Source organism: Diabrotica undecimpunctata, chromosome 7 (assembly GCF_040954645.1).
Source record: "Diabrotica undecimpunctata isolate CICGRU chromosome 7, icDiaUnde3, whole genome shotgun sequence".
NCBI lineage: Eukaryota > Metazoa > Arthropoda > Insecta > Coleoptera > Chrysomelidae > Diabrotica > Diabrotica undecimpunctata.
In genome coordinates, this window is record NC_092809.1 from 27,696,439 (window position 1) to 27,818,334 (window position 121,896).

The window sequence follows — 121,896 nt, forward strand, 5'->3', positions numbered from 1 at the left end:
TTTACAGTCTTAATTATATTTTTAGTTAAAAAGAGAAAAACTAAACACAAAATTGATGAGGAGATTGATGAATAGAATCGGGAGTTAACGAATGTTAAAGTAACGCGAATAATAAAAGCAAAAGATGTAATCCAATTTTAGAAGAGCAAATATTGATATGCAAGATTAAAATATTTAAAAATGGAACTCGTGCTAAGATGAAAATGGGAAGATAAAAATTTAGTCGTGAAAGAAAGGCCCAGAAAATATGATAATTTAGAAATGAAAACAAACAAAAACTTAATAGAACAATAATTATATGATAACTTTTATGTATTATAGGTAAGTGACTACAATTCTATATATAAAATGTAGAGAGTACCATAATAGAAAGAAATGATTCACACTAGTGAAATTGTGCTAAATATTTCGCACTGTAGGTATCTCGTCCCGTGTCTCTCAGGAAATGTCACACAGGAAGATCTAAATATTTTCATTTGTGAGATTCCAAAAATAGCGCGACCGAATACCCTCATTGAATACGAGAGAAAAGTGACAATAAAAGTACGTCGCCCCCTACAGAGTTTATAATTCGTCTAGTCAAAACTTATACACATCGGGTAGTTTAAATTAGGTGCTGTGTTATTATTTAATTTTAATGATATTCAATATATTTTTTAATAGTATCAACTTAACTTGATTGATGATTTTTTGAAGTGATCAATTTGTGAAATATATATAATAATATAAATATAAATATGGCTAGAGGCCCAACAATAGTGGCGGTCCACAACGCCGCTAGCCAGGGTGGAATAAATTGCTGCTTTTGTCGATGTTGCACATGTTTACAACTGCAAGTTTTGAAAAGTCCCGAAGGTATTATCAAATTAGCCCAAATAGTAAGTAGTTTTTTTATTCAATTTTTAACTTTATTGCAACTGCCGTCACTTTTTAAGTTCGAATTTATTACATCAATAATTTTTTTAATATTTCAATAATAATGGAGATATTTTGTTGCATTTAAATATTTATTTCTTCCCTCCCATTATAAATAAAACAAATAAAAACAATATTTTCGGAATAATTTTAAGATATACAGTATGGTGGAAATGAAAGGAATAAATTCGTTATTTCGTAAACCGGAAACTTTAAGGAAAAATCCTGAAACCCGTCGATTTTTATTTTTAAATAAGCTATTCGTAAGAATAAATTTTTATTTTTGACGTCATCTATGTGAGCGTGATGACGTCATTGCTAAAATTTTTAAATAGAAAGGGGGGCATTGTAATACATCATTTGAAAGGTCTTTTAAATACCTATTCAGCCATATCAATATGTCTGAGTATTTGATGTTTGTAATTGTTTAAAAAAATTATTAAATATTTATTATTACAATAAAAATATTTATTAAGTAATGAAAGGTCTTTTTTATCTAGTTTTTACCTTTTTAAAAAAACTAGTTACCTTATCAATATGAACATTGATAGTTGGACATTCAAACTTAATTATCTTTCTGTCAAGTGATTAATAGTATTATTGTAGTAAACGTATTCAAAAAGTCTTTGTATCTTTGAACATGAAGCTAACTGAAACGCAAAGAATTGAAATTCTCATAATGATTGGTTATGGAGATAAAACACGTACGCAGAAAGAAGTATGTGCGTTATTTAATAATAAATACCCCCGTCGAGAACCAATTTCACAATCCACTGTAAGCAAAATTGAGAAAAAATTTAGAGAAACGGGTCATGTTAAAGACCTTCCTAAAGGTAGTAGAAAACCAATATCTGAAAACCAACAAGTAGACGTTCTGTTAGCTTTTCAAGATAATCCTCATAACAGTTCACGGCAAGTAGCATTAGATAATGACGTGGACCATTCAACAGTTATTAAACAGCTAAAGAAGGAAAAGTGGCATCCCTACAAAGTAAGTTTAGTAGAAGAACTTATGGAAGATGATTTTGATAGACGAATTGAATTTTGTGACATTTTAATGGAACGAAATAACAGAGATCCGATGTTTTTAAAAAAGATTATTTTCTCTGATGAAGCTACATTTCTACTAAACGGTCATGTCAATCGTCAGACTTATCGGTACTGGGCTACGGAAAATCCACACTGGATGCAAGAGTACCGTACTCAATACCCAGAGAAAATTAATGTTTGGGTGGGAATAATAGATAATAGGTGTATTGGACCATACTTTTTCGAAGAAAACTTAACAGGTCCTCGATATTTAGAATTTCTTCAAAATTTCTTGCTTCCAGAATTGAACCGGTTGTTTCCAAACAGAAATGATTTATGGCTACAGCAAGATGGTGCGCCTCCACACTATGCTGTCTTGGTACGCAACTACTTAAACAACGTCTTTCCAAATCGGTGGATAGGTCGAAGAGGAACAATAGAATGGCCGCCTAGGCCACCTGATTTGACTCCTCTTGATTTCTTTTTATGGGAATATTTAAAAAGTAAGGTGTATCAAAATAGACCACAAAATATTAATGAACTGAAAGAAAGAATACGTAATGAGGTTGTTCAAATAACTCCGGAAGTTTTAGAGAATGTTAGAGAAGAGTTCGCGGCACGCCTTTCTCATTGTATTTTAGCTGAAGGTAAACAATTTGAGCACTTAATTTAGGTTTCGTTGTATTTATTGAATAATACTTAATAAATATTTATTGTAATAATAAAAATTTAATTATTTTTTTAAACAATTACAAACTTTAATTACTTAGACATATTGATATAGCTGAATAGGTATTTAAAAGACCTTTCAAATGATGTATTACAATACCCCCCTTTCTATTCAAAAATTTTAGCAATGACGTCATCACTCTCACATAGATGACGTCAAAAATAAAAATGTATTCTTACGAATAGCTTATTTAAAAATAAAAATCGACGGGTTTCAGGATTTTTCCTTAAAGTCTCCGGTTTACGAAATAACGAATTTATTCCTTTCATTTCCACCATACTGTATATTAGCAAACATTTCGAATTCATTATCATTATCACACAGCCTGGAGCGTCCACTTCTGAACGTAGACCTCCATTAGTTGTCTTCAGTGCTTCTGATCTTGTACCGTGTAAATCCAGACTCTGTCTAAGAATTAGATAACAAGGAAGAATTCTTTATTTAATTAGGGTAACGTACAAGTCGTATTTTAGTCCCTGTTTAGGATCGTTTAGTTCCTAACTTAAGGCGATCAGTTTTTTTTTGTTTTTTGATTTTTTTTTACTTTTTTTATTCTTTAAAGATTTTTTGTGATCTGAACTTTCGATTGGCTAAATATGAGGAGAAAAGTCGTAGGTCTTACTGTATCTAAATAGATTCACTTTGTGAATGAATCCTTCGTAATACACCCTGTCGAATGTTTTACTGCCATGCCACGTTTATACCACCGCCGCGGTTTTTTGTTCTGTTTGACTCCCTCTGTGATTTCTGTCCATCTTAGTGCTTATAATTCAATTCGCATGAATGTTCTGATCTGAATCCAAATTGAGCTTCTGGTGTAATTTGTATTACACCAGTATTTGTATTACACCAGAATTACAATAATACCGTATTCGCATACACAAACGTGTATTCGTTATTAATGAATCTTGAAATTGGAAGTTCTAGTAAAACCTTAAAAAATTGTATACCTTTTCTGTTTGTATTGTGGTCACCGAATTAGGTGTCTTCTTCTTCAAGTTCCGCTCCCATCGGAGATTGAAAATCATTCTGGCAATTATAATTTTGTTGGTTGCGCGCCTGAATAGTTCAATTGAACTGAATCCAAACCATTTACGGAGATTGCGTAGCCACGAGATTTTACCTCTTCCTACGCTTATTCTGCCTTTGATTTTACCCTGCATTATATTCCTTAGTAGTTCGTATTTTTCACCTCTCATGATGTGCCCCAACTATTCCAATTTCCTGATTTTTATGGAATTTAAAACTTCGCATTCGTTTCCTAGTTGTTCGAGAACTTGTTCGTTTGTTTTGCGATCCATCCATGATATTTTCAAAATACGTCGGTAACACCACATTTCGAATGCTTCTAGGTTTTTAATGTTGGATTTTTTAAGTGTCCAAGCTTCAACCCCATACAAAAGGGTAGAGAAAATATAACATCGAAGCATTCTTATTCGGAGCGATATATTGATATCGCGATTACAAAAAAGTTTTCTCATTCTATTAAAAGTTGACCGTGCAATTTCAATGCGGCATCTTCTTTTGTCTAATCAGTATCTTCTGTGATCCATGCTCCAAGGTATTTGTACGAATATATTTGTTCAATTTCTGTATTATCTAGTACTAGCTTAACTTTGATGTTTTGTGCTTTTGTAAATATCATGAACTTAGTTTTCTTCAAATTTATTTAGTTGTTCAGCAAGGTGTTGCAGTTCTTCTAGTGTTCCTGCCAGAAGGACGGTGTCGTCAGCATATCTTATGTTATTAAGTGGCTCACCGTTTATTATAAGACCCTCACTGACTTCGGCAAGCGCTAATTCTGAAATGGCTTCACTGTATAAATTGAATAACAAGGGTGATAAAATACACCCTTGGTGGACCCCACGGCGAATCTGGATATCTTCGGTTAGTTCATTTTCAACTTTCACTTTTGCTGTTTGGTTTCAATAGAGGTTACATATGATTCTAATGTCTCTACTGTCTATGTTTTTATTTAATAAAATTTCTTTAAGTTGATTATGCTGCACTCTGTCAAATGGCTTCTCAAAATCAATGAAACAGGCATATACTTCCTGATTTATATCTAAGCATCTCTGAGAAGGAACACTTACTGCAAACAGTGCATCTCGTGTTCCCAGTCCTTTCCTAAATCCCATTTGTGTATTACTTATGCCTTCATCTAATTTCTTATGTATTCTATTGTGAACTACTTTTAAAAACAATTTCAAGACATGACTCATTAAGGCTATGGTGCGATGTTCATTGCACTCCTTTGCATTGGCTTTTTTGGGTAGCAGTATGAATGTTGATTGGAGCCATTCTTTAGGTAAAATACCTGTTCTATATATGGTATTGAATAGATCCAAAAGAAGATCAATAGATTCAGTATTCACAATTTTGAGTAATTCGATAGGAACTTCATCAGGCCCGGGAGATTTACCACCTTTAGCTTGTTTCATTGCATATTTAATTTCTTCTCGTATTATGGCAGGCCCAGTATCATTCTTAAATTCTTTTGGTGCTTCTGTTCTCTCTTTGTCTTCAAAAAGTTGTGCTATATATTGTGTCCATCTCTGCATTTTTTGTTTATATCTGTTATAAGTGCACCACTTTCATCTCTTAGTTGCCTAGTTTGAAGTGTTTTTCTCATTCCTGTTAATTCTCTAATTCTTTTATGCATGTTAAAAAAGTCATATTTTTTCTCAATTTCTTCTAGTTCTTGGCACTGCTCATGTAACATTCTCTCCTTAGCTTCTTTTATTCTCTTTTTAATTAATCGATCAGTTTCATTCTATTTAATTGGATTTTTTTTTCATTCATTAATAATAGTTTTTCTTTTCTTTGGTTTTAAGTTTTCATTTGCTGTTTTAATTATTGCTACTTTTATATTTTCCCATTTCTGATCAATGTTATAACAACTCTTATTCAGTTCTTGGGCATTACGTAGATTTTCGTATATTTACGTACATTAGTAAGAGTTTTTACAGTTTGTTCCTTTGTTTGTGGTTCCCTTAATCTCTTAATATCAGTTCTACTTTGTGTGGGTTTTTTAACCAGTTTCAATTTGGTTCGTAATGTGACTACTATGGGGATATGGTCTGAACCGATGTCTGCTCCAGGGTAAGTTTTGGCAGACAGTATAGAATTACGAAATCTTTGTCTAATGAGGACAAAGTCAATTTAATTTCGGATTATTCTATTCGTTGTGTCACAATTAGGTGTATATACAGTAAGTCGCACATTATAGACTATTGATGATATTTATACCATTTAAAGGAGTGCCTTTTTAAGAAAGGGGTGAATTAGTCCCTATGCACTAGGGTGCATTTGGGTAAATTCTATGCACTGTTTGTACATATATACCTATAAAATAGTTCAAAATTAAATTTTCTATCGAAATGTCACCTTTTAAAGTAAAAAATATATTTTTTTTTACAAAAATGTATGCAAAAATCACGAAAAAACGTGATTTTCTTTTTCGCCCTATAACTTTTTTCCACGGGGGTATAGGTATAGACAGGTTCACTGCTTCACAGAGAAAATAAATTTTTTATTTTTTCCTATTTTCTCGCAAATATTGTTCTATAAATTCTATAAATTTTTATAGAAATTATATTTTGTTTTTGAAACGATAGGCTTAATTAATAATACTAATAATGTTAATTACATATTAATATAATTAATACGATTAATTTTTTCGCAAAATTGTCAAAATTATCGGTTGCTCTAATTTTAAGGTAAGATTTATTAAGCAAAATAATTTAAAGCTTTGTGTTAGTTTATGTTTACTTGGTTTACATGTAAGAAGTTTGAAACTTTCTGAAAGTTTGTTGATCCTAAATATTGTATTATATTGACTTATTTGTTATGAACGTTGTACAACAGACTAAAATATAATTTTGTTGTTATCCGAGCCTTAAAATAGGAGTAAGTCAGAAAAAATTGAATGTAGTGACTGTAGATGGCAATTGATCGGATCCCCCGTCACGTGTCGATGGGCAAAATCACTAGTTTATAATAAAACAACAAAATAAGACATATAGACATAAGTCATATAGAATTAGACGAAATATCAAAAACAAGTTTTTAAAATCTTCCTCTTGGATTTTTTTTTATTTTGAACTCTATTTAAAGACTCTACAAGGATCAACAAACATTCACATAATTATTAAAGATTTTTAAAACATGTTTATTACGTTAGCTTCTAGGTTTCTTCTGTCAAAGTCTGGCTCTAAATTTTGGTGCAGGTTATGCATCGACGATTGGTTCATCGTACCAGTCCTTTTTATCTACTGCTTCGTGGTGCCTCCTAACTAGTTTTCTTTTACTATTTAGCTACGTCTGCTCCCAAAAATCACTGAATTTGCTGAGATCTTCATTATTTGTAAGTACAAATGGTTGTTTTTAATAAAAATGAATATACGTGAGAATCCATAATACAGTATATTTCACGAATTTGCACCTTTTTGGGATGAGGGATGAAAGCTTTAACTTAAATGGTCCACTGTGCTGAGAAAGTTAATAGTAAATTCTCTCAATATTTGAAATAGGGTTGAAGACAATCAAAAATACGGTTTTAACTGATAATGTATTGCACATTCATTTAGAGAAATATACAATGATTAGTGAAAAAATAAAAGAAAATTACAAATTCTAATGATTCTAAATTGTAGTGGTAAGTATTTAGTGATAAAATAATAACAATAACTAATAACAGTTAAAATTTTTCTTAATGAGAAAATAAAAATACAGTGATGAGTGTCTTACCACCCGGCTTTTTAACGTAAGAGATAGAAAACACAGTTACCTTGTGAAATAAAAAGAGATGAAACTCGTAGAGGTGAGAAATAATCGGAAAAACCTATAATTTATATTACATTACATTACCACTAACGATAGTCTCACACCTTTAGACGTTAGATTCGAGCTAAATCACCTCGGTCATAATTATTATGAGTAACGTCGAATGTGTGACGTATTTCCATTTTTTAATTTCGCATAAAGTAAAAACTGATTGACCACAATAAAGCAAAAATGTGAATAAAATAATTTAATTAATAGTGATTATTTAATCTAAAGTTTTAAATTATTAACCAAGAATATTTCTACTATGATTTGGGGAGTTTCATACACTCTTGTCAAGGAATAATTATAAATCCTTTGTGGATTAGTGGTAAGAATTCGACATTGCGATACAGACATCGCAGACGATTAGAGTTCAAAACCCACATGTGGTTTTTTTTTTAATAATTTGAAATTATGCAAAGATTGTTTTGCTTTGAATCACTAAACAAAACTAAACAAAAACTAAAGTTAAAACAAAAAATCTTATTGACAAAACAGTATCGTCGTACTTTCGAAAATAAAGTAAAAACTTTTAAAGAATGTTTAAATAAGTAAAAATTCTACAAAAATAAAAAAATATCCGTGGCCACTAATCAATCGATTAGGAAAAGTCGCACTGAGATATTCACTGACGATGCGAGAATTATGTGCAGGACAACCATCGTGTTGAAACCATATGGAATCGAAAGGTATTGGTAAATTACAAAGGGCTGGGACAATTTCATTTTGCAGAAGTTCCAAGTATTTCCTCCCAGTCAACATACCGTCTATAAAAAATGGGCCAATGACATGATTCCCTATTATGCCTCCCCAAACATTTACTTTTCGAAGACGCTGGGTACGAGCGACATAAATCTGACGAGGATTTCCTCGAGATCAATACCTAGCATTGATTGAATTGTGACAGCCATGCAATGAAAACGTACATTCATCGGTGAACAAAACGTTCTCTAAAAAATGTTCATCTTGATGTGACATTTCCATTGCAGTTTGACAAAATTCTAAACGTCTATATTGATCCCCAGGAAATTGTTCGTTGGATTTATGAAGTTTATAGGGACGGTATCGATGTCTTTACAAAATTTTACCTACTGTAAATCTTGGAATTCCACATTGTTCTCCGAGACGAGGTGTTGATTGGGTAGGATTTTGCTCAATACTTGCACAAATCAAAGTGTCCCTTAGTTCCAAATCTGGATTTACCTCCCTTCGTCTGCGAACTCCTCTTGGATCGAACACGGATCCATAAGTAAAAAAATTACGTATAATAGACTGAATTGTTGATCGTGCTGGAGCCGGCCTATTTGGAAACATATTTACAAACTGTTGTCTAATCATGTTGTCTGATAATCCATTCACATGCCAGACAATAATTTGCACTTTTTCCTCGACCGTTAAAATCCTTTTCACGAATTGTTTTTTAAATAAAAAGTTTCTGTTTACCGTAAAAAACACTTCTCGATGTGTTATTATTTGATAACTTGAAGGCTTGATGATTTGGTTAGCTATAAAGCAGGTAGCTGTTCGCGCGCATCCATTCCAATGTCGTCAATTGTTTTGAAAATCATTACCTGTACAGAGGAATTGATATTAACACTGTGAATTTAGTGATGGATTTGACATTAAACAGTCTTCAATGGATTATTTTCCATTCACAACTGAAGACTGTAAAACTGGAATTGAATTTGAAATATTTTGTATTTCTATTTTATAACATTGGAATAAGAATAAATTGTAAATAATGCATTTTTCGAAAACTTGTTACCTAATATGTATCATATTTTCTATTATTTTTGATTGAGTAAAACAAAAATTGTACCCTTGGTGTGAATTGAACCCCAGTCTTCTTATCAATAGACAACGTCTCTAACTATTACGCCAACTCCACATACAACAATTGTTTCGGACTGAACATACCTATTTAGTTTAGTCAAATATTTCAGTTGAGTTATTTTTATTATTAAATAAACTTAAAGATTTATAATTTAAAATCGCTACTAATTAATGTTTTTTACTATAATATATCTTAATATATTTAATCATTTATTCTAACATCAGAAACTATTAAAATAAAATATTTTCGAGGTCATCCGTATAATTATGACTGAAGTCAAATAGACACGTCTAATAACTAGCCTTATCTCGTACTATCTCACAACTTAATCTGTCTTCTATCCTTTCCGCTATTTTGCCGGGTGGTAAGACACTCATCACTGTATATTACTTTACAGTATTATCAAGAATTAGATCCTTACTCATAATCACTGTTGTCGGTATTTGGATTGTAAATGAGGACTGGGTTCATTTCTTCGTTGCGATTTTCACGCATTCAACATTCTTCGAATTGCAGGAGTAGCAGTGTTCAATAAGTCTTGCCATATTTCCAAAACTGCTGTGTCACGTAACGTGGCTAACTGTAATAATTGCGCCTTAAAAAAATCATGAGGAAAAACCATTTTTTTATTTTATTTACTATCCAGGAATATATTTGTTGCTTATTTAAAACTTCCGAATGGTATGGGGCATTTTCCAACACTATAATAGATGGTTCATGTAAACTTGGAAGAAGTTTTTATTTCAACCATTTCACCAACATCTCCGTATCCATGATATCGTAATAATCAGCTGATTTTGATTTTGATGAAAACACAATAAAAGCATGTTTTCCACTCGCACGCGATATGTCTCTTTCCCTCAGTATTGGTATGTTTTATATTATCCATTACTACACTACACCATTATCACTACTCAGAGAGAGTGATAATGGTTTAGCTGAAGACAAACATACAAGTTTACTTAATTCAAGTATACGCACCAACAGCGGATAAGACTGAAGAGGAGATAGAACATTTTTACATGGAGTTAGACACAATTTTAAGATCTACTAAAAAAGAAGACATTACAATAGTAATGGAGGATTTTAATGCTAAAGTTAGAGAGGAAAAGTTGTCGAATATGTTGGGGAATTTGGACTAGGTGACAGAAATAAAAGAAGGGATAGACTTGTGGATTTTTGTCAAAATGAACATTTTGCAATAATGAACGTAATGTTCCAACTGCCCGACAGAAGATCTTGCCCACTCGGAGATCTCCTGCAGACAACAAAGACCGCATAGTCGGAAATCAAATAGAATATATATTAGTCAAAAATAAATACAAAATCTCAATTAAAGCAGTAAAAGCATTCCCAGGAGCAGATGTCAATTCAGACCATAACCCGCTGATAGCTAGAATGCACGTGAAACTCAAAAATATTGTAATACCTAAAAACAAAGCAACATTTGAAAAAGAGAAATAAATCAAAAAGTGATCCAAGAATCGATCAGAATAGCCATGATGATTGCCAACCTCCGTCGCGGAGATGGCACGTGAAGAAGAAGAAGATCCAAGAAGTCAACTCAAATCTAACAGAAGTAGGAGAAGAAATTTTAACATCAGAATATGTCAATGAAAAGTGGAGCAATATTCAGAAGGGATTACAAAAGGCTGCAGAAGAAAATTTAAAGCCTGATAAGACAAATAAAAAATAAGAAGTGGATGACTTCAGAAATTTTAGCATTAATGGAAGAGAGAAGAAAAGCCAAAGGTGGAAATGAGCCAAAATATCAAGAATTACAAAGTAGAATTAAAGTAGAGATAAAAACGGCAAAGGAAAAGTGGTTAACAGATCAATGCATAGAAATAGAAGTATAAGAAGAGTATGACAGAAAATACGACAGCTTTAATATGAATAAAAAAATAAAATAACTAACAAATACCAAAAAGCGAGCACACTATGGGATACTCAAAGATGATAATGGTAAACTTATTGCAGACATCAAAGATAAACTAAGATTTTAACAAGAATACATAATGAAACTATTCGACGATGATAGAATTATACAAGTGGGAGATATGTTGTGGAATGCAAATTTTAGATTCCCCATATCTCTAATAACATCTTTATCAACGTCTGTTTTGCCTTGCAATTCTTAGAACGCACAGATTAAAGCAAAAATCTGAATTTGGTTTCGAAAATTAGTTTACGGATTTTATATCAAATGTCAATATTTGCGTCCATTCGAAGCCATGTTAGAGTTGCTTCCTAAGACAGAATAGATTTATTTTCACGTTCAGAGCGACTGTGAAAGCCGTTCTGAAGAGGCGTATTAGGCCGAAATACGGATAAGCGGATACACAGACGCTATTAGATGCTATTTTGGGCTTAATCTCCGTTTTAAATCTACAGTTATATCAAGAAATACAAAAGTAAAACCCTACAAAACAATAATACGCCCAGTCCTAACATATGGTTCAGAAACCTGGACTTTAACAAAAAGCAATGAAAACATGTTAGGATGTTTCGAAAGAAAAATACTAAGGCGCATCTATGGAGCGGTAAATGAAAATGGTATCTGGAGAAGACGATACAACTTCGAACTCTATAGGATATACCAGGAACCAGATATCGTAAAACACATAAAGATAGGACGTCTGAGGTGGGTAGGCCATGTAATGCGGATGGAGCAAACCGACCCAGCTAGAAAAACGCTCCTTGATAGACCTATTGGTCAAAGAAGAAGAGGAAGACCCAGAACAAGATTCCTAGATAACATCGATGAAGACATGAGAAATATGGAAATACGTGCTTGGCGGAGGAAGGCGATGGATAGGGACGACTGGAGAAAAATTCTTGGGGAGGCTAGGACCCACACAGGGTTGTAAAGCCAAAATGATGATGATGGATACACAGACGCACTATACGTGAAATCAAATCTTAACTGCCTTTTCCTTTTTATTCCGATTTACTCTGTAAGAGTACTAGAAACCAATTTGCTAAGGATTTATGCTTAGTTGAGGAGATATGTTGTGGAATGCAATTTTAGATTCCGCATGTCTCTAATAACATGTTTATCAACGTCTATTATGCCTTGCAATTCTTCGAAGGCACAGATTAAAGCAAAAATCTGAATTTGGTTTCGAAAATTAGTTTACGGATCTTAGGAAGATCTTTAGTCTTAGCGTGTGGTCTAGATTTATATTGTGCGAGCTCTAAGTCACTAGTTACACTTTTTCTGTTTTTCAAAACTGTGCTTTCATTTGCCTTTTCAGCAAAAAATAAACGTGCAAATTAAATATTTATTGATTTATATCTAAAACACGTCTAGCCATTTCCGCTGTGAATACACAAACAAACTCTTACCAATTACAAGTACTACTATGACAAACTTATTAAGGTACCATTAATTTTCAACCGGTTTGGGAGTACCGCTAAAGTAAGGTATCACTTTTTCCGAATGCTCAAAAACCTAAGTACAGGTTATGAGAGATTAATTAAATATCTGCACTTATGTTAATCTCCCAGAGGCCACTCATTAGAATCTCATTAAATAATAGGCAATGGCTTGCTATTGCCTATCTCTTGCTCGGAAAGATATTTTCGCCACTGGACATTACAACCAAACACCGCCCAGACCGAAGTATATCGTGCTTTCATTTAAACAGCAGACTGGCCAACTACTACTTAATAATCCCCTTTGAAGACAAACTCCTCAACTACACTAAGTACCCAAAGTATCTATCTATCTATCTTGTGATGTTTTTGATTTGCTACAAACCTGTGTAGTAGGGTTTTAACCTATAAGTTAAATACTTATAAATGAAACTGTTACTAAACGAAAAATATTCTTAAATTATAATAAAAAAAAACCACTATTAATGTGTTTAACAATCCACCCGATGGATTAAGTATCGACTAAAATTCTTGTAGTAAGTAAAAACGACGTAATACAGCACCAATTCACAACTAATAATGAACCATTGAAAATAATCAACAAAATTACATACCTTGGATGCAGCCTAAATAAAGAATGGGACCACTCACAGGAAATAAGATGTCGTATAGAAAAGGCGAGAGCTGTCTTCAATCGCCTCAGGAAGATTTTATGTAATATGCACCTGAACATTGAAATAAGAACACGAGTGTTGAGATGCTATGTATTTTCTACCCTTTTATATGGAGTCGAAGCCTGGACCTACCTACCTGGTGCTACCGCCACATGCTCAGAATTTCCTATATCCATCATGTTACAAGCAACACCGTGATCCAACGTATGAATAAAGATCTGGAAATTATGCGTATCGTGAAAATCAGAAAGATGACATACTTATGGCATGTAATGTGCAATGAGAAGTATCAACTAACTCAACTAATTTTACAAGGTAAGATAGAAGGCAAAAGATCTCAAGGGCGCAGAAGGACATCGTGGTTGAAGAACATCAGACAGTGGGCAGGAATGACTACCATACATCTATTTAGAGCAGCTGTCAACAAAGTTGTAAGGATCAACGTGATTGACAACATCCACAGAGGATAGGCACCTAAAGAAGAAGATCGACCGGAATTGAAACTACGTATTAGTGGCCTAGACAGTGGCTTCGGTTTATAAACAATAACTTTTAAGCTGAGACACAAGTATTTAGATATTTATATAATAGTATAAATTCGGTACATCTGATAGTAAGTGGATATTAGAATATTATTTCACAACATTTAACGTAGGCTGATAATGTTATTGTTTATACGGCTGATGTTGTAAACAGTCGTTCACCTATTTGTACCCAAATAAATATAGTGCTAAATAGAAGTAGCAACAAATAGTTAATAAACCCTCCAACATCTCTTTTATACTACACCTGAATATTATAATATGTGTAACGTAGTGAAATAAATAAATTATTATAAAATTTTAGAGGCATTTCGGATCACCCACGATGTTAAAAGTTTTCAGTAGATAATAGTTTGTGCCTTACTCTAATTAGTAAGGCATCAATACCATGTTATATCTATAAAAGGCTTGAAGTCGTTAAGGAATACTGCCTAACAATGCTTTTATTATCTAAGAACTTTTATGCAAATGAGAATATAGTGCATCTATTATGATAGTGTTATATTTTTAATAATCTAATTTATTGTCTTTATTTATTATCAAAGGTTCTATTTATAACACTTACAAATTTATTAAAGTTTTTATTAAAATATTCACTAATTTATCACAATATTTATTTATATTTATTTCCGCGTACAATTATATCTCGATCTAAAAACTCGACTTCATGTTCGAAAACTAACTAACTGTTTACAACAAAATTCCTCTTTAAATATAAAATGCCGTTATTCGAGAATTTCGGTGATTCCCCTTTGAAGAGCCGAGAAGGTCACTCATACTGGTTTGGTTCAGCCTGCTTCTGGAAATTTCGAATCGTGGGTGACCCATCAGAATTCAGGTTAAAAACAGGTCTTTCAACTGAGCGGCGAAATTACTAGAATAGAAAAGAATTAGAAATAATATATTTACAGTTTTATGCGCCATAATATTTATCGTAACAATAGGTTCTTTCTAAACCAAAAACTAAATTAACGATAGGATATAATTGATTATATTTTTTATTTGAATCTTTTCTATTTACAAAATACTTTTATCCAATTTCAGGAAACTCTTTTCAATGGAGTAGCTGCATTAAGTTATTTTGGATCGTGTTCGTATTTGGGATGGGCTGTGAATACATTTCTTCAACCCATGTACATAATTACTCCCTTTTTCCAAGTTTATCCTGCAATGAGTGCTGCTTACGTAAGTATTACCAAATAAAATCGAATATTTAGTATACTTAGTTAAACCAAAACTTATATTGTTCTTCAAACTCATTTATCAATATTAAAAGACTTTTAATCATTTAAAAGCAATGAATTGCAATTGCCACGGTTTCAAAGTTAATTCACGTTTAATTAGTTAAAGCATTACATTTACTATAAATCTTAGAAACACGACTACATATGTATATAAACAGAAGTGTACGAGTACCAGTTAATAAGAAAATAGCTTTCTCTTCCAGAAACGATTTCTGTAATTTGATATTTAAATCCAAAATCGCACAGAAATGAAGATCAATATATTAATAACAAAAGAGCAGTATTCTGATCCTGACTATAATCCGCAGATTGATTCGTGTATGAAGAGTGGAAAATTCACCCTACAAGCAGATATGTCTGGAATACCTTATTTAGGCAACTAAAATAAGATCAAAACGTAGTACTTAGTTGACGACAAAAAATATAAGCCTGTATAGTTCAGATATTTACCGTCCTACCGTCCTTATGATCGTAGAAACAAAATAAATTTAGCTACAACTTTATCTTAATACATTGAAAATATGGGCAAGTTGGTGTCAACTTTGTGGGTCATATTTTAGGATGTTAAAAAATTCTTATAAAACTTCACCCTATATTAATTTATTGTTAATGGAGATAAAATAGGTAATACATCTAGAACAGCTTCTGAAATAAGTAAGTAAATGCACTATAAACGTGTTGTGCAATAATACTATTAGTATGGTATAGACCATGGTAGGGGTACCTTGAAACGATGCCAGCATTTGGATCTTTTTACGCATAAATTTTCTCAAAAATGGGTGCAAATACATGTTGCGTATTTAATTGTGCTAATAATAGCAAAAATAGTGAGTGTAGCTTTTATAGGTTTCCAAAGATTACATATAAATTAAAGAAAAGAAAAAGATGGATTTGTGCTATTAATATAAAAATGTAAATATCACATAATTTCATTTTTATAGAATTGAAATAAGAAAATAAATAATTTACCTTAAATAATATTTCATAAGGCTTCAAGCTAACTGCAGCCTGCCAGATGACTTTAGCTTTTATATCATAATTTTTAATATTATTGTTTTTAATTACATGCTCTTCCACATGCAAAAACTTGATTTGCCCGTACTAGATTTTTCCTTCCTTTTCCGTTTGGGGTAGAAAAGATAAAGTTGATGAATTTTTAGAAACCCAGTTTTTAATACTAAATTTATTTTATACATAAACTGAAAAATTATAATTAAAAAACTAATTATTAATACTTGTCAATTTCGTATCTATTTAACCTCAAATTGCGAGGTCCAAAACTGTCAGATGAAGGCGGTAGATGTCGCGTCAGTCACGCACGGAGCGAATTAGAGCCTAGAAACAAACCATAGAAAGTCCATGCGTTAGCTAGAAAAAATCACATGGAGCCGTATAAAATTCAAAATGGATCTGCAGTTTTACATTGGAAGTCGCTATATCGGGAGCTATATTGGGCGGATAGAGGACCAATTTTCGGAGTGGGAGCATGAACTTTTTTGGGGGGATACCGAGGATCTAGAGGAAATTTTTATTAAAGTTAAAATGGTGAGTTTAAAGGCACTTTTCACACATTTTTGAGTGCCATAAAGACATTCAAAACTTATCATTATTAAAGTATTTTTATTTGTCTAGTCTAGCAACTAAAAATTGGCAAACTTTAACCTAAAACCCCATCAAGTCCAACTAGTGCAAAGGAAGACCCTCAAAACTAAAAACATTTTCTCGTAGCAAGTGGGATATGTTTTTGAAACTAAAACATTTGAACTGCAAATATTTAAATTTATTTAAATTCCTGCGGAGGTAAACATGAGCTGCGCTCAAACCAGAGGACGGATGCAGAATTCGTTTGTGCTTGTGGCTGAACTTGCAAGGTTGCCACGGTCACGATAAATATTGACCGATTTCTTTGTATGTACAAAAATGTTGTTTAAACGAATAAGTGTCAGTGGCGGATAAAAGGGGGGTCACGGGGGTCATGACCCCCCCCCCCCAAACAAAATTAAATATCAATCAAATTATCCTAAAAAAAATAATTTAAAACCCATCAACCCTATAAGCAGGAAGTCCAGAGTTGAAATGATTCAAACTCATTTATTCTAGGGGTAAGTGCAGAATTATGCGGAAGTCTTTTTATATTGCTCTTTAAAAAAATCAACAATTCTGAATACAGTAATACCTCGACTAACGCTACCCCGACTTCCGCGAATTTAGAGTTACGCGATTTTCAAATTTTGCCAATTCTTCATTTGAGTACCAGAGAATAGTTCGATTATCGATGAGATAGAATTACCGCCCACACATTTTTGCTCATTCTGGGGGCTGCTGTCCAAGGTATTTGTGAAACTCGTTGGGTTGAAAGGCTTGAAGGTCATCTTCAGTTTCAGGGCAAATCAATCGTCAAAATATACAACGCTCTTGAAACAATTTTTCATGGAAGGACAGTAAAATGTCAGCTGATGCATTTTCATTAATGAAAACTATTAGGAGCCCAGAATTTCTCATTTCAGTAGTTTGTCTTAGAAATGTTTTAGGTACAACTGTATCACTTAGTCGTCTTCTTCAGTCACCAAAATTAGGTTTGAAGAAAGCTACTGAGGCCATAGAGGACACTAAATGCATTCTTCAAACTAAAAGATCAAATGCTGAATCTGTTGTTAGCAAACTTTACTATGAAGTAAAGGAAATAGCTGAACAACTATAATCTGTCTACCCAACAGACGGAGTTATCACGTGAATACCATGGATGGATGGAGGTTCTGTTTGAAGTCTGGCCATGTCCGAGAGAGTGTTTGGAGACATAGAAATAAAAAATATACCCAAGCTTGTATGTCCCAGAGAAGAAAGTTTGGCGGAGAGGGTGTCATGGTTTGTGGTGGAATCTCATTTGAAGCTCGAACTGAACTTATTTTCATCAAGGGCCCCCTGAATGCTCACCGGTATATATGAACCGGTATGAACTTCATCGTAGAGTTAGAAGCCTTCCAGGACAGCCAGAAAGACTTCAAAACTTGCTTTGTAAAGAATATAAACGAATTCTTCAAGTTTTTATTCAAAATTTGTTTCTTTTCCTTACAAACCTATTTTCTTTTGCAGCTTTCTAATTAAATAAATTATGCTAAGGAATCAAGCAATAATGGCCATTTTTTGTTTTAAAAGTAAAAGATGTTGAGTATATAATATGAAACAGTGCATAAAACTTTGAATGAATTTTTACTTTCGGAAATTTATAGGGTGGCCACTTTTTTTGCCGGTTAGTGTATGTAAAAGGTGTAGAATGCACCTACATCCCGAATGTTTCGAAAATTTTCACCATAAAATTTAATTTACATTTAAGATACAATATGTTCCTTTATTAAAAATTGTCGTTTTCGTTGAAAATGAGAAAAACAAATCTTTTTGGTTGTAAATTAGTCTTAATTTATGTGTTTTTAACCCAATCTAATAAATTTATTGTCAAATTTCTCTTTGTATATTGAGCGGCCGTTAATGGGTTAATACTATATAAAGAATGAACTTGCATCAAATTTCCTTTACTTACCTCAAAACTATTTTAAAGTTAATAATAAAGTCTATTTAATAAATATATTCCCAATAATTAGAACACACTAAGCCTATGCACATATAAAATGCGGAACGAATAAACTAAAATATCATATTTCCCTTATTGCCATTCTTTCTAAGTACGTAAATATATATAGACCAGCAAAATATTGATAAGTTTACCGATCTTTCAAACTATTCAATGAACTTGTCTCACTATACACTAGTGAATCGCACCAATTTATATTGTTACGGGGGCAAATTTTATGGGACTATGTTACTTTTTCACTTATTCACATGGGCGAAGCATACACAATAAAAATGACCCCGGTAAGAATTTACTGCTGACATTTTACATAGTTGCCGCTACCGTTTAGTTCAATTTGTAGATTAATCACCTATAGTTGAAAATTGTCTGACTATAAACTAATTATATCGCCGCAATTACCGTCAGAACGCTGCACAAATTGTACAAAAGTATGTGCTGATTCACTTGTTTGTTTAAGATGAGTTGAATCGCGGTCGCTATCGTGAACGCCATGACGTCGTGATCGCTTAAGTGTCATTTTATTTTTATAGTAAGTGTATGCTTATCTTATCCAATGACATATAATATATATTATACGTCATTGATCTTACCTTACAATTACAGTAACCTATATTTTTAGCAATTTTGCGAAAAAAATAATTACTGTGAACTAGTAAAATTTCTGATTAACAATATTTGAATCAATTTGTAGAATGAATTAGCAATATATCAACCGTATCGTGTCAAGTACAAAATTGTCAATTATTGGTAGTTAAGATTTCTTTCATTTCCTAGGTGGTGTAGTTACCTTAATGGACAAACGGTGTGACTTGTCATTATAGCCTTTTATACAGATAGATATAAAAAATGTTAATTACTAATTCTGATTTAAGTTTGTTATTAGATTACAATTCTATTTTTTTTTTTTTTTTCAGATGATGGGTACAATTCTTGGCTTTATTTATGCCTACGACGGATATAAGTCATACCAATATTTTAAGGGATTTAGATAAGATATCGACAAACACAGATATGTTTATTTATTGTATTTTGTAAGTTGTTCACATGTATCTTTAATATCGACACCTTTTCTAGTCAGCGTATATTAAAAATTATATATACATAATTGTCAAATTTACTTTTTTAATACAAACATTTTTATAAGATCATTACATTTACCGGTCTTCCAAAGAATACTCAAACACTTTCCTAATTTTTTAATATTCTTGACATTAAATAATAATGAAAACTACATACATAATCAAGTTGCTTTTATTCGACATTCTGTAGAATATCTATTTTTATGCCAGTAAATGACCGTTTTAAAATGTAATTTTCCTCGTCACGACGGATTTGCTTGAAAATTTAGATGTTATCGAAAAAAATAATCCTAGGCTGCTAAACCAGACCCTCCTTGTCATCCAGCGATCCGAAAGCGGAATGTACGCTATAAGGCCGAGCATCAGCTTTCGAATTACTACCTCCATTATCCACAGACTATAAGAAAAGAGGCTCTTTCCATTCTGTTCCTTTTTACTATCCATCTGTTGCACAGTGTCACAGTGTCCGCAGTATAGACATTCATCCGTATCGGCCTTTCTGAACCTTGAGAGATAGGCCCTAAAACACCCGTGTCCTGTGAGCACCTGCGTTAGTAAATAATCCAGTCGCCTGTAACTACAGTCCACCCAATCCCTTATAATCGGAATAAGAATTTTTGTCCACTGTGTGACACCCTCAGTGTTACTTCATTATTGTTGCTATCTTTCAATTGAACTTTAACTTTCCTATCTTCTCTCGGCCATAGTAAGGTCTAGTCCTCTTCTCTCATAATATTGTTCTGAAGCTATTTTCTTGTGGCATTTTAAATTAATTACTATTTAACTGGGAATAAGCCACAATTAAAGGTTAAAATACATTTATTGACGTTTCAATTTCCACTTCGGAAATCGTTCTCAAAATATAAACATTAGTAAATTAAACAAATTTTGTTTTTGTTACTTAGTGAAAAATTCTTCTAATAATTTAATTTTATCTGACTCATCTATATTGACAATTCAGACATACATTATACATTTTAAAGTAGACGACTTTAAAATGATATTGCCAATATTGTTGAGTTGCGTTCCTGGGACGACTTTACTTATAAGATAGTTCATTCGATTACATGAAATCAACTTTAACTTGAGAATATCCGTCAGAAAAAGTCATAACATGTAATTCGTCTTTAAAAAGACAAATACATGCCATGATGACAGTAAAACTCTCCTGTTAGTGATTCCATAGTAAATTATGAGGGAAAAACCAGGAAAAAAACCTCATAATACTATCCCGACATGGTAAATATTTGATCTTGCATTTAGTTTACCTTCAATAAATACCAAATTCCGATTTTATATGTTTGTTATTTAAAAAATATATAAATGATGCATTCTCCATATGTTACTGACTTACCAATAATGGTATTTTCCTTTTAATAACTTCCTCTTTCAATATGGGTAACCAGATCCTACTACATTCTGCCGAGGAATTCGCGACACAATTGGTCTCATTTAGCATAATTAGAGCCGCTTCTTTGATTTTTCTCTTTTTACCATCAGTTTCTTTTAGGACTATATTTGAATCATTCCATTGAACCCTATGTTCATTATCCCATGCATGTTTACATATTTGAGATCTATCAAATTCTCTATTTTTAATATAGGATTGATGTTCACTTATTCTAACATTTAATGGCCTTGATGTTTCACCTAAATAAAACTGATCGCATTCACAAGGTATTTTATAAATGCAATTCCTTGTCCTTTCTTGTTCATTGTTAGGTTTGGTTTTGGACAAAATAGATCTCAACGTGTTTGTTGTTTTGAATGTTGTTGAAATGTTGAATTTATTTCCTATCCTTTTAAGCTTTTCCGATAATCCTTTTATGTATGGTATTGTTATTTTCCTCGTATTATTCCTTGTATATGCTGTAGGATCTCGTTCTAAGTTGTTTTGTTCTATTCGATCGATTGTTGAAAATTCCTTATTTATAAACGATAAAGGATAATCATTTTTTAATAAAACAGATGTTAACAAATGTTTCTCCTCCAAGAACGAATTTTCGTTAGAACAAGTAATTTTGGCTCTATCGTATAAGGATTTAATGATTCCCTTTTTAATATTAATATTGTGATTTGATATAATATAATACTCTTCTCTCATATAGCTCTTTTCTTTTCATTGCAAACACATACAGCGAAACACATCCAGTGATGACCAACAGGGCTGCCGCAGACACAGTCCTGTAGACGCATGACACTCGCAACAGACTTGTTCTGTCCACTCGTGTCATGAGCCTCCTGCAGGCCGTTATCTCTATCGCCCAATTCCAGACTGGGGTCACAGAGGACGATCGACTGCACAACACCGTTTAAGATCCTCCTTTCACCTTCCTTTCTGGTGCAAGGTTACTCCTAGGTACGTTACGCGTTACTTGGGTGTTAGTTCACCCCACTATTTTAGTTCCACACTTTTCCTGTTCCTTTTCCCCTTCAGAAGAATGCCTTCGGTTTTCCCTGCCGTGAGTTTTAGTCCATACTGCATCATCCTTTTCTTCCCGACATCGCCTGCATTTCTGAACCCGATATTTGAAATCTGATTCATCTCACGCCACTACCAGCATAGCGAGGTCAACCGCGAATGCGAAGGGGGTTGTCCCCTCTCCTTATTTACAGTTCATAATCCCATCGTATGCCACGTTACATAGCGTCAAATCCAAGACAGATCCCTGGGCGACACGTCGACGATCGTGCTCTTCTCCACCATAATCCTTAGCGGAATACAAAAACAAATCACTTAAACTAAACTGTATTGAAGAAAAAATGGACATGTAAAATATTTTGTAAACGATAAATTTAAAAATAGCGTCCTTATCGTAACGTTGATGTGATGAGACTGTTTGGTTCGACCCTTCTGTCCGCAACTACCTGTAGCCCCTCTCGAGGGGTGTAAGATGAAGGCCGGGTTAAAGTTAACTGAAAGTATATTATACGGGGTTGCTCGAAAGTTTTAACAGTTTTCATCCCTAAAAAATAAAAAGCAACCAATGGCACAAGTCCAAAAGTGAAGTGCAGGGTAAGTAGAATCTGAATCCAAATGTTCATGCAATTCGGTGACTACACGGAAAATTACACGGCATCGCCGTATTTCACGTCCAAGTACTGACCTACTTTTGTTGTCTGTCCCTCCATCTGCAGCCGTTCAGGACATTGTTGTTCATCATAAACGTTATGAGTTTGTTTAGAGCTGCTCAAAACGGGCATGCAGCTGTCATATTAAACCAAGTTTTTAGGTTACAAAGGCAAAAAATACGTCGTCTTCCGGGGCCTCTCTTACCAAACACTTTACTTTTAATAACCAACTGAACGAAACTACATAACAGAAAATCATAATCCAGAATAATACTCCGAGGGTTAATATTACCCCGAACTTACAATCAGCAGTCAGGTCAATTCAATCAAAACAATTTGACAAGAAACGAAAGATGTAAAACATAAACCACTTAATAGAAATTTCAAAAGGAAAAAATGGATAGTATAGTTGAGGATAATTGAGATAATGAATTTAGAAATAATAGAATTACAGTGTGCTCCAAAAAAGAGTGATAGGTAGGTATATCAAAGTTATATATTTGATATCATTTTTAATTTGTCCTTAAACATTTTTATATACCGTTTTAAGAGTTCCCTATACCTAAATACAGGGTGTTTTGATTTATTTTGATTTTTTCTAACAATGTAAGGTTTAGAAAAATTAAACATCTATTAAATTAAATATTTATCCCATTTACTTAGATATTTATTATAACAAAAATGTTTACAGGGTGGTCAAAATATTAGATTGTTCTATTACCAAATTTAAGTTGTAGGTAATAACGTACTTATTTTAAATAGTACACCATAACACCAAGTATTTTATTAGTGTCTTGTGAAAAATTTACTTAGTTTTCAAACTATATTGGGGTTTCCTATTCCTATCTATTTTCATTTTTTAAATATTTAAAGATTTTCTAATTTTTGAGCTGTAACAATAATTATAATCAAGTATGTCGTGGTTATATACAACAAACACCGGCTATATACCTACTCTATACATAAATCCAATGAATAATACATAAATTTAAAAACATCACTTTTTTTATTTGAATCTTTGTGACTTTTTGTCGAATGTCTCTCAAGAGGCTGAAACTCACAAAAATGAGTAATATCCCAATCAAAATACTTGGTGTATAGGTAGATCAAAATACGTTATTGAACGAAATAACCATTAAAATCTGCAACACTTTTCAATTTTAAGTATTTAAAAGAATTAAGAGAACGATTTCCGAAGTGGAAATTGAAACGTCAATAAACGTATTTTAACCTTTAATTGTGGCTTATTCCCATTTAAATATAAATTAATTTAAAATGCCACAAGAAAATAGCTTCAGAACAATATTTAAGTAAATGTTTCATTGCAAAATAAAACATTTTTTATTTAAAAAATATTTAATAAAAAATAGACCAATGAAAAAAGCAAACAAATAAAATTCAATAATAAAGAAATAAATTAAAGAACTTATTCAAAGTGACGCTCATCTTGTCCTAAACATATGATTCTTAACAATCCACAAGACTGATGATTTTAAAACCTCACTTTCCAGGCCACATTAATTACCCCTAAAATCCGATAGATAGCTCCATACCAGAGTAAAAGAAGTCTTAAAACTCCTTGCAATCACCAAGGGCACTTGCTCACCAGCTACCCCAATGAAAAGGTTCCATTCCTTCCAGCTAAGCTTCTCAATTTGGTTGGCCATGAACTTCCTGATGAGTATTACGACGTCCCAGAAGCAACTCTCCTAAGATATCGCAGATAATAAAAAGCAACAAACGCTGATCCAAGAGCCGTTCCTAATGCATAGCTGGTGACAACTGAGGTATCCCCTCGTACAGTTCCCGTCATATAAAACTGGTACCCTTTTTTTCCCAATGTAAACCTGTGTTCAGACTTGACACAATGGTTCGTGAATCAATTCATTGTTGCCATCACAGATAACGGAATTGCGCTAAATCTAAATAAAAAAGAACGTTCAAAAATTATTAAAGTTTTTATATAGGTATTATTATTATCATTAACAACAAAAAACCGTATCTAAAAAATTTAATAACCATAGAGAGGGTTGAGTTAATGACCAAAATGTTTAAAGGATCTTTAAACATAGGGTATTGACACAGGGAACATTGGAAAGCATCTACTGTAATTTTATAATGTGTCTGTCGCACAGTCACAGAATAAATAATAATCAGAATGCCCACTCTCAGATGCCGCCTTTGTCAGCACGCGATCGCCATATTTTAGATGGAAATTTAGACTCGAATTGAGAAATTTTTGACAACCTACGACAGAACTGTAATTTAAATTTTTAGAGATTAATAATTTAGTAGATTTGAAATAATTTAATCTATTCTTCAACTAAAAGTACGAATAAAATATTATGTCTAATTGTAATATTACTAAATAGAGCATATTATGTCTATTGTTGCCGTAAATAAATTAAACCGGGTTAATTTTTCTATGCACACCAGATAAAATGTCACTGAACAGCACTGGTTCCGTTTAGAACATGGCTGATTCCGTCTGCGCGTACTTATTTTTTCAAGCAGAGTGGGCATTCTGATTGTTTATTATTCTGTGGCACAGCCCTCCTTTTAATTGATTTGATATATTTTCGTTGAACTGGCAACGTTGCCCTAGAAATTAGAATGACATAAGTGATAAGATCAACTTACACAACTTAAAAAACACGATTTTCGGTTATAAGAGTTGTACCAGTTTTTTATGACGCGAACGGTGCAACTGACAAGGCTAACTTAATCTAACAATTCTCCATACTCCTTTGATAGCAGTTCCGATACTCCCTATTTTGCAGCTGACATTGCTCTAATTCTAAACATACTTAAATTCGTTTTTAAAAAGATCCTTTCGTCTTTAAAAGGCTTTTACCGGTTACTGCTTGATAAACAGTTCTTATTCTAGCTTTCATATCTTCTGGATTAATGAATGGGGTGTTATACATTATACTTTGTAAGTATCCTTAGAAAAAAAAAGTCCATTGGATGATGCATATTATATGATTAAAGCTTCTTTCTACAGACATTTACAGAAACTAAGTTCAATTTATCTTTTGGCTATCCGAGAAGCGATACTTCTAGTGTTATGACGCTGGACAGAACTAGTTAGACCAAAGAGAAAACTGGGAATTTGCTTAAAAGTCCCAAAAATTTGATAGGTAGGTACCATGTGTTACAAAAAACCAATGCTATATAACAATGTGGATGTTCAACTTTGGTATCCATTGCAGGAAATATTTAGGACACAAATCCTATTTTTTTACATGGACAGAGAATATTTCTAATAGAGGCAGTAATGAAGTTGTCTGTTACGGTTTTGCAAATTATTAAAAGAAGAGAATCCTGAAATTGACCATTTGATAATATGGTCGGATTCATATTCAAGCCAAAACAAAAACTTTTTTCATTACCTGCTTGTACCAATATTTAATTTTAAATAACTGGTTCAAAATAATTTAACATAAGTATCCCGAAGTAGGACACAGTTATCTCGATTCTGATCGAGACTTTCTTGAATCGAGAAAGTGCTTCGGAAGCATCAAAATATTTTTACACCAGACCAATACTGTGGAATCATCACTTCTGCTAATACTAAAGACAGTGTGTCTAAATATGGAGAATTTTTTTTTGGATTTCGAAGTACTTCCAGCCATGCTTCATTTGGCATGATCCCGACTATAGATGGTTATATGAACTTAAAGAGCAAAATCAGAACAACCCCAAGACCAAAAAGTCAAGGAAATCGTGCTAGTTTAGTTTAGCTTAGTGTTAACCAGGTAATTTGTCGTCTACCCGGGCCGCGTCTGCCTTCTATTTTCCCTTCTATAATAAGCTAAAGGAAGTTATACCTATTATGTCTAAATATGTGTCCAAGATAAGACGTTTTACGCTTTCTGTGAGTTCCCGTTCTCTATTCATACGCCTTAAAACTTCTTCATTTCTAACGTGGTCGGTACATGGAATTTTCAGCATACTACAGCTACATAATAATGTTTAATAATGAATAACTTACTCTTAATTCTGTATAACTCCTTTATTCACAATAAATTATATAAACTTTCTTTTTATAAGTTAGTGGATAAAGGTGATATGTACACAAAAAAATATTTTTTCAAGAGATTTGTATCTTGAAATATTTCTGAATCAGATCATAGGCAATATTTTAAACTCATTTAACTAATAGAGTTTTACCAATTTCAATCTAATACATAATAGAAAAATTCCAGCTCAAAATGTATTTTATCAATTCAGTCAGAACTAAAAATACGTGACATAACACCTTTATCCGCTTATGTCTTCAATCATTGCTAAAGTTTATAATTTAGGAAATATTTCAAAAATGAAAAGAGATAGGTATAGGAAACTCCAATGTACATAGTTTAAACACTAAGTAAATTTGCCACATGACTAATACATTACGTTACTATAGCTTGTAGGTAGGTGCTAATAAAAAATCTAATATTTGACCACCCAGTAAAAAATTTTGTTGTAATAAATATCTACTCAATTTTACCAGTTCCTCTTCTACCAAGTGATGTAGTGCAAATAAGCCTCCTTTTTTAAAAGTTTTATGTCTGTTTTGTCCTTTTAATTGTGTTCTGTTTGTCCCTAATTGTTTTTAGTTTTATAATTTTAACATTTGACATCACAATTTTCTGCCAAAACAGAAATCAAATGCTTTTTATCAAAAATTTGATAATTACAAGTCAAAGAAATTGCACACCCACAAAATAATACAACTAATTTCATTCATTATCATATAACTGTCCTCTTACTGTAAGCTCTCTAAAATATATCTCTGGAATAAATATAAATAAATTTAATAATTTAAATAATATAAAACATCACTTTCATTTAACAAACAAACACATATACCTCACTCCTATTTCATTTGTTAACATCTCTCCCCTCAAGAAACATTCCTCGTTAATTATCAGACAGTTACAACATTAACCGAGGATCACCCATTATCAGCAATACAGGATAGTTTGAACTATGTATCACGAATCATTATCTAAAAATTCTTGTACCGGCATGTAAGTAGTATTTTGTTTGTTTCTAATTTATTACAATTCAATAGATTATCTCTTAACAATTTGTGGGTTTTCACTTTGTCTGCTAAATCAATTTTATGCATATTAATAAAGACAGACATGTAATATTGGCATAATATCTTTATAAGACAGCACCCTAATATGGGCTTTTTATAATTTCAGCATTTAATTTACTTTTTACTGTTTGACCTTAAGATGCTTTGCAAAGTGTACGACACCGGTCGTTTTGGTAGTAAAATTAAATTGATTGTAAGTCTAATTTTATTTCTTTTACCTATTTAATAAATATCTGTTTGAATAAGACAAATAGTTTGTTATTACGGCCCAAGAATCCAATTTATCCCACACTCTTAGTCTTTGATTCGTAGATATTTAATTGTTTCTAAAACCAAATAAATCAAAACACTCTGTAGTTAAGTATTGTCAATCCTTATAAAATTACAGCTTATTTATTAAGACCAGTCAAAAATGTCATCAAGTATAGGATGTTGTACAAGAAAAAATAATACTTAATATAACATATACATATACTACACCTATTATACCAATCTTGTTTGGTAATATATATATATATATATATATATATATATATATATATATATATATATATATATATATATATATATATATATATATATATATATATATATATATATATGGTTACATCAGAGGCACAGGTAAGTTATACAACAGGGTTGTGTGTATATCAATAGACTAAATACATTACAAATAATCATATTAACAATACAAACAAATTCTACAAATACACATCCAGTTTACAAATACATTGTAGTTACTCTTTTGTCGCAATGAAAGAATCGGATTGGTTGCCACTGTTGGATCTAATAGGGCAGCCCTCCACCAGGTGTTTAATAGTTTTTCTTTCAGCGAAGCAGTCGCAGAGTGGATATGGTATTTTTTTCCATCTGAAAAATGAATCCTAGCAGCTGCCACAGTTCGTTCCAGTGGCGCACCGAGGGGGGGTTTTGGGGGGTTAACCCCCCCAGGACCCTATTCCGACACTGTTACTTACACATTTTAAGGACTCAAAATGGAGGTAACGTTATAAAAAATAAAAACAAAACCCCCCCCCCCCCAGAGGCAAATTCTAGGTGCGCTACTGGTTCGTTCTTATTATATACCGTTTCCCACAGTCTTGTTGATCCAAATCTTCTGGCTTGCTTATAACACATGGTACATTCCGGATGATATGTGTTGCACTCTTCTCCCAGTCCTCTCTCCAACGCTGGATTAGGTTGAAGCTTTTTTAAATAGTATGTTTGTAGGTTTTAGAGAGTTTCTGCATTTCTCGATAGTTTTAGTTTTGAAATTTTGTTTATGTGTCAGCCGGTTGTTTAAATGAGTCGTCTCAAATTTGGTAACTTGCAGTCTAAAACGATTATCTACTTATATAAATCAATTTCCATTAATAACCCGACTTTTTTAAAACGCAATGTAAAATAATGTGTACTGCAATCGGTCCAAAAAGGTAACCTGTTACTTAATTTGGACTAGTAGGTTTCCCAAATTGGAACCATTCTGTAGATTATAAAAATCAACACAGTTTTTTATACAAATTTATCTCTTTAATAAACTAAAGAAGTTTAACATTTACTATGAAATAAAAACCACAAACAATTAAAATCCAAAACAGAAGGGCTCTAAAAATTAGCGGAAACATTATTTTATCGAATACAAACTCCAAACTATATTCTAAAAAAATATATAACCTGTTGATGTGTAGTTAATCCATGGTCTTGCAAGCAGCAATACCATTCAACCCAGCATGTGAAACTTGCACACCTCTGAGAATGACATTCGGGTGATACAATTCATTAGGGGGAGAAGATTTAATTCGTGAAAACAGGAATCACTTCACCCCGCTCCGATGCTCCAGACCATCCTCCAGCCCCCGATAGCACGCTGATATATAGAGGATATATATCAGCAAAATGTCCTTCTGGTTCAAGGTTCATTTTTATATCATTTACTCCCACCATGAAGTATCTAGTACGTCGCAATTGATAAAAGCATTTTTTTTCCGTTTTTTTTTTTACTTTCTCATAAAAGTAGCTTCAAATAAACCTTTTGTGGCTTTATCTTTTATTATTTTTTTTAATTACTAAACGACGTAATTCTTTCAGAGTTTAAATTACTAATATGTCTCATTTTAATGTTCATGTTCATTTTTAAGTCGTTGTGACCGAAATCAGCAAAATTTATAGTCACTAGGCTTGACTATTTAATGTTATTTGCTACAGAGTCTGCAGCTTCAGACTCCACGAAACAGCTACAATGTGTGAAGGTACCTCATGACTAGCGCATATCCAATAAGGACGTCTGTTAGGACTCCAGTATAAATTTTGCCATGTGCATGACCGGGTATACTTTTCCTGAGAGACATGTTGTGATCGAATCCACGATCCATGCTTTTTCCAGTAGCGAACGATGCTTTTTGGCACTCCTACGATCCGCTCTAGGCCGATGTATTTTGTCGCTGATGCTCTTCTGAAAAATTCATTGCCCTATATTCGCCGGTGACATAAAACCCACACCAGTGTGGCACTTATGTTCCGCCAGTCTGTCAAGTTCTCGGAATTCTCACACCAGCCTAGATTCCACCTTAGGGGTTCATATATTGATCCGCTTCAGTTCGAAAGCCCTTCTTAATTTCTCGTGCCCAATAAAAGATTGCATAAATCTTTCTCTGCATGGAAGGATTATTATAAATGTGTATTTTTCTTTTTTATACCTAGCTGTTTTATAGCTGTTATAAACAAATCATCTTTTACAATTATTTAGTTTTTAATAACAGCTAACCCATTTTTTGGTGATTATGCAAGTTTATTGTTGAGCTATAGATATTTATATAGGTACATATTTCCTAATTTGGTCGATAGTTACCTGTAGAAAAGATTTATGTTTGGAGTATTACTTACAGAATTGATCACTGTAAACTAAACTAGTTGCTAAAATTAAATATATAGATCAGGTTTTTATCTACACAAAAAATTATTACCGTGAGAAATTATATTTTCACTACTATATTCTGTAATGAATGACATTAGTTGAAACATTCTAAATGTAAGTATAAGATTGTGTTGAGTTCTCCAGTTGCATTATACTTTGATGCAATACAAACTTTTTAAGCAAAACCATTGTACGTGCAATTAAGCACGTAATAGGATTCAACATTTTACGAAGATCAATAAATCGACGCATCGGTTGTAAGACGAATGGAAGCGCCTCCTCTTTGCCTCACCTCACGTCTCGTAAAACGCAGCTACGATGATACACGAGACCACAAGGGTTGTTCGGCCATAATCGTCGTCAGTCCCCCTGAACCTTGAACTGCTTGAACTACCGGTTGGCACGCCTTAAAAAGCGCGCATGTGTGTATGGCTGTAAATACGACTGCTGATTTAATGGATCCACTCGCCTACCAATTGTTTTTTAAAATCGTGAATTTCTGCACTTTGCAAGTTTTACTTTAAATTTTTGATCTGGTTAACATAGCTATAGATATTTTTCATCTGCAAAAAATTACGCATTTAGGTCATAATTAACACCCATAGGACCAGTGGCGTAGCTAGAGTGGGGCGATCTACCCCGAGTGTCAACCGTTCGGGGGTGACACCCGAGAGAACCGATCACAAAAGAATGAATCGTTAATTTGTAATTTTACTCACTTTACATTCAAAATACAATTCGATAATATTTTGTGAACACACGAAACTGCAATTATTAATGTTTTTTTCCACTAGCCGCTGGGAAGTTAAACACAGCAAAGCATCTGTTAAACGACTTTCTACAACGCGTTGGAGTGTTCAGCTGCAGTTAAAGTATCGACATTTTCTTAACATTATTTCTATGATATTATTAATTTATTATCGACGCTTTCCTTCACCACAAAATTTAAGATAACTTTCTTAGTAATGAAATAAACATTCTCAAAATGCTCTTCAACTTGGCAACCGTGTGTGCACGACAATACGAAAATAATCACTAAAAAAGATACTGAGATTTCAGAGTTCGTAATGTACAATGGATGAACAAAAGTCGAAACATTTTGATAGTGTTGTTACTGTAATTGAGGAACTATGTCATCAACAAGAAAATTGTCACCTGACACCAGAGGTGCTGCACATAACTTTATGCCCGCTGTGTGTAATTTCTCCTTTCTTTATTATCTTTTATTTTGGAATAATGCACTAAGAGCAATACATTTTTGTCAGATTTAATTGCAAAGTAAAGGCATAACCGTTGATCAATCAGCGAGCAAAATAGGGGCACTTCGTCTTTATATTGAAGAAAAACGTGGTCATATTATAGATGAAGCAATAGATTTGCCACGAAAAAATGTGAGGACTACGGCATTCCCACCGAAAGACGAATTCGACGTCAAAAACGAATGGATGGTGAGTTAGCTACCGATACAGGGCTCAAACTTCGAGCCGAACTTCAAAAGGATATGTTGGAATGTTTTGAATGATGGGGCTTCATTTCAACTTCGAGATATAGCCAAATGGTCACCGGCATCTTTTGGAGACTCGTAAACTGATCACTTCAGATATCACCAGCATTTTTGCCACAAGGCGCTGGTTTCTAATGCGGAATATTGTCTGTTACTTACTACACTTCTTGTTTACGTGGTAATCTATTAAATTTAGAAATCATTTTAAGCAAATTGCTTTAAAATTTAACTGATATATTTATATCTTAAAAATAATTTTGTGTAAACTTTTCCCTAACTTCGTTACTTGATTTGCATTGAATTTTTTAATTTCTTGTTAAATTCTAGGGTTGCTTTCTTGATTAGCGGTTAAAATAGGCGATTTTAGACATTTGGTATATTCAAAATATCTGAAAAACAGATAAAGCTAAAAACTTAAGTATGCCACCACTGCATAGAAGAAGAAACTTAATTTTCTACAAGTTCTACAGTTCATGGCATCATTGGCGGTAATTTTTAAATTTGGGGTAATTAGCAATTTATTTATTATGACAGAATGCACCAAAATGCTCACCTGCAGTGTTCTGGCGTTTAGCAACAGTTAAAAGTCATTTTATGGCCTTTACCTACCACGCGGTACAGGTAGGCAGTAATCAGTTTGCAAATATCTTCAGGTCTATTTTAAAATCCTGGTGTTATTGAGGAGATGAGTTTGTACTATCTATTAGTGTATTTATCCTAATTGTTGATGAGTTTACGTGTATTCCTTATCATGAATGTAATAGCGTTGAAAATAATATGGTAACAGGCTTACTAATGTTTGTTTAAAAGCAGCTCTTAAGATAGAGTTCTGTGTAAGTATTTCAACATTTTTTCAGGAATCTAGTAGTAAGAAAATTAATTAACGTGGTATGGAAAAAGCACAGTAGGTGCCTTTTCCATAGACCCAACATTGAAGCAGATAAGTCCATAGAGCTAATCCCATTTTGTCTCAGAAAGTAGATTATAGGTGAAAATGTTAAAGCTTCAAAGCTAGTTTCCCGCAATAAAGCTTTTATCCTGTTTCATGGTGGATATTATACTTTTCGCACAGCTTTTATCTCTAAACCTTTTTGTACTGCCTTCGGTATGTGAAAAACATCTTAAATGAACTTGAGAAATTAATCCAGGTTGTCTGTGGGATCCTGGATTCATTTATCAAATTGGCTCAATTTCTAAATTTTTTTAAGATATTTTTCGAAAATCGCAGTACAAAAAGGTTTAGAGATTAAAGCTATGCAAAAAGAACAGCAGCTATGCCAGATCCTAGTCCAAAGGCTCCTTCCTCCTTAGAAGAAAGGAACTTATCTGCGTTAATATCGTAATTATCGGAAGGGGATAAAAGATTTCAACAAACGATGCAGCAAACGAGTGACTGGGAATAACGGAATTATGTAGATTTCATATGGAGTGGAGTCATGGACCTTAACTGAAGCATCCCTGAAGAGGCTCGAAGCAGTTACAGCCATAACATAGCAAAGAACGCGTGATAAAACGTCGCAAACTGGAATACCTGGGCCATATAATGTGTAATGAACAACGTTAGCACCTACTTCGGACCATACTTCATGATAAGGTGCATAGAAACAGATGTCCAGGAAAAAGAAGAATATAATGGCTTCATATCCTACGAAAATGGTTTAATTTGACCATTATCAGACTAAGTCAACAAAGTCAAAATAGCCATGTTAGTGTCCAGCATCCATAAAGCACCATAAGAAGCGCAGATTCTACAAAAGGATGGACTGCAGCTTATATTAACTTTCGCACACAAATTTGCACATTGTACGAGCTAATATTAAAAGATAGCACCGCAGTACATTTAAGATTCATGAGAAACGCAGAATATCTCTTGGGATACAAAAAGGCTATATGAAAAGTAAAAATACAATCCTTGAGAAGATTGTTTGAGATGATTAAATATTTTTCTAATGCCCCACGTCTGTGAAAAACTCTCTAAGGATAGGCAGAATCCATCTAGAACAATAGTGGATGTTTAATTTGAATGAGCTTTGTTCGTTTTTCTCGATCGACGATGGAAAAATCATACACAATCGATTATAGCAGCGTGGAAAAAATAACTTATTGGTAACTCAAATAAATACACTGAAACGAAATTTCATACAGCGATAGCTAAGCTCTTTTGTGGGGTACAGATATTAAAAAACGACGTCCCAAATCTGGGTCATTTCAATTTATGCTCTTAATTGGCGGCACCAAAATTGTTCACTCAGCAAGCAAACAACGCGCATGTTTATTTTTTGTATGTAATCAATACACACAATGCCTCGTGTATAAAATTTATTGTTATGAAAATGAAATCACGAAACAATTGAATATACACTGGCGCGCAAAAAATTTAGGTCAGATTGAAACTGTGATGTCTCGTTGACATTTTCGGTTGTAAACCATTGGTACTGTATTTTGTAAACTAACTTGAATAATCAATATTGAATGATTAGCATTATTTTGGATTTTGTACTTTATTTAGGAGAAATAACAAGTTTACAGTTTAAGCAAAGTGTTGCTACAACTTATTGTTAAAAAACTGACAAAAAATGATTACAGTATATCCAAATTCAATTGAAAATTGAAGTTTTACGAGGAGGTTCGAATATATTATTTAACAGATCTGTTTTACTACACGAAGCGCTGAGCGCAACGTATTTTTCACTTCGAGATCTGAGACAAAAGACTTTCAAGCAACAATCCTAAAAATGGTTGTAGAATTAATTTTACACTGATTGTTTCAAGATTATTGTTCTAATAAAAAAATTATATAACTGCAGTTGTCCTTGAAAGCTTATTAGTTCAGTTTTAAATTTCAGTTTAAAGTTTTTTATGTTCGGCAGCGTCGCCTAGGTAATTTTAAAAAATGTTAAGTTACGTCAGTGTCGTATCTGTGGTAAATGTGTTTATTGTTGATTATAAAATGTCGACTATAATATGTCGAATGTCGAAATGTGTTTATAAACAATGAAGAAAATGTTTTAGCTGGTATTGAAGCGACTACAAGTAATAATTGGGAGTTTTACAATCAGGATTTGCATGTTCAAGGTCAGAGGCTTGTTTTAAATATTTATGAATGTTTGAGAACAGAAAATGAAACTTTAACCCTACACGAAATTGTCAGTAGAATCTGTAAATTAACAAAATTGTCATATAGACAATATAGATTATTAAAAGGGGAAATACTACTGATCGCAGCTTAAAAAGAAAACGCGCCGAACAAAACTTTCATAAGTAAGTAATTCGGAGAACGGTATACGATATTTATAAATTAAACAAAGTTCTAAACATTAGAATTAGTGCACAGTAAATTAGAAAGCTACAGTTGTTGTTCTTAGCAATCCTTGGAAACACTGCAAAATCCGCGAAATTCTTGTTTAATGCGGATTTACATACAAAAAACTTAATATGCGAATGGTTATAATAGAATCAACCCGTATTTTGAATCTTCGTCAAATTTTTTTACAAATATTAAACATTATGCGAATCAGGCAGGAACAATGTATACTTAGACGAGACATGGTTTGATACTCATGACGTAGTTCAAAAAGAGTGGGTGGAGAATTCTAAAAATTGCACGTTGAAAGCACTTTCTTCTAGGGAAAACGCGTAATAATTTTACATGCAGGAAATGAAAACGGATTCATACAAAGCGCGTTTCTTATATAGACCAAAAATATTAAAAAGTCGTGTGTATACTATCACGAAAACATGACTAGCGAATTTTTCGAAAAATGGTTTTTACAACAACTGTTACCAAATATACCATCGAATTCGAAAATAGTGCTCCGTATCATTCTCGACAACTACATAATATTCCAAAATGCCAATACGAAGAAATCAGATATTTTATCATTTATGCGGAATAAAAATCTAGAAATACCTCAAAGCGATCCAACAAAAAAACAAATTATTAGAAATAGTAAAATCACAAAATTTTCAGGCAGAGTACTTAATTGAAAAATTGGCAGAATAACGAGAGTATTCAGGTGGTTATACACTGTGGGCCAAAATTAACCGGCCACCTTAAAAATGGGTAATTTTTGATGTCTTCTTCTATGTTATAGCCTTATTCCTTGACAATACCGTTATAATAATATGGTTGCTAAACAGCTAAATTTTCATTGTATACCGGGTGTACGAATTAAACTGTGTTTTTTCTTAGTTTGCATCACTCTGTGGAATATTCTAGCATTTATAAAATATTGAAATTAAAACCCAACTCTAGCCTCATGTTTTCTCAACATTTTGTTTTTTGATTGATTCGCTTATGTTGGATAATACAAAAGTTAGGTACTTTAACAACTAGACATGTTTTTTATCAATTTTTATCTCCGCGAAAGAGAAAAATAATCTTTTTGAAAAAAGGCATTTATTACAGTAAAAATCCAATGAATAAAATAAACGAAGAAAATTCAAATTAACAATATTTTGGAATTCAAAGTAATTAAAAAAAATTGAGCATCAATAATGGATGTTGCCGCCTCTAGCCCTTAGGACATCTTGGAGCCGGTTTGACAATCCGTTCATATCCTCGATATCAAATTGGGGGATATTGTGCCACTCCTCTAGCGCAGCTGTCTTCAGCTCTACAAAGGATACAGTGGCTGGTACTCTTGCTTTTAACAGTCTTTTGAGGTTGTCCCAGATATGCTCAATTGGGTTAAGATTGGGACTGTGTGCTGGCCATGGTAGAACTTGAATCCCGACCTCATTAAGGTACTCACGGATAGATCTTGCTGATGGCAACGTGCATTGTCATGCATTAGTCTGAAGTTATCACCAATGAATGGTGCAAAAGGCATGACATGGTCTTGGAGAACTTCTTGTACGTATACTTGGGCATTCACACTGCCTCTACCGAACACAACAAAATCAGTACGCGCTTCGTAAGGTAAGAAATACCTCCCCAAATCCTTATTGACCCTCCTCGGTAAGCCACTGTTTCGGTTATAGCGCATACAGCAAACCTTTCATTTTGACGCCTATAGACACGTTGGCGTCCATCTGGACCTTTTAGGGCTATTCTGCTCTCACCTGAGAACAGTATATTGTTGTGGGAGCAGTTGTAGTGCACGAGCTGGACGAAAAGCCCCCAAGTTTATTTCTGACAGTCTTCTTCTAATCTTTTGTCTACTCACACTAACGTTTCTCACCTCAAGAAGAGACCTATGAGCTTCAGGAGCGGTGCAAAAGCGATTTCTCAATACTTTATTGACAATGAAGCGGTCATCTCGAACTGAACTGCATCGTTTGAGACATCGTCTGATGGCATCTTGTACCGTAGCTCTGGATACATCGAGTATACCAGCGATATGACGTTGAATGTAACCAGCATCAACTAAAGCCACTCCCTAGCAGCATCAGTTGCAACGAGTGGCATTTTTAAAATCACAAAAAATAAATAAGCACTAAAATTTCAACTTAAACAATATTTGCTCACAATGATATAAAATTACAATTTTAATTGTTAATTTTAATTACAAATTTAATTTTAATTACAAATTGTTCAAGAATTGTTATTGACACGGAAACAGATTTGCAACAATCTCGTACAACGACTATATGTCAAAAATCCTTCGATAACACAAATTTAGTAAACAAACTGTCACAGTTAATGTAAACAAAACAATAATAAAGGTGGTGGGGTTAATTTTGCTGCTGAGTTAAATCGTCTGTATTGATGAAAAACATGGCTAGTTGTTAAACTACCTAACTTTTGTATTATCCAATATAAGCGAATGAATCAAAAAACAAAATGTTGAGAAAACATGAGGCTATAGTTAGATTTTAATTTCAATATTTTATAAACGCTGGAATATTCCACAGGGTGATGCAAACTTTAAGAAAAAACACAGTTTAATTCGTACACCCGGTATACAATGAAAAATTTACCTTTTTAGCAACCATGGGCGTCAAGCCTGTGAATACTGAAATTTGGAAAAGCAGTATGGCACACGTTATCAATCAAGAACAAGAATATTTCGTTATGTCGCCAATTGATTGATTGAAACAAGTCGAATATAAAACTTCAAAAAAAAAAACAACACAAACCCGAATACATCACAGTATTTATAATTAAAAAAAAACAAATAGTATTTACGAACTAATTAACAAACTATAACAGAAAATTGATCTTTCGACACTGCTAACTGAATCGGGAGATAAGAGGCTCCTTCTATTATCATTTTCTAGTCAGTTCGTAAAAAAATAGCTATACTTAGACTAACTATCGGCTTTTTAGGCGTTTTCCCCGACAAAGACCATTTTAATGTTCAGTACTCTTCTAATACAAATATCATGGCCTATAAAGAATAAAAAAAAAAATTATACATAAAAAAACCCGTAAGAAACCAAAAAAATTTAAAAACAAAAATGTAAACGACTATAAAGCCTTTAAGTAAAAATGTATGTAAATGTTATTTTTAAACTTTATAGTAAATCGAGTTTTTTTTTCATAATATATGTTTTTTTACTGCCATCTTGCTATATTCGCATATTATACACAAAATTAAATTTCGTACGCCTATGAGTTTTTCAGATATCACCGATAATTTCAATTGACTTTGGATAGAGTATAAAACTAAATATTATTTAAAAAAATATCTATCTTCATAAATAGCGTGTGTTTCCACCTTTTGCATTAATGATAACTTTTAGGCGACGACGCATACTTTCAATTAAATTACGGATCACATGGTCGATGTTATCCCATTCTTGCAATAACAACTCTCGTATCTCCTGAGCTGCTCTCGGACCGGGTGTATGCCTTCGCAAACTTCGGCTCAACTGATCCCAGACATGTTCGATAGGATTCATGTCTGGACTGAATGGTGGCCAATCAAACCGCCTAATTCACACTTCATCAAAATATTCTCTGACAATTCTGGCAATATGGGGTCTTGCATGACAAATTCACGTCCGCCCATAATAGTCATGAAAGACATAACATGATCATCTAAAACTTCTGTAATAAATGTTTATGAAGAATTCCTGCTTAGATCATAACCGACCCACCGCCAAATGGGAGCCGTTCAACAATACAAACTCCAGCATATCTTTCTCAGGGTCTTCTCCATACTCGACGACGTCCGTCTGACCCATTGAGACAAAAGGCGAAAACAGTACGTTGATCTAATTTACATTATTTCAATGGAGGTGAGGCTGGACAAAAATTGAATCTTGCTATCCGATGCCGGCGTTGTAATGGTAGGCCACACCATTCTGTAAGATAATCCAATAGATCGAAATCTTCTTCTATCGGTCCATTCACTAACATTAACATTTCTCGCCTCTTGAAGTTGATTTCGTAAGAAAACCGCAGGTAGTGATTCGATTTTGCCCGGTTCTTGGCCTTCCGGTTATTAGACCAGTCTCCTCATAGCGCTGGTACACCTTTTGAACTGCACATAGACTCCTTCCAACAATTCTTGTAGTTTCATGTTGTCCATTTTGTATCAATGCTAAATTCTTGCCATAGTAACAGGATCTAAAGGTATTATGATTCATTAGATATACACCATCAACCATACATTGTACCGCCAATAGGTTTTACAGAAAAGAAACACTTAATTGAAAAATTGGTAATTAACTGTAAAGGTTCCACCAGAGTTAATGCAGATATTTCATAAAACGTCGTAAATTCGATCACTGTACGTGACTGAACAACAAATGATACATCATTTCTCGGAAAGCAATATATTAGCGTCTACTAAGAAACCGATAAAACCGTAAGCAAATTACTACCTGAAAACACAAAATTTAAATATGACCTAAATTTTATGCCCGCCAGTGTATTAGGATATACAATTCCAAATATCTCGGAGATAAAAATTAAGCTAATTTAAAATTACATTGATTAGATTAATTATAATTGAACAATAGGACTAGGCCGGCAATATACACAATCCAATCAAAACCAAAAACAATGTTTGTATTTTGAGAACGATTTCCGAAGTGGAAATTGAAACGTCAATAAATTTATTTTAAACTTAAATTGTGGCTTATTCCCATTAAAATAGTAAGCAAAAGACAAATATCGAGCCGAAAAATGAGGGACAAAGAGCAAGCACAAAGCTCGAACGGGACGTTTCAATTTTGCTCTGCAACAAGTTTTATTATCTCCGATAGATCCTACCAACAATGCTCCGTTTTATAAACAAAGAATCCTTGAATTTCACAATATACGACGTTATTACAAAACAAGGCGACCGTTTCTTGTGAGCCGAAGTAGAAGGAAAAAGGCAGTTGTGATATAGCAAGCTGTCTACATTAATATTTTGCATCTCTGCCTCCATCAGTGAATCACTGATCTGAAATTTTTAGTTATGGGTCATAGTGAAATGGAATGCGACTCTATGCATTCTGCATTTGCCATCACAACAGAACAAAAAGATAAGAAAAAATGAACTGGCTTACCGGTTGGAAACTTTTTACCCGAAGTGCTAGAAGAAAGGGTGATAAGCATACAACGTTCATGAAATTACTCAAAAAAAATACTAGATTGGAAATCGCACTTGGTGCAACACATGGTTATCTGGAAGGAGGTCGAAAAGCGTAAACCCATTAACTGGCAAAAAATAAGCTAGTTATATTTTACAAAAAGCAGACCATTGATCATACGTATCAAGGAGCAGTTTGACGAAGAGTGGAGAATACTCGACTGCAACAAAAGAACGAGGGCCAATAAATTACCTTTAGCAAATAGAATAATGCCGTTATACAGCTCCGTAATTCCTATTTCAAAGGAAAAATAGGGCAATTTAAAGTCCTTATTTGCATTATCCCCTCCAGCCCTACCGTTGGAATATCGGTCATTTTATGAAAATTTGCCATACCAGGGAGACACCAGAAGAAATGAATATCAGAAATCTGAGAGTTCTGAAGATGAATGAGGTATTTTATTTTCTGAACTTTTCAACTCTTACAGTTTATTGCGAATAAAAGTTTTTACTCATGTGATTCTACTTTGCAAATTCAAATATAGATAACTTACCTTTAACAAATTTGTCAGCCAGTGCAACAACTAGGTATCTAGTTTTTTTCAAAAAATTGACAACGTGGCTAAAATTTTATATCCAGTTCAGAACTACATATATTTCTGATACCTGTTTTATTAATTACTATTAAAACATTGATAATTATAATATATAATGCCTATCAGACATGAAGCACTAATTTTAAAACTGATTTTTTAAAGAATGTATTTTTTCGAGTTACCTAGTTGTAGTACTAAGGTGACGAATTATGATAATTACCAAGTTATTTTAATATATCAGTGTTGCAACTAATAAAAATATACATATGAAACATAAAAGATGAGTACGGTGGAGGATGACTAATATGTATTAAGTATAACAAGGATTTCAAACTGTTGTTCATAGAATGTATTATAAAACACTATTCTGTATATTTAAATTACATAAAATACGTTATTTTCATAAATAGTGAATCATTACCTGCTTTAAAAGCCAGTGACTCTTGAATTAAGAAACATCAAAAAAATAAATACTTATTTTGGATATGCTTGGCTTAATCAGAAATCAGTTACATTTTTTACAATAAATATTTAAAGGAAACCAAAAAACCATATTTCATTTTCAATTTTTGAGGTTTAGTAATATTAATGTAAACTTGCTGCTTGATAATATTGACATAACTGATCAAAAGTTTTAAATGAGATCAAATTTCAAACTAAAATTAAAAACAAATTAGCAAAAGAACTAAATATAAAAGTTTGGCCAAGCTTCCAACTTGATCTGGTTTTAGTTAAGGTCTATAGAGAGGTCATATTTCAACGCTATTATCAGTCATTAGAAGGTATGATTCTCAACATCAGTAGTATTGCTAAATTCAAGTTTGTAGACAATTCTGCAGTATGTATTAATATACATATATATATATATATATATATATATATATATATATATATATATATATATATATATATATATATATATATAACTGCTGACTCGGAAATGAATTGAGACAAACGAAGGGAATTATACTTTTCAAGATAGCCACTAAATGGGAACATATTTACGAATGTTAACACCATTTTAACAGGTAGGAACATGGTTAACAGAAAATAAACATTGGAATAAAGAAAAGAAATCTAGAATTTAATATTCAGCATTTTCATAAAGCCCATGAATCTGCTTATTTCTACTTAACACCGAAATTTACACAAGTTTTTGTATATACTTTCCTTGCTAATTTGTGGTTAAATGTGTTGATAACATAACAAACTGAAATCAAGAAAATAAATTCCTTTGAGATGTGGCATATGGGGAATAGGATGTGCTCACATTGACATGAAATATTTTTAAAATCTGAAAACTGTAGGTTTTGTGTTGGGGAGAAAAAAAAATAATGTCTGATTATGCAAAACAAATAAAAGGAACAATAAAGATTTTTAAAAAGTAGCAAACCATTTGATATTAATAAAGAGTCTCCAAAAATTCCTCTTATATATGGTGAATGGGAATAAGAGATAAAAATCTGCAAACCATAACCTCGGTTAGGGGGAAAAACCTTGAGAATTAATTAATCTTTCCTGAACTAGATTACTGACTAGTAGAATGATGTGAAATTTTAATTATCAACAAAATTACTATCTTCTTTCATGGTCACTCTTATACATCTACTCTGTTTTGTATTTTATTTTTATGTATTGTGCTATTGCTGATATACTTAAATAGATGCATACTATTCTGTATGTATTAAATAACTAAATTAAAATAATAATTAATATAACTACCATAGATTTGGTAATATATTTAATCTGAAAGTAGAGGTATACTGCTATAAAAAATACTATTGATACATGTAAATTCATTGAAAATACTGATATATTTTATAAATACTGACAAGGGTTGTAAAGAAAAATGATAATTATGCAAAAATGATTAATTACTCTTTATTTGTGACATCCGAGTAAGTCTAATCCATTTTAAGCAAGTTAGATTGATAAAGAAGGACCAAAGCACTTGAAATCAAGTGCAACACAAAACTAAGAATGTTATTTTAAATAATATCCACCTTCATTTTTTTTAAACCACTAGCACAAAAAATTCATTGATTGAATCCGTAATAATTTATCTAAACTGCAGTGTTTACATCTATTTTTCCCACACCAAATTTTATTATTGATAAAAACAATTAGCAATGCACTAACCACTAGCTCCATATTTCTACTTACCACCTTACTAGTTTGAATAGTTATTTATTATTGGCACTTTTCTATTAACACGAAGAAAACTATTAATTTACAAAAAAGTATATAAATGCCAGTTATTTAAACATCTTTCAAATTTGTGTCATAATACTTTTATTGAATTATTAAATAGTAACCATAACTACATCACTTTTTATTGAACAAATTAAGCAATTGGAAGCAATAAAATTATAATGGGATAGTTACCAATATGTCATATATTTTTATCAAGATTATAATAAAGTTGTTACAAAATCTGAATTATTTAACATTCAACAAATCTTATGTGAGATACTGGTCAAATATGTATGCAACTAAACTTCTTGTTTTAACACTAGGATAATTACTGGATTGTGTACAAACCTGGCCTATACTAGAAAACAGAAAGAAAACATACTATACTAGAATATGGAATAAATAGAGCAATGTAGAAATGTGTAAACTATGTATTCCCTCAAAAAGCTGTTTTACATTCCTCTATCTGGCTGAAACCAATCTACATAATCTAAATTTACATCTGATGGACCATTTACCTATAGGTAAACTTTAATCATTAGCAGTGTTATCCACAACTGTAAATTGTTATAAAAATATAGTTTTATATTTAGGTGGAGATAATTAGTATAAATATCAGATCACTTTGGTTCTCCACTAAACATATTTTCAAATAAAAAAATGCTTGGAAGATTAGATTTAACAAAATTAACAAACACAAACAAAAATGGCAATCAAATATAATTTCGACTATTAAATAATTTCAAAATTCTTAGTTCAACTTGAACCAAGGCATTGTGGTTAGATCACAAATAAATCAAAAACACTGTGTAATCAGTTTTTGCAATACCTATCCTATCAGAGCCACTTCTAATTACATTAGAATCTACCTATAAGGATGAAACGCCCCATATTTGTCCTTGATGTCACCTATTTGTATGACATCAAATAACTGGTGTCGATGACCTTCATGAAATATTTTCTAAAATAATTATGTGTAATTTACTCTACTGATTTTCTATAACACTGATGCCATAAGCATTACTTCATTAAAAAGTGCACTACACTATTATCATTTTTCATGTACTGCAACAATACCCATTATAATTTACCATTTCCCAATTTACCCGTCTAACTCGTACTTACTCCTTGTCGCAAATGCTAACGCTAACGCTACGCTACGCATTGACTTTTGGGAACCGATAACCGAAGGCGAAGGAAATCTCACTAAAATAGGGGGGAAGTGGAAGTGGCCGACATTCGGTTCGTAACGTCAGCGTTCGTGTCACTTGTTCCCTGCGCACAAAATAATAGTCAGTAGAGTCGATGCTTATGTCCAGAAGTTGAAAACGTGATTTTAGTACAAATGTATAAAGTTATATCCGATTATTATAATGAATTATATTTTGCTGAAAATCGCATTCGATGTTTCCTAATTTCTATTACAGTGTATTAAACATATTATTATAGTGTAGTGTACAGTGTGTCCCTAAGGTAAGACATTACAAGTTCTAATAACAAAGGCGCGTTAGCTAAGCTTTGGTGTTGGCCCGTTTAGTCGTTCAGTTTTACTGTAATATGGCTGACTCAATAAGCCATACTGCGTGTCTTACGTCTATTGGAACGGTTACTACAGTTTTGGTTAATTTGAAAATTTGTAATGATTCATTATCAAATAGAGTAACAAATAGTTTTAACCATTTAGAAAACGATATAAGTAACTTTTAATCAGTATCCAGTCACAACTTGATTATAATATAATATAGAATAGTTTTAAACGTGTCTTTACATTACAAGATACAGAAATAATTATACACATACGTACCTATATCATTTGGTTAATACTAACATTGCCTCCAAAGTAAAATTTGTAGTACCTTGGTAGTTTCCACCGGCCAGTACATTTGCTTACTTTTGCGCCGTATATTCGTTGTTCTTACGTATTTATAAGGCTTATAATTTTTAAGAAGTCGAAATGGCCATTTAATATTTTTTAGGATTATACAAAAATGTCTGACGAGGACTACAATAAAAAGATGGAAGGATTACAAAAATATATTCCATTTCTGGAAAATATGATAATTCAGCTCAAAGATCCCAATAGAAAGAACAGAGAACAACAGCTTAATAAAATGGAATCTTTATATGCAATGATTACAGATAAGAAGAAAAAGTAAGTGATTATCATAAAGCTTACCAAGTAAATGAAAAATGAAAAAGTATAGTGATGTTTGAAGTAATGTTACATTAATTTAATTAGGAACGCGTTTTTTAAAAATACATAATTATATAAAATATTCCTATTCAGGAAAACCAAAAGCCAATAATTTTAGAGTGTGCAAATATTAACCAGTGGCGTCCCATAAAAAAATATTTAACACAAAATAAGATTAATTTCATTTATGATTACATCATATCTTGTAGAGTTTGAAACACTAAGAAAATATAAGAACTAAATACTTAATTACCAGTGGTATATACTTATGGCATTGGACACAAAAAAAAGTATCGATAACTAGTCATATACAATATTATAGTAATATTGCTATATTTCATCATCATTGTTCTACATTGGATTATAAATTTTTCCTGGTAAAAATATTACATATTTAGAGTGTTATAAAATGCCTTATGCTTTCAGAGTGCATTAGGATTTTCTTTTTTTTTCAATTATAAGTTCTAATTCCTATAAAATTCCATATAAAATTCTCTTATTAATGGTATTAGTACATTGTTAAAACTCATGCAATAATATTGCTAGTACAAAATATATCAAAATATTTACAAAATACCTACAGGTTAATTTCTATTCGTTGATTAGATACAAATATTTGTTTAAGAATCTGAATGTACATAAAATTAATTTGATTTAAGTATATAAAGTAAAAAACCAAGCATACAAAAATTTCTACATAGGCATAATACAAATTCTATGATTGAGAAAAGATTTAAGACAACTAATGTTAACACTTGATAACTTCTGCCTAGAGGGTGTATTTAAACAACTATATTGAGGAAATGGTATTAACATTAAACACCCAATGTTTGATATAACTTTGATATGTAATGGGCTATTATTACACATAGAAGTTTATGACATTTGCAACAAAAAAAATTATGCTTGCTTTTGGAACTGTGGAGATGAGCAAAAATAAGCTTATGGATAAACTAAATAAAAACAATGAAATTTATTAACAAACAATGTGCATATTAAAAAATATGATAAAATACTGTGATTTAAAGATAACCAATTATAACCAAGATAGGTACGAACATTTTTTGTGTATACTATCTAAATCAATCGACTCAAATCAATGTTCAATTTAACATTGGACTGAAACTGCTTATGAGATCTTCAGGTAATTACAAATGGATTCAATATAAAACAAGTCAAAAATATTTGAGTTAGTGATTGTAGTCACATGGAAATTAATGGTGAATAATGCAAGATATGGTTATTTCCTGTCATAAATACATTGCCCCCACTATAAACAGATCTAAGTTAAGTATTTTATTTATATACTTGTGGTACTGTATAAAAAGTTGTAGCTTTACCAAAATGAGATATCCATATTTTTCTCTAGTAATCAGTTAGATCTTGTATCTCCTGCCTATTTATAGTCAGTGAACATTTTGTCATAATTGATTTTTACTACATTTGCCTTTCAGCTGGCAAGATAATCATGTAATTCCCATTAAGAAAAAGGTCTTTTGGCACTTATTTTTTTTTGGTTATATTTTGCTTCTATACAATGGATTTTATAATTTTAACTTACAATAAACATATTTCATCCATTAGTTTTGCAATGCCGTTATTGTAGTTTGTCTTTGAAAGTGTCGCATCTACAGTCATAATGGCATTTTGATTGGAACAAAAAGTAGGTCTTGAAGTTTTTCTAATAGATAGAAATTCGAGGTAACTTTTGGCAGGTGCATTTTCTTTCCAGTCAGATCAGTTTTCATTGGAAATTGACGGTAGTGCTCTCTCGTTATTGTTTTATAATTTTCGAGACTAAATCAACAAAATTCTTTTTGCATTCTAAAACACCGACGCCGTGATCTCTTTCGGCAGTGGCACGACCCCCGCTTTTTATTCTGAAAAAAAACCGACGTTTATCCACTGCGTAATGTTCGTTTTCCTTGGGACGACTGTAATGATTATCGTTTACCTAAAATGGTAGAACAATAACCACTGAGTATCATTGTCTTTCTAGCGACTATGTAATCGAGTGTAACCTTTCACTCTTGTATTGATTTTTCGCTCTGTTTTTGTTTATTCAGTCGTTGGGCTTATGTAAGTATATATTTTTTTCGGAAGCCGTTTGTTAAAACCGGCCGAAATGCAGTCAATTAGCTAATTGTAGTTCTTCCATTCGTGTAACCTTCTGGCTTAGGTTTTAGCTTTAACAACTACTTACGCCGCCGGGACCGACGGCTTCACATGCTTTCCACGTTGGCAGTTCAGTTAAAATAGAAATTGAAACATTTCTGGTGTCTGTGCCGAGGATTAAATCCGGCCTTCCGGCTTTGTAAGCCAGTAGCATAACAGCTGAGCTGCAATCACTTTGTCATCTTTATCGTGAAATATATTTAACTTAGAATCGTATTTTTGGCCAGACGTTTTTATTATTGCGCTTTGTTAATATGCAGTGAGTAATGCGCTTTTATTTGAAGAATACAATCTTAAATAAATAGTAATTCATAAAATTCCAGACGCGCTATTACAACTGATTCATCAATTACTTAATTTTTATTAATATTTTAGTTAAAATTATTACTGTTAAATAATAGAGCAATATAACAACTTCGAGCTGTCACTGATGTGCCTGACAAAGCATTGTCCTTTATCCCCTGATTTTTATAATGTTAATGTGATAATAACCACAACGATGGCTTTGTTGCTATTTGCTCGAGAAGCATTTCGTTCCCTTCTTCAGAAAACGCACAACCATAACTTTGTTCTGTCACTCGAAATGATAGTTGATGACTATTATTAAGATAGAAAAATATTCACACCACGATTTTTCTACTCGTGCGATCGTCGTTAATCACTTTAGTTGTAATCATTGATTAAATGTAAATCAATGATGTCAATAAAACAAGAAAAGTATTTGCCTTAAAAGTCATTATTGATAAAACAAAGTTTATGATCATTAGCAGTAAGCAACATAACCAGTAGATAGTAAACCTTTGGAAAAAGTTCATAAGTTCAAATAACTTGTTTGCACTATAAATGACAAAATATATAGATGTAGAAATAAAAATAAGAACAGCAAAGGTAAGATCAGCAAAGTTTAAATTTCAACTATGCCGAATGTAGATTCCTCTAAGCCTAAGTAGAGTAAGGGCTACTTGTGCCAGATAGGATGGCGGTAAGCATTGGATCTACATTACGTGCTGACGCGTGACGCATGACGGTTCCGAACCCTTAGTCATGACCTCATGCGCAGTAGCTACTTCAGGAATTTGAACGGCTTATTGGATCGCGACGTCGAGGGGCCGCTGGTGTCGTGACGCAACGAAAAATTCAAACAGGCCATCAAGGCCTTCCGCTTATAACGCCTAAACGACTTAACGTACAGGGACTTGCGAGGTGTCACGTGATAGGATTTAATGAATAGAATACGATGGCATAGAAAAATAAAACAGGTAACAAACACGGAAAAGGTTATATTTGCCCCATAGTAACGTACAGCACTTCAATATGGTCTATTAAATTAAAATCATTGAATCGCAGAGAAGCATTCAAAATGTGAACATTGCGTAAACTACTGCGTACCTCATGGATTGATCAAGTGATAAACGAGAAAGTGTTTAGAGGAGCTGTAACCGAACGTGAACATATACACCACTTTTAAAAAATAAGCTTCCTATTTGGGACAAACAATGATAGGTGATCAATGTCAAATATTAAGATTGATTTTAATGGGTAAGATGAAAAACATCATAGGCAGTGCGACATGACAATATCCATGCCTTTGAGTGTTTCCAAAACCCTGTCTGTTGGTCCGTAGTGGAATTGAAATTTTTGGTGCGCTTCGGGAGAGGTTTCATATGTCATAGTGCTGAGACTTGCGTCCTGTTTTTATGCGGACCTTACCCTTTCCTCATTGAAGTTAATGGGAATGTTTTTGGATTTCAGTAGTATCTGTGAACATCCGTGGATAGTAGTGTGACGTTCTACTAATCACCTATTTTCTGCAGTGGTTGATCTTTCGCTATTACCAAGACGACAGTTAAATCAAACTGGCAAATATACTAAGTTTTATTAATCCAATCTATTACTGAACCACATCTACAGGGAATGTGGTATATTCCTGGAGTGGATAATGGTATTATTGGATCTTTGGTCGATCTTAAACTTTCTTGTATTATATTCTCTGTAAATTCTGTCTACGTTGTGTAAATAAGAGAGTTTTCATTTAAACACAATATTAATCTGAGCGCTAAGAACTTACGTACCCCTAGACGGATCGAAAATTCCAATGTTGATTGGAACCAACGGACGGAGCTGTGGGGCACTCAAAGGCTATAAATACCCCATATATTGAAGGGACATCATCAATGTGCGACATATTCACTTTGCTAATAGCTGTTGTGCTGCAGACAAAACGTGAGAAAGAAATAATTACAGACTACTGCTTATAAACCTCGAAAATAATTTACCATTAAAAATAGCAGTCGCGAAAGTCTACATTGCTTTATTGGATTGGATGCAAATGAAAGAAGATTAATTTTTTAAATACGAATAAGTCTTAACGCGGCAAATTGGCAACCGTTGAAAACGGATAGGATTGACTGCCGAAACTCAGTAAATGCGACTACACTAGAACTATAGTATTAAGATATATGACTGCGTTTAGAACGTAATAACGTTAGTAGTCAGCTAGATAATGGAATTAATTCACGCAAATAGGTCAGATGACCAATATTAGTATGAATAAGATTAAAATAAGGCGGACAAGGCTTATTTCTCAATATGCACGTGGACGTTGGATTGAATGTAAGCGCCTATTTTTAAATAGACGATAAAATACTTGGTAAAGATACCTCCTAAGAAAGAGACGACAAAAGCCAATATCGCAATCAACAATGAATTTTTAAAATAATGGTTATGAGACATAAAAAACAAACATGGTAACGAAAACGTGAGGAAGTGGAATCATGTCTAGGTGGAAGCAAATCTTCGGAGGCTTGGAGATTCATACCAAATCTAAGGAGGGAGAACGTAAACACAACAAATATACAAAACATTAACATTGATGTATTTAAAAGTCACCACGCGAAAAAACTATAAGAGTCCAGACCTGAATATCTCCAGTCAACACCCAGAAGATGCCAAATCCCTGGACCAGAAATAAACATCGAAGACGACTTAAGTTTCATACTTCTAAAAACCATGAAAAATAAAAGAAACTATAGACCAGAAGGAATCCCCGCTGAACTTTTGAAAAATGCAACACCAAAACTTGTTAATATATTGACAGAACTGTTTAATAGATACCTAAAAGGAGATATAATGTATCTGAAAGCTGGAAATAAGGATGGATTACACCGTTCCATAAAAAGGGGATAAGGCAGACTAAAGTACCGCTGCATCTCAGTTATTAGCGTTCTCAGTAGATTATACAGAAAAGTTATGAAAACCCTAGTCGAAAACGAATATGAACCACTTGAGCTGGAACAGCAAGCAGGATTTTAAGCTGGACGATCTTGCATCGACTAGATCTACACTTTAACGGAACTCTATGAAAAAACAATGGCTAGGGATAGACCAACTCATGTATTATTTGTGGACTTGACGAAAGTTTATGATTCGATGTAGACTATGGCAAGTACTGGAAAGTTCATCTATTAATATTACACTTGTGAAAGCAATACAACTATTCTACAATGATCTTGGATCAAAAATAAAGATTAACAAAATTTCCGAAAATTTTAGGGCAAATAAAGGACTAAGTCAAGGTTGTAGGATTTTCAAAATCTACCTGAGTGACGCACTGAAGAAATAGACATCTTGTTCTGGAATGGATATACCATTAAACGACGAAACAACGCTATATTCAATTCATTTCGCGGACGATCAAGTAGTCATCGCACAAGACCAAGAAAATCTGCAATTCATGACAAAGCGATTAATACAGGAATACGGACTCAAGAAAAATGGAATACATGTGCACAAGAGGAGCTGAAAACGATGAACTAAACTAAGTAGATGGAAATTTAATTTCGTCATGTTCGATGTTCTGAATATATCTATTTGAGGGCACAGATGGAAAGAGACGGATGTACTGAAACAGAAATCCAAGAACGAATATATAAGGGAAACAAATAATAGGTGCCCTAAACTCATTACTCTGGTCAAAAACTATCTCCTAAACAGAAAAAGATACAGCTATAAAAGCATTGTACCTTATGGATGCGAAACCTGGCAACTCCTGGATAGTACAGTTACCATCATCGAAGAAATACAGCAAAAGAGCTTATTTGGTACGGACATGTACAGAGAATGACAGACTATCGCCTACCGAAGATAAATTCTCGAGAACTTTCTAATACAATAACAGAAAGTACTACTAATAAAATTTTAAATAGGCACAAAGCTACAGAAAATGTTGACAATAATCTCCTTGAAACGTAACACAAGATTCAACTCTTAGCCAATCAACCAATGAGGTTAAATAAATTGAGAACATTAGCCTTTCATGAATATGAAATTGGAAAATTCTTAATTGTATGGCAAAAATGAGCAATAAATAGGTATCTCTTAAAACCCACTAAGTTTATTTGCATATGTCAACCAGTTACAGAACAATAAATAAATCGTTAGTTTGTAAGAAAAATTTCATCACCCCGTATCTCGGAAAACGATGCATTAGCGGACATACATTTATATAGCAAATTCTCATTATTGTTTCATGCAGACCTCTCTGTGAAGGTTGTTGCACTTATCTACTAACACGGTATATATTATACAAATATATATTATTCAAATGGACTAAAAACCGACACTCTGAACCTCTGTCACTCAGAAACAATTGATTTCTGAGTCTTGCGGCAATGAGAACTTTTGTAATCAGCATGACCTCTTTGCAATGTTTCAGCCAATTTAACTGAAACGACTTTTACATAAGAAAAGTGCCGGGGTCCTTTATTAAGCGCATTTAAGTTTAAGGATATTAAATCAGAAACTTCAAAAATTGTTTATCAGGCCGAGAATTTGTGGCTCGCCCGTTATATATACGCTTGTTTAATCAAAACCCATTTTTGATTAGGTTAGCCTTGGAAACAGTTTTAATCACTTGACTGATGTTCTGCAATGTTATTTATGTTCGTAAACGTGACACTGATCAGTTCCTATCATTTGCATTTGACTGCGATTATAAATAAGTATTGCGTATATTACTTAAAAATGCTGTTTGTTGTTAGTAATCCATTCAAATATAATCAGCGTGCGGTCATTTAATTTTTGTTTTGCAACCATTGCAAAGTGTATAGAAACGCTCGTTTTTGCGTATGCAAGCCAAGGAATGGTATCGAAATCGAAAACTTAAAAGAGGATACGGATAATACGTCGCGACCAGGTGCATTGAGTACTGCATCAACAGACAGGAATGTGGCATTGAGAGAAAATCGTCGAATATCAATCAGAGCAATTTCATAAAATGCTGGTGTGAGTACAGAATCTGTCCATAGTAGCGTACACAAACTGGGTTACAGCAAAGTTTGTATGCAATGGGTTCCTCGTCTTTTGTCAGAGACCAAAAAGCTTGCGAATGGGAATACAGGCAAAACAGTAATGAGTTTTTTTCGTGAATAATTCCTGGCGGCGATTCTTGATATCATTGTTTTAAACAATTCAGTACGCTGTCGTCCATTCGATGAAAGCACGGAAATTTTCCGCCACCAAAGAAGTTTAAAGTTTAACCTTTTGCAAGCAAGGTCATGTTAACATCTTTTTTTTACTTCGAAGGACACTTATCAACGCGAACCTGTATTAATGAAACTTTTAACAAGCTCCATGAAGCAATAAGACAAAAACGTCCAAGGAAGCTCTTACGTCATTCTTCTGCATAACACTGCTCGACCTCGTGCTGCCAAAGTAGCGAAAGAAAATGTACAACGAAAGAAATGGAGGAGATTAGATCACTGATCTTTTAGTTCGGATTTATCGCCTTGCGATTTTCAAATCTTTGGGCCACTGAAAAAAACGTTAAAAAGTATTCATTTTTAGCTAACAGCTACAAGAATTCTTCAAGCAGGGTTGGTTGGTGAAACAATGTGATATTTGCCTTAATTTAGTGAATTTAGTGAAAAAATGTCATTTTTTTGGTTTTTTGTTACCATTAAAAAACTTGATATTTGGGGTAACAATACAAAACTTTTCTTTTAAAACATAAAAAAGCGTTAAAATGGCCATTGCTAAAAGTTGTAAAACTAATTTGTTGCTTCAAAAACTGCAAAATAAGGCAAACTTCTTAATTGTTTATAACTGTTGTAAACATTAACCTAGATATCAATTAGTTTAAAGGTTATTCTATTTGTTTATCCCAGAGACCATTAGTCAGGAAATAATAGAGATACGGTAGTTCTACGCCAAACAAATGAAAGTTTAAGAGTTAAAATATCAATATGTAGGTATTAAAAAAGTGAAACAACAAAATATTTTACACCGCAAAGCCCTTCTACAAAATTACGGATACTTTTGATTATAAAGCTTTAGAATAACTTTTAAACTATTTCTCGTAGGTAATTATTTTTAATTCCCAGCCAATTTGTTTATAATAATTAAAAAAGTAATTAGTTTCATTTTAAAGATAAGACTAAAAGCGTTATTATACAGAGTGGCCCAAAAGTCTGGAAACGACCAATTATCTCGTAAATTGCTAGTCATAATTTTACAAAATTTGAGGTATACCTATTTTGGGATACGGAGATTCCATATTTGATATTTGCAATGTTGCCAGATTTGCCGTTTCTCTTATATTAGTAACTTTGGTTTTTCAAATTCACCACCCTGTATATTCAGTCATTATTGGAATCTCCTATTCAATACGAGTTCAACCATATGACAGTAGTTGTGTTTCGAAAAGTTCTGCGAGATAAATTGCTTCTCTAAAATGGCTCTTAACATAAAAGAACGAATTACTATTCTAATGATGAGAGGGTACGATGACAGAAAAAGATCTTATTGTGAAGTAGCCAACTTGTTCAATGATACTTTCCCAAACCGTTCTCCTATTCATAAGGCGACTGTACAAAAAACTGAAAAGCGATTTGAGGAATCTGGAGAAGTAAAAGATAGATACCGATCAGGTAGACCGAAAAGAGTTATGAATAACAACAAAGCTTTAGATATAATGCAAAGTTTTGTTGAAGATCCACATACATCCTCACGCAAGGCTGCGCAAGTACATGATGTAGGTCGTTCTTCAGTCTTACGTGTGTTACATAAGAATAAATTTAAACCATACAAAATTAACTTATTGCAAGAATTAAGTGAAGATGACTTCGATCGTAGATTACAGTTTACTGAGGTAATGATGGATAAAATTGAAAATGATGAAATTTCGTTAACAGAATATGTTTTTCCGTTGATGCAGCCTTTACACTGTGTGAAAGTGTAAATTGACACAGTTTAAGGTACTGGAGTGACGTAAATCCACACTGGATACGTGAAGACCATACTCAAAGACCACAAAAATTAAATGTATGATCAGGTATAATAGGTGCTCAGTTAATTGGGCCACTTTTTATCGAAGGAAATTTAACGTCAGATAGTTACGAAATGTTACTTAGAAATGAAATTGTACTTACACTGAGAAACTTGTTTGGGACTAATTTTAATCAGATATTGTTTCAGCAAGATGGAGCTCCAGCTCATTTTGGTGTAAATGTTCGGCGTGATTTAGATGAGATATTTCCCTGACGATGGATTGGCAGACGAGGTAGAATTGAATGGCCTCCACGTTTACCTGATTTCAATCCTTAAGATTATTTTTTTTTGAGGATACTTGAAAAATCTCGAATAATTTGTAGACAATCATGGAGAAATGTGGTATACGCATTAGGGATGGGGAAAACCTACCGGTTTTAACCGAAAACCGGTTTTTTACTTCACAATAACCGGTTTTATCGGTTGTTTTTTTTTATCCCGGTTATAACCGGTTTTTTATTTTTAAAGTAAAAACCGGTTATTAGGTTTTTACGGTGATTCGGATTAGGTTAGGTATTATTTTGGATCCCAATCATAATTATCATTCTCAAGTAATTATTCCAAACAAAACCATAATTCAAATTTTATTTTATTTTATAAATACAGAAGCAAACTGAAAGTGCAAACTTGTAACCTATTGGATTAAAAAAACCGAAAACCGGTTTTTGGAAAAACCGAAAACCGGTTTTTGGAAAAACCGGTTTTTTTGGCCGGTTATAACCGCCAGGTTAAACCGTAAGCAAAAAAAAAACCGGTATAACCGAAAACCGGTGTTTTGTAAAAAAACCGCCATCCCTAATACGCATTCTACCATCGATTAGGGTACTGGCAACTCACAAATGGAGCACATTTTGAACACTTGATAAAGTAACCATTATGTTTAAAAATGTTGTAATCTATCAATTGCTACGTTTTAATGTAGTTGAAAATAGTAGAAATGTAGTTAAAACAATTATTAAGACAATTAGGCGTTGCCAGACTTGTGTTTTATGTATTTAAGATATTCCATACTACGTAGGTATCAAGGTTGAGCTCGTATTGAATAGATTCCAATAATGACTGAATATACAGGGTGATGAATTTGAAAAACCAAAGTGACTAATAATATAAGAGAAACGGCAAATCTGGCAACATTGCAAATATCAAATATGGAATCTCCGTATCTCAAATAGGTGTATCTCAAATTTTGTACAAGTATAACTAGCAATTTACGAGATAATTGACCGTTTTCAGACTTTAGGCCACTCTGTATAGTAGAAGATTAATTAGAATACAATAAAAAAGAGTGCTTGAATTTTAATTTTCCTAAGTTTAATCTTACCTTTACTTTTGTTTTTTTTGCTTGGTACGGACGGAGCGGTGGATCGCAGTTAAACGCGGTTTGTTAATAAAATAAAATACAATCGAATCGAGTCGAATCAAATACCGAATCGAATCGATTATAGAATCCAAACTATTATTGATTTGAACAAATTATTGAATCGAATTGATTATCGAATTGAATCGATCATCGAATTAATTATCGAATCGATTATTGAATTGATTATCGAATCAACTATCGAATCGACTCTCGAATAGAATCGATTCTATTATTGAATCGAATCAAATCAAATCCAAGTAAATGTCGAATCAAATCCAAGCAAATGTCGAATCTAATCGAATCGATTATCGAATCGGCTATCGAATAGAATCGAATCGATGATCGAATCGAATCAATTATCGAATCAAATATCGAATCGAATCAAATCCAAGTAAATGTCGAATCAAATATCGAATCTAATCGAATTGATTATCGCATTGAATTATAATCGAATCGAACCAAATATCGAATCGAACCAAATATTGAATCGAATATAGAATCGAATCAATTATCGAATCGAATCGACCCGAATCGAATATCGAATCGACCCGAATCAAATATTGAATCGAATTGATTATCGAATCAAATCGATTGTCCACTCGAATCGATTATCGAGTCGAATCGAATCAAATCGATTGTCCACTCGAATCGATTATCGGGTCAAATCGAATCGATTATCGAATCCAATAGATTATCGAATCGATTATTGAATCGATTATTTATCTAATCGAATCGAATCAGATAGAAATAACAAAATAGAATAGAATAAAGTAAATTAAAACCATCGCTCCGTGCGTAGACGATAAGAAAACTATGCTTCCCCTCTTCGGCCGCTCCCGGAGTGCCACATCCCGTTTTTTACCTAATCGTTCTAGAATAACTTTGTTTTTTGTTTAAATCCGTGTAAAACTGTCAACTTTTTAAATATCAAAAAATATTACATATTAATAGTTTAACTCTTATGTGGTAGGTGTAGCATTACTGTATATTCATTATTTTCTGACTAATGTTATCGAAAAAAAAAGGTCTCTGAGATAATCAAATAATATAACTTTTAAACTAATTGATGGATCGATCTGAGGAGAATTTTCAGGGTTTGTTTAGGACCACCTTCCCATTAGTCATTTAGGTCGCGTGGTCGATAAACCCGGCCCATTAGAAAGGAGGTGCAGGGACTGTTTTACGTCAGTTTTCTCGGTCGCACTGGGAGAACAAGCCTGTATTGCAATAGTCAGTCTATATTATATGTATATGGTTATTTACATGATTATAATTTTTAGGTTAAAAGTCGAGACCTTAAATAAATGTGAAGACGTTATCTCGAAATTGTTCGTAAAAGTGGTAAGTGCTAATAATTAATAAATATATTTGAGTCCTAAAGATTTAATGTTTTCTAGAACCACAGATCTATTGAATTAGATAATGAGACTGCCAGAACGATTTGTGCAAGCCCTAGTTTTTCAGATAATTCGACAGCTTCGCTACCGTCGGAAAAGTAAGACACAATTGTTAATGTCTTAAACTAGAAATAGTTTTATTTTAATATAGTTTAAATGTGGTTATGTAAAATGTATTCGTCACGGAGAACTAATACAAAAGTATATTTACCTTTCATTCAAAAATTATTTAATAGAACATTGAAGGTAAGGCAAGTATGATAACTTTCTTGGAGAGTGTTTGACTTAATATTATGCCCGTTTATGTGAATTTGGCACTTTATGGTTCTACAACGTATGAGACTGTTTGGAAGACATCAATCAGATACCTGCTGCCTCATTTAGTTTAACACTGACTGAATCAGGTACATCGACGATGGCACACAATAGCAATGCCTGTATATAGAGTAAATGTATATAGGGAAGTTCTTCTGAGAGCTTTGTCTCGTCTACATTTTTTTTCTGAGCCAGATCTAGTTATCCTAGTAGATAAGTCATGTTGCAGACACGGCTCGTACACTCAGAAGTCTTTTTAGTTGATAATGTGGCGTCGTCAAGTGATTCATATATGGCTAAAATTACTTAAAAGGAAGAAAAGAGAATGATGAAAACGTAAGTTTTACAATGCTGTGAATAGTATGATGCGTACATTTCAGCACAATAATTATTCAATACTTGGATAAAATTTGTCTTATTGTTGTCACCTCGGGGGAACAATTAAGGGTCTAACCACCTTCTGTTGTCTCCGGGTGCTCTGTAGAGGGCTTCGAATATACTGTCGAGAGCTCCTCTACTTAAGTCCATTTTCGGGTTATGGAAAATATTTATCTTCGCTGTCTTGCCTTGAAAAAGGCAAGATATTTCTTACATGACAATTTCTTCGTCGAAATAAAAAAACACCAAGTTAAGTTGAAACAATTCTCAGCCACAGAGTATGGAAAATAAATGCAGGAAGCAGAGCCCCAAGAGCACTAAGCTCTCGGAGAGCCCGTGAGGGACTGACCTGGCTGACCTGAAAATCGCCAATATTTATATGCGCTGTTCGAGCGATAAATAGGGATTTCCAGGTCAAGAGCCAATGGGAAAATTCGAGGCGGGGCGATGCACATCGAAATGCGTACTAGTCCACAGACTATGGCATTCGATGACATTGTCACCGTACCAAACAAGAAATATATGTACATTGTCTGATTGCAACATGGTTTCGACTTCAGCATCGAGGTTCAGACCTGTTAGTGATAACTACCGCAACTCTATACGATTAAATGGTCATGCTACAGACATGACTTTGTCTGATATCTTGACTTTGCTCCTGTTGGCTAGGCCAGATTTATTATTACCCTCTTACTTTGACTGAGTCTTTGTGAGTTTTTGTGTTAAAATCCAAACAAGACTGTAAAGAGTATAAGCATGTTGCAAAGCTCTAAGACGTACTCATTATGTGCGATTCTATTTCCCGCTGATACGTGAATTCAAACGCGAAAAATAACGATATATTTTATATTTCCGATAGTGGAAATTGTCTGTTTAAATTAAAAATGAAGCAAATCACAGACGAAAGTGTTTGGAAAAGTCTTATGTTTGATTTTTGAGATCGATTTATAAGTAATATATCTTAGTCTGAACTGAATGAGATATGTTTACTTTTTACACAAATAAGGCCTTATTTATATAATTATACTCATAATCATAACAGAGATAATGGATCGATTTGTGGAAGAATTTTAATTGGTACTGTGTTAAAAAATGAATTACGACAATAGGTTATTTTAATCTAAATATCTTAAAGATGTCAACTAATATTACGATTTTAACAAGATTTCATTTTTCGTCGATTTTTTATTAAAAATTTACGCCCATACAAAAGCCTCGTCGACATTTTTGTAGAATATTTTCTTGATTATGTGTCTGATTTAATCTACAAGGATTTTATAGACATGGAATATTCAGTTTACAAAAATTCTCTGCAAAGAAAAATTGCGCGTGTTTTGAAATTCATGCAAATTTCTTTAAGTATAAGATGTGTTGACTAATTCATCTATTAATAAGAAATTACAGAGACACCTATCTTAAACGGAGTCGCATGGTCGTCCACAAATTTTCCTATGTATACAGGATTACTCATTACTCAGGTTAGATTTTTAGAATATGCTGGTAATCACCAAAATTTCCGTCGTATACAGGATTCCATGTTAAAAAGTTTGGGTAACTGTGGTTTCACTCACCGAAAAGATCGCCGCTATCCATGAGAGTGTACAGAAGAATCAAAGGCCATCAATTTGATTTTGCTCATAAAAAGTCGGATTTTCACACACTAATTTCAAGAATTTTGTATCGTGATTTTAGCCTGCACCCATGTAAAATTTAATTGGCTCGGGAGCTGGTAGCAGGTAAACGATCATAAACAACAACACGTGTTCGCTGAATGTGCTCTGGAACACTTGGAAACAACATAATTTTTATCATCATATCATCTTTATCTGGACGAGGTCCATTTTTGGATGAATAAGCACGTTAATAAACAGAACCATACCATTGAAAAGTCAGTGATTGGTGTGGATTTTAAGCTGGCGGCATCGATCCATATTTCTTGAGAACCACGTTGACTAGATCATCACCGTCAACGGCGAGTGCACGAACGATTTGAGGACATGGTCATCCATTTCATGCGGAGGTGATGTAAGCTGACCACCGAGATCGTGTGATTTGTCCCTGTTAGATTCTTTCTTGTGGAGTTTTCATCTATGGAGTTTTTTCTTTTGTCATCTAAACCAGAAAGAAGAGGACATAGGACTATTAGTAAACAGTCAACTCTGATTAATTGCATAAACTTTTAGTTTGTAAATCATATATTTTATTTAGTTTTTGCTTTAGTAGATATATGTAACAGATAGCAAGGAAATATATTTATTTGTATGTGAAATCGTTGGATGAGCTGTATCGAACCATAGTATTATTTTTGCACATTTTTAATACTTCTAAAGATTTCTTAAATATGTAATTTATTTGTATTAGAAAAATAATAACAAATATTTTTCAGGGTACTGTGTGACAAAGGAGATGATTACACTAGCAAAACAGAAGGCGACACAAGCTTAAAATCAGATGAACAGAAAAGAAAGCTTTCTAGGGGGAAATCTAGTGATATTTCCAAACCTCCCATTAGTCTTGACGATTTAAAGTGTTTGGAGGTTGATGTACAAGAAAAAATAAATGAGGCAGCTAGTCTAAAAGAATTAACTGAGAAACGAAACAAAATTGCTACAGAATTAATGTTTGAAAACATAAAATCAATGAATAAGGATAAAAAACATGATTCTAAAAAGAGCCGCTCAAAGTCTGATCATAATTTAAAATTAGATAGGGATGTACAAGCTTCTTCAAATGAACGACATTCAAAAAAACCGAAAGAACCTACTGTTCCTAAAGTACCTTCAGTACCTTCAAAAATTGTAAAAGATGTATCCAGTGGCTTTGGTAGTATTTTATCAGACATTGATGAAAAAATCAAAGAAGTGAATAGAAAACGGGAGGAACGCAGAAACGCGTACTTAAGAGATGAAAAGAATAAAGAAGTACAAAAATTGAAGGAACAAACGGAAAAAGAAGCAAACCGTGTGAAGGAAAGTTTAATTAAATCTGACGTTAAACGTTCGGAAGATCCCCGAAATAGACGTTTGTCAAATACTCTTAAACAAGAAGCCCCAAAAACTAATGCGAATAATTTGAATAATTTCAAAGCTGAACATGAAATAGACACCGCTAGTCTTAAAAGGTTAGCTGAAAAGTATAGTCAGAAACCTCGAGTAATAACTATTGCAGATGATGTTGATACGAGTATTACTAAAAGTATTGAACAAAGTATGAAATTGTCTCCTCAAATATTGCCCGTAATAAATCGGCTGTCAGATCCACCACCTCCGCCACCAGCTAGCCTTGTAAAATGTTCACAGGTGGAACCACAACTTCCCCCATTCAAACCTCCTCTACCTACGTTAACACATAATCCAGTTTTAAGGGGAATTCACCCTACACCACGAGCTCATCCTCAAGGTCCAAATATTCTTTTATCTCCCAGAGAAAATTTTGTATCTCATCCAAATCCCTCTCCACTTATGTCACCAAGAGAGACCTTTGCTTCAAATACTCAATTGGCTTCACCAAGAGATAATTTGCATGCAAATTCATCTGTACCTATGTCCCCAAGAGATAATTTTCATGGAAATTCATCTGTACCTATGTCCCCAAGAGACAATTTTCATGGAAATGCATCTGTACCTATGTCCCCAAGAGATAATTTTCATGGAAATTCATCTGTACCTATGTCCCCTAGAGACAATTTTGTTTCTGAGTATGTCAGAGAGGAATTTAATTCTAGACGGCATCGGGTTGAACAGACCTCTCCAATTATGTCTCCAAATAACGTATTACTTACACCCAATATGCCGCAGAGGTATAATCAACCATTTAATAATTTTAATCACATGGAACCGCCTCGGTTGGACTACTATCCTCAAAACGTATGTCCTTCTCCTCAGTATAATCATATTCCACCCTTATTATCAATTGATGCTTCTCATTTCCAAGACCAGAAGCCGTTTCAAAATGTAGGTTCGTATGGCGTTGTTAATAGAGAACCATATCCATCCAACGATAATTTAAGATGGAGGTTAGGTGATAACAGACATTGGGAAAGAAGGGATTTTAAACCAAGATTTGGAGGGCCTATGACATATAGAGAGCACAGAGAAATGCGAGAAAATAGTAGAGATCCTAGAGTGGTTAGAGATACAAGGGAGAGAGATTCAAAAGATGTTAAAGATAATAGAGATCCGAGACTGAATAGAGATGCATCAGCTAACAGAGAAAATACTGTTACAAAACCAACCTTGGAAGCAGCTGAAAAGAATAATAGGGATCCAAGACTAAATAGAGGAAGATCGTCAAATCGTGAAGATCCACAATCTAATCGATTCGATTCTAAATTTGATCGACTGTATTCAAGAACAAATAGGAATCGATCACGTTCAAGGTCCAGATCATCAAATAGAACGGAAGTGATGGTAGGTGACACATTTACATCTCCATTAGATAGTTTATATAACAGTAGAGAAGAACAGAAATCTGGTAAAGGATATGGAGTTCAAAGTTTTAGAATACCTAAAAAGAAAAAGGACGAAAAAGAAAAGGTCAAGGAACAAGATACTGAAACGAGTAAAGACACTAGTAGCCAAGATGAAGAAGAGCCTGATTATTCAAATAAAACTATTGATATAAGTGATAGTGAAGAAGATAATAAAACTTCAGTAAAATGTGTAGATAACAAAGAATCTATTCCGGTGTCGACTTTGAATGAAACTAAAATTAAAACGGATCCTAATAAAACCCTAATTAAACAGGACATAGACGAAAGTTCCGTGTGTATCGATAACGATGTATTAGAAGTAACCTCAACCACAATGGATATTTCTTCTCCAGTATATAAAGAAGAAGAATTGCAGCCTTCGGTTACAAGTGAAGAGCAAATTAAAAGTGATGTCACTGCTGACACAAAAGCTGAAAGTATTTCTAACTCTCAAAATAGTCAAACCTCGTCAAAGGTCGAAGAACCCATTAAACCTCCCACTGAACAGACAATACTAGCACAATTTTTTGCTAATCTCCTCGGAAGCCAAAATAAAAAAGAAAAGAAGACTGCCTTATATTCTCTTATTAGCACGTTCTCCGACAGTTTTAGTCCAAAGGAATTAGATAAAATAACTAAAATTATTCGTGCCAAAGAAGAGGATAAAGATAGTTCTGATGAAGAACTGTCCCAAAAGCCAAATGTATCTAATATTGAGGAGGGTAATTCTCAAGAGGTAGTGGAAGAAAATAAGGTAACACAAGAGCAGAGTATTGAAGATGAAAAGGTTACTACCAAACGTAAACTAAGGCAGAGAAAAACTTCATCTTTAGTTAAACAGAATATCGATGAACAAAGTACTGGCGAAACTGACGTTGACAATGATGTATCATTGAGTGAAAAAACTGTAAGTAGCGAAAACATTTTAGAAAAGACAGGAGATCAATTGGATGAAGAAAGTGGGGTATTGGTTAGCGTAGGGGAAAGAACAAAATCAAGAAAAAGAACTGCAACTTTGGGAAATAAGGCTAGAAAAAAGGTTAGATCAGAATTGGATAGACTTCATGAAGATATCCAAGAAATGTTTATTAGAGATGGTGTTTTAACTGCATCTGGTAAGCGTATGTGTCATATGTTAAAAGACGATAAGTTTGCGGTGAATCCAGAAAACATTGAATCTAATACAGATGAAATAGTCACGAAAACATCTAAAAAATCTCAGCCGAAACATAAAAATAAAAAAAAAACTGAAAATGAACTTAAAAGTATGAAACATGTAAGGGTTCTTATACAGAAAATACCGGATACAACTATTGATGAATCTGATGCATCGAGACGTTTCACTAGAAGTATGACTATTACAGAAAGCGATGATGAATCTTCTATAAGTACTGGGGTATCAATGTCAAACAGAGATTCAGATATCGAAGATGCAGACAGTCGTTCTGATAAAGAGGATGATTTATCTACGGGTGAGAGTCGGAAGTTTAAATCATCAAAACGAAAACGACCAAGAAGTAATTGGGCGGCAGGTATAATTAAAAAAAAGAAAAAGAAACAAAACTTAGATGAATTAACTCAGTTGAAATTACCTGAAATTGAGATATCTCCAAAAGAATCATTGGAAATCATCCCCAAAAAGGAATTTTGGATAGATTTTTCGTTACAGAAAAAGTTCTACAGTTGTAAATTGTGCGATTTTCAGGGCAGGTATATAACTACACACTACAAAGTAGAACATCCAAATTCAGAAGTATTAAGTTCTAGATTTAGTCCAGCTTTGGCCGAGGAAGCAATAGCTGATGCCCAAATGAATATGGAGAAATATGATAAATATCAAGTGGCAAAAAGTACAAGGATCTCATATACATGCCGTTTTTGTACATTTGTTACAAAAGTTCTGCCTACGCAATTTTATGATCATATAACAACGCACACCGGAGAATACAGACACGTTTGTACACATTGTCCTGCTGCATTTTGCAGTAGTAAATCTTTTAAAATACACTTAAATAATACTCATCAAGGTGCAGACGATAAACCTGTAGTACGAAAGGTCTTTAATGAAGTAATTACATTCGGATACTTGTGTGCTGAGTGTAACTATGTCCAAACCAACAAAGACACAATAGAGCAGCATATAAAGAAATATCATGTAGGTGAAACTCCCATCTATAAAATTAATCTTTCTACTATTTTTGACAAACAAATTGAAAAGTTTTACAAACCGGAAAAATCATTAGAGGAAAATACTAGCAGTAATTTAGTTCATACAAGTGATGCTGAAGCTACTGAAAATTATATGACTTCAAGTGAACTCTCAAGTACTGAAAATATATCTTCTATAAAAAAAAGCAACTCGAAACCGTGTCCAAAGTCAAAGAAAAAACCGGGCCCTAAAAAATCAACCGTTATCCCTGTTCCTCCATTTAGTGAACCTGTAGAGGTTACTAAAGCGCCTAATATTAAGCGAGGCATTAATTCTGATATAGATCTTAATAAAATTTTGCCCATGAGATCTAAACGAGCTGCCAAAGAAAAAGCACAGGAAAAATTGAAAGAGATAATGGAAATGACGGACGTTCCATCTAAAAAGAAAGTAAATGAAACGCCTACAAAGGAGAGTTCTTGCCATGATATTTTGGATAAACCAACGGATAGTTCTTGTCATAATGATGTTTTGGATAAACCAACGGATAGTTCTGGCCATAATGAAATTTTGGATAAACCAACGGATATTCAATCTACTATTAACGAAAATATTTCTGTTGCTGAAAAAACTAATGATCAAAAACAAGAAAAAGATTTGCCAGAAGTTAAAATAAAAGCAGAGGTAATTAAAAAAGATATAGATATAAATGAGTTTACTTCCAAAATAGATATTAAAGAAGAAAAGGATAAACTCGAACAAGATGGTCCTTCGAAAATGGATGGACTTGGTGTCACACATGAAAATAGAACGTCGTCAAATTATGTGGATAATCTATGTGACAGAATTAATCCAAGTGAGATTAACATTAAACAGGAGCAACCAGAAGCATTTATAGAAAACGTTCATCATACAATAAACGAAAGTTCTAATACAATGCCTGTATTAGAAAAAATCGTTTTCACTTCAACCCCTGCACCAATAATAAATTCCGAACGTATTAAAGAACAACCCATTGAAACACGTCAACCATTACCTACATCGGCGTTAGCGATTTCTAAGAAAAATGACAATAGTATAATTAATATGATTGAAAAATTACAAGCAAGATTATCAGACGATCATTATAAAAATAATCAATTTAACGACGATGATGCTAATGATAATGAACCTCCTCCATTAATCCACGTCAATCAATTAACTGATGTGGGTCCACCAAGTGCTTCAATTAAAGTGTTAGAAGTATGTGGCTTGATAAAAGTGATTAAAACAGATCAATTATCAACATTTTACTGCTTAGTTAATCTATGCTCTTTTTCTACAGAAAATAAAGATACATTTCAGAAACATTGTAAAGAAAACCATTCAGCGCTCGAGTTTAAGAAATCTGACCGTTGTGAAACATGTGGTGTTGAAATATCCTCATCACCAGATGGTAGTTTATTGGAAAACTTATTTAAACACACAATAACAGATCACTCCGATTATATTTATAGCGGAGAAGTAAATGAGAATAGAACTGTACCGAAACCTCAAATGATAAGACTTAGAAAATTAAGTGGTGATGCTTTATCAAATAACCAAAATTCTCAGAAAGAGAAGTCAGATGAAAGTGTAATTAGCAATACAGAGAAAGATATTGTCGGTGTTTCAGAAACAACTATTATAAATGACGGAGACAACAAAACTAATGAAGTAGATGGTAATCCATTCCCATTCAAAATTGCTGAAGTTGTATCGCTTGCAGAAACTCCACCACCTCTTACCCCTATAAATAAACCACTGCAGCTTGTTGTTAAAGAAGCCAAATTAACATCGACAGAGTTAGCCAAACCTAGAAAATCAGTTAAAGCTATTTCCAAGTTTATTAAAGAAGTAGAAAAGTTGTACAAATGTCCACAATATTATTGTTTCTTTAGTTCTGATTCTGGTGATGAATTACAGAAGCATGTAACTACAGTCTGCAGTCGCACTGCAGAAAAAGATTCAATGGTTCCATGTGTTTATTGTGATTTGAAAACTCCCTGGGAACATCTTGTAGTTCATATTGATATAAGACATGCAAACTGCAGATATGCCTGCCCATATTGCCTATATAGAGCATGTTTAAAATCATATGTAACTTTGCATCAAGAGAGAGTCCATCCGTATCAACCTTTTTCTGTATTAACATTGAATTCGAATAAATCTCAGAAGAAATTTACCATCACTGATGCTAAGCTAGATCCTAAAATGTTATGCAAACCATATCGGTGCACACCAGGTAAGTAATGATTTAAGGACTGAATATTGTAACTTTTTTGTATATTTTTTCTTATAATCCAATCCCTGAAAAGGTTATGTGGATATGTTTTATAAAAAAATTGGTAAGCTTTAATTAATTATCTTTATGAGATCGTGTTACTAGATAGATAAATATTCATATTCAAAAGATAATTATGTTTACAGTGCATTGACGTAGTATAGTGAATATATAAAAATAAATTACCGTTGAACCATCGAGTAATTTAGTCGATCATATGTGAACATTTCCTCCAAGGAGCAGTGAGAGTTGGCGTTATTGGAAGAATTAAGATACGTCTTGGTCACCCTATTGTGAGGCGGGTACGACCGACAAGCTAAGAGCAGCTCATAAAGGAGTTGCGTGTGATGCACATCGTGTACCACGCACAGTGAACGGAACTACTAACAAGTAGGCCCAGATATCAGGTGGACTGGGTTGTATATGATGGGAGGTACACGAGACTCGACGTCTTACATCCTCGGTTGAAGCCTCAAAAATGTTATCTGTGCTCCCTATGGCATGCCATTGGACCAGAAGCTGGAGATCGGTCACCGAACTGTTTCCACAAGGACGGTGGTATAGTATGCGGAGAAACTTCGAGAATGCTCTTCTTGCCGCGCAGTCGTTTTCGGATCCGTGGAAAATCTCTAGGCTTGTGATCCTACCTAAATTCAAGCCTGGATATAGTCCTATCTGCATTCTTACAGGGAGGCACGCTTGCTTTGGATTACGCGTGCGTGTGTCCTCGTTGAGGATTGGATGAGCGAGCATGATTTTTCTCTCGCGGAGGATGAGACGGAGGCTGTAGTACTCAGAGGCTACAGAAAGTGATAGTGTTGTATTTGAGTGCGTGGAAGTGAGTGACGCCTACAAAGTACATAAGTATCTGGAAGTTACTCTCCACCAGGGTGGAGTTGGGAGAAACTTTTGAAGTGGTTGATCAGCAGAGCTATTTAGAGAATGGCTGCGCTGTAGGGGATAATACCCAATATCGGTGGACTCAAATCCGAAAGGAAAAGGGCGCTTCACGGTGCAGTCGGTCGTCCTCCACGCAGCCTCAGTCTGGAGTAAGGCGGTAGAAATACCAACTTACAAGAGGCTCATGGTACGCGTCGACAGAACTAGTCTGCTGCGCGTAACATGTGCCTACAGGACTGTGTCAGCTACCGCTCTGTATGATCACCGGCTTTGTTCCTTTACATGTGCTGGTAGGTGAAAGGGCCAGGATTCATAGTCGTAGGGGGCGGAACATTGGAGAGCGAGAGGTGAGTGAGGTAAGGCTGGCCAAGAGATTAGTTTCAATCGGCAAGTGGTAGCAAGAGTGGGAGGCAACACGTGATGAGGCGGAATGGACGAAGTCACTAATCGCGAACCTTCGAAGCTGGGTGAACTGTGGGCATAGGCAGCTGGATTATTATCTGACGCAAATGCTTACAGACCATGGCTGCCTCCGTAGCTACTTTTTCAGGTTTAGGAGGGTAAAGTTCAATCAACTCTTCGATCCTGATTCTGAAGTAACAGAGGAAAGGTTTTTAGTTGGATGACGACCGTCTCGGAGTGATGACGGGACGAAGTGTCAAAGGTCTAACTCCCTCGGGCATCTCGTCTTGGCACAAGTTGGTTACGGTATTAGGAACTCAACGCTACCTGCGTGAGTTACAGGTGTTTGTAAGCAGATTTTTCTTCTTCTCTTTAAAGAGGTAAAGGATACTGGATACACTTGATACACACCGTTGCTTAGTTCTTATAGATAATGCCGGGGTATTTTAGGGAGGTGAGAAACACGTGAAAGACAGACACAAACAAAAAAAGGAAAAGGCAGAAGGACGATATTAAATTAAGACTAAATGAAAAACCGATATGAATGTCGAAACGAAATGAAAATATTAACAATATTATAGGCTGATTTAAATACATCTTACACGGGTGTGAACAAAGCAAGATATCTTAAAAATAAAAAAAGAAAATTCACTATAATATTATATGAAAAGTCAAAAATGTCAAAAAAACAATGAAACCTGTTAAATTTAAAATAAAATATATAATAAATCCAGTTTTGCTAGCGGCAATTTTACTATATAAAAAGATCGGTTCATGTGTATGGTATATTTATTGTTCAATATTGCATTCAAGCAAGTCCACAAATATGTCACTCGGACACTTAGAATTCTTGAGGAGAATTGGCGATGGAGTCGGAAAATATTGTAGTCGTAATAAGGATGCTATTTGGTTGCAAACTTGGAAACTCCAAATTGAAATTCGAAGCTTCGGCCCAGAATTGTCATAAGGAACCTCGCTTGTCCACATTGAGATACGGAACCCCCATATTTAGACCCTAATGAAACCAGAAAATGTAAAAAATAAGATAGACGAAGAAACGAATAGTACAAAAATAAAGATATATATATATATATATATATATATATATATATATATATATATATATATATATATATATATATATATATATATATATATATATATATATATATATATATATATATATATATATAAAGACTTTATTATAATTTATCTTACCCAATTAAAAATGGTCTCTTTTAACTAACAGTGGTATTTAGATATTACTAAAGAACGGGAAATACTAAGATTTGAGGGTTTGGGGTGTATTTATACTGACAAAAACTAAAAAAAAAACAATTAAGTGTCTAAACTGGGTGTTTTACAATATTTAGCAACGTAAAAAGAAAATAAACTAACGTAGCGGTGTTTGATACGTCACAATCCTGCTAACATAGGACTGCCACCACTATCCATAGTCTACTTTTTGGTTCCCTAGGAGAAATCATCGTCCTATTGTAGGATGGGTACGATGGGCGAGCTAAGGAACGAAGAAGGAGAAGCAAGATAATCATAAGAGAAAACAAATACTAAACTTAAATTACCTCCAACGGTAATGGTAGAGTACATAAGTAATTTTCAATACCAGAATCAATATCTAGAAGATGATAAGCTAAATGAGATAAATAATAATAAAATGATCAAAATTAAAATTCCAGACAGTGAAAATGATAGAAATGTAAGAATTGTCTAACTGAAAGAGAAAGATATATGGTATATTATAAAATCTTAAGGCACGATTGTTTTAAAAGATTTTTAATTTTTATATATATACAAGGATTTCCACAGTTTTCACTGTATTCCTTCACTCAACCGTTTTCTCCAATTTTTCCTGTTTAGCCAGTCCCCTTCCTGTAGGTTTCTTCTACTCATTGCTTCGTCCACTTCATCTCTGAAAGATCTTCGGGGTCTGCCTCTCTTTCTTCTTCCTATCGGGCTCCACTCTGTTATTCTATTTATCCACCGATTTTGGTCTGCTCTTCTGACATGTCCGTACCTTGTTAATCTCTTCTGTTCGATGTAGTCTATTATGTCGGAGTTCATTCCCATTCTCCTCTTAATCTCCATGTTATTTATTCTGTCTCTTCTTGTTACTCTACAGCTTCTCCTTAGGAATTCCATCTCTGTTGCTCTTATTTTGTTTTTGGTTTTCTTATTTATTGTCCAATTTTCACACCCATAAGTGAGGATACTTCTTGTCATGGTATTATATATTTTTTTCTTTGTTTTCATGCTGATGTTCTTATCCCATAGTACCGGGTTCAATTTTCGTATGCAGTCTCTTGTTTGTCCTAGTCTATTTTTTATCTCTTCCTCCGTTGTTCCTTTGTTTGATATTATGAAACCTAAATACTTATACTTGTCTGTTCCTTTGATTTGTTTACCTTCGTCTATTTCCAGCTGTTTTATTTCTGTATTCTCCGTTGTTATGTATTCAGTTTTCTTTAGGTTTATTTCCATCCCATTCTTTGTATATTCCTGCTCCAGTTTTCTCATCATAAAACTGAGGTCATCCTCGTCTTGTGCGATCACTATTTGGTCGTCGGCAAAACTTAGCGTATATAGATATTCGTTCCTTACTGGTATACCCATTCCTTCGCACTTTCTTTTCCATGGTTTCAGGGTTTTTTCCAGGAATATTTTGAACAGGGTGGGGGATGTGGAGCAACCCTGTAGTAGTCCCTTTGTCGTCTTAAATGGCCTGCATATTCTATTGCCCGTTTTGATAGCTACTTCGTTATTCTTGTAGAGTGCTTTTACCGCGTTTATTAATCTTCGTGGAACTTCGATGTCTTCCATTGCTTCCCATAGCTTGGTTCTAGGTATTGAGTCATATGCCTTCTTAAGATCAACAAAAGCCAGATGGACGGATCTATTTTTGGCCATTCTTTTTTCTATTAGTTGTTCGACCGTGTAAATGTGATCTAAGCATGCTTTCCCCGCTGTGAAACCTGCCTGGTCTTCTCCGATTTTATCTTGTATATATATTTCTAATTTTTCCTTTATGATCTTTCCATACAGTCTGCCTATAGACGATATAATGCTGATTCCCCGATAGTTTTCGCAGTTTTTTCTATTTCCTTTCTTGTATATTGATGTCATATATGCTTGGGTCCATTCTGCCGGTAAGTCTTCTCCATTCAGTGCTCTCTCAAACATTTTATGTATCATACGGAATAACTTTTCCGATCCGTTTTTTATCAATTCATTTGGTATTCCGCCGGGACCTTCTGCTTTTTTGTTCTTTAAAGTTTTGATCGTTCTTTTTACCTCAGCTAGGCTTAATTCGATTTCGTCATGTGTGTAGATTTCTATTCCGTCTATTTCTGATTGTTTGAATTCGGGGCGGTCTTCGGTTAGCAATTTTTTATAGTATTCTTGCCATTCGTTTTCTTTGATTTGACCGATCTTGATTTTCTCTGTCTTATTTCTTTGGAGCGACTTTAAGATGCGCCATGACTCTGAATTTCTCGTTCCTCCTATGTGCTGTTCTATCTCTGTGCATGTTTTTTCCCATCTTTCATTTTTTTCATTTGCTACTTTTCTTTTCACTTCTTTATTTTTTTTTCTGTATAGTTCCAAGTCCTCATAGTTTTTTGTGTTCAGGTATTTTATATGAAGTTCTTTTTTCTCTTTTATGCATGTTAGTGTGTCTTTTTAATTTTTGTGTATTTTATAAGCATACTACTTATTTTTACTAATTTATTGCGAAATATTCAAAGCCATATCCTTATTATAATTTTAGTATGAACGTTAAAAGTTTTTTTTATGTCGCATCAATAAATGATAATAAAAGTCATAAATATTATCTAATCTAAGAAATCACTAAAATTTAATACTTTTGTTAATATTTTTGTAAAGCTAGACAAACTGATTAATTGTGTTATTAATTTTTAGGTTGCAGCTTGGAATTTTTATTTGAAAATGAATTTTCAGACCATGTTATGGAAGCACATAAAAACAATAATTTTTTGACTTGTGGTCATGAATCATGTACTAGTCGAATAACACATGCAAAATTATTACAACACTGGTCAATATCTCATAACGTGTCTGTATACCAATGTGGTTATTGTTCAAGCAATTCTTGTGAAATCAAAACGATGTATCATCATTTGTCAAATATACATCCAAATCTCTATCCAGAGATACTGTTTAGATTTATCAGTCCGAAAATGGTAAGTATTTTTAGAGATCATTCTAAAATGTCATAGATATGTGTCCCAGAAATGATGATATGCACATGATTTCTTTGTTATCAACATATCTTATTATGTTGGATTTATAATATGCTTGGTTCCGTGATTGTTCGTTGTATTAATATTTTCTGATGAAACTAATTTGTTAGTTTCAAAAATAATAATTTTTGTTTGAAAATCTCTTCTTTTTGACACAAGTAGTAAAGACAACATGACTTTAGTATATGATACATTTTCATGCAGAAAATGGACATATTGATTGTACTTTGTGTTTATAGCCAAAAAAAGAATATTGATATGAGTAGGTTGAACTGTGGGACAGATCATTTATCGTTGACTGGTCGAATTAAAGCGTATATCAATGTACTATTACGGGGGGAGTAGGATTTGTTTTCAATATTTTAAACATATTTTTAAGATTTTTTTTTTGAAAAATTAAATAATATAAATTTTCGATTATATATAATATTTATAGGATTTATAGGATTTATATGTAATAAATAGGATTTGTTTAATATAAATTTATTTAGAACAGAATTTTATAGTAAAACATTTGAAGAGGATTATCTAAAATTTTGGTACAAAAATATTAAAATTTAAGATAATTATAGCTACTTTTCCAAGAAAAAAGTTCCTTTGCCGTGTTTATCGTAACTTTTAACTTAATAATCTATTATTAAAAAAACCAAAAATATAGTTAGACTATGAGTTTTCCTAGGTCGCATCGTCGAGATTTTGTTCATTTTATCGTTTTTTCAAATTTTAAAAGTAAAAAAAGACGATTTTTTTTAAATTTCGTAAAATTTTTTGTTAAAATTTAACTAAATTGATATTTTAAACATAATTATAATAACAAAATGGACAATATCTCGACGTTGCGACCTAGTAATTTATCTATAAAAGAAATGTGCAAAATTTGAGAAGGATCGATCAAGTAGTTTTTGAGATACAGTGAACACAGACTTATAAAAATGATTGCGAGAAAAACGCGTTTAAAAAAAGCTTATTTTTTTATATTCACACAATATCGTCTATTTCAGGCCCATATAGCGACGTGCTTTCTGCTAAAATATCTAGAGCGTTTTTTGCCCCTGCTTTCGACGAACTCTGCCTTTTTTTGTTGCATCTGCAGCCGTTTTATCCGCTCTAGTAATTCGATTGTTATCTCCCTCGAGTGCATACTTATGAGAACTTGACACTGTACTTATTCCAATTTCTATGTGAGTGCTCACTCACCTCACTCACTCATTCCACCCACTCACCAAGCTCATTCACCTTAATCACTCACCTTACTCATATCAATCACTCACCTCACTCACACAATTAAATCACTCAACTCAGTCACTCACCGAACTCACTCACTCACCTCATTCGCTCTCCCAACCCACTCACTCACTCCTGAATTACTACATCAAGTTTGCTCCGATCACTCTAAAATTTTAACTGGATATTCTTGAAGAGGTATTACTATCGAATAAAAATACTTTAAAAAACGCAAAACAATACCCAAACCCCACCCTTAAGTGAAGATAATTCAAAAATTTTGAAACTGATTATGGTATTATGGTATAGATCTGGAAAAAAACTAAATTAAAGGTGTGAATCAAAAATTGATCGTTTGAATGGATACTTACTTTGTATGTGTACATATTTGTTGCCCATCTGTATAACCGTGGTTGTGTCTTGTCTGTTATAATGAAGTCGCTCTGATGAAGCCCTGAGCGTGGAATGTGTCCTCACCGTACAATCCTGAATGAATGAATGCTAAATTTTTTATGTAATTACGCTGAAGGTTTTAAACCAATGCTTAAAAAAATGTGATAATCATGAATTTTGTCTTCTTTAAGTTTATTCTGATATTATATTTGTGACAGTTTTCCTTCAATCGTAACAAATCCGCCAAGGTCAGTACAGTTAAAATAAATATGACAGTATCATCCTCATACCTACCTTAGATTGCTAATAATTTCTACATTTATATCATACCATCTTTAAAATCTTTCTGTCGCTCTTTTTGAAAATGGCCTCACTTTATATGTTAATAGCATCGACGAGAATATACGCCCCTGTTTTACCGCCCTAAGAATATGTATCTCTTATACAGTTGATCTTCGATTCTTATTTTGATTTCCTGATTCCAATATAAATTTTATAACATATTAATACGTGGAATAGCCGAACATATAATACGATGTTATACTAATATTAATTGATCTCGGGGTTTTTAGAGTTTATTTTGTAATGACAATTACGATGATTTGATAAAGCTGTATAATCGTGTTTCTTTTACAAAAGCTAAACGTTATTCTCCCTAAATATAATTCGAATACTGTCTTTTTGTGTTCTATTCACATCTGTAAACCAAAATCTATACAAAACGGTCAGACCATTCAGGTCACTGATCCATCTTACAGGAAAGCCACATGTTACATGTTGGGGTTTGAAAATCATATTACAGCTCCTCCAGGGGCTCAGCGTCAGAGGGTGGTTTGTTACAATTTGTTATTATTCTGATATCACGGGCGTATGTTTTTTATTTTTAGAACATGTTAATTAACTGTTCGTGTTCCCTGTCGAAAGCCTTTTCAAAATCAATGAATCATGTGTAGACATCCTGGTTCATATCTAGATTTTTTGCATGAGAACATTTATTCTGAATATTAATAGCTACTCTATGTATTTAAGTAGTATGTTTTAATTTAAAATGCATTAATTTCTTAGCCACACAACGTGTTTTATACTCCTGAAGCATTTACGAAAATAAGAAAAATCGTAAATATTACAAACACAATAACAGATAATACAGAACTGAAGTTAAAATTACCTAATAGCCCAAGTTTACTAGGGTCTCCACCTCAAAGTAGCCCGAAAGCTGAATCAAATATTAATCCTGCAGATGCCAATAGATCTCCATTGTTACCAACAACATTAAGTCTTGTAAGTATAATTTACGTTACATATAACATCAATTAGAAGCGAATAACAAAACAACCTATTTTTTATATTTTTTCCCAATATTACAAATATTTTCTTTATTAACAATCATTGTAATATGCAACTACTACACACGTTTTACGAATTGCAATATAATCATCGAGTTAGAATCTATAGAGAAGCTATGAGCATATTAACGTGTGTATTAAAAACGACGTAGGTAGGCGTGGCTAACGATGATACCAATATGCCGGTGGGATCATGGCCGGACTCAATAATATTAAAACTACTATAAAAATATGACTAGTTATTCAGAAGATTTAATCATAATCTAAAAAAGTGCAATACATTTTTAATAAACTATGATTTATTTATCCCACGGTAAACACTAAAAACACAATATATTATACATAAAGATAAATTAATACAGTCAAATACTATTAATTTATTCTCTGAAGTACGGGCCATTACTTTGTTTACATATTTGTATACTAACCTGTAGAACGTTATTCCTGAAGATTTTTTACTAACATTGCTTCTGCTACTGCAACTACGTTGAGAACAAAAAACCATTATTATACACTATCACAATATATTATTACAGTTTCTATAAAAGTATTATAAAACTAAAAATATTCGAAAAACAACAAACGTAAACAAACATATACGATCTGTCAAAAGTGTCAAAACAATCTTAACAATATGGCCGAAGTGAGGTCGTTTTTAGTCACGTGATGCCCTCTCCATAGATTCTAACTCGATGAATATAATAAACTTTTATATTGTCCGTTATAATTTCAGTTTAAAATACGTTTATTTTGACGTTTCGATTAAATTGTTCATTTAAATTTGTCCCGAATGTCAGAAAGGACGAGATTTGAATCACAATTGAGTGTAGAGAATATATTCCACATATCTATAACTGAATCGAAGTTACATATACTCAATAAAATATAATTTTTTTCGCATTATGATGTAACATTTTATTTTGCAAAAAGTATGTACTAGTGATGTCAGCCAAGCGGGCTAGGCTAACGAATCGCATTTACTGCACTATGAATGATCCAATTGTCGATGGTTCAGACCATAGCCAGAAAACAAAAATGGTGACTTAGAGGTTTAAAATTCTAGATGTATCTGCTACTTAGACTATCGGCTGGTGTAACGGATCGATCTATGGATGAGTAATAGGTACAAGAGATTGAGGCTTACGGCTCGGTGTTACTCACTCCATAGATCCCTAGTAATCCTAGATAGATCCTACTAGATCCTAGATCTACTAGTAATACACTTGCCACCCGTTAAGATTAATGACTAATGGTGATTAAAGAGGAAGGTTTGCTTTTCTATAATGTTTGTAGTACATTTTTTTTATTTATAAAATCTCAAACGGCAACTCTTCGAAGGAGATCTATCATTTCTTGTTCATTTGCTACTATAAGTGTAGTATCATCAGCAATTTTTTTAATTGCATAGACATTAGTCCTTCAGCTAGTTGCAATAGATTCTCCAATCAGACAAATACACAATTCTTTATCTAATACAAAATTAACGGATAATTACTAGAAGAAAATACGATAAGGAACATACGGGGTCACTTGCTTCTCGTCTAGGGGTCCATCAAGAGATTTTTTAGTATACAAACAATACTGGACCACGGATGAGGTGTTACAACATTTAGGATAAACGAAAGATGCAAATCTAAACTTCCTCGCGGTCACGAAAAAATTTCATGCTCACGTACAAATCGTATAGAACTGTGCATGTGTTTGACAAGAAATCTATAATAATATATATTTGTTGTGAGCCTTTAGCCAGCAGAGACTGGATATTGAATGGTGCATACATATTAGATTTGATTAAGTTTTTGTAGAGGGAGTTTGAATGCTGTTTAAACTTAGGACATTTAAACAAGATATGATCAAGATCACCCAATTATCCGCAATGTTTGCAATTATCGGCTTTAATCACATTTATCAGCAAATCTTAAATTGGAGATTTTTCTACCAGCCACCTTTACTCCATCGACCATCGGTCTAAAGCCATCCTCATGGCATGTTCACCATAAATATGGAATAATGATGAGGTGATACTTCTTTGCTTTTCTCATCGCTGTGCCAACATCGGTTTTTGTGAATCCCAGTGCAGTGTTTTTTTTCTGTTCTACAACGAAACAAAATCGGAAGTACTCTCTACTTGTAGATGTTTTGAGACGACTTACTGTCGTCGTTAATGACTAGTTTTGGTCATCTCTGGGTGCTTCATTTTCGCGGTATCACCCATATATGTTATAAATGGTTACCAGTTAAACAACATCCGATATGCAGATGACACCATAGTATTTGCGGACAACTTATAAGACCTACAAGTTCTTATGAACAAAATCACATATTACAGTCAACAATATGGACTCAATATAAACGTTAAGAAGACAAAGCTTATGATAATTAGCAAGAAAAGGATAACAGAAGGTCAACTCTACGTCAACCAATCCCCTGTAGAAAGAGTGACGCACTACAACTACCTCGGTACCATAATGAATGAAGAATGGACCAACAACCAGGAGACTAGAGCACGCATCGGAAAAGCTAGATCCGCCTTGTATCAGATGAGGGCCCTTTTCAAGAGTCACAACCTCTCTTGACACAAAAGTAAGAATGCTGCGATGCTACGTCTTCTCTGTCCTTTTTATGGCGCTGAATCGTGGACCTTGAACGAAGATATGTGCGGAAAACTGGAAGCATTTGAGATGTGGTTGTATCAGAGAATACTTAAGATCCCATGGACTGACTGAGTCACAAATGAGGAGGTCCTCAGAAGAATGAATAAGAACCGAGAGGTACTGACCACTATCAAATCTCGAAACAATTCTTCGGACATATTATGCGAAATGAATCCAGATATGCTCTCCTTCGAGCCATCCTGCAAGGAAAAATATTTGGAAAACGACGTCTAGGAAGAAGAAGAACATATTGATTAAATAACCTCAGAATCTGATTCAATACAACATCTGTGCAGCTTTTCCGCGCTGCTGCAGATAAGATAAAGATTGCCATGATGATCGCAAACATTCGTAACGGATAGGCACATCAAGAAGAAGAGGACCTATATATATATATGAAGCATTCCCCTATTAGCCACCACCTGGCAAAGTAGCAAATGGAGAAGAAAGACTAACAACTACACTTAAACCGGTCTATTTAGCAAAATACAATTTCAAATGTTTCGTTAAATTTTTAAATTTTCCGTTAATTTTAAAATAAAAAAAACTACGGAACTAATTATCAGGAAGTCGAATTTTTCAGTTTTATTTCTAATTTAAATACATTATACTTTACAGACACCATCCAAATCTTCAACACCATTAACAGATCCTTTAGATATTGACACGATGATAGAGATGCCGTTGCCTACAGATTCAAGTGATCAACCGTTACAAAATATAGTTATTAAAGAATCCCCAACATCAAATCAGAAAACTTCAGTTGCGTCAATGCCTGAAACTTCATTAGAACAAATAAGTTTCAGTGGAGAAACGCAAGGAGAGAAATCGACAGAGTGTGATGTCGATCCTTTGGAATTAGGAGAATCTGTGAATTCCCAGAACCTTGGGGATAGTTCGGAAGATGAAACTGACAAATCAAAAAAGAAATTTGGTCTTCTCGGTTACCAATTATTCAGATGTGCAGCTTGTGAGTTCTCTTGTTCTAACCTAAATGACTTCAAGAAACACATAGCTAAATCAGTGTCGTGTAAGGATAAGGATAATTCCAACAAGCCATTTGTATGCGTTCATTGCAAGAAATCTTTTAGAAATTCCAATATTCTTTGTGATCATATACAGTGCCATGGCATTCTTCGATATTCGTGTTCTCTTTGTGGAAACAAGTTCCCTACTTTTAGACAAGGAAGGTAATTATCAATTTGATCTTTAAATTTATTAAGTTACTCACTGGAGAACAGGTTTAGTAAATAAGTATAGAGCTGGATCTAGAATCACTACAAAAAACAAGTTTTTATTTATACTTATCAACTAATGTCCAATATTTAAGCCTATATTTATTTAAATAAATATAGGCTTAAATAGCAGATATTTTTGATTATAATACGATTATAATCAATTATAAAAGTGCTTTGTTGCGACAAACACATATTTGCAGTAGCCAATAAATTAGTAAATAGTGATGACAAATATGTTTTTGTTGCTTATCTCTAACTCTATTTAAAATATACACTCGCGATCATAAAATCTGGGTCATAAAAAATCATCATCAAAAAATGAGATTCAGGTCCGGAGACCTAGCTGGCCAGGGTAACCTCGTAATTCCAACCTCGTCCAAGTATTGCATACTGATCCTGGCAACGTGCGGTTGCGCGTTGTCCTGCATAAAAACAGCGTCCTCTCCAAGCCCTGCCATTGTGGGCATAACATGTTCTTCCAGAATCTCCGTGCAGTTAAGGACCCATTTTCGGTTAAGGGTATTTCTGTGCGGAAGATACACCTCCCCAAGCCATGACCGAGCCTCCACCAAATGGCATTCTTGGAGCAATGCAAGGTTGTGAAAATCGTTCACCGGTTCTTCTCCAAACTCGTTACACGTTCATCGGATCCAGTTAGGTAGAAACGGGATTTATCTGAGAATAATACTTTGCTCTAATCGTTAATTCCCCAATGCGCGTATTGTCGAGCAAAAGCTACTTGTGCAACTCGTTGCGCCAGGCGAAGTGGCGGTTCAATAGCCATTACTCGAGAAGATAGTCCAGAAGAATGAAGTCTTCTCCTGACTGTTGCAACACTAACATTGCGGTTTCGTACTTCCTGTAGACGATTTCGATGCATAATTGCAGTTGAGGTCCGATTTCGTAAAGCCTGAAACAAGGAAACGGTCATCTCGTGCCTTGGTCGTTCTTTTTCGTCGAGGGCCAGGTCGTCTGGTTAGCAAACCCGTCTCCTGAAAGCGTTGAAGCACTCGTTGAACCGTAGAAAGGCTTACGTCAACAGTTCTTGCGACTTGCCGTTGAGTGTAACTGTCTTCCACAAGCGCAACAATTCGTGCCGTTTCAACTACAGTCAAAGGCATTTTTGGCAAAAAATAAACAATAATGAACACTAATAATGGTACTAAAAACACTAATGGTGGCAATAATAAACGTTTGTTCGTTGCGTTTGAACAAAAAGTCGAAGCACAAATGAGACATTTAAAACAAGCAGCAGTTACAGATACCGTTCATTTTTTCCTCGAAATCGGCACTATTGTAATTCTTTGTTACAAAGGAAACCGCTAAGCCAACAATTCTCAGAAACATGCATTAGTTTGTATTTGTGTTATTATTATTTACGATAAAGCTCGTTAAAAATGAAATTACGGTGATTTTCAAGGTGACCCGGATTTTATGATCGCGAGTGTACATTCAGGAGAAACTAGATACCTGGTGCAGGTATATAATATACTAATTAACTATGTAAAATCTTATGTATACCTTGGCTTCAACTTAAATGCAAAATGGGGACACTCCACAGAAATTAAGACGAGAATGAAACGAGCTACAGCAACATTTAACAATACTAAAAAGATCATCACTGGGCAGCTCAGCTGAAGAACATATATATATATATATATATATATATATATATATATATATATATATATATATATATATATATATATATATATTGGCCGGACGAAATCGAAACAGGCATTGTCAGATCAGGAACTGGGACAAGAAGTCACCTATGTCCTACCTCTTACATACTTAGTAATGCATAGTTTTACAAAGAACCTTTTACAAGTTGTTTTACTAATATTTTATACCAAATAAATATGGATGTGAACTAATGTGTGATTTGTTTTAATTAGGGGCCATATGAAACATCGGCATAACATAAATCAGACTACACAAACTGTTTTGAATTCGACTATTGCTTCAAATGGGGAAGAATACATAATTAAACCAAAGTTATTGATAGCTGATCCGCCAGCAAAAGAAAATATTTCGTCTGAACCTTCTTCGCCGATTTCAACAGCAGAAAATGTGTACAACCCTGATGATATTAATAAAATTCCAATGCGGTCAATATTTAGCTCAGATCTGAGGTATGTACGATATGAATCAACATCACATAATATACAAAATTGTCTTTAATATCTTTGTAAATTATGAAAAAAAAAACAATTAGGTACTAAAATCTATATGGGGGATAGGGGGATATTTTGTTTATACTCTGTTGTTCTACCGAATGGGATGTAGATATAAACTGATTTTAACACAGTGAATATAATTTGTTTTTCTTGAAATTCCTTTCTTGTTTATAAATTTTTTATTCATTGCATGATAGAGATTTAAGAGTTTTTTGTATCCCATCGTTGAGCTCCAGATCCTGTTTCATTATCTTGTATTAATAATTTCTTATATACTTGTCTATTTCTATTTCTTCAATTTTTATATCTAAGTTCTCCTATTTATCTCCATACAAGGTGTGAGAAAAGAAGCGGGACAATCAAATATTTTGGGAAGTTTACATCGGATAAAAAACTGAAAAACACGCGTTCAATATTTTTCAGAAATCTATCGGATTAACAATCAAACCTGACTTCTCACCTTCACCTCCTGGGGGTGGGGCTGGGGACAACTTTGAAATCTTAAATAGAAACCCCAATTTTTTATTGCAGATTTGGATTCCTTATACAAAACAAAGTAACTTTTAATTGATAATTTTTTTTCGAATTGTTGATAGATTGCGCTATAATAAAAAAAACGATTTGTTGTGATACCCTAATAAAATTATGGAAACGGTTTAATATCTTGAGAAATACACTGCTAAATGAAAAAACGAAAAACACCTGTTTAATAATTTTCAAAAATATATCGAATGACATCGAACACGAATCCCAAACCCTATTCCCTGGGGGTGAGGCGGGGGTTAACTTTAAAATTTTAAATGGAAAACCTTCGATAGATTTTGGATTTTACGAACAATGTTGGGCTTAGACCTCTTCCTTGTGTCAAACCTTCTGTCGTTGAAAATACTTCTGATTGTCCGTTCTGAATAATTACATGATTGTGAATGTTTTTAGTTATGTTCTTCATTATTCTTATCACTAAGATTCCTCTTTTCTTCAATATTGTCCATAACTTTTCTCTTGGTACTTTCTTAAAATCATTAACAAGATCTGTAAGTGTATATATTTTTTTCTTGTTTTTGTTCTTTCTCTACTATTTGTTGTAACCCTACTTTGTGATTCAAATCCTACTTGTAAATCTTCTATTAGGTTGTCAATGTTTAACCTTATGCGTTTGTCTAGTACATTTTCATATATTTTCATTGTAATGCTTAGAAGTGTAATTCCTCTGTAAGATTGGAGTTTTTTGTATCACCGTTTTTAAAAATAGGTTACCGAGCTCATCTGCCAATTTTTTGGAATCTGTTCTTCTTTCCATGCTACGTTACATATCTTTAGTAGTATTTTTTCTCCCATATTTTTTATCACTTCTGCAATTAATTTGTCGTAACCTGGTGCTTTCTCATGTTGGTTTCATTTTTATCTGATAATATTTTGCCTTCTTTATCCTTTATATTGTTTCTTGTGTTCCGTCTTTACTTAGTGATTTTCTGATTTATTTCCATCAAATAATGTTTGATTCTCTTCATCGCTTTTCATTTTTGTACTTTTCACGCCTTTCCAAATAGTTAATACTAAAATTCCTAATCATATTGGAAATTTAAATATTTATAACTTATCGCATCTAAAACGGAAAAAAACTAGTAGGTAACCTTTAAGTCGTATTTTTTTTGCATCTATTATATCCTATATTAAACTTTAGGCCGATTTTGTTAACAGCAAAAATTTTCTTTTGCGTTTACGAGTACTTGCAGATTTGCGAATATACACTCAAAATAGGAAACAATTTTGTCATTTGAAATTTCTAAAAAATATTTTTGAGAGCGGTCTACAATATTCTCAGCGGTCTCTTCTAGTTTTGCTGCTTGTAGAAGATAATGTACTCAACCTGAAGCGTATCAAACCCGAAGGTTGTCAATTTATCTGAAGAGATCGAAAGACTATTGGTGCTTGGAAGGCACAAATGTACTTTTAGTTAAGTATATTTTTTGTCTCTAGCTATAAAAAGATATAAATTGGATGCATTTTAAGATGCTTAAGGACCGAAAGTTCCTGTATTCCAATGTTTTTTATATTCTTTTTCTTCTTCCTATGCCGTCCCCATTAACGGAGGTTGGCGACCACATTTTTAAAAGCTTCTCTGTCTTTTGCAACGTGGAATAATTCGTCTACAGTCATGTTTGTCCAGTCTCGAATATTTCGCAGCCATGACTTCCTCTTTCTACCTATTCCCTTTTTGCCATCGACTCTACCCTGCATGATGACCTGCAGAAGACTATATTTATTATTTCTTAGTATGTGTCCAAGGTATGCAGTCTTGCGTACTTTTATCGATCTCAACAATTTTTTGTCTCGACCCATCCTTCTCAGCACTTCCTCATTGGTGACCCTGGCAGTCCATGGGATTCTCAACATTCTCCGGTATATCCAAAGTTCAAAGGCTTCAATCTTTTTAACTATTTGCGCTTTTAGTGTCCATGTTTCTACCCCGTACAATAGTTGCGACCAGACGTAACATTCAACAAACCTCAGTCTCAGCGCAGTATTCAGATTTTTGTCACAGAACAATTGTTTGAATTTTAAGAACGATGCCCTTACCATTTCTATTCGTACCCGGATCTCTTGGTCTGGATCCAATTCTGTGTTGATGTAAGCTCCCAGATATTTATATTTTGTCACTCTCTCTATTTGCTGTCCACCAAGAGTTAGTTGTTCATTATTTATTGGACTCCTTGATACTATCATAAATTTGGTCTTATCTGTGTTGATGTCAAGTCCCATTTGATTGCATTCACTATTTATTGCATCTAGTAAAGTTTGTAGTTCTACCGTGTCATCTGCAAATCTCATGGTGTTTATGATTTCTCCACCAATTCTTATTCCCTCTTTTCTTTCCGATAAGGCTTTTCTGAATATGACCTGTGAGTACACGTTGAAAAGCGTCGGAGACAAGACGCATCCTTGCCTAACCCCTCTCGCAATCGGTATATTATTTGTTTCTATATAGTTCACCTTTATTATATATATATATATATATATATATATATATATATATATATATATATATATATATATATATATATTATATTACTGTTTGGAATTATATTTCTTGTTTTATCTTAAAAATCCACACATAAAATGAATTATAAGTTTTGACTGCGTAGGTTACATATAAATAGAATTAACATTTAAAGAACATTAATATTTAAAAATTAAAATAAAGTTATTCACCTATCAATATGAAAATAAGGTCGATTGGCATCTTTTTTATCAGAGATATTATTTTAAGGTGTGGAACTTGTTCATATACTACAAAAGTTAGAACGAATATGATTAGGCACCTGCAATTCCATTCGCAGGAAATATCGGTGCCAGATACCGCTCCAGTTAATCCAGTACCGTGCTTAGGAAAGAATGAAAAAATGTTTGACAAAATGGTAAATTTGGCTTCTAGTTCTCACACATCAAGCACGAGAATGGGTGGCACTAAGCCTGACAAAAAAGGTAATTACTATATGTACATCTTTTCTCGTCTTTAGTTCTTTGCAGTAGTTTAAGTTTTGAACCTCAAGGTGTATATGCTAACATAAAGTTTAAGCAAAACAACCTTGAGGTATCCAATATTTCAATATACTCTTGATTTAATTTCCATAATCTTTGCTACGATATCTTCATTTTTAGGAAATTATTTATTTTTTTAATTAAAATTTAAATGTCTGTTCTAAAGTTCAAAAACCTAGGTCTTTGTAAGTGTCTAGGATCGGTATTACAGTGATCTGTTGAGTTTATCGACCACGTGATCTAAATGACCAATGAGAAGGTCACATGGTAAGGATAAACCCGACACATTGAGACAGATATGCAGGTCAACTCCTTTGCGTCAGTTTTCTCTGACGCGCTGGGGGAACGCGACTGCATTGCAGCAGTTAAATAGAAAAAAATTCAATATTCAATATTTGCGCGCGCGCATATTTTTAACACATTAATATTATTTAATAAGCATTCGAAGACACAATTTGAATTTTTTGCGTTATACTGGACGTTCACTAAATCATTAGAGCTTGTCTTACAATCTATGAATGTTTGAATCTAATTTTTAAAATAATCTCGTGTTAAATTGATAGGTTTAAACTAAAATAATCTCTTGTTTAATTGATATGTTTAATTCAAAATAATCTCTTGTTGAGCTGATATGTTTAATACAGTAATGCTCCTTCTGTTTTGGATGAAAAGCGCTGACCAGCAAGGAGGATCTTCGGTTTTGTCCATGATGTTAAGTTACTTAGATTTCTTAGACCGTTGTTTAGTTTCGGGTGTATAGTAGGGACAATGACCATGTAATCCATATTTAATTCAGTATTACGGATCGACGCAAAAATCACTTTTGTTTTTCTCTAAACACGCGAAGCATTTCGCACAAAGTGTATAGATGCATTTGTGATTCACAGTGAGCACGCGCGAATTTTATCTTGCAAGAAGCTTTTTTTAAGGTCATTTCCTGGTATAAGATCTGACCAACACGTTATCTTTGTAACACTTCATATTACTTTATTTTTTTTTTAATTTAATTTAATTCAGAAAGCAGTAACTTTTATTAACCCCGTAGAAGATTTTAAAACCACGCAATTAACGTATCAACGCAATTTAGTTTGTTTATTTTATATTTGGTTAAATATACAATCATATTTTTAGAATTTGTTATACAGAATGTTTTAAAACTTATATGCATACCATTCTCTGTTTAATCATGTTAAACTTATCGTAAGTATATGTATATATTTAATGATTATTATATCCATATGACATTGTTATTATCTCGTTTATTTTTATTTTCTTTTTTATTATATCCAGTCTTCTTTTTTTTTCAATTTTCCAGAAGCTATAAAGAAACACATTCGGTGGCGCCCTTTCGGCAATTCGATCATCATTTATTTTTTTCTTTAGTTTATTTAATATTTCTGGTTTAGCTCTAGTAGCTATCACCTTGTATTCTTTTATTTTCTTTCTCCCCAATGCTGTTTTAGTTTGTTTACTAGTGGAAATGTCTAAAGAACAACTCCCACATCTCTCCGACTTTAAGCAACGTGGTCTCGTTCATTTTTTGTGCCTCAAACACTCCGTCGTTTGAAGTGCTACACCTTTTAAAACTATATCATATACTTTGCCATTGCTATCCAGTGCATTTGCACAATTTTCGGACGTTTTTCACGTGGATCACCTTGGCCAGTTCCATGCCCACATTTAAATTCGGTCGCCTATCTCATTACGGTGGAAGTTGAAGGTGAAGTGTACGCATTTACAAGCCGCTAATAAAATTCGGCCAGCGCCGGTGTTAAACCTTTTGTGATTTCCTACTGGTACCTGTTATATGGAATGACATAATTTGACACTATTAACAGGTATTTTAACGTAAAGGGCAAATCATGCGAGTAGTGTTGCGATTACTGTGCGAGTCTGAGATTTTATCAGATCTTTTTAGTATTGAGTTTCTGTTTAAGAATATGGTTCCGAAGAAAATTGTCTAATGTCAATTAAATCACATTGTAGCAAAGTTCATTAAAAATAATATCAAAATTGAAGTTAAAATTTTACTGTTTTATTTTGTTTGAACGTAGTCTATACTTTTAGCTTTCCAGCGATATTACATAAAAATAAATGTTATTGAATTTAAGAAATAATAGATTTAATTTTTTTAGACGATAATAACTTTCCGGATTTTGTACCATCAAGCTCACGGTATACTTGTTGTGCCAAGGGTTGTAATTACATTTGTCCAGAGGAAGGTAATCTTCGCCATCATCTTATAGCACTTCATAGTGAAGAAGTTAAATTTACCTGCGTGCATTGTAAAATGAACTTAAACAACGCCGATGCAGATAATATAATTAAGCATCTTAAACTACATAGTTTACAACTTTATAAATGCTCGTACTGCGATTTTGTCCATAACCTTAAACATAAAGTTGAAAGACATATCACGGAATATCACGATGATGTTGCAATAAAAGTTACTACTCTAAGATGGTTAGATTCAGAACCGAAAGATATAGAAGATGAAGCGAATCAGCATCCTACCTCTACTCCGATTTCTTCCAAGTTTAGTAAACCTTGGAGATGTTGCATGTGTAAATCCAAAACGGTAACACAAGAAGGCATTCAAAATCATGTCTTAGAAAAGCATGACATTGATTCTCAATTTAAATGCGCTCTTTGCATATATAAGACCAATGACTTGATTACCTTCCCAGGACATTATAAGGAGCACCATTCGAATCAAGAAGTTAACATTATACAGGTGTATTGTAAGATCGAAGAGGAAAATAAAGATGACAAAGATACAGATGTATTTGACACTACTCCATTGTGGCAACGAGACCGACCAAGGGTTAGACATATTAGGTAAGTTTCTAGAAATATTTAATTTTACGAATATTTATCGAGTTATTTAGTGGTATATATTTATATTTACATGTATATACGTGACTCACAACTTAACTTATGGATGAATTCTTAGTGATTATTATTATTTTATTGTAGTATTGTTTGAGTAACTGAACAGAAATATATTTACGTGAAATATTGTTTATTATTCAATAAGGAATATGTCTCCTTTTGGCTTTTATTAAAGCTTGAACTCGTTTTGGCCTAGAATTAACTATTTTTTCTTTGCAGCCTCAAAATATCTTAATTTTTCAATTTCATCTATCCATTTTGAACTTTTTCCAGTTATCTGAACAAACACGCTTGTAACATCCCTTTATATTTTTTACTGCATCATGTCTTCTATGGGTATTAAGTTTTATTATTCCCTGATATGCTAAAACAACCTCTTAAACCCTCTTCGTTTGACTGCATGAGTTGCTGTTTGGACTAAGTGGACTGAAGTCAAATTTTCCTCGACACCAAACTTTGAGCGGTACTCCTGCACCAAAATGTATTTATCATCTGAATTCAAGACATTTCTCCAGTGTTCTTTTCATCAAAATCTCTGTTAGAAGATTTTTTTTGAGGTCTCACAGCTTTTCTTCGTCCTTCCAAAAGGTGTATACAAATTTTTAGGAATTTTTATCCTGAATAGAATCCTGTCTTTTCTTTGCTTTACTGAAGGTCATATCTTGTCTTTCTGGGTTACATCTTGTTATTTCCGCAGGATTTAAACTGATCCAGTTTCCCTTTTTTCACAAAGTATGCCTTCAATCTTGCCTTTCCCTAGGTAGTGAAGGCATCTTTTGCAAGTTCTCACATAAGTGGCCTTCCTTTTGGCCTTGCGCCCTGCTTTTTACTATCTAGGTCTCTTTTCGGCAATCTTTTGGCCTCCATTCTCACTACATCACCAGCCCATTGAACGAATATCTTCTTTAAATTTTTTCTTTCGAAAACTTCCAGCTTTCTTTTTGTATTTTCTGTCAACATCCATCTCTCCGATCCATAAAATACTCTTGGTCTGATAATAGTTTTGTATATAGTCTGATAATAGGTCTGAATCTGAACAGATAATACGGAAAACCAAAATACTCGTACCTAAGAAGTAAACAACAGAATATAAAACCGTCTATATATGTAAAATAGTACCAAAGATGAGCAAGTTGATCAAATCGTTTTTCTTGGATATCAGTTAAACTGGTACGCAGAGAGTCACGTTGAAATTGGATCCAGAATTGAGCAGGTCAGAGCCGCTTTTAGGAGGATGTCCAAGGTATTATGTAACTGACTAACTTTGACTGTGAATAAAAATGATCTAAATCGCTTTGAGGCTTTCGAAATATGGTAATATAGAAAAATTTTAAAAGTTTCTTGGGTGGAGAAGATTTGTCCCAAATATAGATTGCTACAAAATATTACGCAAGGGAAAATAGATGGCAAACGCAGTAAAGGACATAGAAAGACATGGCTGAAGAACTTGCAAGATTGATACAAGCATGCTATTTAGATTGGCAGTGAATAAAATTAAGATAAATATGAGATGATATCCAACGTTCTGAAAGGACATGGTACATGAAGAAGAGATTTGCCTATGACATAGTACTCATAAGTAACAATACAGAAGAACTACTCTACATGCTAAAGGAGCTGCAAGAATCTGCGAAAATCGGTTTAAAAATGAATTTAAATAAAACAAAAGTGATGTCAAATCAAAATATCACAATAGACTTGACTGAAATTAATAGAAAATGTCGAAGAGTATATATACCTAGGTCACACGATCAAACTAGGTAAACAGAATCAAACGACAGAAATAGCTAAAAGAATCTGAACGACTTGGGCAGAAGTAGGAAGACTTAGTGTTGTGTTGTAAATCAAAAATATATAAATAAATTTAAAGAAAAGGGTATTCAATAGTTGTATTCTACCAGTTATGACCTATATAATGGAGACCGTGACACTTACAGAGTTATCGGCCAATAGATTAAGAATAGCACAGAGGGCCATTCCTAATTTCTTATATGTTCTCCCAAAGAAACTCCTAAAGAGCTATTTTAGGAGTTTCTGTGGGAGAACATATAAGAAATGAGGATGTGCGAAGCAGGACGAAGGTAGATTGGAGAAGAAACGAGACCACTCGAGCACAGTCGTAGTATAGGAAGATCACAAATATAGTGGCTAGACGACATCAGAGCAAAAGTGGGGAAAAACTGGTACCAAATAACACAAAACAGAGAAGAATGGGAAACTCATGCGAAGGTCTTTGTTCAGGAGTGTATGCAAACAGGCTGAGGAAGAAAAGGAAGAAATATGGAGAGGCTTTTCATCGGATGAATTTGAAGTGAACAGAGGTCTCAGAGGAGTTTTGCAGATGGGCTCGCAATACTAACAAAAACAAGAAAAGAATTAAGAAATGTCATAAAAAGAATAGAGAATCGGGCAAGACATTTTGACCTAGAAATACACCAGGATAAGTCAACGTCACAGTCAAACGAAACAAGAGAATATAAATTCGGGAAAGAATTTTGCTTCTCTGAGGGTATTTATAGTAGAGAAATGACATGAATCATTACAGCGAAATGCCAGATTAATAAAGGGAAATGAAAATGAGAAGATCACTGAAATCCAAATATATAAAGAGAAAAACAAATTCAGATTTTATAAAGCTGTAAGACCCATAGTGACAAATGGTAGTGAACTATGGACAATGAAAATATCAGATATCGACAAATTGGACATGCGAGAGAGAAATATGCTCAGAGTATTTTTCTTTCCGTCGGGGTAGAAAAGGATGATTAAAAAAAGGGACGATTATACAAAAAAGTGGGCTTGATAGATTATAACAAGATTTCAGAAATGGATAATATGTATATTTTTGAAATATGTCAATGATATATTTGTATTTATGCCACTAGGCTATAAGGCCTATTTCATTAAAAACACGTAACATTAAAAATCCGATGGTTTTGCAGATCATCCGTTTTTTCATTCCTTTTATATCTCATTAGCTCTTTATTTTATAGTTCTTAACACGAATAATTAAAAATATACTAGTTTTATTTCTCACTAAAGTAGTCCTTTACTATTCAATCGTATATTTTATCGCAATAACACTTTACATGTCATTTTATAGGGGTATACTGTTTGACGAATCTACACCTGTACCTACAAAGACCATAAAGAAGCCAACTAAAGCTTCTGCAGTTACGCCTACGAAGAAAATAACTCAAATGGAGTTAGCTAGTCCTGTTAAACCGGTACCGTCTCTAAAATCTGGCGCTGACGAGTTGATTGAAGAAATAAACCAGTTAATAAAAACGGACTTAGATGATGATGTTATTATAATCGATGATGACGAGTCACCTGTTAGGCCACAACCTATAACAGCCTACAGAAGGAAAACAATAGATTCGTCAGAATTCAAAAAGATTAATATTGATGAACATACTAATTCAGATGGCTCAAAAATAGATGACGAGTTTAGTGAACATAGTTTGCTCGATACATTCGGCAGCTTCGGACTTCCATTCTTAAAACAACTAAAGTGTCCCAAGTGCAACAAATTTAAATCAAAACGTATATCTGATTTTATTTTCCATATGTTTAAAGAGAAAGAAATTAACAGATACGCTTGCAGAATATGTTCTGACGTGAGTGTTACATACAAATATATGTATAAACACGTACTCCAGCACCAACAAACATTCGATATTAATAATATAATTTCTTTACCGAAAAATCCAAGATTAGAAATATGGTTACAAAATTTAATCAGAATGCAGTGTAATATAATTGTTCGAAGTCTGGCGGCTCCTAAAGAAGTTTCAGCAAATAGTACACCACACAAAGTATTATGCAGATATTGTAACAAATGGTAAGTACTTTATTCAGTATGTAATATATATTTTTTATTTATAAACTATTAATAAATGAACATTGAATAAAGCAAAATTTAAACCTTGCATCTGCTGTAAACAATTTTTGTAATATTCAGGATGTTCTACTTTTGTGACACAAGTCCATTTTATCTGGTATTATACGAGATAAAAAAAGTTATTAAAAAAAATAGGTTACGTAAAATAATTGATTTTCCTAATACTGTTTAAATCTAATACAAGCTAAATGTTTCTTCTTTTTGTTTTACAACTATTCGAAATATTTCGTTCAAATCAGATCTCTCTCTCTTTCTCTCTCTCTTTCTCTCTCTCTCTCTCTCTCTCTCTTTATTGCCTTGCCACAGCAAGAAATTGAACTGTATTGTGGATAGAGGATCTCCCTCCTGATTTACTACTGATTATCTTACTTCAAGTTTTCGGGTTAGGCTTCCTTCTATATATATATTCAGGGATTCATCCTTATTCAGTATTCACTGCCTTCCCTCGCTCAACCGTTTCCATCTCTCTCTGTTGTCCCATTCTCCATCGTTTAGGCCTCCCTTACTCATGGCGTCGTCTACTTCGTTCCTCCAGGATTTTCGGGGTCGTCCTCTTTTCTTCCTTCCTATGGGGATCCATTCGGTTATTCTCTTTATCCATCTGCTGTCGCTAGTTCTTCTTACATGTCCACTTTAGTCTTTTTTGTTCTATATATGTTAGTATGTCTGTTTCTATTGATGTTCTTTGCTTTATTTCGTCATTACTTCTCCTATCCATTCTTGTTACTCCTTTCTTCTATCCTTACTCTATTGTCGGTCTTCATTAAGGTCATTTTTACTAGTCTGATCATCATCTGGGAATTCCAAGTACTCTTAGGGCATGGTACAGACGCTTTCTTATCACAGAATCATAAGTTTGTTTTAAAACTATAGAGGAGGTATAGTTTTCACTCTTGCTCGTATGTACTACTCTGAATTATTTTTAACATGAATATTTAATCAATGGTGGATCTGCCTTTTTGAATCTTTCCTGTTATTCACCAACCTGCTCGTTTAGGTGCGTTTTCAGTCTACTTTTTTGACTCTGGCGAGTACCTTATATGGTACATCCAGAAGAGTGATAACCCCTGTAGTTTTCTCACTGCGTTATCTCCCGTCTTATGAATGTGATATACTATCGCCTCTCTCCATACTTCCGGCATATCCTTTCGCTCCCAGATGTTCGTCAGCAGGCTACATATCCGCGTTATAAGTGCTTCTCCTCCAAGCTTAATTAATTCTATAGGAATAACATTGTTGCCTGTACTGTTTTTCATGCTATATATGGTTCTCTTATTTCTTCCATACATTAACATAATATTTATTCCCAAATCACAGTAGTTCCAACTTTACTTCAACTTCCATGAAAGTTTCTGGATCTGGAATCACGTGTAAAATGTTTTTTGTATCACAAAAATTTGTTGGAATTTGAATATCACTATTCTCCATTAAAACAACTGGCACATTTTCAATAATACTTTCTCATTCCTCACCACTATTACAGTATATTAAGCTGTAAACCTTTTTCTTCTACTTTTATCTGAAACTAAAAAAAATTGTGTTACAAGACTTTCTGTCCTTGCAAAAATTCAATTTTACTAAAATTAAAAGTAAGTTCACAAGGAAATACACAGCACTTTTCGTGTAAAAGAGGAGGCTACACGTCATAATATAACACCATTTTGTCAATGTGAGGTTATGTTAGCAAAATAAACCACTTCCCCTAAATCGTAAAAAAATGATACACTGTGCTCACCATTCAGTGTTTACATACACAATTTAATATTACAGCGTTGTATTATACCAAAATAAACTAAAAGAAATACTTTTTTTGAGTATGCTAGCAGATACGATAGATGAATGTGCTCACAGTTTATTAAGTGCAATTACTAAGCGACTTTGATAACACGTTAAGTTTACTAAGCAGCTCCAGTCGTAACTGCATAATATCGTGTAGTTACAACCATTATAACCAGAGATATGGACTTTCCCTAAACATTAAGAAAACAAAATGTATGCTGATGTAGGAACAGCAACTTGGACGAATCAATGTGAACGGTCAACCAATAGAGAGAGTAACAACATACACGTACCTTGGTACAAACGGCAATGAAATTTGGGACCATTTCATAGAAATCAAATGTAGGATAGAGAAAGCACGATCTGTATTTCAAAAAATGGCTAAGGTGCTTAAATATCATGATTTATCAATACCCATAAAAATCAGGTTACTACGATGCTATATCTTTCCTATACTGTTGTAAGGAGTTAAGTTGTGGACACGCTAGAAAATTGGGCTTGGAAAAAAAAGCTTTGAGGCTTTCAAAATTGTGTGTAAAGATATCTTATACCGGCCACGTTACTAATCAGAACGTTTTAATAATAAGACAAGAAGAAAACCAAATACCACAATAATAAAATCGAATACCTACATCGAATCGAATACAAAGAAAAGTATAAGGAAGGCGAAAGATTTCCTGACTGAAAAATCTACGTACGCGGTTTAACACAACAACCACAAATCCTTTCAGAGCAGCACTGTCTAAAGTACAGATTGCCATGATGGTCGCCAACGTCCGAAAGGGATATGAACTACAAGAAGAAGACAACCATTATTGCCTGGTATCAGTACTTACCGTCAAAATGCTTAATATATAACGCATGCTTTGTAGATACTCCTATATCTATCTGTAGCCTAAAATATAATATTTGTAAAGTGGATAAGACAAATTCACTCTAGTATTAGATACAATATAGTATATTTAATGACTATAGAAAATGTTACACTGAGAGTGCAGTACGGGTAAGATACGGCAATGCTTTTCTTATGGAGAATAAACGGGTTGTCGGTTTTCTCCAGCTGTTGATTGCTCATTGTCTCACAGGACCGGCTTGGATAAAATGCATCAAAATATTTTATATTATGTATACGTATACAGTAGAATAAAAAGGCATTGATGAGTTATTGACCATTAATCAAATCAAATTTACCAAATAATGGTCGCAGGAATGTCATTGTAATGGACAATGCATCGTACCACTCCCGTAAAGAGAGATTCCCTAACAATTCCTAGAATAAAGCTGCAATCAAGGAATGGCTAGTGGAAAAAGACATTTTTTTCGAGGAGTGTTATTTGAAATCCGAGCTATTAGAAGCAGCGCGTGCTTTTAAAGATCAATACGATAAGTATCATCTTGATGAGTATGCTTCACAACATAATGTTTATATTTTAAGGCTTCCTCCATATCACTGCGAATTGAATCCTATAGAAATGGTGTGGAACCAAGTTAAGCGATATGTAGGTACCCATAATACTTGAAGGCAATTATTTTATCAATATATTATTTTATAATAAATAACAGAGCCCGGCGTAGAGATCTGGGTACGGTTCTGTGACTACCACTTGGACCTGTTTGTATCGCCAAGCACAAGGCGTGAAATCCGGCAATTGTGCATTCCTATATTAGCCGTACTGCACTCTCGGTGTGACATTTTCTATAGTCAATATCTCATTTTGTCAAAAAAGTGTGGGTACCCCCTGTTCGCTTAGTAGGCACTATTTTCTCAAATTTCTACTTTCATTTACTTTCAGCTGTTAAATAAACGGAATAAATGTTTGTTACAATTTCCAGGTACAAATCTGAGCAAGAAAGAAATGAGCATGCAATATTCCATTGGAAATGTATACCATTTAAATGTAGCGAATGCAGTTTTGAAGCGTATACGCGCACCCATATGGCCCTGCATATTGCTTTACCACACGGTAGAGGAAAAACTCCCCTTGTAATTGAAGCTGGTCCAACAGTGGCTGGTGAGCTTCAGTATTCCGATTTCTTGCATATGAAAGAAGCCGATGAGGAAAAGTCCAAATACACAACATCACTTAGTCCTCCAACAAAGGTAAATTTTTTATTGATTTTATAGAAACTGTAGTTGATTTTATTAGCTAAATAATGATGCATCGATACACAGAAATTAAGTCAAATTAATAAAATAATATTTTTTTTATGTAATTGTAAATCCTTTTCGGGTTCCGCGAACTGTGGTTTGGAATTATGTCTTCGTACTCGTACTTCTAATGTTTAGATGTAAAACATAAATAGATATAAACATGTTTAAGTACGTGAAACCTTCGCTGTGAATTTAATAAAATTTTTTTGAAAATAATCTTGTTCTGTTGTTCATTTTTGAAGTCTAAATTTGTTTTAGGTAAATCAAACAGCTATTGCACAAGTTCTAGTACCAGAAGTGGTTCGTCCTGATATGATTGATGAATCTGAGCAAGACGGGACAGTTCAAGGAATGGTTTTTCTGGATGAAAGGAACGATAAAGTGTCCGTAGAAGACCCTGAGGATCACCAGGAGGTAATTTCCAAATTTATTTCGAATCTAATTTCTATTATAGTGACATGCTTAAGGTTAGAACATTAAACCGCATTAAAGTATTTAAAATGTATGCTCTACGGAGACTCGCTCGTGCCGTGGACCGCACATGCCACGAATTAAAGAATTTCAAGAACTTCAGGAACTTAGGGGAAACAAACATGAGCAAAATTTTTGCTAAATGGATACCCAAATATCTTGATGACATTTTCCCGGTGGTTTACAACTTATCACAGAAAATATGTGTATCATACAACAAAGAAAACATGTCTGTTTAATTTAAGAGCAAATGAATACAAACTAGATCAATTAATTTTTTATTGTACTAGTGCATGTTATGTTAACTGGATAGGCCAGGAGATAAACAAAAAAGTACCCTGTTTGTGACACTGAACCGGCCAGGCAAACAGCATTTGTTTTGAGTTGTGTGGATCTCACAATGTGGATGTGGATATACCAAGAACCTATATGTTTCCCGCAGTCGATTTTTTTGACTTGAGGTCAAAAATGATCAATTTTCTCTTTTTTCGTCTATTAGAAAAAAATGAATCATTTGAAAGAAATTTGAGAATAATAAACTTATGTCACATAAAAAACTTCAAAATGCAGTTTTTTAAATGTTTCTACCCTTATTTGTTGCTTAGAAATAAATCAGAAGTTTCGGTTTTTTCTAAACGTTAATAACTTTTTTAAAAATGAATTTAGAAGCTTCATATAACATGACATATTCTTTCTTGTAGTGTTTAAAGTAGGATTAAAATTTCAAAGCGATCGGTCAAATAGATTAAAAGTTATTTTATTTGTTTACCCCAAATTAAATTTTTTTAAAACAATAAAGTCAGAAAATGATGAAGGTACAGTAATTTGACGGATAGCTTATGAAAGAAGATTTATTCACTAAATGTTATTAAAAAAAAATGAAAAAAAAAACGATTTTAAATATTGCAAAATCATGTTGATTTTTTTGGTTATAAACAGTTAGATTAACTTTTTAACTGTTGTCTACACGAAAATTGTTTTTTCATATTTTGAAAGCTTGCATTTTTTTTACAACTTTAAAAAAAGAATAAGTTGTCCCAGGACAATTTCAGACGAAGTTAGTCCCTTTTTTGGAAAATTGGCTACAGCTTTGGGTCAAATTTTAATTCGTGAAAAAATATACGCTTTTCTAATATGTCAAAATAATTATTTTACGAACAATTACAAAAAAGTTATTCTATTTATTTTTAAGTAAAAACTTAACATATTGTAAAATTGTTTTTTAATAATAAATTTTTTTTCTTTAATTTTTTTACTATTTTCAAAGAAGAAGACACTCTTTCATATAGTAACCAAAAAAATTTTATAGCCGCATTTTTTTGTCTTATGTTATTGCAAAAAAACATCTTTCTGGGATAAACAAATGGAATAAAATTTAAACAATTCAACGAATCGCTTTGAAATCAATCACATATTAAGTAAGCATTACAAGACACATCTTTAGGAACATTTCAAAGCCTTACAACAATTTTGCAATACTTATAAATAAATTAATTTTTTCGAAATTTTAGACTTTTTTTGCATTTATCTAAACAACGAGTAGGTATATAAATTTTTGCAATTCGTCACTTAACGTTTTTGTATGCTATAAAACATACGCCAATAATCCTTCAAAACCCTGTTTGTAATGATAAAAATAAAAACGCAAAAAAGTACATTTTTCACACTAATTTGTTTATAAATAAAAATTTTGAATAAATCTCATGTAGGAAATGGTTAGAATATGTTTGTATAAGTATTATACATCAAAAAAACCTGTCAGTTATCTTTTTGAGTGTCACAGTTTTACAGCTCCGAATTTGTTTCACTTTTCTCGAAAAATATATTCCTTTCTATCAACCATGTTCTCATGACGTCTTTTTACGAAGTTGATGTAGGATATTTTTTAACAGTCACTTAATGATATAAAGCGTTTACTAAAACTGAATTGGAAGGTAAATTGGGAAGAAGTTGTTTTTCAAACAATTCATCCAATTCTGGTGGTTCATGTCATCATTATAATCGCCAGTTTTTAGTCCGAATTTAAAAATGGGGGCAGCGTTTTCAACAAATCAATTTTTACCACTACAATCTAAAATAATCAGTCATTGACCTTATCAGTCAAGACAGTATACAAGAGATTTTAACCTTATCAGTATACAAGAGATTTTAAGCACGGTACGTCTATCATCCCAACCTTTTGAAACTGTGGTAACTATGTATGCAAGTCCCATCACTTTATATGATATTTATATCTACAAAAAATTGTGAAATATTTTAAAAGTAGGTACTTATAATCTTAATGAATAAATATCATACTATCAGATTGAGTTTTCTTAGAAATTCTGTTCTTTTGGCCCTAAGTCGAGTTTTTTCCACCAACATTTTTTGTTTTCCTTTTTTTCCATCTAAATTCTAATGTCTTCACAATTAAAGACCAAAGAATATGGTTCACCAGTTACAACTCCTTCATTTCTAACATATTCGTATACAGCGTTCATGGTAGGTCTTCTTTTGTGGAAATTAGCAAATGATTAACTGATACTTGGGGCTAGGCTTGTAAATACTTCTTTTGGGTGAATCAAATTTTGGAAGTTCATGGTTTGTTTTCACCTCCCTTTCTTATCCTTTTTACCGTAATTTTTGAGACACCAGTTGCTTGAGCTACTCCCTCTATTAAAGATAAAGGAGCTGTGCAATATCCCAAATATTTGTCCCGTTTTATAAGTAAATAAAGGATAATTTGCCTCCCTTGCCTATATACCACTTTTTTATTTTTACTTTTCCTGTAAAACCAGTAGATTTTAGATAGTAAACAAGATAAGATATTTAATATCAGTTATGTTACTACTATTACCGTCTAGAATGCTAAAAAATGACATATTTCAACAATTTTTTTGTGTCTTATTTATTATATATGGCAATTAAACTTTTTTATATTATTAACTTTTGAAGATTACAAAAAAATTTTTTTTTTCAATGTTCCTGCTCCATGGCGGACTGTTAATCCCTGGAACGGAAATCTGAAACATAAAATTCGAAAATGGTTTTAAAAAAGAAATGCCCTTACATGATATTTTACCAGAAAAATTGGAAAATTCTTAAAAAAAAAAACAAAATGGCGGATATATGAAAAATTGTTTAAAAATTGACGTCGTTTTCGACTTTTTTAAGTCACAAAAATTTTATTATTTTTTTTTGTCAAATTGTGGTAAACAATTAGAGAGAAAAGTAAAACAAATAAAATTCATCAAGGTTTATTAAAATCGACTGACTAGATCCTGAGATTAACTGTCCGCCAATTACTACGTTTTTAAAACTGGCGGGCAGTTACGTAATGTCAGATTTCATCATTTCGTTCGTATATTGACGTCACGAAATAAGTAAGTCAGGTTCATGAGATTTTGTCAGTAGTCTACGAAACTTTTACAAAGTGAGTGATGGATTACTTGATAGAAATTCATTTTATATAACAATAAATCACTGAAAACTTTGTTTTCGAAACTTCCACAAAATTTATTATAATATTTTATCACTACAGCTGTTTCGGCAGAGTGCCTTTCTCAAGTGATCTATTTTTGGATGTGTTTACAATTTAACTAAAAATATTTTGTATGTATGTGTGGAGAGGTTTGGCTTTGAACTAGTTCATTAGCCACAGATCTTATGAATGAAATATTACCGACTTAAAATTAAATGTATTTTAATATACCTATTTTTAAATAGTATGTACCTGTGCGTATCAATTGTATTTTAGTGACTACCTCAAAATTTTTTAAGCTTTTCATGCTAAATATTTATTTTTGTTTTTCTGAGAAAATCAGTTAATAGTTCATACGCTGATTTGTTGAATGAGGTAATTAAACATATTACGCATTACTAAAAATACCTACAAGATGTAAAGAAAATACAGTAAAGAATTGTAAATATAAAATAATGTACATACATCTTTTATATTTCTTTCCACGTTTTTTATATACTTTTTATTTGTAGTCTTCAGATACTGTAGATATCTCAGATTTGGTAATAATCTCCAAAACCGATACCAACGTTCCCAACGATGGCGACGTATTTTGTTGTGAGTACTGCCCGTACATGTCCAATTCTGAAATGCAAATAATGTCACATATATCTGGCCAACACGATCACATGCACATTAAATTCAAGGTACTAAATAGACCCCAATGCGATAGTAGGAAGGATGAATATGTGGCTTGCACTATTTGTAATGAAATTGGTTCTGAAATAGGTATTAGAGAACATCATTTGGATGTTCATGAAGGAGAAACTTTCTATGTGTATAGGTAAAATATTTTATATGTATATATAGATTTAGTAATTAGTCCTAAGTTTAGTTTTCTGCTCGTTATAAGTAAGAAATATAATACAACTGTAATTCTCATAAGTAAATGCGTCTGTACACTAACTATATTTAACAACTTAAACATTTATCAAAGATAATATACAAATAATTTCACATATAATAAAAAAATGCAATACACAATAATAAAAACTATGTAAAAAGTACAAAAGCAAAAACAAAAAGGAAAAAGTGTAATAGCCTGAGTAACATTGAAATAAGAAATAAAGAGGTGTAACAAATAAAAATAATATTTTATCCAAGATGAAATGTTATTAAGTTGAATAAAAATTACTCAGCTGGACATTTTAACGTGATTTATGAGTGCTCTTTTCATTCAGAGAGCTAGTCTTTCTATTAGTTGTAACATAAAAGTTGCCAGCATATGCAGGTCTTGTACTATATGGATGAATATATGTGTGGGAGATTCAACAAATAATATACTATTACGAATTAATAGTAATTAAATTAACCCGAACTATTACTTCGATAGCTCTGGCGAGATAAATGAACTTTAACTCATAGGTGCAAATAATTATCAAAATTTAAATGGTTGCAATAAACAATCAAAAACAATTTAAAGGTTGAGGTAAAACTAGGTGAAGAATTTACCGCTAACTACCATGATTTGCACTACTTTACGAAACAACGAACAAAACGAATTCAATATGAATTCATCGATGCACTAGCGGGTGCGTCTGTCCCTCTTAACTGACTAAAACTCTTGTGTCTTTAGCGAGATGTATTCCCGAGCCTCAGCGGTACTATTAGGATCGGATGAATACAGGGGAGGAAAAATGCAATGAATAATTTATTCAACCATATTTGAATTTAAACAGTATATTACTAGAAAAGCTGACAGTTACGATACTCTGGTAATAAATTTACTATTTAAAAAAATCCTTTGTTTATTCCGCATAAGTTGTAACCTATTAAAACTATGATCAGAATATCCCACATAAATAAACGAGCAACCGTGATGAAAATGAGGAAGTATAAGTGTACTGTATTGTAAACAGTAATCTTAGTAGGTATTGAAAGATATGATGATGTACGGCGTAGAAAACTACTTTTTCACCAATGGTTTTACAAATATAGTTAACGTGATTGTTGAATTTCTAGGTTTCTGGGTTTCTAGTAGAAACCCCAAATATTTTATTTCACCAACGTTTTCTATTTTTTTATTATTTATTTTAATGGTTAAATTTAAATTAATAAAGTGTTTATGCAGCACGTTATTATCTATAAACACATATTTTGCTTCAGCAAAATCCTCTCAACAACAACCTCTAACAATTTTTCGCAAAAAGGGAATATAATTATTGGCCGCAATTCCTCAGCTTTATTAATATGTAATACTTTCGGAACATGTACTATCATTGCTGTTCTAAAACGTGAAGGAACAATACCTTTCTCCAAGTATTTTTTTAAGCCCTTATTTTTCTGGCCTCTCTTATTTTTCTCGCCATTCATCTCTGTTGTTTGTAAGACGTTTCCACATTGGTCCCGCAGTTCTTTTAATATCGTCTCTCCAGCGCATTTGCGGTCTTCCTCGTGGTCTTTTGGCTTCATATGGCCGCCAATTCCCGATTTCTTTATTCCATCGGCCATACTTAAGACGTTCATTATGTCCAGCCCATTTCCATTTCAGTTTAGTTGCCTGTTCGATAGCATCTTTTACTTTTGGTTTTCATTGGTTTTATGGTCTTTGAGTGAGATACCCAGCATCTGTCGTTCCATAGCTCTCTTAGTTTTTCTGATCTTCTCCATGTTTATTTTAGTGAATGTCCAGGTTTGAGCTCCATATGTAAGTACAGGTAGGATAAAGGAATTAAACACTTTGGTTCGCAGTCTTTGAGGTATATTTTTATTTTTCAGTAGTATGAGAGTCTTCCGAATGCTGTCCATCCCATTTTTACACGTCTGCTTATTTCGGTAGTCTGATTTTCTTTGCTTACCTTGACATTTTGACCCAGATATGTATATTCATATCTATGTGTTCTATCTCTGTTCCTTGGATGTTTATCATAGGTTTGTCATCTTTGTTTGAAATTAGTTTAGTTTTGCTGAAATTCATTTTCAGTCCTTTTTTTAGGGATTCTGTGCATATCTAAGATGGTTCAAGTATCTTCCGTTAATAGAGATTCCCTTGTTTTCCCAGTCTATTGACTTAAAGATATCTTCTAGGGCATCTGTAAATAATTTTGGAGATATTGTGTCCCCTTGTCTTACGCCTCGGTTGATTTTTACTGGTCTTGTTTCGATTCCATTACCCAACGTCACTATCATTTCAGCTTGTTCGTAAATATTATGTATTAATATTCTGTACCTAGAGTCGATCCGGTTGTTCTTGTGATCCGGTTGTAATACTTCTTCTATTGCCCACAGTTCTACGCTATCAAAAGCTTTTTCATAATCTATAAAAACCAGACATAATGGGAGATTGTATTCGTTAGTCTTTGCTATTAGGATTTTCAAAGTATATAGATGATCACAAGGGCTGTACCCTTTTCTAAATCCGGCTTGTTCTACTGGTTGATATCCGTCAAATTTAATTGTTAACCTGTTTGTAATAATCTTTGTTTTGTAAAGGTTGATAATTTTTCAGGTCTGTGGTGTCTCCCTTTTTGTGTATTAGTATTGTTTTAGCAGTATTCCATTGTTCGGGTATGTTGCCTTCGAATAGACATTTATTAAATAGTATTTTTAGATATGTAATGGCTTCTTCTCCGCCTTCCTTCAGCATTTCTGCAAGGATTCCATCGCTTCCAGGAGTTTTATTCTTTTATTTCTAGTATTCTATTTCTTCGTGTCTTATTTCGGCCATCACTTCTGAGTTGACATTTGTTATCAGCCATTTCAAGTTCTGCTTTGAGGAGTTAGGGGGATTGTTTCTGGAACGATACAGATCGGCGTAGAACTTTACAATTGAGTTTGTTATATCAGATTTACCTTTTTCTAGTCCTTGTTCATTTTTAATGATTATTATGTTTTTCTTTCCTAGTTTCGGTTTGGTGCATTTGAGACTTCCGTTTTTCTCTATGACTTGTTCTATACAGTCTTCTTGATGTTTTTTAATGTCCTCTTTTATCTGTTTTCTTATTACTCGATTAAGTTCCTTATATTCTGAAGTGTCTCTTTTGTTTTGTCTCAGTATTTTCTTTGTTTCAGCATGTTTTGTGATTCTACACTTATTTTGGATTTTCGTTTTCTGTTAGCGGTTGCCACTTGCATTTAATAGTTCTTTTGTTATGACTTCATTGATTTCATTTAAGCTAAGTTTATCTAGATTTAATACTTTCGCGGGTTTTAACTTACTTTTATATTGTTCTGTATTAGATATTATTTTATCTGTGTCTATATTCCAAGTTTTTCTAAATTTATTTCCATTTTTATTATGTTTTATCTCTAATTTTGCTCTAACCATTCGGTGATCGCTACTTACTGTCGCCGTATTTATTACTGTTACGTCCTGTATGATATCTGTTTTGTTACACAGTATGTAATCTATTTCGTTCTGAGTTTTTCTCGTTTACATTTAGCCTAATCGTTGCAATTCTTTCAGATATTCCTACGAATGTTTATGCGCATATTTCTTGGAAATTAGAAATTAGACGCCCTAGGCTTTATTCTTTTCGCCCTTTGTAATATAGGACGTTACCGGACTCTAGTGTTATGCACTATTCCTTCCCCTTTTCTTTTTACCTCTGCCAGACCAATTGTGTCCCATTTTAATTCCTTGATGTCTTCTTCCAGTTCGTACACTTTTTCATCTTTGCTTATGGACCTTATATTTAGAGTTGCGATGTTCAATCGTGTGATTTTTAGCGATTTCTTGCTTCCCCAGATTCCATGAAGCTGTCCTTTTTGCCAAAGGAGTGGGATTTGCCCCATGTGATTTGATTACTGTATGGTCTACCCACCTGGGAACCCATTGCTTTTGTTTTAGATATCGCCATATTTCTGTTAGGACGTTTCTTAGCCTTAAAAAAACACCACGCTGGCTAGACGGATTGGTGAGTGATTTTATTCAATTCACACCGTACCGAAGTTATTCTTCTCCGCCGTGGCTGCTGGCGTTAGTTCTAGTACTAGTTTCCCGGGTTAGGAAACACCTGGAATCTGCGGAGGGCAGGGATTGATTCAATTCTCCAAGTATATACATATAGTATATACATGGTGATGTTCTTTATGCACATAGATTTCGCTCTATATCCACCCCTTTGTAATTCTACAAAAGCAGAAAATATATTATAGAACACAATAGTCGAACATAAATTTATCTGACGTTCACGCCTGTCTTTACTCTAGCAGCGATTTAAACAGCGTCGACTCTACAAAACGACAATGACGAAAACTCTGAGATCGTCAGAACCAACGTATCAGTTGTCAGTGAAAAGGTTAAATATATAAAACTTTTAAAGATCAAGTGTTACTAAACGTATATGCCCTTTTTAAACAGTAATATATTTTATTGTAACATTGAAACTTCTATTGTAGGCTAAGATTTCCTTAATATTAGATATCGATAAAGAAATTAATTCAAGTATGTATTTAAAATATTATATATATTTTTAAGGTATAGCTGCTGTTGCTGCAATAAACGATTTACCAAATTCCATGGTATAAGGGTTCATTTCAATCGAAGACATCCAGGAGTTCAATTGAAATGTAAAGATATATTCAACAAAATACACTATTTTGAACCAGTGAAAATGAAAATATCCGAACCGAGTATTCGTAAGAATGTTACACAGGCTCCCGTACCAGGTTGTTTGAAAAAAGAATGGAAACATTATAAATGTTCGTTATGTAGATATGAAAGGGACTTTACTGCCAACGGCTTGGGAAATATACGGGCGCATGTGAAAAATCATTTCAAGGCTCATATATGTGGCACTTGCGGAATTAAGTAAGTTGTTACATTAAACTTTTTATATCAATTAAATTCTGTGGCTATTTGTCAAAACTTGATATGTCAAATAGAACAAGTTTTCAGTAGAGTGAAATTAAACATTTATAACTTTATTTTTTTATTTTTTACTCGTTCAAATTTTCTCAGATTTTTATAAAATTCCATATATAATTAAACAAAATGCTATTTAAACTGATAGTGTACATTAATTTTGGAAATTCTATTGTGGAAAGGGATTTTGCTAACATATGTTTTGACAAATATCTTAGATGCCATATATAGACATATCTTGTCAAAGTAAAGTATATATAAAATAAGTGAATATAATAATTACAAAATAAAATATGAAGAAATTTATACTGAAATTAAAACTTAAATATTTAATAAAAGTGGTTGGTTTTAATCAATTTATAAATATTTTAAAATTCACCAATTTATGGAACATCTAAATTTAAACTACAGTATAAATATCTTTAAAATGAGTAATAACAATTAGCGAAATTATTTTTATTCACTGTTATCAATCTATATAAAAAGCATAGTTTATCATTTAAAAATAAAACATTTAATTTCATCATTTACATTCTCACTAGTCTTGAGTTCGTGGTAAAATGGATGGTACACTGGATCAAAGTATTTCTTGTTTTTTTTCTCTTTTTTATCTCTCTCTTTTCTTATTTTCTAGATAATCACAAGTCTTACATGTATCAATACTAGGATTTTTAAATTTGTATCCAAGTTCTTTAAAAATCACAGCATAAAAGGAATATGATACAAGCATTGTTCTGTTTGATGCATCAAAATAATGCATAAGTTTAATATTTAGGTTGGGATCCTATATTGGGATAGGGTTGGCGTTTTCGAGATCCATTATGTTCTATAAAACCTGTGGGTGATAGTTGTTTCTTTTTTATCAAAATATCAATTTTTCCTCTTCTGTTACTATGTAGATTCTGGAACATTTCTTTGCAAATTTTAATGTTTTGTCGTTATATGTGATAAAATATGAAACCACAATTTGTCTGTTGTTATTATTTCCGCGTTCTCCTTTATCTTTTCTTTCTGCCTTCTATAACTCTATCTTCATTCTTCCAGAAATCACTTGGTTTTTGTCTTGCACTTTTTTAAGAAAATCATAAAAAATTTCTATTTGTTCATCTAGGGAGAGTTTCTACTGACATTTATTTCGACGACATGTAGTAAGCGCTTGAAATACTTTTGCAGGTTTTTGAATACCTTTTCTTGTAACATATTCTTCTCCAACCAGATTTAATTGGTTGTAATGGATCCCAATGGAGTATGTAAGCAATCTGGTTTTAGTGCTACCGTTGAAACTTACTCATGTCGATTTTCTATGTGTTTTTTTTTGCCGAAAAACGAGTAAAGGGTGAAAAGATATCTCTCCTCTAACGGCCGGTTTCACAAAGTAAAGTTACCTTGCGGTTAAGAGATAATCAGCGGTTACCCTGAAAGATAGGTGTCACAATATAAGGTCAACAGCTCCGGTTGTGGTTAACCTACAAAATTTGTAACCCAAAGTAAAAGCGGTGGTTTAGAGCTTGACCAGGAAATCCTAACCTAATTTCGAATTTCGTTTTGTTGACATTGACAGAGTGTAGACAGACATGTAAATTATTAATTAATCAGGTATGGATTTATATGATGTAAATGCTTTTAGCAGTGATGAGGAAGCTGGCAGACCAAGAATCATTAGACACAGAACAAATCATTTTGAAGAACTAGACCATGAAGATTTTTTCTGTCGGTTTAGATTCTCAAAGAATACAGTTGAAAATATTTTGGAGCAAATTAAAGACACATCTCTGAAGATAGATCTCTTGAACATTTTTGTGGGTTCCATTTTATAATTTTAATTTTAACTTGGAAGAACAAATAACCACTACTTAGAACAAACTACCACACTAGAACAGAACTTGAAAATGAGAATAATATTTGTATATTGTTTTCGACCTAACCTAACAAATGTGTCATAACTCATCTATACTGGTCAATGTCCATAATATTTACTGACAATATTCCATAAAAATTTGATTATTGCCCATAACTTCCTACCAACATAAGAAAAATAAAGCGAAACCTAAGGTTAAGTGACCATAACCGAATCTGTGAATGTGAAACGGCATCTGTCAGTTAAACTGGGGGTAAAGGTTACTTAACTCCTAGGGTTAACCACTGATTGCGAAACCGGCCGTTAGTAATTCATCAATGTATGTCCTCGTATCATTTCTTTTACCATATCCGTTTATTTCTATTCTGATTTTCTTTCTAATCTGGAATCGAAATCTAGAATTATATACATTAATTTAGATTATCATTACATGATAAACGCAAACAACAAGTATAAGATGTTGCTTTTATTTTATAAAAGTTTATTATGTTTATATAAATTTGGGTATAGTGTTATTCATATGCTCAAAAGTAACAAAAATGATTTTAGGTTAAGAACCAAAACGGATGCAATTTTTCATTATAAGAAGGAACACCCTAATGTGGAGGAGAACATCATTCATGACGAAGCTATGGAAGCTTTATATGTCTCGACTATGGCAGCTATTTGTAAATCAGCGGTATCTGTACCAGAACCTTCTGCCCGCTCTGTTAAGTCTCCAGTAAGTAAAAAACATACAGCGAGAAAATCCACTTCGAAACCTTCAACTCTTCCTCTGGAAGAATTTAGCTTTTATGGAAATACCGTAGAAGATGTAGACTTAAATAAAATTATGTCATCTGTAGAAATTAACGGAATGCATCTAGACATGTCTGCGGAAAGACTTGGTACTCTTTTCAATTTAAATCCATTCCTTACCTTGGAAAGATGCGATTCACATGTAGATGAAAGTAATGAAATCGTAACAATCGAGTTATGACCTACTACACAAGAAGCCGCCGATTCATGACTTGATCTAAATGCGATTGATATGATTTTGGATGATTTGGGCGCAGACAGTTTAGAATTAGATAATATTGTACCTTCTGTTGATACGCTTTTAAATGATAGCTTTAAGGATGACGAATATTTTGATAATTGGTCAATGAAAAAGGCATTCTAGTAATCATGTAAATAAAGTTTCCATTACAAATAATAGTAATTCATGCATGTCCAAAAATAAAAACTGGTTTTTAAAATTAATCGCTTAAGTTTTTGCTATTAGCAAAAGTTAATTTTACCATTATGCGAGTTTTAGACTAGAAAAAGGAGTAGTAATTAGTTTTAGTTCTTATAGTTTATAATTAGTGCACCTTGAATGCAACAACTTTTACCTGTGATGTACGTTAATATTTTTTTATTGTTACAAATAATTAACTGAGCAAATATAATATTAAGTTGATAGTAGGTGTAATAAAAGTCTTGTACATAGAAATTATTTGTATATAAAATAAAATTAAAAATAATTGGGTGTATTATTCATTTATACAGTTCATTTAACCAACTTACACCTTGTAACCTCGGAAACCTTTTTTTGGATGGTGCTAGAAAGGTCACCAATGGAGACACTGCGAACGGCAGCTAAATGGTTGGTGGAGAGCGAGTCGGAGGTTCGAAACTAGCTTTTGTAACTAGAAATGGATCGAACAGAAGAAATAATAAAGATAAGATAGATTAGGAAAGACAGAGAAATAGAAACAAGAGAGATAGGTAAAAAATTACCAAAGATAAGAAAAGATAAGAAAAAGGGCGCCACTTTTTGGTATTACAAGGGGAAAATTAAGAAACTTAATATATTATATTAAGGTATATTAAGAAACTTTCACTGCTCTTGACGAGTATACTCGCTTATAGGTTGAATGCTCATGACGAGTAAACTCGCGTAAATCATAAGAACTGTTTCAATATGCAGTAGAGCTTTGTTATTCGATATATGACGTCACCTGCTCATAGACAAGTCGAATCTTGCGTTCTGGCTCTGTCCGCGCAACCCAAAAGTACATACGCTCAGACTACTCTAGACGAGTTAACTCGCATAAGGTACTATACAAAATATTTGCTTGGTTGCAATTTGAACTAGAATCAGTATTGTTTTATCCGTCGGAAATATCTTACTGATGCAGATCTCGCGCGTATGCTAGAAGAAAGTGATTTTGAAGATGATTTTATAAACAATTATGAGAGTGACGATGGATGGCCAAAAAACGATGAAGAAGATGCAGAAGGTAAACTAAATATATATATATATATATATATATATATATATACATATATATATATATATATATATATATATATATATATATATATATATATATATATATATATATATATATTAAGCTTTTGTACTGCTTATATATTTATTAAGCTTTTTGTACTGCACGTTGATCTCAAAACGTGTGTTGTATATTTTTGTGTTTGTGTTGATTTCATATAGGCCTTTCTTTCATTCTATCATCAATGCTCGTGGAAAAATCACAAAATGTTGCTGAAGATGATGCAGAAAATGAAACTTGAGATGAATTGGACGACACACCAGCCGAACAATTAACAACAACTATGGAAGCTGCGGCATTTGTTTGGAAAGATGAAACGTTTTTACCGGTCATACACCTTTGTGATAATACAAATTCTGGATGTAAAATTGATAGTTTTATCAGATACGCCACATTCTGTAGATTTTTTTGAAAGCTTTTTCACGCCCCAAATAATGAAGAAAATTGCAGATGAAACAAACCGATACTATGAACAGGAAAGTAGACAACAGCTTGATGCGAATTCACGTCTACAACGATGGAAATCAGTTAATATAAATGAAATGTACTGCTTTTTAGCAATCAATCTGTTGATGCCCCAGACGAAAAAAATCGAATGTCAATGATTATTGGACTAGTAAACCTTTTATGAATACTCCAATTTTTGGGCGCCTCGTGACAAGAGATCCCTTTCTACTAATTTTGCGGATGATGCATTTTGTTGATAATGATGAAGAGCCTGTCAAAAGAGATAGTTTACGTAAAATAAGGATTATAGTCGATCATTTGAAATCCAAATTTAGAGAAAATTTCAGTTCGTTTCAAAATCTTTACATAGATGAAAGTCTGTTATTATATAAAGGCAGACTTTTTTTTAAACAGTACATTCCTTCAAAAAGACATCGGTTTGGAGTTAAATTTTTTCTCCTTTATGATTGTGAAACCAGTTATGTTCTCGAATTCATCATATACACGGGAGCCACATCTGATATTGAAGAATTCTTCTTCTTCTCATTGCGCCGTCTCCTTTCGAAGGTTGGCGATCCAAATGGCAATTGTAGTTTTGGAAACTGCTGCGCGAAAGATCTCTGCGGATGAGCGGTCGAACCATCTCCTCAGGTCTTTCAGCCACGAGTTCTGGCGTCTTCCTACTGATCTTTTGCCCTGTACTTTTCCTTCCAGTATAACTTGAAGTAATTCATATCTTTCGCCTCTCAGCACATGACCCAAGTATTGCATTTTCCTCTCTTTGATTATTCTTAGTAATTCTTTTTGTTTACACATGCGACGAAGTACCTCAACATTAGTAACTCTTTGTACCCATGGAATCCTCAACATTCGTCTGTATATATACATCTCAAAGGCATCTATTCTTTTTTCTACTTCGGAGTCCATTGTCCAACTTTCACAGCCATACAGTAAGACAGAAAAAACGTAACATCTGATCATTCGGATTCTAAGCTGTAGACTAAGGTCTGATCTTGTAAAAAATGTTTTAATGCTCATGAATGTTTTCCTTGCTTGTTCGATTCTTGACAGGATTTCTTTTTTTTGATTACACTGACTATTGATATTTGTTCCCAAATATTTTATGGAATTTACCTGTTCTATTATTTGACCCTTGGCATACACCTGTACGTTTATTGGTGTCTTTGAAAATACTAAAATTTTAGTTTTGGAAACGTTTAGATGTAAACCGAACATTTCGCTGTGGTGAACTACCGCATTTATTATATTTTGTAGTTCTTGTGCGTTGCTTGCTATTAAGACGGTATAGTCAGCATATCTGATGTTGTCTATGCTGATTCCGTTAATCTTAATTCCGCCTTGGACCTCGTCTAATGCTTCTCTGAATATAGACTCCGAATACAAATTAAAGAGTAGCGGTGATAAGACGCAACCCTGTCTCACTCCTCGTCGGATTTGTATGTCTTCGGATGTTGTGTGCTCTATTTCAATTGTTGCCGTTTGGTGCCAGTATAGTTCTGAGATAATTCGCAAGTCTTGTTCGTCAACTCCAGTTGTTCTCAGAATTTCGATCATCTTTTGATGGTTAACGCAGTCAAATGCTTTTCGATAGTCAATAAAACATGCATATACATCCACATTCATGTCTCTGCATCGTTGCGTTAACACATTTAAAGCAAAAAGATCCTCTCGTGTTCCCAATCCGTTTCGAAATCCGAATTGAGTGTCACTCATCTGGAACTCGCACTTCTTGTAAATTCGTGTATGGATAATTCTGAGAAAAGTTTTAAGGACATGAGACATCAAGCTTAATATTCGATAATCATCGCATTGTGAGGAATTCGATTTTTTTGGTAATGCTACGAATGTTGATTTTAGCCAGTCTGTTGGTATTTTACCTGTGTCATATATCTTATTGAATAGTGCTGTTATTAAATCTAGGCTTTTACTTTCGTTTTTACTTTTCGTTTTTTTTTCTACTATTGAAGAATATGAAATTGAAAAACTGGGAAAATCTGGTGACATTGTTATGTCACTTCTGAAGCCTTACTTGAACAAGGGGCATATCCTATTTGTAGATAACTGGTACTCAAGTCCTATGTTATTCTCACACCTTCACTGTGGAACAGTAAAGATAAACTTCTCGATAAAGATATCGGTATAGTTAAGTATTTTTATTAGCAAATATTCAGAGATACTCTATTATCAGGAAACTTATTAGGAGTAGGTAAACAAAACAAAATAATATATTCAATAACTGAATCACCAGACGGGTGAATTCCAAAAACAAGAAATACAAATAAAACTACCGTAACATACAAAAAAATGCAAAGTCTTTCAACATAATAGACATAGACACATGCACATATAAATAAAATATAACATTAAGGCGAACTTGATGTTTTAAAAAAATTCCAAAAGAATAGATCATAATCTCTCCTTAATGTTTTAGGCTTATCTCGAGATAATTAGCTTTAAAAGTAATAATTTATAGCAAGTACCAAATAATACTAAATTAATTTACAATAAAGTTGCAGAAGTATAGAGACAAGATTATAAAAATCGGTTTTACCAAAAATTAAAATAAGGACCAACCCGCACTTGGTTCACAACAAGCTACTCGCACAGCTTTTATTTAAATAATGTATGTTTGTAATTAATATTTGTTAGAAAAGATATGAAAGTTCTGAAAAGTGCAATTCATGAAATCGTTGTTTCTTAGACGAATTGATTGCATCGGTAGTTAGCTTTAACCACCGATCAGGAAAATTTTGTCGAAAATAGCCCGTAGATTACTCCACTTTGGAGATAATTGGAGCTAATAATAATAGTAAGACCACTTACAGTAATTCTAGATGATGTTGCCTCTTAAATCGCACTGAATTTAAACTGTATTCAACTTTAGTATCAAACACTGAAGTTAATTTATAATGTATATTTGATCTACTCAGAAAGAAATACGTCCAAACTTTTAGACGACGCAACCAAAACTCAGTCTAATCTCTTAGACTACCCAACGAAAAGTGATCCTCTTTTTCTCGAATTGGAAAAACTATCACCTAGAATAGGATCAGCCCCACTTAAAGAATTCCCTCTTAATAAGAACCGATTTATTTTCATTTTCGGCGTAAACATATAAACATAACGGTATTTTTTAAAAAAGGAAGCAAAAAGGCAAATAACTGTACCGTATTGAGGGAAAGATTCTTTTTAAAGTAAAGCTATTTGTAAGAAGTTTAACAAATTTTATTACTCTTTTCCTAGCGCTCTAAAAAAGGGCCTAAATGTTCTTTGTTCCCAAAAAAATGACGATTGCTCTCAAATTTCTAACAAAGCAGGCATCAAGTGATCTGCATGTTTCGGTACTTCTTTTAAGAAATAAAAAAGCTGAAAGATATCGAAGAATTAGATCTATAAAGATACAAAATCTAAAGTACCGTTACATTCTCATTAAAGACTATATCGGGACCTCTCATTCGTTTCGGCAAAGTGCAAAAGGGAGATTTTTGGATACGGCCATTGGCGTAGCTGCGGTAATTGCAAACAGTTTTTAAAATTATTCTTAAAGTAATATATAATAATTAGTTACTAATCTAATTATAAAAAAATGTTACCTAAACGATCAATGGAATTTGCAGAAAACATTTTGTTGTTGTTGTACAAAAGGCACGGTAAACTGCACTGGAGTCCCCGTAATCGTTTTAATTACTTACTTTGTTTAGAATATTTTTGGCTGTATTATCAGTAGAGTTAATTTCTATAAAATGAGGAGCAAAAATGCAAATGGAGTTTTAAATATTATTGTTTATTAGGCTAATAATAAATGTATCAATATAATGGTTAACCTGCTGTACATGTACAACAAATTGCAATTATTATGTAAATAACATAATAGTGTACTTACTGATTATTTAAATATATAAAGCAACATCATCGTCACTAAATTCACTACCGCTATCATTATGTAAATCCATAATCACTGGATTCATTTCACTAATTTTATTTTCCCGGACCCACCACTCTTCTATTAATTTTTCACATTTATTTAGAGTTTTGGCCCATATTTCTGGAGTTGTAGTTTTAAGAGCTTCTTGCCACATTTCCCTAACTGCATCGTCACTGCATCCAACGTGATTATCATAATACGTTCTAAATATACCCCAGATGTGTGCGATGGGATTAAACTGGCAGTGATACGGCGGTAACCGTAGTACTTGATGTCCATAACTTGATACAATTTGGTCAACTATATAAACTGTTGGTTTTTCATTACTTTTAGAAATTTCCAGTAACTCTAATTTGAAGGCCTATTCCGGAAAATTGATATTATTTTTAACTAACCATTTTTTTATGCTCGATACGTTCCACGACCGTTTTGGTTGTTTCTCCAAAATCTCCGAATGGTTAGGAGCATTATCTAAAACTATAACTGATGGTTCACTCAGACTAGGTAACAGTTTCTCCTCAGGCCATTTAGCAAACATATCTGCATTCATGTTTTCATGGTATTCAGCAGATTTTGATTTTGAAGAAAATTTAAATATATAAAGCATCATCATCGTCACTAAATTCACTACCGCTATCATTATGTAAATCCATAATCACTGGATTCATTTCACTAATTTTATTTTCCCGGACCCACCACTCTTCTATTAATTTTTCACATTTATTTACAGTTTTGGCCCATATTTCTGGAGTTGTAGTTTTAAGAGCTTCTTGCCACATTTCCCTAACTGCATCGTCACTGCATCCAACGTGATTATCATAATACGTTCTAAATATACCCCAGATGTGTTCGATGGGATTAAACTGGCAGTGATACGGCGGTAACCGTAGTACTTGATGTCCATAACTTGATACAATTTGGTCAACTATATAAACTGTTGGTTTTTCATTACGTTTAGAAATTTCCAGTAACTCTAATTTGAATGCGTATTTCGGAAAATTTATATTATTTTTAACTAACCAATTTTTTATGCTCGGTACGTTCCACGACTGTTTTGGTTGTTTCTCCAAAATCTCCAAATGGTTAGGTGCATTATCTAAAACTATAACTGATGGTTCACTCTGACTAGGTAATAATTTCTCCTCAGGTCATTTAACAAACATATCTGCATTCATGTTTTTATGGTAATCAGCAAATTTTGATTTTGAAGAAAAAATCAAATCTGCGTTTTTTATAGCATATATAGATAAGCCTTCTTTCCCTGATGAATAAAGAATGATGTGTCTTTTGCCTTCGCAATTTGTGTGTTTTATTGATTTTATGCTGTCGTCTTGCCAAATTCTTTAAATTCCACTCTTTGCAAATATCCATGTCTCATCTAATTATACGAATGTTGCATTTTGAGATTTAAGTCTAGTATATTCTCTCAAAAATTTAATTCTTTTGGGAACTACACTATTCCTTTCGCATAAAAATAACCTATTATTTTCTTTTTTAAATTTAAATCCTAAATCTCTCAACACTTTCCAAAGACTAGTCCTTTTAATTTCAGAAACTTGTATTTCTTTTATTTTTGCCAGTAAAGTATTTAAACTGACATGTTGATTGTTTTCACGCATTCGATACAAAATATTGCGAATTTATTTCAAAGTTTTCTCCATCAGGTAAGTCAATGCTCCTAGAATGTTTACGAGTTATTTTTTTGTCTTCGTGATACTCAGTCACAGTAAAATCTTCTTGAGAATCTCTGACAGTCTTTACTACAGTTTTAAGCTTACTTTCACGTATCCCTAGTGCGTCACAAACGCGTTGATTTATACATAATAATGACTTTAAAGGTCCACCATTGGCTCTTTCCATGTAAAGTATTTATGCACATTTGCAATTAATTCATCAATATCCAACTTACGTCTAAGCATGATGGTCACTTGAAACTACACGTTTGAATTACAATATACTGAGTTTAGATCAATATGACAGAAACTTTCTAACTGTTGTGCTTAAGAGGTAAAATATAATATAACCGCTTACAAAGATCCTAAACACATTAAGCAAATTAGCCTAATGATCATTAGAATATATATACAACCATTGACGAATTACTTGACCAAAACTCTACGATCTCTTGCCGAAAATTCTTCAACCTTCGTCAAAATATTCTTTTTATTTTATCGAATTTCTTAAGCCATACCCTATCTCCCGTCAGACATTCTAATTAGTTTCGACATCATTTCACTCTTTAAAAATATTCCTAAAGACCAAACCTTAAACATTCTGGAAACTAAATACAGTATACCGCAAGACCACTTATCTCTTATTAAACATTGCATGTTCATCACTTATTTCATCTTCCAAAATAAATTCTGCACACAAATAAATGGTGCTCTAATAGGCTCCAAACTTTCTCAACGGCAGGGACACTTCAAACCTATCTGAAAGGTATACATTCTAGTATCCAGTTCACGATGGAGATTCTGGAGATAGAAACTAATTCTTCCCTACCGTTTCTCGACGTTGTTATAAATAATAGCCAATTCCAGGGTTTTCATTACTCTGTTTACCGAAAACCCACCTATAATAATCGTTACTTGCATGTTAACTCTCATCACCCACCTTAACAAATTAATTCAGTCATTAATACCCTTACCTCCAGATCAATACGCCTTTGCAATGATGCAAGTAGACCCGCTGAGCTCTCTACTTTAAAACAAGCCCTCATCCACAATGGTTACCGTAAATGGTTCGTAATGGTTACCGAAGAATATAGTAAAGACCCATTTAGCGAAGTTACGGCAGAGATAGGGGAGAGACTACAGCAAAAACTAAGTGCCTCCAGACAACAACGGTGGAGCGAGACTTTAAGTAAAATGGATATGACGCACAGTAGTAAGCAGGCTTAGAATATGATCAAAAAACTTAATGGTGATCCCACAGAGATGAAAGAGCTATGTACAATAACACCAAATCAGATAGCCCACCAACTGCTTCTGAATGGCAAAACAAACAATCGTTGCAAAACGCCAAAGATTATAAGAACTCAAGACCAGGAAACAACTCTCTTGCGAAACCCATTTACCATCGAAGAGCTCAAAAATGGTATTGACTGTATGAAAAATGGAAAATCACCTGGAGTGGACGAAATCCTAACAGAGCAGATAAAACACCTCGGGCAAAAAGCGAGACAATGGGTGCTCGATCTATTTAACATCTGTCGCTTTACCTACCAGATCCCAAAACTGTGGCGTAAATCAAAAGTAGTAGCCCTTCTGAAACCTGGGAAAGACCCTGAACTACCGAGTAGCTACCGTCCGATATCCCTGCTATGCCATTTGTATAAATTGTATGAACGTCTCATTTTAAACCGCATCCAGGAAAAATTAGATGCAAAATTAATCCCACAATAAGCAGGCTTCAGACCAGGTAAATCATGCACAGGCCAAGTGCTGAACCTAACAGAATACATAGAGGAGGGATTTGAGCAGAAAGACATAGTGGGAGTAGCCTTGATAGACCTCACAGCGGCCTATGATACGATAAACCACAGAACCCTGCTAACTAAGATCTATAACACTGTGCTTGACTACGACCTGGTAAATATCATTAGATCACTGTTGTGTAATAGACGTTTCTACGTTTTGCTAAATGGAAAGAAGAGCAGATGGAGAACCCAAAAAAATGGCCTACCTCAAGGAAGCGTTCTGGCGCCGTCCTTATTTAACATCTACACCAACGACCAACCAATGCACCCTCAGACTGAGAGTTTTGTCTACGCTGATGACCTTGGTATAGTCGTAAAGGGGAAAACATTCACACAAGTAGAGTCGACAATGGAAGAGGCTTTAAACATGATGTCAACTTACTACAAACAGAACTCATTAAAGCCAAACCCTACTAAAACCCAAGTATGTGCATTCCATCTCAACAACCAACTGGCGCATGTAAAGCTGAATGTTTCTTGGGAGGGACAACGCTTGAAACATATTGATAAGCCCAAATATCTTGGAGTAGTACTAGACCGGTCACTAACGTATAAATTCCACTGTCAGAACACAAGACAAAAGGTTTCTACGAGAAACAACCTTCTCCGGAAACTTGTAGGGAGCAAGTGGGGTGCAAACCCCCAGGTCTTGAAGACAACAGCTGAGGCCTTATGTTTCTCAACAGGGGAATATGCTTGTCCCGTCTGGGGTAGATCTAGACACGCCCAACAAGTCACCACGGCGTTAAATGAAACATGCAGAATAATTACCGGTTGTATGAAGCCTACCCCCCTACCCTTCTGTACCGGGTAGCTGGATTCTCATCACCAGATGACCGTAGATGCGCCTCACAATATGTGGAGAAGTTCAGGCAAACTTTCGATGAAAGGCACCAATTATACGGGTTTGACGAACCACCAGGAATCAGCCGACTTAAATCAAGGAAAAGGTTTATGAGAAATGTCAGCGTCGAACCACCCGAACTGTTCCCCCTACATCCAGAACGACCTAATGGAATGAACCTGGACTGGAGAACCTGGCGGACACTGAATCGCATACGCACAGGTGTTGCCCCTGTAAAACAGAACCTCATTAAATGGGGCATCAAGACAGACAGCGACGCACTTTGTGAATGTGGGGAAATACAGAACATGGAGCACCTGAGAGTATGCAGACTTTGCCCATCACAGTGCACCCTCGATGATTTATGGCTCGCAAATACAAAGGGTGTAGACGTAGCCCGATATTGGGCAGAAAAACTGTAGTCGGATCCAGACACGAAAAAGTAAAGTAAGTACCGTGAAAATCACATCAATCTTCCACTCAATCTCAACCCAAAGGCTCAGACCCTCATTATACGAAATCTTTTCTTCCTTACGTCAAACGTGTCACTGACAAAATCCTTAAATCATGAGGAATAAGGACAACATTTATGCCACAACAAAAACTTTCATCTCTTGTCCGATCAATCAAAGAAAATCTTTCCAAATGAACAACACGGAGTTTATTAAATTCCTTGTACAGACTGCCCCCGATGTTATATAGGCCAAACAAATCGTAGAATCTAAAATAGGATTTATGATGGACGGTACTGAATGTTGGGCAGCTGAAAAGAAGACCAGCGAAGTTGCGGGAATCATAGATTAGTGACATGACAGAAGGATAAAATTACGAATTTTTAATAAAAATGTAGGTACGACACCATGCCAAATTGAGAGAGCATAGATTAAGTTATTCAGAGCACGTTTAAAGAAATACTTAATTCCATCTCATCTCGATCCTATTGATTTACCCTTCTTGCGAGATATGCTAATATTGTGTATATTTTTTGACTCTATATGTCTTGACTATATATATATATATATATATATATATATATATATATATATATATATATATATATATATATATATATATATATATAATGTAATGCGCAACGTATAGTCTCAATCATTCAGTGCAGCCTGCTAGATAACATCCTCTGTATAAGAAATCCCGCACTTACTGACCAACGGCTTTGGGCGGATGAGTTGGTAAGTGGTAGGGCACTCTTTTGTCCTGGGGTTGAAAAATCGGACCCGAAGGCGGATGAGCCAAAATTTGTCTAACAGCATAAGGATTTAAAAGGAAATTAAAGATTTCTGTGGATATCCGTGGAATAATTATCTTATATATATATGTCGGACAAAAATGAAGCTAATGCCCTCAGTTCCGAGCAAACCTTAGAGGGTCCGAGAGTGCTAAGAATCCCCCGGTTTCGACTTCAAGATGTTATTCATAGAGCAGCGACATGGAACGTCAATAGTTTGTGCATCACAGGAAAGTTACATAACCTGCTCAAAGAAATGCGGCACCTAGAAGTGAAAGCATTGGGTGTAAGTGAATTGAGGTGGTCTGGCTCAGGTATTTTTCACAAAGACAACTTCATCGTCAAGGTGCACCCTTTTCTTGTACAGTGAGAAAATTTTGGGATCGTCCTCGCTACTACAGGATACAGATAAAGATCCAACCTCCTTGTTTGTTGCTTCTAGGTTGAGGTTTTTTTTTCATATATTTTATATAATTCTCCGAGTTTTGTCTCTGTTTCTTGTTTCAAGGAACAATATTAATGATAATTATGTATAAGTAAAATTTTGAAATTCGAAATTGGGCGTTAATGGGTTAATCGAATTGTTTGGATGCAGCAGTAAATACTAGTTTTGTAGTAAAATTGTATAGTACAATTATATAAAGTGTCACTATTGGTTGAATGGAGTTTAAAATTAAAATAACCCTATTGTGTTCTGTTTAATTAACAATAATGTACAGTATGATACAAATGTTACTGTTAAAGACAGTGTTTTTTCAAAAAACAGATGGTAGAAGATCAGTAGGCCGACCGAGAAAAAGATGGAAGGATGATGTTGAAGCAGATTTATCTAGAATTAGGGTACAACAATGGAAAATAGAAGCGCAGGATCGTAGAGGATGGAGGGCGATAGTGCATGAGGCGAAGACTCAGCCCGAGTTGTAAAGCCAGTGAAGAGAAGGAAGAATATGATGCAAATGTATAGAATAAATTCATTATTTCAGAAACAAACGACTTTTAAACAAATCTTAAAACACGTCAATTTTAATTTTTGGATGGCCGTCAACTGCTATATATGTGTGGACATTACGTCATCAGTGTCGGCGTAATGACGTAATCGACGATTTTTTTAAATACAAACCGAGGTCACGCGACAGCTCCGTTGAAAGGTCTCCTTATCCTCTTTGAAACGATATAATCATTTGAATATTTATTTCTACAGGGTTCACCAAAATTATGAACTTTGTTAAGTAACATAGAGTTACAATAAATATTCATTCACTGAACTAAAATACCCTCAGGAGCGCCACTGGGAATAAAACAAAATAGTGTTTTTTGCTGGTTCCGAAAAAAAAAATATATTGATAACGAACAAT

General features: G+C 33.4%; 2 protein-coding genes across 2 annotated transcripts; both read left to right on the top strand.

Annotated features, from left to right (window-relative positions):
• Window positions 1–240: 240 nt before the first annotated feature.
• On the top strand, window positions 241–19,867 carry sing (MARVEL domain-containing protein sing). The gene is made up of 5 exons (XM_072536943.1): window positions 241–321; window positions 664–878; window positions 6,858–7,040; window positions 14,974–15,114; window positions 19,677–19,867. The coding sequence occupies exons 2-5, from the start codon at window positions 738–740 to the stop codon at window positions 19,752–19,754; spliced, it is 543 nt and encodes a 180-aa protein (XP_072393044.1). The 5' UTR covers window positions 241–321; window positions 664–737; the 3' UTR covers window positions 19,755–19,867.
• A 25,114-nt stretch (window positions 19,868–44,981) lies between these two features.
• LOC140445113 (uncharacterized) lies at window positions 44,982–109,770 on the top strand. Its single transcript, XM_072536941.1, has 17 exons — window positions 44,982–45,153; window positions 45,657–45,832; window positions 58,016–58,076; window positions 58,133–58,230; window positions 61,212–67,708; window positions 72,986–73,266; window positions 76,009–76,224; window positions 79,562–80,133; window positions 82,080–82,316; window positions 85,633–85,847; window positions 88,040–88,742; window positions 91,900–92,640; window positions 96,313–96,580; window positions 96,890–97,045; window positions 101,075–101,385; window positions 106,021–106,353; window positions 108,815–109,770. Exons 2-17 carry the CDS (start codon window positions 45,669–45,671, stop codon window positions 109,242–109,244), a joined length of 11,283 nt encoding a protein of 3,760 aa, XP_072393042.1. The 5' UTR covers window positions 44,982–45,153; window positions 45,657–45,668; the 3' UTR covers window positions 109,245–109,770.
• The last annotated feature ends 12,126 nt before the right edge of the window (window positions 109,771–121,896 follow it).

Bases quoted from the DNA above. Each gene is read 5' to 3' on its own strand.
- LOC140445113 (XM_072536941.1), top strand. From the start codon at position 45,669: ATGTCTGACGAGGACTACAATAAAAAGATGGAAGGATTACAAAAATAT. The intron at 45,833-58,015 runs GTAAGTGATTAT...TATAATTTTTAG, and splicing joins ATTACAGATAAGAAGAAAAA to GTTAAAAGTCGAGACCTTAA. The intron at 73,267-76,008 runs GTAAGTATTTTT...TTAATTTCTTAG, and splicing joins GATTTATCAGTCCGAAAATG to CCACACAACGTGTTTTATAC.
- sing (XM_072536943.1), top strand. From the start codon at position 738: ATGGCTAGAGGCCCAACAATAGTGGCGGTCCACAACGCCGCTAGCCAG. The intron at 7,041-14,973 runs GTAAGTACAAAT...ATCCAATTTCAG, and splicing joins TGCTGAGATCTTCATTATTT to GAAACTCTTTTCAATGGAGT. The intron at 15,115-19,676 runs GTAAGTATTACC...TTTTTTTTTCAG, and splicing joins CTGCAATGAGTGCTGCTTAC to ATGATGGGTACAATTCTTGG.